Genomic DNA, 144,179 nt, shown 5'->3' with positions numbered 1-144,179 from the left:
TAACAAGGTATTATAATCATCAGTTGCAACTTTATAACAGCCATCCAAATCACATTTATAGACGGTTTACAAACTAATTATTAACCATAAGCAAAGTGTTACAAATATCCATCTATCTATGAAATGTTTTTAGATATTTTACAAATAATTTCTTAAAGGTTTACAAATACATTTCATAATCATTAACAAATACTTCATATATAGTTTATAAAATGTTCGAATGTGTGCAACAATAAACTGTTAAAATAACAAATTATTACTAACAATTAGTAAACATTATTAATTAACATTTCTTTTTTTAATTTTTTTATTTACCATTTATAAATGATGGAAATTATAAAGTGTTACCAAATATATATATATATATATATATATATATATATATATATATATATACCAATATTGCACCTTTAATTAAACCTGCAGTAACTGTCTGTGGTTTGGTGCTGAGTAGGTAGTGTACAATATAGATCTACTTCAGGATTATTCTGATGTTGTTGCCAGGTAACCTAAATGTCAGCATGATTGCCTACATTGCTTTTTTTTTCATAAATTTCACATTTCTTTTATTTTAATTAGTGAATGAAATCTGGAGATATATGAAATATAATACAAACAATATCTTATCAAGTCAACAATGGAATCATCTGGATCTTTTTTTTTTGCTCTCAACACCCCTGAGTGAATGGATACCTTTTCTTCTCTCGCGTCTCCTGGCAACCTCTGACTCATTCGTGCCCCCTCCTCTCCATTAACTATCATGTTCATGACCTACATATTCTCAGACAGCTGAAAGTGTTCGACCCTCAAAGATGAATTTGCAACACGTGCATCCCTCAAACAGCTCTCTCTCCAATTCGTCCAACGCGACAACTACCGGCAACTGGAATCAACACGTGGATCAAACGTCCAGCTGTCTTTCCTGGGACTTTCCTTTGTCAGATAAAACTTTCCTGGCGTTTTTTCTCGTGTTTCTCGGCTGCGTCCTTTTTTCGTCGACAGCAAACGGCTTTCTCCTTTTTCTGACGGTGAGATTTAAGCAGCTACTCTGGCAACCGCAGTACTTTCTGCTCAAAAACATATCAGTTTGTAGTGTTGGGATGAGTTTCGTAACTGCTTTGGTTGTCTTGACTGCTATAGTGCAGAAGCAACCTCAGATCTATGGAAACTGGTGCATAGCACAGTTCTGCATATTACGTTGCTTTTTCCTGACGTTCCAGATGACTTTGGCTCTAATGGCTGTAGAACGCTACATATTCATTTGTCATGGCATCCACTACCTCAGGATGATCAATACCTGCAATGTTCACATCAGTGTTGGACTCATTTGGCTGGTCAGTGGGGCAGTGAGCCTTCATGGAGGGTTAGTGCTGAGCCACATTCAGTGTGGCTTCCAACGGCCAACCAGCGGGCTCCTGTGCGATGCTTTCACCATCAAGGAGCACATGACATTTTCCCGGGAAGAAGGGATGCGGGTGTTTGTTCCCCCATCTGTTATAATGACTTTTTGCATATTGTCCATCTGCTACTGCTATGGGTGCATGTATCATGCAGCTCTCAGGGTGAGCATGACTCTTAAGTGTAATAACCACCGAGCCAATCGCACTGTGGGATTCTACTTCTTAATGTTTTTCCTGCAGCTGGTGCTGAGCGTCATTTTTATCGTCCTCACGCTGACGGGGAAGAGAAAAGCGTCGTCCTGCATGGCGATTACATCCATAGTGACGCCACTGCTAATAATCATACCCCCGTGCATCAATACGGTTTTCCATCTCATCCGGAACACGCAGATTAAGCGGCTAGTCTTTGCTGCGTACCGTCAGAAATGCCCTTCTACAATGAGGGCAGAGGTGTTTGAGCAGAGCAGTGGGGCTGACGAGATAGGAGAGCACACAATTCAGGTTGAGCTCGAAAGGCAAGTGGCGAGGGAGAACGTGACGACTACACCTATTCCTCTACCTGGTTACGTTGTTCCTTCTATTTCTGAGGACTGTTTGTAGTCTCAAACCACTGACTGCTTTCAGATGGCCCCTTTATCAGGACCAAACACTGCTCCAATAACGTGCCATCTATAGCCGCATGTAGCACAATTAGCCTGTCAAAAGCCATGCATATATATTTTAAAGAGGACCTATTATGCTTTCGCGCTTTCTCCCTTTAGTGTGTTCTATAGTTTTTTGTGCATGTAAAAGGTCTGCAAAGTTGCAAAGACCACGCCAAATGTACAAACACTGCTCCCGAACTGCTTAGAACGTCTCGCTTGAAGTCCCGCCTTTTCTTCCGCAACGTGGTGATGTCACCAAGTAACACATTTTGCATAATACCCGCGGAGCGGTTAGTTTGGCATGTCCTCAAACAAAGCTTATTAGAGCGGAGCTGGAGCGGAGTCTGAAGAGTTTGGTTCGGTTGATATATCACAACATTTTCAAACATACAGAGGGTTAAAAGAGTTGCTGCAGTAGAAAAAGTAGAATGTTTCTTGAACATTAAAGCATGTAAACATGTTCTAGTAGAAACCCAAAATGCAAGTATGCACTTGAAAATAATGTCCTTTGTGTAGAATGATCTATCAGGACAATTATTTATTTTTATTTACAATAAGTTGTAATAGACATTTTTGGGTGGTTAACATGAAGGGTATAGCTAACTATTTAATGTGACTGCAAGGGTGTTATTTTATTTTTATACCTGTAATTATGTACACAAAAAAAAACTGATCTCAATGTGAAAATGGTTCAGTAAGTCGGTAGGTTCAATAGAGAAGTGCTCCAACACACTGTTTTTTGTATATATTGTTATATTTATTGATTTCTGTGATATTCAGCCTACACCTCTGATTCACAATATATTACTTAATTATTATTTTATTCCTGTCCTAAGGTTTACGGTTAAATAGTTCCTGATGTACACAATGTTATGTGTCATTTTTGCTGTTAAAAGTTCTGCTGACTTCTTGTTTTTGTCATTGTCACGTGTCAGGTTTATTGACTCATATATTTTCCGATATCTAAATGTAGTCATCATGGTTGTGTTGTGACTTTAATGCAGATACTTGTACATAATTAAACACATTAGTTGGATCTATAATTTATAGTTTTGAACATGTTTTCCTTTTTCAGTCACTACTTCGGAAAAGATAGTAATTCAAGAAACGGTAAGGGTACATCTCGTACATCTCTAAAGCCACGTGGCCTTGCAAATGGCTTACCAAGACATGAACTCTGTTTATAACTATATAAAATGTACCACCAATCTCTATTTCAACTGATAAGGCATATTGTTTTTGGAGTAAGCCAATCTCCATTTCCTCTCTAAAGGTTAATGAATAACAAAAGAGTCCACGGAAGATAACATAAGTGAAAAGTATTGGCCCAAGAATTGAGCCTTGTGGCACTCCAAATGAATGTTTTTTGAGGGGTTTTCAATGAGAGTAAGTTGAGATTTTCCAGGTTGTTGTGACTAACAGTAAGAGAGGCTACACTTCGGATCAGAAATGCCATCAATGAATGAAAAATGGCTGCATATTTTGCTAATTACATTATAAACTAAACTCACCAGGGATTCGCCATGCAAGTTTGCCTTTTCTGGAAAATGGTGTCGATTTTTTTTCTACCTCTTGGAAACAGCGGCGCATGTAACTATAATTCAGTTTGAGCACATTTCTCATTAGAAATGCTGATGGCTTACTTTATTGTACATTTACTTTGGCTTTAACATGTTAAGTGGTCTAATTTAATAGCAGCATCGATGTCACTTAAATTAAATTCAAATTACCATGTCGCCACAGGTTGTTAATTAGGTGATAAATGCAGTATGTTCCCTCAGGAGGAAGCTATCACGGTGATATCATTGGTTTGGACAGAGAGCAACTGGTTGCCATGCTACCAGACCAACCAACCAACCACTGCATAGTGCTTTGAAGAAAATTTATTTTATGTTGTCCTTCAATGTGATCTCAATTATGCTTTACAAGAATAGGTGTTTTTGTCTTCTCTTATTTTTTCTGTTTACAAACAAAAAACTTTTTTTCTAGAGCCCCTCAACACCAAATAATTAAGATGATGGTGATAACGGTATAAAAATCATTTTTAGGTGACTTTTAACCAGTTATACCCTTGATTGCCCCACATAACTCTTTCTCTTTGTATTTACTGTATATGTCACTTTTAGACTGCCTACTTACCCCTCTATTATTTGCAGAAAAGTCACTGGATAATGGCTTCTATATATCATACCATTTACAGAAGACACCCGCAGTTATTAGCATGGTAACACGCTGAGCTTTGATGAAGCAAGTGGTGATTATCAGACACCTGACTCGAGACTCTTAGCATGTTTGACTTGACTGGTATTGGAGAGACAACGTCAGCTTTTTTCTCTTTGTACTTGGCAACAGCTAACCTTGAATTTGAAAAGCCTTTTCAGTGAAAAACAGTAATACATACAAGATTTATCTTACATATGAGTTACAATTTCTTACATGAGGGATACACTTTTTAACTGCAAAGATATATTTTTATACCTTTTTTTTTTTTTTTAAAGTAGAGTTAAACTTACATAAGTGTTACCGCAATCCCACCGGTTGTAAACCACACCAAACGTACCCATCATAGCAGAAGATTTCTGGCAAAATAATTTAAAATATCATGTTTACTCTTTTCCTAACCTCAAATACATTAAAGTACTATGCATCCCCTTACCGAAATGAGGTTTATTCGAGTGTGCTATTAGTATACTTCTTTTGAACTTAAAATAAGAGAGTATACTTTCAGTTTACTTTTTATGTACTTATCAGAGAACAGAAAGTTTAAGTTAAGTCCAAGTCAAGTTTCAAGTCTTTCATGGATATTTTTCCTCAGTTTTCCTTTTACAGCTGACCCCAAGCTAAGGGGTTGCTCGTTGCAGAATTGCGGTACCCATTTGTGACCACATAGAGGCAGTGCTGCAGTATGTAAGACAGCTGGCCCCCACTGCAGGTGTGAGATTAGTCCATGTGTTAATGCGACATCCACTCCACTCTCCCGAGCTCTGGTGCAGCTTGCTTGTATCATTGCCAGACTGAATGAATGGAGATAGACACAACCGGGCCTGTTTCATCCGAGCTATTTCAGATGAAGACTCAAATCCTGAGGTTGACGAATCGCTGAAAATGATTTACGACATAATGCTGAAATGGCAGGACATTAAAAAGTCAGATATTACCTTTTTTAAAGGTCTCATATCGTGCTCATTTTCAGGTTCATATTTGTATTTTGTGTTTCTACTAGAACATGTTTACATGCTGTAATGTTAAAAAAAACACGTTATTTTCCTCATTCTGTCTGCCTGAATATGCCTGTATTCATGCTCTGTCTGAAACGCTCCGTTTTAGTGCATTTCAACGGAATTGCAACGGAATTGCGTTGCTAGGCAACAGTTTGGGTCCATGTTTACATCCTGTCAGCTGATGTTATTTACATACACTGCAACAGGAAATAAACTGGGACACATTTAGAATGTTTATGTTTAAAACCGTGTAATGGGTCTAAATATTGTATATTTGTGACATCACAAATCGGCAGAAATCCTGACGGCTTGTTTCAAACGCACAATTTCTGAATACTTGTGTGTGTAGTTCTCCGTATATTGAGCGTTTTGATAGTTTAACAGTATTTATGTCGCACTTAAACCTGCTTTATAATATTAAAGACATGAAAATTTCACTTTTTACAATATGGGACCTTTAAATTAAGCAAAAATCTCTGATGGGAGGAATGAGATATTGAAATCTATGAGAACTTACTTAACGTACTTGAGTGCAGGTTTGAGAAAATGTAATGTCTCTGCAATGTGTGTACCACCCCACCTGAATCGTGTAAAGCTCGTATTAGTGCAGGTACATGATAACTGTCATAAGGTGAAATGAATAGTGTGTGTGTGCATGCACGCCTGTGACTGTGTGTGTATCCTGTAGGGATCACAGTGTCAGTGCAGCTTCATTAATCTCCGAGCATCATGGGACTTGTCTGAACTCTAAAAGAGGGCTGGAGAGAACAAGCTGCCCCCCTGGGGAGTCACTCCGTTTACCCTCCACACACTCAGGTCACTCCTCATATCACACACTCCTCAACTATACAATGTCAAACCCTCCAGTAGGCCTGAAAAACACAGAAGCGCCGCTGCTGATCGGCACAGAATGTGTGTGCTGTGCGTATTTTGGCGTGTGCATATTTGTGTCCGTCCATGCATGAAGAGTGATAGAAGGTGAGAGGCGCATTTTAGACAGTTTTTCGCAGTATGTGGGTCACACTGAATGTGCATGATTTCTTCAAGAAGAAAAAGGCAAAACTGTGCCACCACGACTGTATCATAAATATTTATTTCCCCTCAATAATGCATAGGAAAGCACATATACAGATTACATTACAAAACATACTGCTATAAATATCTCAAGACTCTCACATCGGGACAAGATTCACACTCGGTTACTATAGAGTCAAACTGATTAGAGTTTAGATTTGTCTTTTAATAAAATCTTTCAATGCTGCTCAAAAACAATGAAAGGAAATCACTTCTTTAGCAGCTTTGACCCAAATGGCTGACAAAGTGGGGTTCAGAGGAATACATCAGTAGCTGTAGTCGTCCTGAAATCAGTCATGATCCAATCAAATCTAATCAAATCACCTGCTTTCCCTCCCTTTTAAAGCAGTGCACTCTGCGCCGCAGAAGTGTCCCCAGTGGATTCACCACAAAAGCTTCTCCCAACAGGAAAGTGGTTTCCCTGTGTGGAAGATGAATGGGAAAATAAATGCCACTTGTAATTGAATTAGCCTTGCAGGATGTAACACGTTTGGCTTCCATGCTGCTCTGATCCAACAGCTATTCCCCGAAAATAATCCTCCAAGATTCTCACTTGGCGTGTCACGGCCGTCCACCGACAGCTTTGTTTAATGGCGTTTACACAACAGCCGCATGTGGTTGGAGTGTAAAATGTTTTTAGGTATTTTCCCCGCTTGAGAAAATTGTATCAGATGAAAATTTGCCCAACAAACTCTATCACCGACAGAGAAGAGTTGGACGAGATGGCCCTGAAATGGACTCACAAGTGCTTTGTGACATTCACTTTTGATCAGTCCAGTGCAACCACAAATATCAAGATCGTCATTAGTTATTGGCTCATCATATAATTCACCAGTTTGGAGGAAGTTGATCCACATGTTGTTTTAGCAAATCTATCGCCAGACGAGAACATCAGTCTTGGACGATACTGCAAAACCATCACGTTCATCACTAGAAAAAGCATTACGCTGCTGCCAAGGGCTGGGTAAGGGTACTCGAAACCTTTTAAGGTACCGACCAAAATAACTCAGTACCAAGTAGTATCACAACTTCTCCAGTCAAATATTACCTGCGATTGATCAGTTTTGTGTCCAGATCTAGAAAAAAACGACTATTTGTATGGTATACTGCAGGTGTTCTTCAATTTAATTATTGGCCCACTCGAATAGTTAAGATAAGGCATTGATCTTGAATAGTTAAGGTTGGACATTGATCTCAAATGGTTAAGGCTAGGCATTGAGCTCGAATAGTTAAGGTAAGGCATTGACCTTGAATAGTTAAGGTTGGACATTGATCTTTAATGGTTATGGTTAGGCATTGATCTCAAATGGTTAAGGTTAAGGTTAGGCATTGATCTCTAATAGTTAAGGTTAGGCATTGACCTCAATTAGTTAAGATAAGGCATTGATCTTGAATAGTTAAGGTTGGACATTGATCTTGAATGGTTATGGTTAGGCATTGACCTTGAATGGTTAAGGTTAGGCATTGATCTCAAATGGTTATGGTTAGGCATTGACCTTGAATAGTTAAGGTTGGGATAGGTTGCTGGTCAGCGAGTCTTGCGATCAGATTTCACAATTTGTGGGCTCCCTTCTAGACACGACTCACAGAGATGTCTGAGCTGGCGGCTAGCAGCTAGCGGTGCTAACAGCTAGTAAAAAGTGCTAATAACGGCAACAGAGCTAACAGTTGTAACATGGGGGAGAACTGGAGGGTGGGTGCTATGCTTCCGTAACAATGCGGTCGCCACATGATGGGTATCGAATGAAGTACTCCATTGGTATCGGTTTCACTTTAAGGGTACTTGTATTGGTCCTGGCATCGTCATTGTTTAAACGATACCCAGCCCTACTGCTGCCAGTGTTGGTGCTCTCTTTCTATTTGAATCGATTCTGTCTGACAATCCTTACGTCCCGTTTGGGTCGGTTTGGTTTTTCACTGGTCTTTTGGATGCTTTCAGATGCTTTTTTGACCTTTGTTTTTGCACGGAAATGGTCAAATTTAAAATGTACTGAAAAGGTGTAGCGCACCAAAAAGTCATGCTGGTGCATTTCGTGTTATCAACTTGATAGCTAATTTTAAAAAGTAAAAATAAAGATGTGTATTCTTCACTTCCATGCCTGGGTCTCTGATCCAAGCTCCTACCGTTTCATGGCACGGCTTCCATCTCAACTTCGCCGCCCCACTGTTGCTACTGCTGAGCTGGCACAAAAAATGGTGGTTGACTGCTGCTGTTTCGTCTCTCTAATGAGCTTGGTGTAAGATTTAAACCTTGTTTGGCGCCCCTGGCTCCTGGCATCGGGAAAAATAATACCAGGACAGCCAGTCTGGCAGTGTTAAACCAGACATTAGGTAGATGCCAGCAGCCAACTTGGTGCAAAGAGGGTCAAGTACACTTTGACCTTTAATGGGAGTAGGAGGGAAGTTGAGGAAGCAGAATGGTTTCACTTCCTAAACCTCACTGCAAGCTTCCCCATTAAACTAGTAGGTACAGGACTCAGGGTGAATCACAGTGCGTGTGATGTTACATGGACCTCTACGATTGAAAATGTCATACATGACTGAGCTGCAGTGCTGCGCTGGCTGGTAAGAGTCAATGGCCCTTTTCACAATAGCTCTCATCAAAAACACAAAACTGCTTACATGTTTTCATTTGCACAGCAGATGAGAAAATGTTGGCTGTGCTGAACCATTTTTTTCCTGCAAGCTGAAGGCATTCAGATGCGATTTGTCCTGAGTTTTGCTTTTTATGGCGCATAGCGTTCAATATGCAGTTATATGCAGTGTTCTCCGGCCCGTAGCACGTGTAATAGCAGCATACTGTACGCTGATGATGTTGTGTTTTTGAAGTCACAAGAAGTGTGACATAGCCTTTAGAGAAATTTTGTTCTTTGAGTATGAAATTAAGCAGTGGCCCTGTCCAGTATGACATAAACTCCAGCTGGACTGGAGGTGTGAACTGAGAGTTACGAAGGGAGGAGGTTCAGCAGGTTTGTGATGAGGCCGAGGCCCTTGTGTTCCCCCGGTGACCGGCGGAGCCTGTGTTTTAATGTTCCTCTGCGCGGTGTGATCAGCAGATGCATCAGAGTGATGATGACGCGCTTAGTAGAACAAAACTGTGTTTAATAGGCTACAGGCCCGGCCGCTGTGCAGTGCTGGCACAGAGCAGAAACGGGAGGAGAGGGATGTTTGTGTGTTTGATAGAGGTTAAAGGGGCAGTCCTCAGAATTTGCTTATCAAGATCAGTTTATTCCTCATGAGCTATTCAGGCTGTGAAAATGGTTGCATTGTAGGTGTGAAGGAACTTAAGCCTGAAATAAACCCCCTGTGATGTCAGTGTGTAACATTTCGGGGGATCTATTAGCAGAAATGGACTATAATATGTTTTCATTGGTGTATAATCACCTGAAACTAAGAATCGTGTTTTCGTTAGCTTAGAATGAGCCCTTCATATCTACATAGGGAGCGGGTCCTTATGGTAAGGATGGCCTCTGAGCGAGGCGAACGGTGTTACTACGGTTTTGCACTTGGCAGCTCATGTTACCTCAGTCTTGAAAAGGGAGGAGTGAGTGGAGGGGGTTATTCAGTTGGTTGCAATCTGCAACCACAGCACTAGATGCCACCAAATCGTACACACTGTACCTTTAAGCGTCAGAAAGGAGTTTAAAAATGTGTGTGTTTATTAGGTAGGAAAGGTCTAATAAAAGACTCCATTGAGTTGCAATTCTATAATTGAAAAAGTAAAAATGAAAAATGGTGAGAAATATTTGCTTTAGTTTGTTCCCAAAATCATGGCCGCCGTCAGCCAACCAACATGACTGTTATACTGTACAATGTTTAACATGTTCACCGCTTAAGTTTAGCCAGCCCGGCCGTGTGAAAAGGTGTGTGAATGACACAAATAATGCGCAAGGCAAAAGCGTGTAATAAGAACGCCGTTCTTGTTTTAGGCGTGTCATTTGTACGCCAGGTAGTCTGAACTGACTGCAATGTAAACGCATCCGTGTAAATATGCTACGCTCAGGGCTAGTGACGTAGAATAAAAAGTGAGAAAGACTGCTTATAGCGGGTAAGAGGGGAGGTAGACGGGTCCAACAAACACAGGACCTTCAACCAGGAGGCCGGTGTTTTGATTTGTAAGTTACGTTAGTGACCATGTTTTTAGTGTGTTTTCCGTACTCATGTTATGTTGTTTCCATACGTTTTGTACTTGGTTTATGTACTTATTTTAGGGCCAACCGTGACGTTTTTCCTAAACCTAACTAAGTGTTTTTGTTTCCTAAACCTAAGTGAGTATTTTTGTTGCCCCCTGCTGGTACTGCACCTTTATACATGTATATTCACGCCTCAGAGAGGCAAAACGCGACACTGACACTATCCTCTGGTGGACAGGTGGGTCTATTACATGCTTTGGCGTGATACCAAGTTGGTTAAGCATGTTAGCATGCAAATATTTGATAATTAGCACTACATACAGCTGAAGTTAATTGGAATGTCATTCGTTTGGTGCTGGTGGTGTTAGATGAAAAGTCAAGGGTTCGCCAAAGTCAGTAGGCTTCATCCTCTATCATGGCAATCCATCCAGTATTTCAGTCTGGACCAAAGCGGTGGAACGACCAACTGTCATCCCTAAAGCCATACCGCTGGAGTGGCTAAAAATCTACCTGCCTGAATGGATTACTATGGATTCTTTTTGCGGTTTATTTTTATTTTGCTGCACTAGATATGGCTAAAAGCTCATCCTCATCTGCGGTCCCCCCGGTAGGGGCCACCAATGGCTTTGGGAAAACCCTAATACTCACTGCAGGACAGTATCAAAGCCACAATGGATCTTTTGTTGACCTCCATGATCAAGTAACTGTACAATAGCCTGATTCCTCAGTCAAGAGACTCTAATAAAGCTAATGGAGCAAAAGAGAGTGGAGAGAATGGGGGGAGGAGAGCGGCGATGCATAGGTTCCCTGTTCAATCGCCTTTGTGAGGCGTGTAGACTGCATGTATGTGACTTCTCATCATCCACGTCTGCTTTTGCATGAGCTCTCCCATTTCTCTGTTGCTCTGTTCCTCTCCCACTCTCTCTTCTTTCATGTCTGCATAATCCTCTTTTGCATGACTCGTTCATACTCTCTGCTTTTTAATCGGGATAATTAGGCTTAGACTTCTCCCTTGCCGTTCCTTTCCTACAGAAGATGGTGGAATACCTAAATAATGCTCCTATTATTGAAGGGTAATCACATAAAAATATATTTAATGGTTGTATTTTCATGACAGCGGTGAAGGTTGAAGATAAGGCTGGGGTTTATGGTCCATGATGCTTTAGATTGGCCTGAAAAAAAATCCATTTTGGTGACGGCTCTACGGCAGGAAATGAGATGCTCCATCACAGAGTGTCCTGCTCAGCTTCGCATCACTTCTGCCTTTACTCTTCTCATTGTCTCTCCTGTTCCTGACATCAAGATGATCTCGAATCGTCAAAACTGTAGGTCAATAGTTTTAGAAATGTCTGGAATATCTGTCTTTTCAAAAATCTAATGGAACAATGGTGGATGTTTCCAAGAAGACAGAAAAAAAACAGTATCAGCATCCAGATAAGAGCTGAAGTTCACACCAGTGTTGTTGTCAAGACCACCTAAACCAAGACCAAGTCATGACCAAGACCAGATCAAAGAACGTATATTGCCAAGAAGTGAAAGTCTATTGTTTGTTCCATTCAAAAGTCCATCAGCGACCAGCAGCAGAGCAACGCTTCTGCCATTTTGGACTGAAAGCGACTACCGGACGCCAGTAAAACATCCGCCTAAAGAGTGCCGTACAAAAGTAAAACAAAATAATTCTATTATAATTTTCTACCGCAATGGCTTCTGTTTAACAATAAAATATTATAAATATAATAATCATTTTCAGTCCAAAATGGCGACAGCGACTGTTGTCAAAAAAAGCACCGGAGTTTCATCTCTTTGCTTCTATACTCTTTGACCAGAATGTATCGAGACCGAGACAAGACCAAGACTTTGAGAGACAAAGACAGGGCGAGACCGAGTCAAGACCAATACCAACACCAAGACCAGACCAGTGCGAGTCCCACACTGCATGACACACTTACGATATAATGTGGAACAGTCAAACCAGAGGCACTCCACACATTGATCCAGAATCCCATGAAAACAGCCACAAAAAACGAATAAAGACTCCTTGCGGTCGATTCCGAGACCTTAAAAAAATGGTTTTGAGACCGGTCAAGACCGATCTTGAGTGCTGGAACGCTGGTTTACACTGCAGCGTCATTTTTTTTCTCCAAATGAATCTTGACCAAAATCTGAATCTCCGTGCAACCAACATCATGTTCACAAAAATCTTTGCTGTAGATGAGTTTTAAAGTGCATTATATTGTATAATGACTTGATAATAGCAATACATATATATATATATTTATCTAGTATAGCTTTAGCACCACAAATTATGTCAATTCCAAAATATAAATGTGTATGCACCCAATCACTTTCTCCCGTTTGCTCGTCCTCTTCTCCCCCAATCAAAGCCTAAAATGATCTCCTCCCATTTCCACTTGTTTCAAGAAAAAAACAAAAAACTCAGCACTCAATGAAAGGACTTAAAGATAGACATTTTTTGCAGTGCAGCGTTGCCGAACAGTTATGCTGCTCAGCAGCCGCAGTAACAGTTAACAGGATTAGGCACGGCTTACATAAACATCTCCCATGGCAACAGTGCACCGGCGCCAGGCAAAGGCAGGGAGAGCAGCCGTCACCGGAAAACATCATCGGTCTGGTCAGCTGAGTGTCAGCTGGCTTCGATACATGATGTTTACAGCCATGTGTTTCCTGTGCATGCATGTGTCCATCTTATTGAGCGGTTAAGTCTTTTTTTTTTTGCAGCCTACCACCATCAATTCTGGCCACTAAAGTGTAAATCCTACAAATTGAGTCATTTATATTTGATATATTTTGTGCAATTTTGATGTTTCAAGCCAAAAAGGCTGCAGCCCGAATGCTCTTTGTATGTTTTCTGTACAGTCTCTGTTTGTGTGCGTCAGTGTTTTGTGGCCTGCCAGTGTTGTGACACTTTGGCAGCGATGCCTGAAGTTGCGTCCCGTTGGATATACTAGGCCTTTAGAACGGTTCATTTCCCATAATTCCCTCAGGAGAGACACATTGCTCACTGCCTCTCATGGCTTTGGCTCTGAAGGAGAGTAGAGGTCTCTGCGTCTCTCGCTGTTTCCCTCCAAATGTCCCTGCTAATATCTGGCCAACAAAAGAGGTCAGGTTTGCCAAAGAACTTGGCATTTTCTCTTCTTATCTGGCCCGCATAGTTGTGTGCTTAATGTACACCCAGTGCTGTTAAGACAGTAACTCAAAACCGAAAATTGTCCTCACATAATTTGTGTGAATTGTTGTGAACTGCAATTCAAACTTCCAGTTGATGCTGATACAAAGACGTTTACCCTTGTAGCCGCACAAATGCATATACTCAGTTTCAGGCTTACGGGAAGGTTGATTGGCCGTCGTAAAAAACAGAACCAATGAATAATAAACATGTTGTCACCCACAAATGATGCAGTACATGTCACCTTGTTTTGTAGTAGTGAGCTGGCACTCCTTTGGTCCAGCAGTCTAATTTTGTAAATGCCAAAACGCAGTGATACAGAGACCGTCATGACCAGAAAATAAATCATAACCTTGGTCAGTCAAATGCATAAAATCATGTCCCCTCTGGCGTCAGTTTTGGACAGGCAGGCCGTGTCAGTTTCTGCTCGTTACATGCATACAAAATAAACTTCCAATGTAGGTTTACTTACGCAACAAAAGTACTTGGTTAGGCTTTGGAAAAGATCGTGATTTGGGTTAAAATAAGTGCAATTGTTATGTAAAATAACTACTCTTGTTATGTAACTGGCGTTGGTAAAGTACGGAAAGGTAAAACTTGGTTGACTTGGTTTCACGCAGAGCACAACAGTCTCCTGGGTGAAAGTCCTGTGTTTGTTTGACCAATCCAACCTCCAAAAGCGAACTTTCTCACTCTTTATACTATGCCAGTTGCTATACCCATCTAATAATGGCGCGGATTATGACCTTACATTTCTCTATATATAAATATTTTTCTCTATATATTATATAACGGAGTATTAGGGCCACATTGAGGAATAAATATTCAATCTGAGAATACGAGAATTAAAAGTCGCATTAAAAGAAAAAAGTCAGACGTTTACGAGAAAAAAAGTTGTAATATTATGAGAATAAAGTCATATTATTATAAAGTAGTTATTTTACGTGTTATTTTAGAGAGGAAATAGAGCATCTTGTGAAGTTCTACTTTAGTTTCGGTTTCACAAATAACGAAATACTTCATCTTTTGGCTCATCAGCACCACATTATCATCAGTATCAAGACCTTGAAAAGATCGTGCAAGACACTGCGTTCATTCCGAAGAAAAAGAACCACACGGACCTGATGGGGAAATTGCCTCTTTTGTGGAGGAGGAAATTACTTTTTTTTTCTTGTAATAGTATGACTTTATTCTCATTAAATTACAACTTTTCTGTGTAATATTATGACTTTATTCTCGAAATCTCAGATTTTTTTCCCCCCTCAATGTGGCCCTAATACTCCGTCGTAATATTATATATATATATTTTATATTACGAATAAAATAAGCGGTTACAGATAATGGATGGATGGATATATTTTATATTTTTTATATTATATATTATATATTTTTTATTTTTTATTTTATTTTTTTCTCAGTTGACTAATGGACTTTTTTGGAGTACTGTGATCACCACCTTGTGGTGTTTCCCCCTGCTGCTTGCTGACCAGCAGGTGATAATGATTTCAGTTGATTAGCCTCTACCAGGAATGCCTGTTTTCTCTTTCACCTTTGCCCGAGGAAGATCTTTACAAAACGTTGCCTGAAAAGACAAAGAGAAATTTATTTGGATCCTAACAGTATGCAGACCTCCTTTGTGCCATACAGCAGTTTTGGCATCGTGGAACAGTACCCAGGGACAGTAACAAGGTAACAACATGGACCTTTTAACATCTTCTCTCCTTCACCGTGACCATTTCGGCATCCCCTTTTCCTTGTAATCGTCTCACTTCATTCACCTTCAGTCTCTGCTGTTAATTTGACCCGCTCCCTCCTCTCTCTCTCTCTCTCTTTCTCTCTCTCTCTCTCTCTCTCTATGTGTTGCTGTCTCTGTTTCTATGTCTGCTTCGCTCCGTCTGTCCTTTCCCATTTGTCCCTCTCCCTCCCTTCTTCTCGCTGCCTCTCTGAGGCTGAGATAAGGAGATTTAGAAGGAAGGGAACTGCCTCCAATGCCTGACAAGTGGGAAGTGTTTTTGCCTTTTGCTCGTTTTTTTTCCTGTCCATTTCCCGAATGTTCTTATTTGCTTAAGAAGCCGACTTCAGTGTCACTATGTAAATATAACGTCACTCATTGTGACAGTTTAGTATTGGCCATATCCAGTATGTCCTCTTTCCCTCATGTCTATATATTGCTCTTTCTCATTCAAGGCCACAGTTTGCTGTCGAACCAGATTCTAGGTCTGTAGGTGTGTCCGGACAGAGGACGTGAAGCAGCACCTTGGCTTTCAAATCATCATTGGGCCTCATGCAGCATCGTTCTCTTCATTTTGTCTTAATTCAACTCCAGATGCACCAAACGTTCTTAACCCGCTCTTACCGGGAATGATGAACCGAACGATACGAACAGAAATAAAAGGGAATTAGTTCTTTTATTGCTTCCTGCACGAGGCTCAATGTGTAGCACACAAGCTTGAATCCTCGTACGTGTCAGTAGCATTCATTATCAGACTTCAGCGTTGGATAAATTGAAACAAAAAAGCTCCGCACTTGTTAAGGTTCAGTTCGTAGCGACTAGCGAGAACTCCATTGTCGAGGATCACATTTCGTCTCTAAAGCCCAATAAGTCGACTCCAGATTGGTCCGGGCAGATCTCGGCATCTTCCCGCTGCACAGTAATTGCTGGGATTAAAGCGTTTTTTCTTGTGAACGGCTTTAAGTGTGTGAAAGAATGCGCTCCTCTCCTCTGCTTCTGCCTGGTCTCACCCAATCTGAAATGTTGTGTGATTATCCGGAAGACATTCGGCCTCCGCTCGACGTTCTCTCCCTTTTTGGTTTCGTGGTTGTTTTCTCTCATCACATTGCTGAGTCTCGCTTTACGGATGAACTGGATTGCAGTTGGACTGTCACTTACAGTAGTCTCGGGATTCAAATTCAAGGCTGTGATTGGTGATAAATGTGTATAATTAGACTGAGTAAGGGGCCGTAGTCTTCCTATCGATTTCTTGGCTCATTAAGGGAATTATGGGGTCTGCAAATTCCTAAGCACAGCACACAGGACTGAGAAGGTCCTGTCTTTCAGGGGTAAAACCTGCTTTCTTACATGTGCGAGATGCTAATTTAAGCTTTGTGACTATATAGAAATAAATGATCTCTTTGGCGAAACCCCAACATGCTTTTACCGAAGACTATTTGTCTTCTTTGTCCTGTGCCACTCAGAATAAATCAATTGCAGCTGAAATATGTCTCCCTGACATTGTTGTCCTATTTATCGTTACCGAGAGTGTATGATCCGAACGCCGCGTTCACCTTGAGATGTCTCCCCCTGGCACTGGTGTGTTGGTCGACCACGGGGGGGTCTTTAACCTACATAGGTAGCTACATTAGCGGGGCTAAAAGCACGCCACAAACCCTTCTGGAAAACAGCCAAGTCAGCAGCGGGACGTGAGCTATGAGCTGGATGTTCGGACATAAGGGGGTGGGGCGGGGGGGGATAGCTTCCCTCAGGCTCTATCCGAGCTCGTTCCAAATGAAAATAGCCACGATCCTGCTGCTGTGTTCCTGTGATGCCCAGAAGGAGGGCAATGAAATAGATTTTTATAAATGCTGTGCTGGATTTTGTTTTTTTAATTTCGTGCATCGGAATCATTCCAATGACGCGACGACATTGAAAACGACATTGATAGATTTGTTTTGCATTGTTTGCTTTATTGCATTCATTTTTATTGCCTGCTTTGTGAGGCGACCCGCTCCCTCCTTTTGTTGATAACCAATTACAAGAGTGGTCATTTCCTTCACACGCAGCATGATTTGAAGCGGTGGGGAGGCGGTTTCAAAAATGGTCCAGTTGTGAAGAAGAAGCTGAACAAAATATGTGTCCCATTTTTGACTCACTAAAAAAGCAAAAACAAGAATTAAACCTCTCCTTTGCTCGTGGCTCGAGAAGGTTAAAGCCGCACAGCGCGGATGATTTAAAGGAACGGAGGGGGAGAGTCAGGGGTCGATTCTAATTTGGCCCTTGGACTGCAGCTGATTGCGACGATAACGGTGCTGTTGAGTTGCGTTACGCTGCTGTCGTCTGGCTGATACCTGATTGCAGCTTATCAGGGGCATTTACATCACTGATTACCTTCTGCCTGCTGCGGCTGAACCCCAGATCGTCTGTCCTTATCCCGACTGTGAGACAGTAAAACTGACAAAAAGACCACATGGAATTCTTGATAATGACAATTATCATGATTGTGCATTACAGTGTTGAGTTATTTTTACAAAAGGAGACCAAAAATAGCAAAATATCTCAGCAATTACTCTCTCAAAACTACAAAAACATTCTAATTGTATAAATCGTTTTGAAATTTTTGCAAAGAAAAGCAAATTCCTCATGTTGTTGCTGACGTCCTGAGAGAGTGTAGATCCACTTCTCCGTCAATAGCTTCATCATCACCCCTTCCCTGCTGTCTATCCTTCTCCCTTGGGGTTGGAGGAAAGGTTGGAAGTCACTCTGTATGTGTGTGTGTGTGTGTGTATTGTGGGGGGGGGGGGGAGGTGAGCAGATATCGCTGGATAACTGAGTTTCCCTTGGCAGCAGGCCCCGGAAGTGTCACCGCTCATAGACCTCCAGTCTAAGCGCATCCAAGTGCTTCCCTGTCCCTGCACATAATTTGCTCCCGCTAAAGATGAACCTGTCACCTGGAGGTTTTCCCAAGCAGACATGGACTCCATATGAGCGTCCAAACAAAAGACACCTCACCTTTTGTTACTTCCCGAGCGCCATTTATTTGAAGAAATACTTATAAATGCAGCTTTCAGACAGTCGGTTTAAAACACTTGAATCATTTGGAGATCACTGAAGTACAACGATCCAGCGTCATTGAGAATTACTGATCAAAGCACCTTCACTTAATAGACTGAATCATTGATCACAGGCCACGAGGGTCACCTCTGTCTCTGCAGCGCTTTTTTCTTGGATTAGATGTGATGAAGAGGGACATTTCTGTAACAACGAGGTGTCGTCATTATTATGTATTATTATGTATTATGTATGGCACCCTGCACCCGGGAGTCAGGACTGGCATGCTTGCAGTAGTGCAAGGGCATGGGAGGTTGTACTCTGTGTGCTGATGTTCCATGTGTGTTTGAGATTTACAGAATATTGGTTCATTTAGTCTTATTTATTGGCATGTGTCTCGAATAAGTTGTTTAAATCTTTTCAGGATTGGTTTTGAGGAAGTCTTTTTGCTGTAAAGAGTGAGGGTGTTACTAATACAACGAGATAAAGGGTAAAAAAAGTAGAGAAATAAAACAAAGGATGGAGAGGAGAAAGTGAAAAAGAAGGGAATATAAGGGGCGAGTGGGAAAGAAGTGGAAGGCAGATGAGTCTGTGTGTTAGTGAATGATGAGGTGTGTGATGGGACCTAATCTGCTGTCTGCTCAGTACAGTGCACACTCTGTGCTCTGAATGTGAATGGGATGCCGGTGCAGAAAAAACTAAACTCTGCCGCGCCTCCTTCTGTTTCTCTTGCAGCTCGTATAGCAGGCTGTCCAGCTGTCAATCACCCGCAACCGTGACCAGACGTATGACATCACCGCAAGCCTGCAAACTGTGGCGGTGAGCTGCTTTTTACTAATGAATTTAATTAGGGCTGTGTGTTGACAAGAATCTGGCGATACGATACGTATCATGTTACAGGGGTTATGATTCAGTATATTGCGATATATTGCGATACTGTATGCAAGGCGATATATTAAGATTTTTTATAATCAAATTTTTGGAAAACTGTCATAGTATAAAGAACACACCATCATCTGCATAAAACCGAAAAAAGTACTTTGAGAGGGTGCATCTCTCTGCCAATGAAATAAAGTATTGACTGAGTTAATCTTTGCAGAATTATTAATTGAAAATCGATACAGTATCACAAAACATAATATCGCGATATTCAATTTTTTTCAATATTTTCTTACACCCCTAATTTTGATTACGGATGGGATAGACTTTTTTGTCAAGCTACATGCATGAAATGCAATGAAAACCTGCATCTGTTCTGCTGAGACTGTATGCTGCTTTTCTAGCAACATCATCTCCTGCAATGATTCCTTGCTCAAGGACATCTTAAAGGATCAATATGTCATGTATTTACTGTAATAAATCATAAAATGACCACGATATGTCATCAGAGATTAAGGAAAAATGCTGAATTGAAATACTGGCTTCTCTGACAATAACAGTATTTTCTCCTTTGAAATTTCCATTCCGGTCCGGAACGTCTGTTTTTGTTTTGGCTGGTGTGATCCCGTCCACTGCCCATTTCGACACTCCGTCGCCACATTAAAAAGCGTTCTGCAGACATGGAAGCAAGCGAAAAAGAGCTGGATCAACAGAGATAACATTAACGTTTGAAACAAATATTAGACTGTTGTTACCCATTTTAAACGCTAGCTGTCAGTGCTACATATTGTTCCTTTAAAGGAAAAGTTTGACATTTTGGAAATTTCACTTTTTTGCCGAGAGTCAGATGAGTAAAACGTAAAAACGTCAATTTGCAGGAGTTATGGACCAGACTGTTTCTCGGCCAAGGCCAGTAATTTCCTGGAGTTTCTGCTGGTTGCCTGCCAACTGGCCAGGAAATAATTTGGCACATAAACCCCCATAAAAGTACAAATTGACGTTTTTTTCACTTGGGTTTTTGAATGGATTAAACAAACAACGTGCTAATCAGTGAGATTTAGAGGTGCTGGCTATCTGATTATGTACAGATTAAGCAAAATAGAATTTCCCCTCCCAGCCGACTGCCAGCCGGTTGCCAGCTAGTTTCCAGCCAACTTCCAGCTGCTCAGCCTCCTGGGAGTGTCTAGATTCCACTGTAAACACGCCCATTCATGCAATTGCAGGGTGTCACCATGAGATGGCGCTTCCTTCACAAAAGGAACGATGTCTCTTTTTGTTAAGACAGAGCCAAGCTAGCTGTTTCCCCCTGTTTTCCAGTCTTTATGCTAAGCTAAGTTAGCCAACAGCCAATGGTATAGAGCATGAGTATCTTTTCATCTTACTCTCCGCAAGAAGGCGAATAAGCGTATTTCCCCCAAAATGACAAACTATTCCTTTAAATGCAGTGGGGACAGCATTGGTTAATTCCCTTTTTCCCTCTCAGCCATGCTGACATGGTAAAAGTGCTATAGTAGTTGCCGTTTATCACTCCCAGAATGGAAATTACTTTACAGAACCCATCTCCCGTTACACATAAAAGGCACAACAAACACTAAAAATGTGAACATATTGTATCAGACAGTCAGGTCGAACAGAAACCCCTCAGCATTTGTGTGTATTCTCATCAAACTGGGACCTAATTTGTTGAATCAACAAGAAGTTTAATAGCACGTATAAAACATTCATAGCTATCTTTGTTTTGAAAAGCATTAACTCAAATTAGATTGACTCAAATATTTTGTTTGCGTGTGATGAAAAATTCACGTAACCTGTGCAAGATGCGAGTGTTGCAGGTGAGGCTTTAGACTTCTCATTATTCAACATTAAACAACATTAAGGGACAGGATTTAATCTCTGAATGTGAATATTTTAAACAGTGCATATATTTGGACAGCAGGGAAAATAGCCAACGTTTTTTTATAAATATTGATAGACAATGTTGCTAGAAAAGGCTGGTGCAACAGAGGATAAATAGCGAACTGTTTTTGTGCACACGGTGAAAAATGATAGATTCTGATCCCGCTTGCAGATGACAGGGGGAAAGTCATTGAGGGAGAAGTTTTTTTGGCAGCCTGCACTTTTTCACGGGGTTTCCAGTCAAACGGATAGGCAGCGTGACAGGCCAGTCAATAGAAGTCAGCAGTGATTATGCAAGTTGCTTATGCCTAATGAGAAAGGTCAGCGCATTGCCAAGAGAGTGGGACACGAGCCCAGTCTCACACTGAGATGTACAGCACACGCTGCTGTAGAAAACTGTGCGGTACAAACACATATTCCTCATTCATCTGTGCTGCGGAAAATGTCCTCTTTTAAAGAGAAATATTACTGATGACATTTGTTTAATTTACTACAAACTTTTATATAAATGTTTCATATCTAAATGTGCATTGCAAAGTAAAGCAAGGAACCAGTTCAGTGTAAAAGGAGCAGGTCCACAGGACACCATCAATAATGTTGACATAAAGGAAGAAAATACACTGTCCTGCTTTGCATTTCTGGGCCAATTTGCTTTTTTTGGTGGCACATTTTTCTTCTCCCTGCAGACAAGTAAGCCATGTATAGATGTGTGTTACATAGGTTACATGCATTTTTTTCTTTTCTTCCTATAACATCGACGATATGTGTCAGGGTTTTTGGTGTTGGTCCATCAGACGGCGAGATATTCTTTCTATAGAGCTGCCATTTTGCATCAACATCATACTGACATCATACATCGACCGTTATAGTTAAAGGCAGATATTTCTGTTTTTTCCTCCATCAGTCGACCAGAATGCAATGTAGCCATGAGATGTGTTGTGCTTTGCATAAAGGATTGGCTTCCTGTATGCATATATTTTCACTTTTGATCGGAAGCAACACGTTCAAATCCATTTTTGAAGATATTGAAAGGCATTCTGGTAAATGTAGGAATTGCTATAACTCTAAATATGTTTGATAAAGGAATCCCTCCTCTTGTTGCTCTTCCTGAGGTTTTTCCTTATCCGAATCGAGGGTCTAAGGACAGAGGGTGTTGTATGCTGTACAGATTGTGAAGCCCCTTGAGGCAAATTCGTGATTTTAGATACTGGGCTATATAGATAAAATTGACTTGCCCTTAGACCATATCCCACGGCCCTCTTCCTTGACGGGAACTTGCTCCGGTGTCACCATTAGACATCATTACAGGACTTTGGTCAAGTGATAACAGGTGGTCATACGTTTTTTTCCCCCCCTGTGTCTGTTCGGTGATGTTCTCTGGTGTCGAATGTTAGTGTCTTCCTTGATCTTTCTCCGGACATGATGTGACCAGTCAGCTGATGGCTGCATCCGGTGCTCTAGCGGTCTTTTCCCCAGGGTCCTTGCCGTTTGACCCGTCACAGTTGGTTCATCACAGTTGTTGCAAGTGATGTCGTGATATCAGCCCCGGTCGGCCTTTCTGGTGGGATTCTGGCTTTTGAGGTGTATCCAGTTGTTATTCCCAGTGGGATCCTGCCTTTTAGGGTGTACCCAGTCGTTCTTTCCAGTGGGAGCCTGCCTTTTAGGGTGTATCCAGTCGTTCTTTCCAGTGGAATCCTGCCTTTTATGGTGTACCCAGTCGTTCTTTCCAGTGGGAGCCTGCCTTTTAGGGTGTACCCAGTCGTTCTTTCCAGTGGAATCCTGCCTTTTAGGGTGTACCCAGTCGTTCTTTCCAGTGGAATCCTGCCTTTTAGGGTGTACCCAGTCGTTCTTTCTAGTGGAATCCTACCTTTTGGGGTGTACCCAGTCGTTCTTTCTAGTGGAATCCTACCTTTTAGGGTGTACCCAGTCGTTCTTTCCAGTGGGATTCTGCATTTTAGGTTGTATCCAGTTGTTCTTTCCAGTTGGATCTTGCCTTTTAGGGTGTACCCAGTCGTTCTTTCCATTGGGATCCTACCTTTTAGAGTGTATCCAGTTGTTCTTTCCAGTGGGATCCTGCCTTTTAAGGTGTACCCGGTCGTTCTTTCCAGTGGGATCCTGCTTTTTGGGGTGTATCCAGTTGTTCTTCACAGAGGGATCCTTCCTTTTGGGGTGCACCAGCAGAGATCTTTTTAATTGTTGAATGGTTGTGGTACGTGATGACTCCATGGGCCTTCGATACTCTGGTTATCACGTGACCAAAGCCCTCTTCTTTTATATTTTATACCTCTATAATTGTAATATTTACCAGGTCCAGAATCTTCTTTGGGTCGAAGTAGTATATAGTCTTGAATCCTGACTAAAATCAAAGATTGAAGGCTGCATTTCCTCATCATCACATACTGAAAGTAATGCTTTATTATACATCTATTTTGTTTTTAAATTGTTTTTGCGCTTGTTTTTACTCAGTGCTTCTGTATCGTTAGCTGCTAGGGGGGAAGCTGCCTTACTCAGAGGCATCTCAGTACTTTTTTTTTTTAAACCTTAAATTTCATTGGATTTTCATCCTTTCATTCAGTAGTTGTTGATCATAAGCCAATGCACAACATTGGCTTATAAATTACATCACACGCACTTATTCTGCAAATGCATTTTACTAAGAGAGCCATTGACGCAAGATCCCATCTCATGCAGGAACACATCGATGATGTACTGTGTTTATACCCCGACATGTGCACTGAATGCAGATTTGATAATATGAAGAGTAGCTCTGATGGGAGCAGTTCTCTGTCAATGCAAAGATTTGTATTTTTTTTTTTCTCCATATGGCCAAACAATTTGTGTTATGTTCCCCCCCCCCATCCACCGCCCCCCCCTCGGGCTAAGCTAGCTCTGGTTGACAGAACAGCATCCTCTCTACACTTTATCTCCCTCGCTCATTGCTTTGATGTGTTGTGATTGCGTTGGTGTGGCGGTGGTGGTGTGGTGGTGGTGGTGGTGGTGGTGCTGTGCTGGGTGGGAGGGGTTGGGGTTGTGTGTGTGTGTGTGGGGGGGGGTGGGGTGGGGGGGTATAGCAGAGAAAAGCGTTCTGCAGTGAAAATGTGCTCCCACTGAAGCGTAGAGAGACTGCAGCACAGTGAACGAGCCTGTGCACCACCTGCAGTCGTGTGTGTGTGTGTGTGTGTGTGTGTGTGTGTGTGAGGGAAATAATCACCCAAGACACAATGATTCAACACCCCGCTCCTCTCCTCTTCTGTCATCCTCCATCCTTTCTTTCTCTCCTCCCTCCTTCTCTCCCTTCGACCCAATTCACCACACACACTACAATCATCTCACCCCGTGCCTGCCTTGTATCCGCCTTGCACCGTGACGGCTGCCGCGCGTCCGTTTGTGTGTTGCGCATGCTGCTCGTGTGTGTGTGTGTGTGTGTGTGTGTGTGTTCGCCAGTACTCAATATTCTCACATTCTCCTCCTGCGACTCGCTTCTCTTTTTGTCATTCTTCCCCTCTCTTGATCATCCGTCCACCCCTCCGTTCACTCCGTTCTGTTGCTCCTCCACCTCTCCCAGCGATCACTACTTGATGCGCACTTTCGTTCGCACGCACGTCGCCTTTCGTCTTCTCTTTCGGCGACACTCCGAAATACAAAAACACTCAATGAATACACTCAATGTGTCGTTCTCAGCAGAAACCCCTTCTGTTTTTCCATCTTTTTTCTCCGACCGTTATGTTCCCAGTCATTTCTCCTTTTCTACCCCCCCACCCCCTCCACTCTCTCCTCTCCTCACTCTTTTTTGCTCCCCTCCTCCCGCGCTGGCTGAGTAAGTGCTGCAGCATCAGTGCATGTGTGTATGTGTGAGAGAGCAGCACAGCGAGAGAGAGAGACGAGTGTGTGTAAAGCGGAGTGTGTGAGCGCGAAGCACCGGGGATCCTGAGCCTGGAGGGGAGCCGTGTGACGAGAGAGGGGGGCTCTTCAGCCTGTGGATGTATGTGCCAGGACAGCGTTTTTCTTTTCCTTTTTTTGTTGTGGTTTTTTTTTGCAGGCGTGCGTACATGTGTGTGTGTGAGAGACGGGGAGTGTGGGCATGCCAGCGTGCGTGTGTGTAACAGTGTCGTCGATCAGCGACGGGCTCTTCGCATTATGCAGCCGACGGTGCTCATCACACTTTGAGGACTGACTCATCTACACCGGGGCTGTGGAGACAGAAGAAGACGGAGGAGAGGAGGAAAGACAGATGGATGGAGAGACAGGAGGACAGTTTTAGGCTCTTGATGCTTTGGGTCCCCCTAGACTGTCCAAAGGTCTAGTCCATTTGTGGGACGCCAGTAGCTTCACCCCCTTGTTCCCCCATCAAATTGGAATTGCAGACACATACCCAGACAGGTAGCCAAAAATTGCCCAAAAAAAACCAGAAAGGAAAATAAAATCCCCCAGTCGTCGTCTTCATTTCTGCTCCACGGAGTAGGACAAGAGGTTCTCCCGTTCTCCGCGGGGTCTTTTTTTTCCCGTCGTTCTTTTTCACGGGGGGTTGCAGGATCCTATCCCGGGCGCCGACGGGGGGGGGGAGATAAGAGGCTGGCAGACGAGACGGGACAGACGCAGGCATGGCTCGCCTCAACTGGTGCCTGGCTGCCGTCATCAGCTGGGGCAAGTTCCTCTTCGCCTGCTTCTTTCCTCTGCGGGGGGCCAAGCGAGACAAGGTAAGGACTTCGCGGAAGGGGGGGGTTGGTGGAAGGGGTTTGCTGGGATCCAGTGGACTCAGATGACGAGTTCTGCACATGTCGTCTTTCATGTCTCACTTCGACCCCGCAGCCAGAAGACTTTCTTTCCACCAAAAAAAAAAAACACATCTGGAATTCTCATCCTGCATGAAATATACATCGAGATGGGCCTCAATCATACCACTCATCCATTCCACGCAGCCGGTTTTGCCTAAACCACCAAATGACGTAGCTGTGAAAAGGAGCTTGGGCGACTGGTCATGGACCATTGGGGCTCTGGAAGACTGGTTTGGTGTGCCTCTCTTAAGTGCTGATTCAAGGTCAGTGTTACATCTCCAAGTGGTCTCCAGGCAGCTGCTCCAGATAAAGATGGGTGGATTTTTTGGATATGCCAGGCACTTGCAGCAACCACCTGGAACAAACGGTAGTTGCTCCTGGTACATAGGGTCACCTTGCTTTTCGGAACTGCAGGATTGTAATGCACCATTATTGGGGGGGTTTGCGTATTCCCCATGAAAGAGCTCTTGATTCCCCCCCCATTCATCTCCTTGCCATTGCACGTCACTCTGTATTTGTGCCTTTTTTTGTCTTTCATTTCCCTGCGCCATATATCCGATGGTCGCATGGCACATGCGTAAGGCCAACCGGAGTTCATTGAATGCTATCAGCTGAACGCACACTCTGTTTCTTTGTCTGTTCCCCCCCCCCCCCCGGAGCCAGTGTTATTAGCAAAAACCTGGAAGCACAATCTTTGCTTTTTTGGTGCTCTTCTCTAGCACATAATCAATCATGTGTAACAACTAAATGGCACTATTTCCTCTGACACATGCACTTACACACACGGCGAGGACGCCAGGAACAGTGCCGGAGGTGATCCTCTGATGAATGGGGATGGGGTTGGGATCATTTTTGGAGGTGTTTTTCCTTTTTTAAACGCCATGAGCTTCTCTAGAGCAAAGAGAGCTTTTTTTTTTTTTTTATAGCACTTGCCCTAAGGCAGGCAACACTGACCAAACCAGCTTAATGTACTGCACCCTCAGCAGTTTTTAAAAATAATCGGTTTCCCTTGTGGGAATGTTATCGCAAAGTAAAGACACCTTTTGGGTCATTTTTATCCTCATCGTTGGCTAATTTTGCATCCGATCCTGAACGTAAATATCGGTCAGAAATGTTTGAAACTTGAGTGTTGCATTGCTGCAACTCTCCCTCTGAGAAGCGTCTTGGCAGCGGTGGCGTTATAAAGTCTGGTGGTGGTTGTGGTGGTGGTGATTTTGCTTGTGGCGACGCCGTATAGCGTGCAGTGCTGCTGCAGCCGCCCGTCTCTTCAAGCCCCAACACCCTCCCACCAGCACCAACACCAGCAGCAAAACCCCCCCGCACCCCCTTACCGCCCCCCCGCCCCATTGCCGCAGCTCCTTATCTCTACACCCGCGCTCAATCCCACCACACTCCCCTTGTCGCACTCTCTCGTATGTGTGTGTAAATGTGTGTGGAGCTTGTTAGTGCCTTCGCAGACACACACACACACACACTCATTATATATCTCCTCGACCCTATGCAATGAATCCCCAACCCATTATGTTCATTCAGTTACAGCCTGTCCTCTCAGCATTGGCATTTTGTTTTCTTCAATATAGAACATTTTGTTTGAAATGTTCTCACTCTTAGAAACACTCTGTTATATAAAAACAAATATCAAATCCATGTGGTAAATGAAGATTTTTCGAATTGACCCCCGCCTTATCGTTATAGAGAGAGGCACTCTTGTACTTACACTGTAAAATGGGACTTGTCACCAGGGATGTAGCCTTGTGAAGGTATGGATATAAGGTACTGTACCCTTTTTCCTTATACCTTGGAAGGCTCATTCACTTACCCCCATTATAAAACTACTATTTAAGTACTATAAAGAACAAATTGTTGTCTCTATTTGACTACAGAGATTCTTCTTTTATTAGAACTTGAACTTTTTAAAAGTATTTTCCAAAATCAAGTCTTCATTCCAGTCTTCCTTAATCTTTCTTATTTCAGGATACAGAGAAACAAAAGTTGGTTTCTATTGGGGAAATGTTTATATATTCTTGCGACGCTGGCAGATTTTTTCACTTGTTTTAAGAAAACAGGGGTTTTATGATTCAACAGACAGACAGGTATTACCTGGTATCGTTTTTACACCAATAATTTGGCACGAATGTTTCACTTTCCCGCTCTTTCTTGCAACAATGCATTTTTGGCTGGACTGCAGATGGCCAGCCCAAGCCCCGAGGAAGAGCGCCGGTCGTTGATGCCAATTTTCGTAGTGGCAAAAACAGCATCCGTGTCGGTCACGTGATGCCGTTGGGCCCAAAAATACTTTTTTCCATACATTTACAGTACACTTGAATAGCCCTTATTTAAATCAGGGGTCTTAAAAGTTGTAAAATGCACTAATAGCTCAATCCAGAGTTATTTCCCTTCCTCCGTTCATGTGAATGAGACCCAGACCGAGGCTGGAGCGAGGGCTGGGAGGCGGGGTTAGCGAGCCGTGACGGCAGCGTGACAGCTTTGACCCCGTGACCGAGCCATGTGACCGAGCGGACGCTACTGCGCCTGCTCTGTTGGCCAAATGGATGCGGAAGATCGCCGGAAGATCCGGGTACTTTTCCACGCGGAAGTCGAGCCATTTTTGGCTTCATGCGCCACTGAGCAACTTTCATAGGAATGAACGGGGCCCCGCCTCCAACGCTGTATCCAGTTCTCTTAATACAACCATGGGCCATCCAGCGCGACGTGTCCGGCTCCCGAAACATGGACCAAGCTGTGTGAAACTAGGCGATCTAGTTCTAAAATTAAACGAGATTCAGCAAAGGCATAGCCTATTTCTCGCTTGGATATTTTTGTTTTTTTATCACTGACGATTGGAACATAAAATATTGCTGTTTCTAAGTAAGTTCTCACCGGCTGTTCATCCAATTATTGCAACAACAGTTGGCCGATCACCAATATATTTCATAAGTAGGGCTGCCCTTCATCCACTGTAGCAAGTGTTTTCAAAAATGGACCTGCAAACGAGCTCTGCAGTGGCTCCATTCATTGTACAAATGAGTAAACGAGGAGACTTTTTGCAGTGTGCATGACAACCATTCAGTGTGTCGCTCTCCAGCTGCAGCTCTAGAGCAGCTGGTCACGTGACCGACTGGGAGGTGAAAGTGGAGAGGTAAGGCTCTGTGTCTTCCCTCCGAGGACCGCTGTGAGGTGTTCAGTTTCCATGGCAACGCGGCTCACACAGTCCCGTTCCCCCCCCCACCCCCCCTCCCATATGACGGGGCCGGGTTACAACGGGAGACGGGCTCGGAATATTGTCGGCATGTTTGACTGTGGTGGTTTTGTGAGAAAAGGGAAACAGAGAGGGAGGTGGAGGGCTGATGTGTAAAGGTTTTCTCCATGTGTGTTACTATGGCGACACGACTCTGGTACTATGGAAGGGTAACCCTCTTCTCGCCTGCATTTCCTCTCCTCCTCACATCCTGTCTCCTCTTCTCTCCACTTTCTCTTCCTTGTATTCTATTGAATCCTCTCTCCTTTCCTCATGTCTCATCTCCCTTCCTTTCCTCTCCTCTTTTATGTTGTTTCTTTTCCTTTTATTCCATTGAATCTTCCCTCCTTTACTTGTGTCTCCTCTCTTCTCCTTTGCTTTCCTCTTTAATGTTCTGTTTCTTTCCTTTTACTTCATTGAATCCTCTTTCCTTTCCTCGTGTCTCATCTCCTTTCCTCTCCTCTTTTATGTTGTTTCTTTCCTTTTATTCCATTGAATCCTCTCTCCTCTCATCTCCTTTCCTCCTCTAATCTCCTCTTTTATGTTCTGTTCCTTTTATCTTATATTTCATTGAATCCTCTCTCCTTTCCTCATGTCTCCTCTCATCTCCTTTCCTCTCCTTTTTTACGTTGTTTCCTTCCTTTTAGGCCATTGAATCCTTTCTCCTTTCCTCATGTCTCCTCTCCTTTCCTTTCCCTTTCTTTCCTTTCCTCTCCTATTTTGTGTTGTTCCTTTTCTGTTATTCCATTGAATCGTCTCTCCTTTCCTTTTCTCTCTTCTTTTATGTTGTTTTCTTTTCTTTTATTTCATTGCATCCTCTCTCCTTTCCTCATGTCTCCTCTCATCCCTCCCTTCTTTCACGTTCTGTTTCTTTCTTTTTACTTCATTGAATCCTCTCTCCTTTCCTTTTGTCTCCTCTCATCTCCTCTCCTCTCCCCTTTCATGTTTTGTTCCTTTTCTTTTATTTTGTTGAATTTCCTCATGTCCTTTCATCTCCTGCCCTCTTCTCTTTTTCTTTTTTCCTTCACCTCCTTCTTTTTTTTTAGTCTAGTTTCCTCTCTCTTCTCCTCTCCTCTCCTCTCCTCTCCTCTCCTCTCCTCTCCTCTCCTCTCCTCTCCTCTCCTCTCCTCTCCTCACTTTCTGCTTCTATACTTTTATTTCACTGAATTTCCTCTTGTCATTTCATCTTCCCTCTTCTCATCTCCTTGTCTCTTTCCTCTCTTTTCCAGCTGTCACTTTTATTTGATTTCATCTCCTCTTTTCTCCTCTATATTCCTTTCTGTCTTACCTTCTTTTTCATCTCATTTCCGTGCCTTCTTTCCTCTCCTCTCCTCTCCTCTCCTCTCCTCTCCTCTCCTCTCCTCTCCTCTCCTCTCCTCTCCTCTCCTCTCCTCTCCTCTCTTCTCCTCTCCTCTCCTCTCCTCTCCTCTCCTTCTGTATTCTGTGTTTACTTGCCTCCCCTATTCATTTAACTAATGTCCCCCAGGGCAGTAAATTCACATCAGGCAGTACTGCAGACAGCCAAAAGAGAAGAGGGCGATGGGAAACCTGTACGCTGAATGGCTCCTTATTCTCTCTCTCTCCAGATTGCCTCTCCAGCATATCCATGAAAACCTCATTCATCGCCTCGTTGTATTTATCTCCCAACTTACCTCTCCAACGCTGAGTAATGTCGTCCGACCGTGGCGAGCGGCAGGTACCGCGCCCAGAGAGCTGCAGACTTGTGCCCTGAATGGCTCGCTGTGTTTCTGAGCCCGGCGTTCAGCGTGATGGATGCTTTGTTATTTTAGCATTAAAGCTTTAATGTGATGGATTCTCCAGCAGAGTCAATGTGGAATACTTATCTTTCTCTTCTCTTCCCTAGTACAACCAAAATACTTGAACATCTCGGTGGAGCTGGTGATCAACTCTCTCTGTGCATTTATCAGTGTATGTACACATTTATACCCCAACCTTTAAATAGGTAGAGGGCTGCTAACGTCATTAGTCTGGGATTTAATGGAGAGTTTTACCCCTATGATGCTTTAAATCATCTTTTTCCAAGAGCACAATTCAGTGGGACATAAAGTGTATGTGCTTGTGGCCTGCCCGCCTGTGTGTTTTCAGTGCATGTTGCATTGGGAATAAGGGAATAAGAACCTGACCTCACTGTGCAAAAATGTTGTACTGAGAAAACACACCACTCCCAATAGCAGGCCAAAAAAATCAATGCTTTTTGCAGGTGGTAAAGTGTCACTTAAATGGCTATTCTGGCTGCATCCAGACAGAAAAGAAACAACAACATGAGATGCATGCATGAGCTGTGTATGTACATTTATAAAAAGGCTTTCTGCAGAGACTGTCTGAGGGTTGGTTGGAGGCCACTAGAGGCTGCTAGCAACCCAGTTTAGACCTGCAGGGAGAAAGAAGTGTAGTCACCAAATCCATTTAAAAACCCAGTGCAGGAGTGCTATAACACAACCAGTAGCATTCCCCCCGCTGCGTCCACACTGTGCTGACATTATGTAAATAGAGTATACACAGAGGGTAGACACACACACACACACACACACACAAACACACACAGATTATGTGTCAGGTTAGCCTATGGATTGAGGTAACTGTTACAGTGGAAGTGATGGAGTGCAGCAGGGATCAATAGAGGGTGTTTTCTCAAAATGAATTGGCTCTTAGCCCTTTATGGATCTGACTGTGGAGTGATGTAATGTGCCCGCACCGCTGGTATAATGTTGATTCAGTGCTGTTCTTTATATAGATGTACACATGCACATAGTAATCCCCGTACACATGTAAAATATTTTGCATATGTACACACAGAGGAACTGGGAGGATGAAAAACACACATATAGGGATATATGCAGGGAGGTTAAAAAAGGGTTGTCATCAATTTTGTAAGATTTTCTTTAGAAAAATCATTTTCATTAATTATAATTTTTATAATGCTACAATTAAAGAGACACTTTTTCTCGTGAAGTTCAGTTTTACTCGTCACTACTCAGCCTGACAAAACACTGGTAGATCTTCTGTGGCTCTGTGGAGAGCTTAATAAAGTCTGAGAAAGTAGCCCTGATCAGCCGATTGGACTGTTATCAGGCCATTAAATAGGCGTTATCAGTGGTTATAAGCCTCATAGATATGGGTCAGTAGGGCCCTGCTACACCCAATAGTAGGTTTCATCATTTATTCACATGGTCGATCACCGAAAGAAGGAATAAAAGAAGACGATGGCGACCCCTAGTGATTATTATGACAGGAGTTGAAGTTGAAGTCAGGCGCTGTAGATAGCGTCAATCTCCTTATGGGATGGAGGTCGGAGGCGATGATTGGGACAGAAAAACACCAGACTTTCACCAAGGAGACCGGGCTTCGCATCCCGTGTGCAACCAACAATGTGTAGTTGTCTTTGTGTTCACAAGCATAAAGTTTCACTTTCACTTTAGAAACGTAGTTATTTTAAGACAAACAAAAAGTTTGCCCTAAACTAACGAAGTAGTTTTGTTGACGAAACCTATAAAAGTTGTAGTTTTGTTTCCGAAACCTATAGAAGTTGTAGTTTTGTTGCCTAAACCTAAAGAAGTTGCAGTTTTGTTGCGGAAACCTAAAGAAGTTGTAGTTTTGTTGCATAAACCTAAAGAAGTTGTAGTTTTGTTGCCAAAACCTAAAGAAGATGCAGTTTTGTTGCATAAACCTGAAGAAGTTGTAGTTTTATTGCCAAAACCTAAAGAAGATGCAGTTTTGTTGCATAAACCTAAAGAAGTTGTAGTTTTATTGCCTAAACTTAAAGAAGTTGCAGTTTTATTGCCAAAACCTAAAGAAGTTGTTTTGTTTGTCTTAAAAACGTAATGTTTCAGTTTTACAACATTTTAGAACGTGTTGCTTTTAAGTTTCATTTTCACTTTTACAACATAGTAGGCGTAGTAGGCCCCTACTGACCCACATCTATGGTGCTTATAGTGAGCGATAACAGTCAAATCAGGTGCCCCGATGATGTCATCAGGGTTATCTTGTGTTTGGAGACTACCAATTTTTTTTTACACAAAGTTACAAACTGGGCCATGGAGTTTGAAAGATGTGGGCATTTACCAAGCAAAGAGGGTCTTATGAATAAAGCTGTTGAGTTGCATTATGGGGAATGTAGGATCCAGTGTTGATGGAGTTTAGCTCATACTGACTAAAAGTCAAGATATCTCTGGCAGTTTTGGCCATTCTTTTTTTGTCTCTTGTAAGTGTTGTAACTTTATGGAAGTGTAATACTGAATTGCTGGAGTACCCCGTCAAGTGTTTCTTATGAAAAGAAGAAGAAGTTGTGTCAGTTTTCACGCAAAACTCAGGTCTCAGGCTCGTAATGAGAATGTGATAGTCAAGGGCAGAGGTTTTGTTCAACATTGGGGGGCATTTTTATGCACCAATTTCTGCCTTTTCTGAATCAAGTTGGTGGAAATGTCTTAAGGTCAGAGGTCAAGGGACCCCTTTGGTATTTTAGTTTCATATGATAAACCCATCTTCACTCTAGCTTTAAGATTAAGCCCGCTACAGCCTCTTAAAGACAGTAATGTCAGCGGGCGATCCCTCGGGTCTCAGAGGGTTTGATCATTATTTTTTAGGGGTGCTGAGATTTAGGTGTGCTTGAGCACCCCTAAAAAGAGTCTACAATGGTCACCGCTTTAACTGCAAGAAGAGTAATGCATGTGTTGCCATACGGTCATTATTGTGCACACATGGCCTTTATTCTCTAATCATCCCCAACCCCCCAATTTCTGCAGCAAGTACCTGTTAGTTCCTCATTGTTTGTCCGGCCACTCGGCTGCGTCACGGCAGCTGTCGAGACCTGCAGATATTTTTGAAGGGGAAGAGTGGAGATCTGGAAACAGGAAGGGGTTTTTTGCCGATGAAAAATTGAAGTGACATTAGCGCAGACATGAGCGAGCATGCTCCGCAGAGGAGAGGTGGAGAGGGGAAAAGAGAGGTGAGGTATGCAGCGCGAGGAAGCCAAAGGGGTTGGACGGGTGGTCAATGAAGTGTGTGTGTGTGTGTGAGAGGGGTAAAGAGAAGGGAAAGGAGGGGCTAACAAGGATCATTTGAGGAGAGGGGAGTTTTGGGAGGGAGAAAAATAAAGGCCAGGACTCACCTCCCCCCCTTTTTTTACTCCGTGGAATAAAGTTACCACACTTCAAGAGGGACAGAGAGAGAGAGAGAGAAGGACCAGGAGTGGAAGAGGTAGAGCACGCAAGCAAAGAGAGAGGGAGGGAGCTCAGATGCGGGAGACTGACTAAGGCCATCAGAGAGGGGAAAAACGAGAGCAGCGTTCCTTTTCCCCCCACCCTCTGTGCACCTCGCACGTCTGGCATGGATCCGTGTCGCCAAAGCCTGCGTGGAACCGCCGGGAACCGCCGGGAATACTGTGGATATCTGCCGTGAGCAGCTTTTTTTTTTTTTTTCAGGATGCCCTCTGTGTCTCTGTCTCTGCCCTCCGCTCTGGCAGGGAGGGCCAGGACCTGGGTCTGCCTCTCCTGCATGTTCTGGGTAAGAAATCACAGACGGGGGGGATGTACGCGCGTAAAGGTCATCATGGAAAAAAGATGAGGCAACAAAAAGTGCCGTATTTTGGATGCAGTCATGAGTGGCTTTTTTTCTGCTCACATTTTTATCAAATGCTCTGAAGTGACCTTCCATGTTATGTTTATGTGTGAGGTGTAAAGAGGTGAGAAGTTCATGGTCAATGGCTTGAAACACAGCAGCACCACTGTTGCTTCTGACTCTTGTATGTGTTAGAAGTTGGCGGAAATTTGTTTTTTGAAGGAAGTCTGATTCAAAATTTGCAAAGTTTACTCACGCTAACCAAAAACCAAAAGATTAGATTTCTCTACTCATTCATCCTTCGGTCACTAGAGGTCAAGTTTGTCCACGGCCGGCCGAATCTACAGTAGTCCGCTCCGTGATCCTCGCAGGGCTAATCTGGTTGACATGCTCTGTGGCGACTCGCATCGGGCGCGTTCTTGCGTTCGAGTCCACGCGGCCTCGGCACTAGAGCTATTTCTGGTTTCTCCTGTATAATTTAATCTGCTGCTGCTCGCTTCTCCTGCCTAGCTGGGACTGACTGAGTGTGTCAGGAAACCTGGGGCTTTCCACGCAGCATCTTGGTTTTAAAAAAAAAAAAAAAAGTCAAGCACGCCAACACACCTCTGGACATGTGGACTGTGGAAGCACGTGAATATGGAGATCTTGCAGAGGAACATAAATTCAGTGTTCAAACCTGTCTTTTTGTATTTGAGAAACCTTCTACAAGCACTCCAGACACGTATTAGAGTAAAAAAAATGTGGGCTTTTGTATGTTAACACATTGCCGCATCACACTTTATCTCCCTTTTAATGCTCCTAGCTGCAGTGCAACACCCTCTTTATCGGAGAAGTAGGTGGATTTATTGCTCTTTTTTTTGTTGTATAATGTACACACAGTGTGTAATGATCGCACCCAAGTGTTAAATGAGGCATCTGCCCTACTTTTCTGTAGCTTGCAGTGTGGGGGGTAGGGGGGGGGCATTTAGATGCAAGGGGGAAAGAGGCAAAGCGCCCACGCAGTTCATATGCAAAGTGAGACATTGAGTTGTCCAGATGCGAGGCTTCCAATCCGACATGATCACCCTTTTCGAAATCGACAACAAAAAAAGGAAGATGAAGAGGGGGGAGTGTTGTGAGGTGTGACATCAGCAGAGAGAGAGGAAGAGGAGAGGGCTGAGTGACGTGCGAGAAAGCGGGCTCTAAGAAAGCTCCTCAAATACATGCTATTAATAATGTATCACCCCCACACACAGAGAGAGAATATTAGATTTGACATGCTGACAGAAACAGCCACAAATGCAGGCTAGTTCCTCCAGCGCCCGGCCAAATACTTGTGAGCTCATTACTGCTCTACAATATGCTAAGCAGCTCCGCTATGAATAACAACACACCGTTATTTGACACAGCAACCGGCGATATGATTTTTAACATATTCACGGGAGAGTTTCCCGCCGGTGTTTACACCGAGTGCAGTCCGTTAAGAGCCGGGATTATGTTCACAGTGTTCTGCGGAGTCACACGTTTCACTACAGATGTTTTCTCGTGCCAACTACTCTCTCTTTAATATTCACTGTCTCTCTTTGCTGTAAAATAGCGAGGCAAGCTTTGCAGAAATTATATCATTTTGAACAGTCAAGTTTTTAACATTACAGTATTTTTGAAAAGGTCACTTAGCAAGTTATTTTTGCATGATACAGAGTTTGAATTAATAGGCGTGGTGTTGTATATATATACTCCCGTGTTCTGCGAGGTAAAATTACCGTTTTTTCAATGGAGTCTGGTGGCTTTGAAGAAAGCGATATAACTTCAGTTCCCCGTCGGAAAGTGGACGCTATATTTAGAATATTTTCATAGCTTTCCCTCACCGTCAGACAGCCCTTTTACGACAGGGAATATGTATATATTGCTCTCTTCAAAGCCACCAGACTCCATTCACAAAAACAGTCATTTTACCTCTTAGAACACGGAGTTGCTGGTTCTACCGCTGCATCGATCGGTTTGTTTGTTTGTGTTATTGCTGCCATGCCGGTACTCTTCTCGTCTGCCTCTGCAAATTGGGAGCAGGCCGACGAGAAGTAGCATTTACAAGGCAGTGAGGGTCTAATGAAAGATGCTATTATGTTGCATTATGGGACATTAAGGATCTTAATTTGAATTGGACTAAAAGTGTGTCTATAAAATAATTGCTTTTTCTTCACATTGGTGGTTGTTTGCCTCGTGATCTTTTAGCTTTCTAGTGTTTTATGTGACACTATCGGATTGCTCTCATTATAATGATAATCAGTATACTTTCATGAATCTGAAGTGATTTTAAGGCGGCTCAAAAACGACTGCCGTAGTCCCGTACAAGACAGGCAGCTGAAACACTGTAAGTCCAGATGTATGGTAGATCCATCATGTCTTCAGTTGTCTAACAGAGTCCCCTTATTGACTGAACAGAATCCCCCCGGAGAGCTCTGAAAATCAATCAGGCTTTGATTGGACCGTTACTGCCTGCCACGCCTCTGCGTGTGTCACCTCTGCATGTGTGTGGCCTGGCGTCGTGTGTTAGGAATGTCATTTCCCCCTGCTAATATCTCCTAGCGCTGCCTGGTGATTAGCTTGCGCTGAGTGAGGAGTTTCTTGAGTAATGAAACTGTCTCGGCGTCTCTATGTGCGGGCCGTCGCGGCAACACCATCATCTTTATCAGTTTACTTGGAAAGGACAAGGACCACATCTTCAGCTACAACTACATTTGAACACAAGGTCATATGAATAGTTTGATTTTAACATTTTCACTTTGCATATATATTTAATTTTTTTCTTTTACGAGCTGTGATGCAAATTTCTATTGCGTGAAGTGATAGATTTAAAAACATTCGACTTTTACTTGAGTATAAATCCCAATTAAAGAGCTAATTTTGAAGCACTGGCCAATATAAAGTGTCAACTACGCTCAGGTGGCTCCGTTACCCTGATGGAAAGGCAGTATACTTCAAGTTTATTTTATGAAGTATACTTAAGAAAGTTCAAGTATATTTCCCCCCAAGTATTCTTTATGTAGTAAGTATACTAATATCAATGTACTAGTACTTGTAAGTGCACTACTTCAATACTTCTTGGGACTAAATTGGCACACTTTTTAGTTTATAAAAGTATACTTCTAAGTGTACTTTAAGTGTAAGAATAGTAAACTTTGAGAACACAACTAGTTTACATCTAAGTAGTATTTTGTACTGCAACTATACTATGAACTATACTACCAGTGAATAGGTATACTGTTAGTTTAATAGTTATATTCTTGTAACCCACTTTTAGTTTTATGTATTACATAAAGAGACTTGCTCCTTATGCTATTTAACTTGATGTTTTATGATGATAAAAAATTAATAGATACAATTTGTTTTTCTCACATGCCTCCGCGGTGAACGGAGAATCCAAAAATGTAAACATTTTTTTGCTGAATTGAAGTAAATTCATATTAAAACATTTGTTTACATACTCTCACACACTTTAATAGTCCACTCCAAACAGTAAGCACAACTACAAGCCAAGTATCCCTTTCTGTAGGCCTATAAGGCAAGAATACTTAATTATACTTTTCTTAAGTATATTTCGATCAAAAGATTAAGTACACGTATAAGCTAAGCATACTTAGACTTCTCTGTATACTTGTCGGTATGAACCAAGTATACGTAGACTTCTCTGTATACTTGTCCGTATGAGCCAAGTATACTTAGACTTCTCTGTATACTTGTCCGTATGAGCCAAGTATACTTAGACTTCTCTGTATACTTGTCGGTATGAACCAAGTATACGTAGACTTCTCTGTATACTTGTCGGTATGAACCAAGTATACGTAGACTTCTCTGTATACTTGTCGGTATGAGCCAAGTATACTTAGACTTCTCTGTATACTTGTCAGTATGAGCCAAGTATACTTAGACTTCTCTGTATACTTGTCCGTATGAGCCAAGTATACTTAGACTTCTCTGTATACTTGTCCGTATGAGCCAAGTATACTTAGACTTCTCTGTATACTTGTCAGTATGAGCCAAGTGTACTTTGACTTTTCTATATAATTAGTATAAGCTAAGTATACTTAAGCATATCTCTGATAAGTACATAAAAAGTAAACTCTTTTATTTTAAGTTTAAAATAAGTATACTAATAGCACACTTGAATAAACTTCTATTTGGTAGGGGCAGCGACTGTCGTTTTTGAGGTTGTAAGAATCCAAACTATTGCGCTATTTGTTAATGTTATCCGGTCGGTTTGCATAAAAAGATAAGAGGAAAAAAATCATTTTTGTCCAGCCTGTAATAATAATGGTGCTGATATTTGTGGTTTTGATGATGATGCCCACCTCCAAATGACATGAAACAGCACTCAGACCTACTTTTGGTCAACAGCCTCCGGAGGGACCTCATGTGCTGTTCAGCTGCCACACAAAGATCCCTCCAACTCTCACCGGAGCTTCCTCAATGCTCTCGTTTTCCAGCCAGCGCATGTGTCTATATACATGCATGGCATGTGGTACTGTATCTCTGAGAGTCCGACCGGTCCTCAGAGAGTGTAAGCCGTCACTCTGGCTAAACAACGCTCTGTGTATCTGTGACCAGGTGATTTATATGCGATGTGACCGGGGCGCCTCCCTCCAGGCCTCCGGGCCACCGCCAGCCGGCCCGCGACCCAGCTTCGACACACTTCCCCTGGGCGCCGTGCACGAACTCTGCCCCCACATCTCATACCCGAGTCTGGATCTCTGCCCAAGTCCGGCACATCTATCTGTAGACGATTCAAAACATCAAAAAAATGTGAAGTTATAGATTGGATGTTGAAGCTACATCTGTTCTGTTTCTTTTTTCCCTGAGAAGGACTCAAAGAGAGGAGAGAGCTCATTAGCAAACGTGCCATTCTAAGTTCATTAGCAGCTGGCTAATGATCATAAGCAGCCTCGACTTCATGATCACAGCTCATTGATCTTTGTGTCTCTCCGTCTGCACCTGGTATTGATCATATCGCACACTTGCGCAAACAGTACACACAAATGTACGTGGGTTTATTTGATGCATCCATATAACATCACACCCACACATACTGTAAGCAGGGAGGTAGCCATAGATACACAGGATCTACTACAATCTGGCAACCGGCCCACATGTCTGTCCACTGGGATCGGCCGTGTTCAACGCCATAAATAAAACATCCCGAGCTCATATCTATGTTCTTGTACACGGATCCATAATCTAATGAAGTATAGATGTAGACAGGGGAAGAAATGTGTTGCATTGGTGCCTTCAAATTGTAAAAATTCTGATTGATGTGATAATATTTTTTTTTTATTTGTCCTTGTTTGTGATGCTAAAGGGGATTCCCTGGCGTCAACCAAAAAAACTGACAGTATTCTTATACTTTTTACTATTTTAAAGAAAGCTTTTACAAACTGTGCCTGTATGGATCATGCAGAAACAGACTGCTCGACATGCTTTATGCTGCCAATCACTGATGTACCCATTATCACAGTGAAGAAGGCCCCACGGGGGTCATAACCAGAATAATGACTATCTCCGCTGTTTTCCCATCTACTGTATAAATGCTCATAAATGCACGGCTGTACATTTTGAATTTAAGGGTCCTTGACGTGAAGGATTTTAGAACCCCCCTGATTTTTGTGCTGAGCAAAGCTGGTGAAAGAAACGAGGTTTGGCAGTGTGGTTTCGTCTAAACCGTCTTGCGGACTGATCTTAGCCGCCCCGGCTAATTCGAGCCGTTTGATATGCCGTCTGTGTGTTGAGATCACAGATTCAGAGAGAGCTCAGGAGCGGAGGCTGCCAATGGGAGCAGAGTTTACAGCGAGGTGACGCAGAGTCTAAAGTTCCATGAAAATGTGAAAGAAGTCTGGTGAATTCTGTCGTTAAAGGGGCACTCCGACGATTTAACCAACCCATAAATATCCGTTTACATTTCACTCGGATTAGTGCTCAGGTTGTGATAAAAGTTGTGTTATGGTCTGAGAAAATAACATTGATGATGTCAGTGTGATAAACTGGGGATGTGGAGTTTGAAAAGATGTGATTGTTTACCACGCAAGGAGGGAGGGTCTAATGAAACAGCCTATTCTCATACAACAATTCATATGATATCTTACAAAATGTAAATTTACGCTCGTTACATGCCTACAGTCTTTTCAAAATAAACTTCCGTCTTCAACAACTTAGTTAGGTTTAGGCAACAATATGACTTAGTTAGGTTTAGGCCACAAAACTACTTAGGTTTAGGAAATTATCAAACGTTTAGATTTAGCTAACAAATCTACTTAGTTAGGTTTAGGCAACAAAACTACTTAGTTAGGTTTAGGCCACAAAACTACTTAGGTTTAGGAAATGATCAAACGTTTAGATTTAGCTAACAAATCTACCTAGTTAGGTTTAGGCAACGGAACTACTTAGTAAGGTTTAGGCAAGAAAACTACTTAGTTAGGTTTAGGCAACAAAACTAATTACATAGGTTTAGCCAACAAAACTACTTACTTAGGTTTCGCCAACAAAACTACTTACTTAGGTTTAGCTAACAAAACTACTAAGTTAGGTTTAGCTAACAAAACTACTGAGTTAGGTTTAGGTAACAAAACTAATTAGTTAGGTTTAGGTAACAAAATTACTTAGTTAGGTATAGGTAACAAAAGTACTTAGTTAAGTTTAGGCAACAAAAGTACTTAGTTAAGTTTAGCTAAAAAACAATTTAGTTAGGTTTAGTTAACAAAACTGCTTAGTTAAGTTTAGGTAACAAAACAACTTAGTTAGGTTTAGGAAATGATCGACTTGGTTAGATGCAGGTAACAAAACTACTTAGTGAATGAATGAAAATATGTTATTGAGTTGCATTATGGGAAATGTAGGATTCCTTCTATGGACTAAAATTCAGCATAGCTCAGCCTCTGCTGCTTCGATTTTAATGATGCTTTTTAAAATCTGCCTCTTGATAGCCGCCCAACTTTATGGAAGTGTAATACTAAATCGCTGGAGTACTCATTTTCTTTAGGATGAGGAAAGTAGGCTCCTATTTTTCAGTGTCCAGCAGCTACCTGTCTCTTCTTTTTTGTGTGTCCCGTAGTATTCTGTTCGTATTATCGTACAACTTTCTTCATCCTTAATGTAGTTGGAAGTCCACCATAGTTTTTTACACGTTTATGAAAACTGCTTTCTGGAATAGGGAACATGCTGACAAACACGATCCAAATATTATATATATCGTCCTGGTTCTCATTTGCCTTCTTGTTGTGTTTCTCATTCTCGTTTGCTCTCGCTCTCTGCCTCACAAAGGCGCCCATTGTGCCCGACAGAATTTCAATTTGAGGGAAATTGAAAGCAGGTGTGGCTCTCTGCTTTTTCATCTCGGGAGGGGGGTGCAGGACTTCTCCCCCCACCGCCACCCCCCCACCCCCTCTGGCCTGGTAGTTTCTGTGGGGGCCTGTTCCTCATGCTTGACTTCATTGAGTCATGTCATCCAACATCCAACGTTTTGGCGCTCTTTGTCTTTTCGTTTGTCTGGGTGACTCATTCGCTCCCTCTGATCACCTCGTCCATCAGCCAGGGAGTCAACAATTCACCTCAGTCACTCACTTTCTGTCTCACATCCTATATATCTTACAGCCTTTAGAGGAAAGAGGGAATATTTACTGCAGCCTCTATAGGACTGCTGTCACTTTCATCTCGAACAAGTCTTTTTCAGGATGAATAAAGAGCTCCAATCTAAACTTGATCAACATGAATTTTCATGTGTTTTTAAAACAGGACCACATTTTTTTGTGCCCCAGATGAAGAACTTCTGCTACATGAAAAACAGCTAAACTATCTTCAACTTCTGGTTTCAGTCTCTAAAGGGCTGTATTTATTACATTATTGTTCCTTGTAGACAGTTATTGCACATCAGGGGGACACTCTGATTATTGGACTACAGCGTTTGTGTCAAATTACATCATTACGCAAAATGATATCTTTATTCTAACATGCAACATCTTTGTGTTTTTAAACCATTCCTCCAATTCATGCAGAAAGACTTACTGAGCTATAAATAGAACCACATGTGCAGTTTTACATCAGAGGACGCGTGTTTGCCATACATGTGGGAATGAAGCTGGACGTTGGGAAGTTAGTGTTGATGCGCGTGTGTGAGAGAGAGTGTGAAAGTAGTTTTGAGTGCCCAGCTGAGCAGCTCAAAATGCACCAAACAGGAAGTCCAGACTACAAACATTTACCATTTGGAGGACTTCTGGAGTTTATGGGTCTGATACATATTAGAGAGGGAACAACATATGCATGTGTGTGGTGATCAGAGCACATATGTGTCCGTAGAAAAATTGTGTTGCCGTGGTAATATCCAAGTTTAAAGCCTCTGAACACCCGCACAGGTGTTTTCAGTTAATCTTAAAAATACGACCTAAAAATTGCTTCACCAAATTTTCCCAATGTCCCATAAACGTTGTCCATCCCAATCTGTCTTCTATGTTCGCAGATGATTTATTGGTTTATACATTTGACTGCGTAAACAAATGTTTGGAGGTCATGTATGTCGTTAGGCGTACATTGCATGATTGAATACATTTTGTGATTGGTTATATGTGCCAGGACTAATTTGTGTCCAATGCGTCGTCCCCGTGCAGAAGGAAAGAGCAGTACCTTTGAGAGAGTCGTCCCCCCCCCCCCCCTCCTCCCTCCTGCTCCCACTCCTTGGCTCTAAGTGGGGTCGCAGTCGAGGTAGCGTAGTGATGCTTTTCATTAGCTAAGTGCAACTGGGGGAGAGGAGCACAGGGCCTTGATTTACTGGGCCTGCTGTCTATAAGCCAGGACACACACACACATACAGAAACACCTACTCTCCTCTTCCTCCGCCCTTTTGCTCTTAGACCGCTCACTCTATGCCTTTTTCCTCTCCATCTCCGTCCATTTCCCTTCCCCTCTCTTTTCTCGTTTTCTTTCCATCTCTCTACATAACTCTCCTGGGAGTCTCTTCCTAACACGACAACAGAGGACGGGGCTTGTGATTTCTCAGTTTTTCTGTGTTGGCTTGTCTTTTGGATGATGGATCCACCTCAAAAGTGACTCCAAGTGACTCCATGATCGTGAATTGTCTGATTTTGGCAGCTGGAATTGTTAGGTTTAGGCAACAAAAGTACTTAGTTAGGTTTGAGCAACAAAACTACTTAGTTAGGTTTAGGTAACAAAACGACTAAGTTAGGTTTAGGTAACAAAACTACTTTGTTAAGTTTAGGCAACAAAACTACTTAGTTAGGTTTAGGCAACAAAACTACTTAGTTAGGTTTAGGTAACAAAACTACTTAGTTAAGTTTAGGCAACAAAACGACTAAGTTAGGTTTAGGTAACAAAACTACTTTGTTAAGTTTAGGCAACAAAACTACTTAGTTAGGTTTAGGTAACAAAACTACTTAGTTAAGTTTAGGCAACAAAACGACTAAGTTAGGTTTAGGTAACAAAACTACTTTGTTAAGTTTAGGCAACAAAACTACTTAGTTAGGTTTAGGCAACAAAACTACTCAGTTAGGTTTAGGTAACAAAACTACTTTGTTAAGTTTAGGCAACAAAACTACTTAGTTAGGTTTAGGCAACAAAACTACTTAGTTAGGTTTAAGCAACAAAAGTACTTAGTTAGGTTTAGGAAATTATCGACATGGTTAGATGCAGGTAACAAAACTACTTAGTGAATGAATGAAAAGATGTTATTGCGTTGCATTATGGGAAATGTAGGATCAAGTTCGACTCATTCTACGGACTAAAATTCAGGATAGCTCAGCCTCTGCTGCTTCGATTTTGATGATGCTTTTTAAAATCTGCCTCTTGATAGCCGCCCAATGGAAGTGCGATACTAAATTTAGGAGTACTCATTTTTCTTTAGGATGAGGCCTGTAGGATGATGTTGTGATGTTATTTTTGAAAAAAGTCATCTTGGCTGAACATTTACGAAAATTTTAACATGACAGTTGTTTGGTTTTTCTTTATCATCCTGGTTTTCCTGGTTTTGGCGACACCCTTGGTGAAAAAAGGTCATTACTTTGGTGTTTGAACACCATATTGTATTGATATAGATGCTCAATATGCTCATATTTATAAAAAAACAATCTCACATCGGCAGATTTTTTCCGAAAAAGTATAGAGCATACAGAAAATGCTATTTAGTAAGTAATTTCTGTAAGTTAGTTGTCAACATTACTAACATTTGTGGCAAAGAAGTTACAGATGACTTTATCTTGTTTTTCTTCGCAAAATGTGTCTTGATATGAACATCAGGAGGCAAGTTGTTTCGTACCGGATAATAAAATCTGTCACGGATGGTTAAGAAACTGATGGCATTCATTAGTGAACTGGCTTTCTGATTACATGCCTAATTGTGAGCTTTACTAACATCTTTACTCCCGCTCTTAAAAAAAATGAGACTCAGTGTGTGTGAGCCTGTGAAACTCTGAGGGTCATTTCCACTGTTTTTCTCTTTGTTGATTACTCGCCATTTAAGCCGGTGAGGCCCTTTTCCCTCTTTCTCTGAAAAAAAACCAGTTGAATCCCAGATGCTACATGGCAGCCATCCAAGAGCCATTTGCTCTCCTGTTGTGGCGATACTCACCGTGGGCCTGTATGCCAGGCTGTGCATGCTTACATGTTTCTGTGTGCAAACTTGTGGTTGTATGTTTTTTTTGTCCTACCTCATCCATCATTGTTTGACAGGACACGTTGACCTCAGTTGCCGTGGCAGCCAGGTAACCATGGCTCCTGCCTGTGGCACAGCTGGCTGTGTCTGATTGGTTTAGCTGGCGGCTTTCTGCCAGGTCATCTTTAACATCAGGGCTGTAGAGTGGCACCAAGGTGCTTCAACCGCTATTTATAAACCCAGGCAGGCCCACACTGCAAAAGATGTCTGCCTTAACTAGTTATCTAGTCTCATGTTTAGTCTGAAAATCTTTTTTTCTTTTCAGTTAAAAAATTATCCCAATTTTCATTCAATCATTTAACTTTGCCACTTTTACCTGTGTTTTTCAGAATTGATTCATTTTTTTTCTTTAGACATCAGTGAACATTTTGTAAATATAAATAGTTGAAGATCAAATAAAATATTAAAAAAATATATTTGTTCTTGGAAACAAATAATGGTTTCTTTATCCCACCCTTTGGACATAATTTTACTTTTCTACATTTACCTGTGTAACTTTCCAGACAGTTTTATATGATTTTTTTTCCTCCAGACAACAGTGAATATTTTGAAATAAAAATAGTTGAAGATTAAATAAAATATTTAAAAAAAATATTTGTTCGTGGAAACAAATAATGATTTCTTTATCCCAACTTTTGGACATTACGTTTCCACATATACCTGTGTAATTTCGAGAGAGTTTTATATGATTTGTTCCTCCAGACATCAGGGATTATTTTTAAATATAATATATAAATAATATTTGTTCTTGGAAACAAATAAGTATTTCTTTCTCTACTGACAGAAGTTTCTACTTGTCTAAAGAAAAAAAAAGAAAAAAACTAATAATGGGAAACTGCCAATATCTCATATTTCGGCTTAGCCTCAAAGCAAACATTTTGAACACTTTCAATGATAGGAATCATATGTACTGTATATGTGATATTTCTTAACATTTCCCATGTTATACTCCCCATTTGCTTTCCTTCTGCACTGTCTCGTATTTGTCTATCTCAGCAGTTTTCCAATAATCACGATGGATATCAGCCAGCTCAGATTACATCCTTTCACTTCAGTGGAAGTAATGTCTGCGGTCTGTCTGTGTTTAAACCTGAGCTGCTGCTCAAATACATCCACCGACTCGTGAAAAAAAAATGCCTTGAATGAGATGGATGGCAGGCTGGTTGTTAATTATCAGTGTATAGCGTATTGTTTGTTCGACGCTACCTGTTGTAACATTCTGTGTCTGTGCTCTGTGCAGCCAAGGTCAGCTGTGATTCCTCCGCGGAGCTTATAGCGAGCAGTGTGTCACAGTGTGACAAAAGCCATTAAGATTTAGGGAGATAGGGGAGCGACAAAACGCTGAGAAATACACTTTTGTTAAAAGCTTTGAGCCAAATTGACTGCGGCACGGAGAGAGAAAAAAAAAAGAGCAGGGAGCTTCAGAAAGAGAGCAGAAAATGAGCTCAAAGACAATGAAGCAAAGGATTACACAACTTAGTCTTGCTTTCATCTGGGAGCCCCATCACACCTGGAGTCCTTTGTTGTCGGAGTAGTTCTGGTTGTAGCAGTAGTGGTAGTAGTGAGTAGGATTAGTTGTGGTAGTAGAGAAGGGAGTTATCGGTCTAGCAGGCTCACATCATGCAGCTCGGTATGACCAGCAGGCTCAGGTTTAAAACTAGATTGAATATACTGGTATCATATGAAACTAAAAAAACCTAAGGAATCCATTGGTACCAACAATTTTATACTAGCTTGTCGCAAAGGAGGTTAAATAACGCTCCAAATTTACACTAAAGTTTTGCAAGGAAAAACTGGCGTAGCCATTTTCAAAGGAGTCCCTTGACCTCTGACCTCAAGATAAGTGAATGTAAATGGGTTCTATAGGTACCCACGAGTCTCCCCTTTACAGACATTATGATAATCACATGCAGTTTGGGGCAAGTCATAGTCAAGTCAGCACACTGACACACTGACAGCTGTTGTTGCCTGTTGGGCTGCAGTTTGCCATGTTATGATTTGAGCATATTTTTTATGCTAAATGCAGTACCTGTGAGGGTTTCTGGACAATATCTGTCATTGTTTTGTGTTGTTAATTGACTTCCAATACTAAATATACACATACATTTGCATAAAGCAGCATATTTGCCCACTCCCATGTTGATAAGAGTATTAAATACTTGACAAATAGATACATTTTGAACAAATAAAGAAATGCGATTAATCATGATTAAATATTTTAATCGATTGACAGCCCTAACCAAAACACAATGTTTTTCCCTAAACTTAACTAAGTGGTTTTGTTGCCTAAACCTAAAGAAGTTGAAGCTTTGTTGCCTAAACCTAAAGAAGTTGCAGTTTTGTTGCCTAAACCTAAAGAAGTTGAAGCTTTGTTGCCTAAACCTGAAGAAGTTGTAGTTTTGTTGCCTAAACCTGAAGAAGTTGTAGTTTTGTTGCCTAAACCTAATGTAGTTGAAGCTTTGTTGCCTAAACCTAAAGAAGTTGTAGTTTTGTTGCCTAAACCTGAAAAAGTTGAAGCTTTGTTGCCTAACCCTAAAGAAGTTGTAGTTTTATTGCCTAAACCTGAAGAAGTTGTTGTGTTTGTGTTAAAAAAAATTAATTCAGTTTTACGTGTTAAAACGTTTTACTTTTAAGTTTCACTTCCACTTTTACAACGTAGCAGGCGTTGCATCCATGATGCTGATAGCGACTGATTACACGCATTTAATGGCCTGATAACTGTCGAATTGGGTGCACCGTATGTCGACCAAGCTGATTGGTTGATCCAACAGAATATTGACGTAGGTGGAAGAAAATTGGCTCGTTGACATTGGGTTTTTTTTCACTTCAGCTCGTGAAAGATCCTAATGAGATTATTTTATTTAGAGAACGACGCGGCATTTACAAGAATTCCTCCGTTTTTAGCCGGGGATCATCATGGGATCGGTTACATTGGTGTTAATCATTCTCGAAGGGACTCATTCATTCATCCTTTCAAGGTGATAGTTGGAACAAGGTGTCTTTAAAACACCGTTTGCACTAAAGAGGTTTACAGTCCAGCGGAGCCCAACCCCAGACCGGCCCAGCTGCACAAATACACAAAGGAAATGACATCATCGTGGTTATGACTCACCGAGGGGGTTGTTCAGACGGAGGGATGGTGGGAAAAGAGAGCATAGGGAGATCCAGGAGGGGGTTGGAAGGTGAGCAAAAAGAAAGGAGAACAGATCTTGAAATAGCTGCTTGTCCTTGTTGTTGTTGTTTTTTAATGAATTTGACCTTCAGATTAGGAAAATAGTCTTGTACAATAGGATAAAACCTGATTAATGCATCACTTAGACCTGAAATTGTTTCATAAATGACTAAAAATATGACCAAAAAATATCCGTTTTTTAGTAATTTGTAGACGCTCTCAAGCATTCAGTGTCAGGTTGAGCTGCTTTAGAGTCAAAGCACCTTCAAAGGGAATTCTAGTGACCCAGTTACAGTATTCTTGGCTGCATTTTGGATGGTCCTGGTTCAACTAATCAAATCAACTCGGAGTAATGTGCAGCTGTTTGGAAGGAAAATCACATTTGAACACAGCGACGCTTTGAAAGTGTCACTACATGTCAGGAATAAATAAAAGAGATCAGTCATGGAGTTCATTTTCTCAAAGGTCTTCGGGGGGTTCCTCGTTGTTGTTATCCCGCCAACGAGCATGCACGCGTACATCAGCCCCACCTTCGTCATCATCATCTGTATTCCTTTGCTTTTAGGGGGGGGGGAACAAAAAAAATCATGTGCACTATTTATTCCTCACTGCTCTGCTCAGGTTTTGGTGCAGTTTCTAGAGCTGCTGTGTCCTCAGGCTGCTCTGAGAAATGTTCCAGCACCCCAAACACACACACACACACATGCATACAGTACAGTATGAGCACACACACAAATGCATACACACACAGGCGTACATCATTCCTCGAGTTTTTGAGGTTGTTGGCTGCTGCGAGGCGTTTTTTTTTCTCTCTCCTCTTCATCATTAATTAGTCATTTAATTAGAAAACTTCAAAGTGAAAACATCCTCTGCTGGTGGGCGGACTATGTCAGTGTGTGTCAGTGTGTGTGTGTGTGTGTGTGTGTGTGTGTGTAGATGCAACATTGTGACACAAAATAATGTAAGTTATGAAAGTGTGTCTTTTTTGGTCTTTGATTACATAAACATAAAACATATTTTATGGTTAGAAAACTCGATGATTTGGGCATTTGTTTTACAAACTGAGCTCATAGACATTGCTTATGATGGGTGTAAGCATGGCTGCAATTAATGATTATCCGTTTATTAAAATGTAAATGATGTTTTTGATCTAACAGTTTATCATTTAGTCTATAAAGTGTCAGACAATAGAGAAAATATGATTATTCATTTCTCTCAGAGCCCGGAGTGACATCTTAAAATTGCTGGTTTTGTCCAACCAACAGTCCAACAATCTATTTACTTATTTATTTATGTATTTATTTATTCATTTATTTATTTATTCATTTATTTATTTATTTATTTATTTATTTATTTATTTATTTATTTATTTATTTATTTATGTATTTATGTATTTATTTATTTATTTATTTATTTATTTATTCATTCATTCATTTATTCATTCATTCATTTATTTATTTGACAGGGTGATACATGTAGGCATTGTTACACTTAATTAAAGTGGTTAGGCTTTTAAGAGAAAAATAAAAATACATAAAACCCACATCATACATAAAGTCACATAATACAGCATTAATATTAAATTGACACTGTTTCATAGCCAGTTAAAAGTTCCTCATAGTGACTTTATCAGTATTTTACCCTAAAGAAAGTACAAAGTAGAGAAAGTAAGAAATCATTTAAGCCAAAGTGAAAAAAGACAGACATTCAATAAAACAAGGACACGAGTGAAGCGGCCAACTGAACCCATCAAAGGGTGAGATCAAACCCCCGACGTGTTGCAGCCATAGACGAATATATCACTGCTGAATACCAAATGTGTTTCTATTGGCTGCAAACCTGCTGCTGGCATCAAGTCAACCGACTCCCTCCTGACCTCTCTTCCTTCCTCTTCCTCCCACAGCCCGACGAGCTGGAGGGCGTCCACACACACACCTTCAAGCTGAAGCCGTTCAAGAAGGCCAAGAGCTGTGATATATGCAAGCAGGCCATCGTCAAGGAGGGCCTCATCTGCAAAGGTGAGCGTCGGGGATGTTCGCGAGTTGAACTTTGAGTCGGAGCAGACGGGAGATTAGGATGAGTGATTTGTGACCAGACAGCGATTCACTCATGAATATGTTCTCCTGATGTTCCTGTTTCGGGATTGCTGGCAGGGCTGGGGTCTGTCCCAGCATGCATTGGGGGCAAAAAGCAGGGGAAAACAAACACAAAAGAGACAAAAAGGGAGTTAGACCGAGCAAAGCAGACCCATTTTTTTAACCTTCTGAGACCCACAATAGACATGTTTTGTCTTTTTTAGGGGAGTACTGGATGGTCTTTAGGGGGAGATAGCAGGTCAACAGTAGATGTCACATAGAAGTGGTGTACATCATGTGAAAGCTGGGAACCTGAAGATTAATTTGAGATGCAGCTCAGCACAGTGTGTCAAGTTGTTCTAGTCATAAATCAGAAATGATGATGATAGAAGTATATGATGTCCATGTTGTTGCAGCACTTTTTGGGGTTGATACCATTTGTTTGCTGATTTGCTGCTAAATCTAACCATTTTTTACCACTTGAGAATTGATAAAAATGATCAATAATCCCTCCAAGATACCACATTAAGACACCAAGACCTCGAGGAACACCGTAGGAAAAGCCATGCTGTGATTTGAGATCAAAAACTTTGGACATTTGGAGATTTCTGCAAGAATTGCATTTTTTGGCGATTAGATGGCGAACACTTCTGTTGTGTAAACTGCTCAGAAGCCCCCTTATTGTCAATCTAGCTAGGAAAAGCCATCCATCCTCTGAATGCTCTACGTCTCTAGTTTGTGGTTGTAAAGTTTCATGAGGCTGTGATTATCCTAGAGGTCACCACAGGTCATTTAATACAGTGAAGTCAAATTTTAAAAAATGGTCTCACTACAATGAAATGGCTTCTATGGGGACTAACATCATCACTCATTGGATCCACAGTCTCAGCTTTACAGTGATACAATGTGCATCACATTTCTTAGGACACAAGGAGGTGAAGTCTTCAGATTGTTTGTTTTTGTCCAACCAGAAGTCCAAAGACATTCAGCTCACAGTGATATAAAATGTGTCTGGCAGCTGTTTTCTACATCTGTCTCCGTCCGTCTCGGCCGTGCGTCCATCTCCCCATGTTTGGACTGTTTTGGTTCAAACTGTGCATATGCATGCATGTGTCTGCAGTTCCAGCTCCCCCTCTTCTTCCTCCCTCCCTTTAAGCCCCCTGCCTCCCCCCGTCTTCCTCCACAATCCAGTCACATGTTTTTTCCGATTCTAATTTTAGAAGAACTGAAGGTTTTTATTGTCACTCCAAGAAAAGTCCAGGGGAAATTAACGTTAGAGGACTCCCGGGCAGCCTCGCATTTTCTCTCTCTTTCTTTCTTTCTTTCCCTCCATCTCTCTCTCTCTCTCTCTCTCTCACTCACTCTCTCCCTTTTGAACTACAAACACAAGCGTCTTTAGCAGAAGCCGAGTTGACACTCAGAAGCCCGGCGGTAGGAGAGCGGGCCTGTATGGGGCTTTGGCTGAGGATTTGCTGTTAAAATTAGCATGGCTGCTGCTGCTGCATTAGCCTAGATAAGAGGGGAAAAAGGAAAAGAGGGGTGAGGGGTGGTGGTGGGGGGGTGTAGAGCGAGGCAGGATAAAGAGAGAGAAATTGGGGTATAGGGGGATTGGGAGATAGACATGGAAAACAAAGGAAAAGAGAGTGCAAAGGGGAGCACAGGAGAATTACTTTCCCTTTCATCCCTCTTTTGTTCGTTCATCCTCTATGTTCAAATACAGTAGCCAAACGGTAAAGTCATCCAGCAGCAGCTTCATGTGCACAAACTTGGTTTAATCAGCAATCAAAACATCATCTCGTGCTATTACATGTGAGCCTTTTTACTATACTGTATGTTCGCAAAACAAACAAACACCTGGACACATGTTCATCCGAGCATCCCTTTCTGCCCTTTACAGTTCCCAGGAAGCGTTGCTAGGCGCCCCCAATAAAAAAAAAAGGCCACGTTGCCAGAGGGCTCGTGGCCAAGAGATAAGATGTGACAATAAGACGACGGGCTGCGCACTCTTCCAGATGTGTGCATTATGTGTTCAGGATGTACACGCTCTAACTAGCTGAGATTATCTGCACCGCAGTCTTCTGATTTACTGTGTGTGCCCCTTGACCCCTTAAAGGAACACTTCACCCACAGAATTACCATTTGTATATCAATCCCTCACCCCGTGTTACTTTGAATTCTCGAAGAAAACGTCTCGAATGCCTCCAACGAAGAATAAGAAAACAGAGAAAAGCCCCCGTTTACTTCGATTCATCAAGACTTCTCTCCGTTTTTTGATTCTTCATTGGAGGCATTCGAGAATTTAAGAATTCAAAGTTCCACGGGGAGAGGAATTGATATACAAATTGTCATTTTGTGGGTGGGATAGACTTGTACCTCCTGTGGACAAGTGGGACTCATTAACAGTGTGTAAAAACCACATGATGATAATGATTGCCACTGGTGCCTGCATGGAAAGTTTAAGGAAACTTAGAATGTAGCATCAGCAGTTATTTGCACATATAGCGACGAACCAAAGAATGTCTTTTTAAGAGTTTAATAATGCACTTTTATTCTGGAAACCTAGAAGTCATGTATGTGCACATATGTTTATCAGTTGTTTATTTCTTTACACTGCTGGCTTCTATCTCTGAATGGTTGTACTTAGCTCCATCCCTCTCGTGTCACTTCTGGTTGCAAAAAGAAACCAAGATGGCGACGGCCAAAATGCCAAACTCGAGGCTTCAAAACGACAGTCCACAAACCATTGGGCGACGTCACGGTTACTACGTTCACTTCTTATATACAATCTATGTCAGTGGCACATAAATTTAATTTTTAAATTCTAATATTTATTAGACTCAATATCTTTAACTACAGTAAAAGGGATTTAGTTACAAGTGTGGTAAATATAATTTTTTAAGAGTTTAATAATACACTTTTATTCTGGAAAGTCATGTATGTGCACAGATGTTCATCAGTCGTTTATTTCTTTACACGGCCGGCTTCTATTTCTGCTTAACTTTCAGAAATGTTATCACGTACAAGTCATTCATATGCAGCAGTTTTGCGTTATTAAAACTTGTTTTGTAGGGTTTTCACTCACATGACAGGCGCTGAAATAATAGTCAGTAATAAGTAGACGGATGCCTCTCTAATTGGATGGACAAATACTCACTTAACTCTCCAAATAATCACCAATCAGCGCTTCACACACAAATAACCAAGTGATCCATTTATCACCATCACACAGGTTTACCTCAATTAACCAAAGAGTGTTTTTTCTAACAGCCTGCTTTTTCCGTGAGACCACCCAGAACCTCCGTACACCCGGCACCCTCTCCGTCCTCACTTCTGCTCACACGTCGCGCCACCTGGGGACCACCTAGGTTTGACAGCGAGGGCCGCAGGTGTTTGGGGTCAAGGGTCGACATCAAAACATGGCCGTTTTCACGCCTGGAGGTCGACACACTCTCAGTTTTGGCTTATTTACCTGCTTCATGTAGCTCATATTACCACTTTAACACCTCTATCTGAAGGTCTTAATCTGAATCAAAAAGTGAAATACAAACAAATGAATGGATGTTTGCTCTATGTGGCCACTTGGGGGCAGCACCACAGCATGTTAGCGTCAGGATGAGAGCTGACCTTGTTTCCTTTTCAGTGCATTCAGCAGTAAACAGTCATTCTCTAGCAAAAAGGCTGAATGCAGGACAGTTGCACTTTACAGTCAGTGTAGAAAAAAGCACCACACCTGCTGCTTTATTCTCTGATCTATTGAGAAAGACACATCAAGGTGTTTTCCTTTCCACAGAGGTGACTGTGTGTGATGGATGTTTACTCGTGCATTGATCTCACGTGGAGATTTTGTGTGCACGTCTTTACTGTTCAGCGACAGTATTTTTTGCTCTCGTCTGTTTAAATTAACAAACCTGACTGTTGTCTCTTCTTCTTTCAGCGTGCCGCTTGTCCATCCATAGGAAATGTGAAGTGAAGGTAAGACACTGAGCATCTTTTACTCCTTATTATCAGCGAGTTATTACACCCGCATGCCGACGTGTGCACATCAACACTCTACACATATATGAACATACGTCAGATAAAACCTGACCTTGGTAATTGGTCTTATTGTTATTGTTATAGAAATTACATCACAAAATTGACAGCAACACAAACAGTAGGAATTTAAAGCATCTCTATTATAGTTCTAATAAGAGCATTCATATATGATTGCAGATGTTCAGCTAAGCCTAATGCTGTGTTTAGACCGACAAACGCTGCACTCTCATTCAATTCAATGAGGCCGCTGCTCCGGCACATGGGGTTGCAGACGCAGAGGGATCCGACCAAAAAAAAAAACGCAGACTTGATCAGCAAAAACTTTGAAACTGGATCAATGTAACGTCATCCAGCGAGAGGCTGCATCGGCCAATTGAATACTTTCCAGCACATATTCCCTGTAGATTACGATGCAACACGAAGGTTTGGTCACTTTACATTTCCGTCCTACGAATATTCGTTCCATCTCCCATTCACTTCTACTGAAACCACCCTTGCACCCGATTCACCTGTTATCAGAATGTTATCGGTCGCTATAAGCCATGATTTTCATAGTGATTTCCAAAGTTAAATCCTGTCTCATAGTATTATAAACCCCCGAGCACTGTTCAAGCATCTGACAAGCCTTTGAACTCATTCTTTTATTACTGAAAAAACATATTTCCTGGATCATACATCAGCCTCTCACCTGAAACAACATGTTTTTTTCAACATTTCCATCACTTAATACATTTTATAATTCACGGTCACACATTTATTTTGCCAAAAAAAAAAAAGTCATGAGAAACATCGTTTGTATCCTGAGCTGCAGGATGTTTTGGAGAGAAAAATCCTGAAAAACGAAAAAAGAGGAAGTGAAACCACACGGTGCGCCGTCTCTGCTTCCTTCGCGTCGAATCAAATATTCCACAGTTTCTACACCTCTTTCACAGCCACATTTGATCCCAATCTGCAGTGGAAAAGAGGGGAGAATGCACGGGGAGAGCAAATGAAAAGGAAGGAAGGAAGGGAGGAATGGATGACGGAGAGAGAGAAGGGAGGGAAAGGGCGGAGGGGGAAGAGCGTAACAAGGCTATTCTTAGTGGTTTTAGTTGTGACTGGTGGGGAGAAATGTTGAAATGTCTCTTCTCTTTTCCTCTCCAGTCTTGCCCTGGTTCTCTCCCTTTACCCCCAAAACCATCCCTCAACCCAAATATTACTGTAGGAACAAAAGCTGTGTGTTCCCAAAACATCCGAGGGAAAATTTCCCAAATACCTCGAAAACCAGGCAAAGCCATTTGTGGTGGCAATTGGGGGAATAATCCGGATAGTCAGAGTCTTGAGTCATTCATTCTGGTGGTGACAGACATTGGACAGGAAATGTTTTGAAGTAGAGGTGTTTGAGTCTGAGAAGAGAAAAAAACTGATGGTTAATTTGGTTTAAAAATGAGCGCTTTGGCATGATTTCCCCTAATCCGTATTTGCTAATGTGCTAATCCCTAAATTGGTTTACTTGGGACTAAACATTTGTGTTGGCTCTATCCGAGTGAAATGACCCCTTCGAATCAAAATAAACAGGCCACAGTATGGCAGCTCATTGTTTCAGGCCCCGTAAAAAAGCACGGAAAAGTAAAGTCTTTGTGCAAATACGAGTGTGGACTCAGGCAGCCGGCGATGCTTTCTCCAGCTTGACTCCGCGCTGACCTCCGAACAGTAAATTTGTCACGAAAGCACAATGAGGTCGTCGCCAGCGGTTTTTGCAGTTCACCAGACGTGAAGATAACCGTTGACTTTTCGTTTTATGTGTTTATCATCTCAAGCTGCCGCAACTTCCCCTTTTTTTATGATGTATAGTGGCCAGGACAGTAAAAGACAAGTTGTTGAATGCTTTAATGGGGGGGTGTTATCACGTTTTATGCAGCGTCTCTGTGTTTTTTATGGCATTTTAATGGAGCCTATTCTGATTTTAACGATGATGGTAAATGTTCTAAACATATGATGTTAGACAGTATATGTGTCATTTATTTATACTCTGCACTATACCCAGTATCATGAATTGAATTTATATTTCTCACTTGTGTACACGTTTCACATAATTAAGTAATTTAATTGGAATTCAGGGTGTGCAAAAGTAAGGTTAACATTGTTTTTTTTACATTTAATGCATAGTCATGAATTGTTTATGAGAGTAGTGTAGTTTTATTAACCTTAGTGCATAACAGTGGAAACCTCCGGGTCTGAAAAGTGAAGCCAATGCTGAAGTGTCTTAAACTTGTGTTCTCTATAATAGCCACCAGGGGGCGACTCCTCTGGTTGCAAAAAAAGAAGTCTAGATTGTATAGAAGTCTATGAGAAAATGAGCCTCACTTCTCACTTGATTTATTACCTCAGTAAACATTATAAACATGAGTTTATGGTCTCAATCGCTAGTTTCAAGTCTTCTTCAATACAGCATGATGTTCATTTAGTAAACGATGGTCCCATTTAGAGTCAAATAGACCATAAAGCAGGGGATGCTTTAGGGCGTGGCTACCTTGTGATTGACAGGTCGCTACCACGGCGTTGTTCGATCTGGGTGTTGTCCGTGTTTTCGTCTTACAACTTTAACCCTTTCACATTCATTTTCATTTCATGAAAGTTAATTGTAACATTTCGGTCGCCTAAAAATGTCTTATTCAGCATTCGGTTGCACTTAGCTCCACCCTCTCACGTCACTTCTGGTTGCAAAAAGCCAAGATGTCGACGGGCAAAAACCAAGATGGCGACGGGCAAAATGCCGAACCCGAGGCTTCAAAACGTCAGTCCACAAACCAATGGGTGACGTCTGACAGTCTATGTCAATTACACATAAATAACATTTTTCAAGCCGGATTCTAATATTTATTTAACTACAATAAAAAGTGATTTAGTTACAAGTGTGGTAAAGTGTTTGAAATAGCACGTAGACAAGAAATCAAACTTTACAGGAAATACTATGGAACAATTCAATAAATGTATGAAATTTGAAAAAAGAAAATAACTATTTAATAATTTATAATTATTTTATTTTGTTTGCATGTGGAAAAATGTCTCAGGAGCACTAAGTGGCATTTACTGACCTCTGTTGGTGACCAGAGAAATTGCAACAGCATGTAAAGCTCTCTGGCATATCAGGGTGGCTGCACTGTAAGTGACATCTTTAAATATCTAGTGTGGGAAACACTGTGTATCACCCTGCTAAATACTGTAATAATAAAGCTACATTTTCATGCGACCACTTGCTCTAAAGGGAGATGTGATTTTTTATCATTTTATTTGGCCGACTTATTGCACCTTTAAAGCCCATAAAACACTTTGCCGACGTCCCTGTAATCTTGTTGTCAGTGGAACGATTAGTGATATGTTTCCCCTTCCTCTGAAAATCTCCAACCACATGCGGTTCGATCATTAACTTTTAGAGCTTATGAAAATGTCTTTGCAGAACATCCAAAAGACAGATGTCCACTAATATGCCTCGATGAAGAGCGGCTAATCGGCTAAACGCTGTTTTCTTTTCCGTCCGACCGCAACCATCTCCGCGCGGAACGTCTGTTATTGGAACCCTACAGGACGTTCTAGCTCGGATGCGCTCTCGTCCCGCGGTGTATAGACTTGGTGACCTCAACGTGGCTGTTACGGTTGTGTATGGTGAGGTGGAGGCTTGTCGGGGATGGGGGGTGTTGTGGCCAAAAACCTGGCTGGACACCCAAGTTGTGGTGAACAGATGCTCTGTGTTAGACTGGAGTCTGGTGGGTCCTCATACCTGACTCGAGCGTGCATATGTCATCGCTGTGGGATCCTGCGTATATCTCATGAATGTTTCCTACTGTTTAAAGAGTGAGCTAACTCATTCAGGGTTACATGTGGATTCAGGGTTCCATTTTGGCACCTCTGCAACAAAAATACGCAAAAACAGAATCCGCCCAATATTTCAGCAAGTATGTGTGTGTGTGTTTCATGCGTCGACTGGATAGCGCAGCGTCTGTGAGCTCTCTGAGAAACAAGCCCTCATTATTCCTTATGATTTATCCCCGCCATGTCTTGGAGGAGCCTCCTGGAATGCCGCTGCAGTGGTTTGTGCTGTTCGACGGGGCCGGCGGGTTGGAAGACACAGGCGAGGTTTGGCAAGGGGGAAGGCAGGGCCGGAGAGGAATGATGGGAAGGAGTTGGACGAGCGAGAAGCGCAAGAAGTTTTGAATATTCCTCGTGTAAACAACAATGCGGGAGGGTGCTTTTTGTCTTTTTTCCTTGGCTGCATTTAGTAAAATGCTTTTGTGTTTTTTTCCCCCTCAGCCGCAAGACAAATTTGTTTGGAAAACTTTGGAGTACTGCAAGATAGATGGGGAAATTTGACATTGCATTCCGTTTTGTCTAGCCTTGAAAGGGTCAAGTTTTGAAATTAAAGGGATAGTTCGGGTGTTTTGTAGTGGGGTTGTATGAGGTATCCATAGTCAGTGTATTACCTAGAGTAGATGGCGATTGGTACGCACCCAGTTTTGGAGAAACGGACAGGAGTTATCTCACAGAACCAAAGCTGTACTTTGATGTACTGATGTACTGCTGTGGACGGGGACAGCATATTTTAGACACCTAAAACAATCACTTTAAGTGTACTCTATATTTAGAATATTTCACCGTTCATCCTTGCCGTCAGACAGCCCTTTCCGACAGGGAACTGAAGCTTTCGTATCCAGCTATACTCTCGCCAAAGCCACCAGACTCCATCAAAAGAAACTGTAATTTTGGTCTACCACTGCCTTGATCAGTAAGTTAGTTTGTGCTAATCTGTGACGTTTGTGAATCCGGTAGACCAACATTTCCTACTTCTGCGAGGTAAAATTACAGTTTCTTTCAATGGAGTCTGGTTGCTTTGGCGAGAGCATCGATAACGGCTTCAGTTCCTCGTCAGAAACATAGATTGTATAGCTGTCTGATGGCGAGGTAAATCGGCAAAAATATTCTAAATATAGCGTACATAAATAAGTGTCTAAAATATGTTTTGCCCTGTCCACAGCAGTAAACTGCTTTGCCACCGTGTGGTAACTCCTGTCTGTTTCTCCAAACTGGGGGCGTGCCGACCGTCATCTACTGTAGTTAATACACTGACTATGGATAAGTACCTCATACAACCCCACTTCAAAACACCTGAACTATCCCTTTAAAGCATTGGGAATGTGCTCAGAAGAAGAATCGTTAGGTTGTGCACTGCAAAGCTCTAAACTGAGAGTTTATGACGTGACTTCCTGGCTACACTCTCAAACTACTAGAAAAGGTGCGAAAAGTAGGTGTGGAATTAAAAAATAAAGCATATTTAAAGCATGCTTACTGCAGAATGACTCCATGCAAGACCAGTTTTATTCTGTTCTAATAATAACAGTAAAAGTCAGCGGGCGAACCTTGGACCCTGCAGGGAATTGCTGACAGTTAACCCCGGTTCTTCTCTGGGTTTAGGGACCACCGCGCTTTTCAACAAGTTTTTTGTTCAGCGAGTAAATTAAAAAGAAAATCTGTTTACTTATCGCTGCCATCAGATGGAGCCGAACAAAGTGCTCTCGTAATCGGGCTTTTTTCCACTTCCTGTAGTTGTAGATGTTCGCAGATCTTGGAGCAGCACCAGGGGTCGAAACAGCAGGACTATAGGAAGTGAGTCATGGTCGCAGGCCAAGAATAAAAATAACAAGAGGGTGTGAGACGCGTATTCCTGCAGACACATTCACAGTCTGAAAATGTTGTTTTCCGAAACTCTTAATGACAACAGTGTGACAAGAAGATCATTTAATCATCATTAATAATTACACGAATGGAAAAAAAATGACTCAATTAACAGGTTTCCGAGCTAAGAAAGTACATCCTCGTCTCAAAGCTATTAAGGTTTTTGAAGCAGATTCGGCAAAACCCAGTCACATGCTGCAACTTTCTATTTTTAGCTGATTCAATAGTTCCCTTTGTCATGCAAAAAAGAAAATCCAGGGGATATTATTGCCGCGAGGAGACTCAGACGGTCCCGTTTCATCTCTAGTAGCCCAAAAATCCCCTCTCTGTCAAGCTGAGCTCACTCGCAGCTTACATAACACGAGCGGCGACGTGCGAGAAAAACAGCTAAGCATTTTTTTTTTTTTTAGAAGAAGGAAAGGATGCTCTGTCAGACTTTAGACTGATATGAGGAAACTCTCCGGGTCCGCACCTGTTACGGCACAAGTGGCTTTAAAGCGAGTCAATTCCTGCACATTCCTAACTCGACTAAGCCCGACTCGACTAAGCCGGCGCAGAATTTAGAGGTCAAGTGTTTCTAGCTTTGGCGTCCTAACATTTTAATCCACACCCCTAACATGTGTGGATGTGTGAAAACCGGGAGAGGCCTTTTAATTAGAGCTCTGGCAAATGACACGCTCTATAAAATGCAACCCTAGAAGCTCTTTAATATGTCAGGAGGCACGGGTGCAGCCCCGTTTTAACACCTACTGTATAAACTCGGTGTGTTTGTGCGGAGAACTTTTAATTGATTGGTAGAAAAGGCTCCTTTTCACTGGTGTTTTACAGGCTTTTTTATTCTCTCCTTCTAAGGTTCTTTATTTATCTGCTTTATCTTCCAAAGTGCACGTAGCAAGACCAAAAAGCACAGTAAGACGTGCATAGCAAGCCGGGGATTGAGGAGCGTTCAAGAATGTTGGCATGGAAAAGAGAGGGACTATCCAAGCATGAAAGTGAAAAAGGTAGAACAAGAGAGGGGAGAGAGAAATGATGACACGTGCACACACATACACATTCAGGAGAGCCTCCTCATTCCTCCGCAGCCCCCTTTCACAGAGGCAAGTCTGTTTCCCCGGCGCAAACACGTCACATCAAAGAGCCATCACAGCACGTCTCCATAGCGACGCCCTTCAGCGGCGTAGATGCGGCGCGGTAGTCGGGAGATAGAGCTGGGCAGACGAACCGTACGGGGCGGCCTAATAACCGGGTGCTAGCAGATGACTGATGGCCCAATTTACCTCGGGTCCTCGTCTGGAGGTTAAGAGCTAAGTTCACCCCGAGTGTTTAAAGCACAGCGGGACACTGGCAAATATTTTGCTCCCAAGTATTTTAGAAAAAAAGGATTTTTTGGGGGTAGCCCGTCTGTTGACATCGGGTCTATGCTCTGGAGCAAATATGCAAGCATGTGCATCCCTATAGATAGTAGCTGAAGGTACTTTTCTCCAACTCGATTCTCTGCTGCATAAGAGGGTTTTTGTTAACCTGCACTGCTAGGTAGTATATTGTATATAGAATCATATTAGTCTTAATTTCAAGAACTTTCTGTGTAAATACTTTTAAAGGGGACATATCATGCTCAATTCCAGGCTCATACTTGTATTTTGGGATTCTACCAGAACATGTTTACATACTTTAATGTTCAAAAAAAGCTTTATTTTTCCTCATACTGTCTGTCTGAACAAACCTGTGTTCTCCCTCCGTCCGAAACGCTCCGTTTTAGCGCCTGTCTCTTTAAAAAAGCCCAGTCTGCTCTGATTGGCTTGAGAGGAAAAATATGGTGGCCAATTTATTCTAATGAGCCTGCATGTGACATGGGAATGGGAGACAAAATCTGATTGGCTTGTTGAATTTTTGTGGGCTGCCTCGATCAGAAAACATTTCTGATCGAGACAGCCCACAAAAAAACTGACTGGGTTGTCTTATTTCATAATTTCCAGGTTGGTAGGCACTCCGGATACCCAAATGTATGTGAACAAGCACTGAAAAAGAGTTTTTCATGATATGTCCCCTTTAAGATAAGATAAGACAGAACTTTATTCACCTGGAAGGACGTTTTTCTGCTTAAGATTATCGGTACACCTGGCAAAAATGAATACAAATATAATCTTAGTAAATACTACAAATAAATATGTTAAAATAAAATGAACATACTCACTAAAATGAAATAGAAAAGCAAAATAGATACACTTGAATTGAGAGATTTTTTTTTGCAGAAACAAGAACAGAAAATTTAGATTTTTTTTTTTGCAGAAACAAGAACAGAAAATTTAGATTTTTTTTTTTTGCAGAAACAAGAACAGAAAATTTTGATTTTTTTGCAGAAACAAGAAAGGAAAAGTTTGAGTTTTGTTGGAGAAACAAGAACAAAAAAGTTTGAGATTTTTTTTTGCAGAACCAATAACAGAAAAGTTCTCCTTCTCACTCCTTCTGTCAAGCATGTGTCAACAGCTCCAGAGAGGGCTATGAGGAAAAGGAGGGAGCAGAGAAATGGACAGACAGAGCGGGTTAGCAGAGGGAGGGATACAGAGGGATACAGTTACTGAGTGTCTGCCCCCAGACGGCTTCTTGCTCTCTCGTTTTGGGTACCGGAATCATAAGGAGCCCCAAGCCACTTTCTTGGCCTTATATAGCGTGTTTCAAACATTTCTTGGCAGTTGACGGGAGGAACCGAAGCCAGCAGTACAAAGAGTGGATCCTGGTCCGGTCCAGAGGCTGCACAGACATCCACATGCTCGCGCGCACACATGCACAGAATCGAGTTCAGTAGCTCTCTGGCACGCGTTTGGGATTACTGCTGTTGTTTTGAACGAGAGGGGCGGAGGAGGAGGACGAGGAGGAGGAGGAGGAGGAAAGTGTCTGTATTTGGTACTCCCTCTCTTGCCCTCTTTCTCTCCCGGAGGGGGGTCTGAAGGCAGGGAGAATGCAGAGGTAGAAACAAGGCAGAGGGGAGAGAGAGCGTGAGAAAAAGTGGCACCGGTGTGCAGGTAAGACATCTGGAAGAGTCGATTTTCAGATGCATGGAGGTTGTTTTTTTTTGCAGTGTATTCCATCTGTAGTTTGCGTGCTTTGCATGTTAAATAAGTTTTCTTGAATTTGTAGTTCTTTGCATTCTTTCATGGCTTAAAAATTGGTTTTCAGAAAGCTGGATTTTGAGTGTTTTTAATGCTGTTTTGTAGCTAAAACAAAGTTTTGTTTTGGATGTGATTTTCAAAATGCTTCACCCTGCATGTTTTAGATGTGGGCTATTTTGCCACACACTCGTGGGAAAGTGGCTCCCGTGGGAACAGGGTTCATTCGAGTTGCTCGTTTGAGGCTCGGCAGCCTTTCGTGACCCGACGAGAAGTGATTTGTGGCGGCAGACTCGGGAGAGAGAGGGAGAGAGAGAGACCCGGAGCAACTGGTCAACACAGCAGGGCAAACACGTGTTTTCTCTCTCAGCGTATCTGCTTTGGCATTACGAGAGACTGAGTAGAGCAGTTGGTCGAGTTTGCAGGGAAAACGTCTTCTTATTTTTGCTTTTTTTCTCACCCTTCGAGAGAGAGAGGATGCAGACTGACGATCGCTCACCTTTGACCTTGAGCTAACACACGGTCGGCAGTTAAACGTGAGCGGTCAAGAGGTCTCGAGGCTTGTATGTCCTGTCTCCCGCTGACGAGTCAAAACAACAGGAAGGAATGCCGCTTTTATTACCGTGCCAAAATTAAACTCTCTTTTTGTTTTTGGGCACATTTTTTTCTTGAATTCTATTTGAAGACATTACACAACCTTGAACCCGACGCTCTTGCCCTGGCATCACACTTTTCAAATTGGTCATAAGTCTCGAGAGGAAGCCGCTCTACCACTTTTCCCCACCTTGCCTCTTAAACTGCAGAAAGAGCCCTAACTCATGTCTCCCTCGCGTCTCATAACATGAAGATGTCCTCCAAAGAGTGATGCTTATAGAACGACTGCTTTCCCTGCAGATCTATCCCTCTTGAACTATTTGTCTCTTCCATCTGTCTCCCCCATCCCTTAATAACATACCTAGCTCCCCTCCGGGCCGTTCATCTTTTGACACATCAGAGGAGCGAAGCCTTTGGCAGCCTTGTTGAGAAAGAAACTACCATAAATCGCAGAAAGATCAGCTTGAAGAAGGGTTCAACTTTTGATTGCCAAATAGAAATTCCTCGCACGCGTTTGTGCAGTTTGTTTTTTGCCACGTCACGCATCAACACATTTTGTTTTTCTGATTGAATTTTCAGATTTGTAGAAGAGCACACAAGCTGGTAAAACTGCGAAGGCTGCAAGATCCTCCAAACTGCGTCAGCTCCAAAGTATGCGCCCGGGAAGTGTTATAAAAGCAGTAGTGACCAGGGAGGATGGCATTTAACTATGCAACCACACAAGAGGGTGAATTAGCAAGAGGCTCGGCGTACCCACTAACTTATTTCTGTCAATAAGTGACAGGCTGGGCATGGAAAAATAAAAAGCAAGTTTAGAGTAAAAGGACATTTCAGTACAAGGTAACTGTTTTCAGATTTACACTTGTAAGAGAAGCATAAATTGAGGCTTTCGTAGAAGTAATTGCAGCAAAAGAGCGTTTTGAGCGTGTTGCGTTCTACAAAGCCTATATTTTATTGCACTTTTCTGCGCGTATACCATTTGATTTTGGCTTGGCGTTGTTTCTTTTCTTCTCGCTTCACTGTGCTATTAGTGGTGGAATGAGAGATCCCGTAGCCAGCCCTAATTAACCAGGAAGTGATAGGCGAACGCTGTCCGGAACAGACCCATCAGCGCCGTCCAACATCGGCTCCATCCAGTAATGATGAAAACATCCTTGTTTTCAACTTCCATTGAAGGCCCTTGAAATGCACACGTTTTTTTTTGTTTTTTTTCCCACGAATGGAAACCCACTCAGGTGATTTTTTTGTTTTAAACACCGCGCCAAGTGTTAGACCTCTCCCACGACTGAAATGACCTAACATTTATGATATGCGGGCTTTCAGATTTTGGAGGTTTTCAACCTGTGTCCAAAGCGAGCCGCAATTGCACATCTGATATTCATCATTTCCTTGTTTAATGGGCTATTTTGTCGTCTAGCTCGCAGTGATTTTTTGGTTGTAACCGTACAAGGGCTGAAGCAGCCAAGCCAGAGCCCGCTCACCGCTCGCTGTGGCTCGACCATGACCAAGTAGTGGTCTTTGGCCTCCTTCGCGTCCACTTGATGAAGTTCCTCTGGGCCTCAAACCCGACATCGGCATGTCGGTTTTCGAGGTGAAATAATGTCAGTGCCTTTGTTGGACACAAATCGGAGCTCACTGGCAGTCAAAACAGTTGAAATAAGAAGGCAATCCACTGTGATGAATCTCATTGTAAATAACCTCCTGTATGTTGTGGTATATTTTGTCTGAGCCATTTAGGGTAGAAGCAAAATGCTTGTGCCTGTCGGGCGATTTTTATGCTTATTTATGGTGTGTTAACCATGTGGTAGTGATTTTGTTCTCATGTGAAAAAACATATCCCCTTCTTGTGTTATCCACAAGATTCAGACGGTGGATTCTTCACGAGAAGGAACCTTTTTTTTTTTGGTTGTTGTTTGTCCAGTCACGGTCTTGTCATTTGTTCGACCATCACAGGGTGGTTTTCATGCTGTGGGAAGACCGTGTTTGTGTTGCGCTACCGGGTGTTGATGGACGCCAGTGGAAACAGCTGTGTGTTCTACTTTACAAAAACAATTATTTAGACTTCATGTGTATATAACGGCCGTTTCCCATCCTGTTTGGGTGCAAAAGCCTCTGAAATGGCAATTGGACGTTCATGGGTCAGCCCATGTTTGGTTCCAAATTTAGATATTTGCCAAATAGCTGAGACCCTTTACAAAATAACATGTTTACAGAGTGGATTCTCTGTTTTAAAGAATATTGAATCATTGACTCACTTATAAATGATTGATAGCATTTTAGTGGTAAAACTTTATTTTGCCATTATTTTCCTACAACTTGATTGAACTATTTTTAAAGAGGACCTATAATGTATGTTTTTTCCCTTTCCTTTAGTGTGTTATATAGTTTTTTGTGCATGTATAAGGTCTTCAAAGTTACAATGCCCAAAGGGTACGCCAAAGGGAGAAACACTGCTACTGAACTGCCTGAAACACCTCGCTTGAAGTCCCGCCCTTTCTTCTGTAACGTGGTGATGTCACCAAGTAACACATTTGTATGATACCTTATAGCGGCTAGTTTGGCACGCCCTCAAACAAAGCTAGTTAGAGCGGAGCTGGAGCGTAGTCCAAAGAGTTTGGTTCGGTCAACCAATCACAACAGTGTGGGCCGGCTGACCAATCAGAGCAGACTTTTCAGGAGGGGGGGCGGAGCTCAAACATTTCAGACAGAGGGTGAAAAGAGGTGCTGCAGCCGGTATGAGAAAAATAAAGCGTTTATTGAACATTAAAACATGTAAACATGTTCTAGTAGAAACCCAAAATACAAGTATGAGCCTGAAAATGAACATAATGGGTCCTTTAATTCTACATCATATATCATTCAGCCTCTGACGACATCGCTCGACGACTTGCCAGCACGCTCTCGCCAGCGACACACTGCCACCCCGTCGAACATGGGCGCGTTACACACTTGACATTATGTCAAAATGTCAAAAGCGGGGAAAGGAGCGGGCTCTTCCCCATCACAGCGCTCGGCGGATTTATTAGCCCTTCCAAGTTAAACAGAAACCCAGCCGATGTATAAATCCCTCCAAAGGGGCTGTTTGAGCTCCAGTCCTTATTTGGCCCCCGTTTGGAAAGCGAAGAATTTACTTTCTCAGGCAAACTGCCATCAGCGCGGCAGTGGCTCTTGTGTGGGCAGGAGGAGCGCTTGAGGAATTTTGAGTGTGGTTGGACCAATGGCAGGCTTATTTATTGGAGCCAATGAGATGATTTATGCACAGTGGGAAACACGCTTTCTCCCATCAGTTCGGCTGAAGTAGATCAGAGTGATCATTGTGATGTCAGACGGGTGAGAGGGCATAAATCTTGTGGAAATACTGCAGCTTTCCCAAATTGAGAGCATCAAAAAGGAACAAAAAAATTCTTTAGAAAAAAATTACTTTAATGGGCATCCAACGCAATACATCAAAGAATATGTGTATGTCATCTGCAAAAATGTGTTTTCTGACCTTTTTTATGTGTCAAACGCACCAAACTAAAGCAGTAAATGCACTGACAATGCATGCTTATTGCCCTTATTGTTGCTGAGCAAGCCCGTCGTCTTCTTCTCCCCATGTTATCTGAGGATGCTTGTTCCAGCCTGTTTGAAGTGTGTGAGAGAAAACAGTTCATCACTCTCCTGCTCCAACTGCAGCACGTTTACTCATTATACAGCGATTCAACCCAGTGGACCGGGCTCCAGAGTCCTGCTTTGATATTCTGCACTCTCCATTTCCATATAAACCCACTTGAGTACTTGAGCAGCACTTTTGCTGAAGTCATTAAAGCTCTCGCTGATCCGCGCTCTCATTGTGAAGGAGAAGGGGGGGGAGGGAGATCAAGACAGAGGAGGGAAGCTCCGTGAAGACTCACCTGAGACATTTGACCTTTGCTGCGGGTAATTCAACAACGTCCCGCCTCAGCTCACCTCTGTTTGCCCCCTAATGAGGCCTCTCGGCTGGGTTGAAATTGCGGAGGGGCCCCCACCGCCGGTGGCTCGCTTGACTCCTTGTTCTAGTTCAGTGGCTTCCCAGACGCCCCGCGTGACTCTGTGAGATTATAAACTCCCTGTTTTAAAAGCCCCTCTTTCTCTGGATGTCATAGAGTTTTATTTGTGGACTGCTGGTCACTTTGCTGGGAAGTGATTGGGGAGTTTCAGAGACCAAAGAAAAGGTCAACATTTCAAATCAGTTGCAAGAAATGTCCCTGCGGATACACTAGAAAACGTCTTTTTCTCATCTTTTCCCCCTATTAAACAATCTGAACGCCACAGATGCATTTGCACACACAGACGGACGGAGCTCAGGTGTTAGCCCAGGCCCGACGCTGAAGGGGCCTCTCGGAGATTCCTACACTTTTATCCGTCTGAGCTGGTAAAAACCACGTGAAAGCCTGTCTTAGTCTGGCTTCCAGCTGCACCCACCATATATGGATGAAGTCAGGGTAGCTGTTGTTCTCTCGCTTTGTTGCACGGCGGAGGATTTTTAAGTTGCGCTGAGACACGGCGTTTGAAGGAATGTGCGATTAAGGAAGTCTGTATTTTCTCTGCTGCTCCAGCTGTCTATTCCCATGACTGCCTCGCTAAATACGATAACAATATTTGCAAGAAATGTCCTTGAAAACTATATTTACATGCACAAATATGCTCCTTAAGAAATTATTCATGTGGCTGGGAGCTGACCAATAAAAGTCTGTTTTTTCTCTGTGTAAACATACAGTAGCAACCCTTCTGACCTTTAGATCAATACTGGAGGGAGTCATCTTCAGGACATTTGCAGGGCTCTTGCTACGAGGCCGCGGGGCCACTGGGACCGCCAACGCTGATATATGAATGTCAGCCGCGGCCCCAGGTAGTGTAGCGCTGTAGAGAGCGAGCATGAGCCGACTCGCTTCTGGCGTCTGGTACTATAGCAACTTCATCCTGTCGATTAGTTGGGTGTTAGCTGCCTTGACCATACAGTTGAATCAACAACTCTGTAAAACAGTTCAACAAAAAGTGAACATTATAACATTCATGAAGATAGGATTTACTGCAGGATGTACAGAGTGTATTCTTTTTTGCAAATAAGCATGTTCATGCATCCTTGTCATTGGATACTGCATTTTCTCTACACATTCTCATACAATGGTTCGTATATCTTATGAGAAGTCGTCGTTTTTTGTGCGTTTTCCTACAAATGTCCAGCAACACGTGACGCACGTGTCAATTTCGTCCCGTCTTTTCAAAATTAACTTCCGTCTTTACAGGAAATGTGGTTAGGTTTAGGAAACAAAACTACTAAGTTAGGTTTAGGAAAAGATGAACTTAGTTCAATTTAGGAAAAGATCGTCTTGGTTAGTTTTAGGCAACAAAACTACTTAGTTAGGTTTAGGCAACAAAACTACTAAGTTAGGTTTAGGCAACAAAACTACTTAGTTAGGTTTAGGCAACAAAACTACTAAGTTAGGTTTAGGAAAAGATCTTCTTGGTTAGTTTTAGGCAACAAAATTACTTAGGTTTAGGAAAAGATCAACTTAGTTAGGTTTAAGCGACAAAACTTAGGTTTAGGAAAAGATCAACTTTATTAGGCCTAGGCAAGAAAACAACTTAGTTAAGTTTAGGAAAAGATCGACTTGGTTAGGTTTAGGCAACAAAACTGCTTAGTTAGGTTTAGGAAAAAGATTGCGGTTTGGGTTAAAATAACTCCAGAAGTGGCGTTACTTATGTACGGAAGTTACATGACAAAAATAACAACGTTGTGGTTTCACAAGGCGTGCAAACATCGGCCTCCTGGGCTAAAGTCCTAATGAGTTGATTTTGTGGTATATATACGAAATACTTACTTTTCGTAGGCATAGCTGTGAACCTGTGCATGAGAACGGCCTGATTTTCTCTCCCTTATTGTCACTTCTTTTATCCCTGCAGCACCTGCAGCAGCAACAGTTGTAACTCATTCACTTTATTAACCCGAGGATTCAAAATGATGACCTCCAAGTTTCTCTAAAGGAGTCGCTACTTTCGCATGCATACACATGCACACACACACACACAAGGACAAGGTCCATGTGATGATGGCCTTTTATTGAATACTGGATATTAACCCGTCATAGATTTGGTCTGTAAAAAACTTTTTTTGAGGGAAGGCTTGCAAAATGTTGGCTCATAAAGTCCAATTTTAGGATATGAAAAATGGCACGTAATGGCTCATTTTATTGCAGTGTGCATTTGCAAATTAGGACCACCAGTAAGGTGGGAGTAATGCAACATAGAAATGAGCAGAAAACATTATGTAACATGTTAAAATATCTCCGCTTCTTCATGTTTTTAGTGGAGCACCATATCAGCGCTGACTGGTTGCACTGATGCCATCACATTGCATATCAGCATTGCTCTGGGTGGGGATCTGTTCTGTTGGCCCCGCGATGTTATCCAACTACTGTATTCTGATACGGCTGATGATAGCATTACAAAGTCAATGAGTCTTTTGTTTTCCCAGAGCAAACTAATTACAGCGGCTTCCTTCCCGCCCGCGTCTGTTGTCTTCTGATAGCGCGCGGCTCTCATCTCGCCGCCCCGCCAGTAAACATCCGTCAACCTCACAACAACGTCCGAACACGTATGCATCCATGCATCCACTCATGCGTTGTCTATCCGTGCACGCTAAAGTAAACACAATCAGACGGAAGTCACTCAGCTCGGGGCCTGTTTATGCATCGTAATCAGTGATTTGTGGCGCTACGGGGTGTAATGCAGACTATTAGGAGCCACACTCGCCTGTCATGGATACTATGAGCCAAACTGTTTTGAGGACCTACTATTTAAAGATGCTACATGTAGCAGTGCAACATCAGGAAATCCATACCGCTCTAATTTTGAGGTGATAGTATAATTAGGGGACTGTTGCTGGGAGGTTTGGCATCAGTACTGGCAACTCCACTCTGCGTTTTATAGCACTGCGGTGCCACCCAGTTGCATTTGTTGGGAAAACCTGCTGTTGTTGTTTTACTGAAGAAAAACATGTTGTTGCACAGTAAAGAGCGAGGACAGGATGCTGTTTCACAAGACAAGTTTCTCTTACAGTGTGAGACTGCATTGCAAAGAAGAACGTGGAGGGTGAAATCATCAGAACAGGCTATATAACCTCTTTTTTATCTAGTAATACAAGTGACCTGAGATCAGGGTTAGCTGTCTTAAAGTTGCTAAAACATTGTATTTATATTTTATCAGTCTTTGACAACATGTAGTGCTCATTCCAGACAGGGGTGGAGCTGCCAAAAGCAAAGTTAACTGTGGTTAACTGCGGTTTCTTTGCTGCACGTTGTCTTCACTTTGTATTTAATAAAGTCAGAAAAATGCTTAATCTTAAAAAAAAAAAAAAAAGTGAATTAGTGCAAAATAGAGGATTTATTGACCTTGAAAAGCTCTCGCTTTAGATCCGGTACAAGCAGAGTTAACTGTTAATATGTGCATAGTTAACTACCAATACACAAGTATGCATTCATCTTAATAAAGCAACAAAAAAAGGTTTATTTTTATGGGTAAGTTAACTCAATAAAAGTGTTTGTAATGCTATTATAAACAATTATAAGGAGGAACTCATAAAGCTTTTATTACTGTTCTTAATAAGCAGTCTATAAACTCAATCACAATTAACACGTTTCTTATGAAGTACTTATAGATATCTAACAATAAACATGTTTATAGTGCTATTATTAACACTACACAGTCGTATTAACACATTAATGTTAATAAGCATCCTGTAAGGACCTTATTCCCTATTAACTAACGCTTATTACAAGAACCTTAAGATAACGCGTTACCCATTTCTTTCATAATAATGTGTAAAAATGCTACACTACAGCACCTTTACCTGTACTATTCATTAATATACACTCAGTTCGACATAACAGCTGGGAGTCATTGTCACCTGATGGAGCAAAAAAACAACACTTATGTCATATCCAAAATCTAAGACAATAGCCAGCCTCTGTTGATTAAATGTGTTGATTAATCTGCAACTGATAATCGATTCATCGTCATTTTTCATGTAAAATACAAAACATTAGAAGTTTCCAGCTTCTCAAACGGCATGATTTGCTGCTTTTCTTTCTCTTATTCGATAGCAAACTGAATATCTTTTAGTTTTAGATCGTTGTTCAGACAGAATAAGACACTTGAGGGCATCATTTTTATAGATATAATCCACCACAAATCCCAATTTCAAGCTAAAATATTGCAGGTGGAAATGTAAAAGTCATTTCCTGGCATCTTTTTCCCCAAATCACCCACGGACCTAGTCCTAGTGCTAGTGCACCATCCTCCTAGTGCACCATCCTCTGCTGTGAACCAGAATGTAAATTGGATTTCCTCGCATGATGTTTGACCCTGAGTTTGTTATCGAATACAAGTGAAATTGCTTTAGCCATGCTTGATGAGGCGCTTATTGTGTTGTGTTTTTTTTCTCTCAGACAGAACAAAAAACATCATGCAACAAAAAGAATCATAAAGTCATAGTGCGGTGCGTCAACCCATGTGTGAACTGACTGCTACAGGAAGCACTCTCTCTCGACGTGAACTCAGTGCCAAATGTGATTTAGCCCGGAGTGGCCCCGACATGTTTCCCACACAGAGGAGCAGTCAGTTTTATGAGGCCGTGGTTATTTCTGTACCGTTGAGGGGCGATTTGGGGAATACTCAGGCATTCAGGAGGAAACACTCAGAGATGTCTCTCCCTCCCTGTTTCTACCAAAATAGACGCAATACTTTACAGTAGTGTTTTTTAAAACACAGCGTCAAGAGTTACCAGTTTATGTCCCGCTGTTGTTGAATTATTCTTTAATGTGATCTACTACTTAAAGGTGAAATATTACAGCTTTTCTTCACTCATGATTTCTCTGTTTTTTCTCCGTTTACAGGTCACCACATCATGTCAGACGACTACCAACTATGAGCAGGTGAGTGTAACGTGTGCACGTGTGTGTGTGTGTTTAGGCAACAAAACAACTTAGCTACTGTAGGTTTAGGAAAAGATCAACTTAGTTGCGACAAAACAACTTAGTTTTGTTGTTTTTTCAGATTTTTTTTTGGGATTTTGGGACATTTATTTGCCTTTATTTGAGAGAAGATAGTAGAGAGTAACATGGTTGCAGCAACCTCGAAAAAAGATCCTAAGAAGTACCTCAAATGAGTGATTTGGTGCGAGACTTTCAGGATGCTATTTAAATGCCTCACAGAGTAGCAGAGGACAGATAGTGATTATCCTCCTTTTCCTCTAGGGGATGCTCCTTTACAAGACAAAATGTGATTTACGCACCCGCAACACCGAGGCTCGAGTCATTTTCACTTTAATGAGCTCGGAATGGGAGTTTTCATTCACCCTCCGTAAAAGAATGCACGCTCAGCAAATGGAGGGGCCGTGATTAGAAAAGCAGCAGGGGAAGCAATTTGATCATTTCTCCTGATTTCTCGTCAATAAAGTCGAATTAAAAAAAGCAGCGCAGTCAGACCTGTTTTATATTTTTCGAGATTAACCACCGATGATGTGACCAAATTAGGAACATTCCGAGCAGCGGTAACTACTTTTCACTTATTTACTTTGGACGCCGGCCGGTTTAAATGACTGCAGCGGCTTGTTAAACAGTCCCCGCTTTTGTTTATAGAGCTCCCATCAGCCTAAGACGCTGTACTTAACTCAGTTAAGAGTTTTTCCCTAACACATGGATCACTGTCAAGCTCTGTGCGTGTGCTTGTGTGTTTGTGTGTGTGTGTTTCTCTCTTTCCACTTCTCACATACTGTCTCTGCTTCTCCATCTCTACCAGACCAGATTATAATTATTATTTTCTTACTTTTACATATTGATAATTTGGCCCGTCCTACTAAGTGCTAATAACCAGCACCAAAACTAAAAGCCAATACTCCCTGAAATACCAGAATAGACTTTGCTATAATTATAATAACAATTTCATGATGGTGGATCATGACATATGGCTGAAGTCAACCTCGAGTCAAACTACTATTTCCAAGTCAAGGTTGCGTCCGAAATCCCATAATAACGTGTTGTTTACTGCACATAAAAACAGCGAGATCTTTTGTCCGAAAAGCTGGACACTACAGTGGCATTAATATCCCACAATGCAATGCGGTAGTGACGACAACGTTCGTCGCGGACGTTGACGGACAGCTCTGTAACGTCAATATCGCTAAAATTAAAATGAGTTCAGACTTTGGTTCTCTCAAATCATCGTTTTTGGTCACATGAGGTTGGTATGGGTTACCATGGTTACGCGTCTCCAACCAGCAAAGAGGCTCTCAGGAAGTGTAAATGACTGCTCAGTGTATTCCGAAAAAAACAAATTGAGTACACCTATTGAGGATGTAGTGCATAGTATGCGATTTCGGACCCAAGAAATGAACTTTTAAGCCAAACAGTTAAAGTTTTTACACTCCAAATGATCTTGAAAATCAGTTTCTGGCACTTTGCAAAAAAGACATTTACTGAAAACAGTTGGTTTATTTTAGAAACAAAGATATCCACAGACAGATTACCTGACTTTTTGCTAAAAAGTGCTCCAAAAAAAACTCCAAACACGGCTAAAAAAAAACACACCATCCATACTTTTAGTATGAGTGTCCATACAGTGTCTTTCTTTTGTTTAAAATAGGGCTGTCAAGGTTAATGCTGTTTCCTGTTAGGCTGCAGTTTGCCATGTTATGATTTGAGCATATTTTTGTATGCTAAATGCAGTACCTGTGAGGGTTTCTGGACAATATCTGTCATTGTTTTGTGTTGTTAATTGATTTCCAATAATAAATATATACATACATTTACATAAAGCAGCATATTTGACCACTCCCATGTTGATAAGAGTATTAATTACTTGACAAATCTCCCTTTTAGGTACATTTTGAACAAAAAATGTGCGATTAATCACATTTAACTATGGACAATCGTGCGATTAATCGCAATTAAATATTTGAATCGGTTTACAGCCCTAGTTTAAAGCCATTACATCATATTTGCTTTATTTGAAAGAGGTCTTGAGAACCATAATGATCCTCATAGTCCAGGAAAACGACTCCCTTCATCAGGAGGGCTGAGGATGGATGTATGTCAGACAAAGTGTGCACAGATCACAGAGACAGAAAGAGTATTTTCTTCAAGGTTAATTAAACGACTGTGTGTCTGGTGTATCGCCGACAGCCAGACATCTCTCTCTCTCCCTCTCTCTTTATCTCTCTCTCTCTCTCTTTCTCATCCTCTCTCTCACCATGTTGTTTCTTCCTCGGCGCGACAGAAACAATGACTAACCCACTGACTCTGTCTCGCTTCTCTCTCCAGCCTCCCACTCCTCAGCTGCCGTTAAAGCATGTAGATACACCGGTGAGTAACACCTCTTCTTTATCAGCGTTAATGCCCAAGACATGCTTTTACTGTTATTGTTATGCCGCAATAACAATCCGTATGCATACTATATGGCCAAATGTATGTTGTACACATACATTGTGGGTGAACTTTTCTTGAGTTTGGAGGGTGGCGCTGGAATAATTATAGTCTTTTTATTCCCTGCTTAAGTGTAATAATTTAGTAAATAATCAATTAATAAAAGACTTGCAGATCCCACCACCTGTTCCTGCACACTGCAGAAGGTGGCAGCATCATGCAATGCATAACAGCATAGCCAATGAGAGCTCATGTTGCTGCTTCTGTGGGTTTAATTTTAGGCGGCACATGACTTTAAATTAAAGATAAGGAAGTAAATCAACATTTTAATGTGTAATTTAAAGACAAAAAAAAAGTCAATGAAAGTCTTAATTGGCATGAAAACAAATGCAAAAGTCCATGATTATTCCAGTAGAACCAGGTGACCATGAGGTAAATGGTTTAACCCCCTCTCTGTTCTGTGCCAGTGTAAAGAAATATTTGGTACATACCTTACAAAATGAGAAAAAGCTGCCGTGACATCTGTTTGCTGCCAGTTCAGTTTGCAAAATTGTGTCTCGTCGGTGCCAGAAACGTCTGCCAGGGCCTGGCCCCACGACTAGGCATGCATGTTTAGCTTGACATTGCTAAACCATGAAGGGTGTGGGGTTTCCAACACAGGCAAGATTCCAGAAAAATAAGAGAGGAGAGAACCACTGCTAATGCACAAAAAAAAAACATTCAACGGCAAAAAACTGTTAGCGTTTTGAAATGTTTTGAAATGATTTTCCTTCTTATGAAGAAGCAACATTTATTCAAAAGATAAAAAAGTCCTCACCCCCCTGTTTCTTCTCTCTTTTGTGAGTCACGATAATGAGTCAGCGCTTGCGTCAGACGTCGTCCTGGATGTTTAGATCGGCTGCAGAAGTTGCGGCGGTGATTCAGAGCGAGATTATAAACACAGATTGGTCTGTGTGCACCAGTCTGTGTGGAGATTAATTCGCAAGCTGTGAAGGAGTGAGTCTGGCAAAGCAAGGACTGAATATCTGAATCATGTCTTCAATTTAATGTCGAAGTTTCTATGTATGTTTTTGTTTTCCACTGAAAGATTTACAGCTACAGCGAAACAAAACCTTCCTGGGCCACCTTTTCAGGCTTATTAGGGAGTCATTTGTGTAATTATTTACCACCTAAGGGAAGCTGATGCTGTTTTCCTTTTGCAGTGAGAGGTGTAAGATTGTGTTCGTCGTCCAAAACAATACATTAAGCCTCGAGACAAGTAGCAACATCCTCTTTGGCAACGGGATTTATGGGAAACGTGGGTGTAATTATGAGAAGCACTAAAAATACCAAGACAGAGGCTACTAATTGTCTTGACCGTGGTCTTGTTTTTTCGACTCTAATAATAGAAAAGTTGTCACAAACAATTCGACAATGACATATTGGAGTAAATATCCCCTTTAACCAGATGTTATATATAAAAATAACGTTCCCATACAACTAAACTGCATTCTATTACGTTTGTCTTTGACGTATCAGGTAGTATATATCGAGCGACCGTTAAAGAAAGTACCGTGGTCGCGTCTAGAAGGTAACCCCTAAATTGCAAAAACGTGCAAAAAACCCTCGCAACACTCGCTGCCCAACGACTTATCCTAACCTCAACCATTCGAGGTCAATGCCTAACCTTAACCGTCTCACAAGTGTTTCGCAACTTAGGTGTTATCTTCTAGACACGAACAAGTAACGTGTTATTGAATGTTACGTGGTATAATAACGAGTCTAACAAGCGAGAAAATCCACCAAACCGTGATGTTTTTTTCCACTAAACCTAACTCAGAATTTTTGTTGCGGTTTTTTGTTTTGTTTCGTTTCAATGTCGTAGTCATTTTAAAGGTCCAGTGCGCAGGATCTGGCAGGTATCTACTGGTGAGGTGAGGAGATTGCAACCATCTGAAGCCTCTCCAAGTGTGTTAGAGTGTTTGTGTTTCGTAGGAAGTGAGTGGTGAAGCAAGAGAGAGAGAGAGCGGCGGCGGAAGCGAGTAACGTTATCGACTCCGGTCCAAGCAGGAAAAGTTGACTACTGTTACTGTAACTTGTTACTAATCTAATCAAAGCGTTGCTTGTGTTGTCCCGACATATCAGATCGCTGTCATTTCAAGTTTAATGGAAAATCGATACATTCTGGCTGGATTTCAGAGGAAAAAACAGTCATTTTTAAAAATATTTCATCCTGGAATACCTGTTTTCTGCCTTCATACTTCATCCAAGAATCATCATCATATAGGGGTTTGTGCATATGTTTATTTGGTTAGTCCATATAGGACACACTCTTGGTGTTTTTGAGTCAAAACGCCCCATCGTGACCATAATTGGGTCAGCGTTGGGGCCTGTCGGGGTCATCCAAGTGCACTATGGGGACTTTTTTTAAATACGTTTGTGGCTAGAGAGTGAGACGAGAGTGATGACTGCGCACAAAGCACACAAAGGGAAAAAAAACATGCCTCTTCCAATGGCACAACAGTTGTAATGACTAGCCGTGTCACCGCTTTGTTTTCATATTCTGCGCGTTCGTAATGCTTTTAGTCACTGGATTCTTACTGTAAAGGTAATTAAGGTCAAACACATGTGCGGCAGACATTCTCTACATTCATACGGTACACAAACACAATGCTTGGGAAAAAAAGGGAGTGAAGAAGACAAGAGAAGCGAAGGGGGGGGCGGGTTGGGAGTCTGAAATAATGAGAGATAATGAGAGTGAGGGAGGAGTAGTTCCAGAGAACACAAAGTGGGCGTGAGGGAGACAGAAAGCAGGAGAAAGCAGGGAGAGGACAGTCAAGAAGGAAGGAAACATGCATCATGATATATTACATAATCGCTGATGAAGGTTGGCACAAACAGAGCGAGCATCTTCTGCTATCATGAGGAACCGGAGCTTCTTTTGTTTTTAGCCCTTCAGAGTAGGATGTGACCAGCTAGACAGACCTAGTTTTTTATTTTATGATCTAAATAGTGACATTTAGAGAAGTGGTTCCTGCAGTGTAGTCATGCCTCTGGGCAGCTCCATTCGAAGGCGTTTGGCCCACCTGCGTTCATCCTGGAGGTGGAGCACCGGGTACCTGTTCAGCAAGGTAGGCCACTCCCACGCAGGAAGTCCAAAATGATGCAAAATGTTCTTTTGATTTTATTTTAATTTATTTTTGTGAAAAGTAATATCTAAAATATCTAAAATAATATTTTTTTATTTGTCATTTATCCATTTATTCTTATAACGTTAAGTTAATTATTTAAGTTATAGAAAGGGGTAGGATCATGTAAGTGTTTACTACTGCCTACTGCTTTTCAGACATATGTTATTTATTTTATTTATTTATTTATTTTATATTAAGATGATTGTTTATGTGTATATGTGAGAAACATTAAGTTTAATGTTAAGTTATAGAAATGGGTAGGAGCATCTGCCTACTGCTTTTCAGATATTTTATTTATTTATTTATTTATTTATTTATATATTTATTTATTTATTTATTTATTTATTTATTTATTTATTTATTTATTTTATAATAAGATGATTATGCATATATTTGAGAAACATTTAGTTAATTATTTAAGTTATAGAAAGGTAGGACCTTGTTAGTGTTTTGTTCTGCCTACTCCTTTTCAGACATGATATTTTATATTTATTTAATTATTTATTTTTATATTAAGATTATTACTTATGTGTATATGTGATAAACACTAAGTTCATTATTTAAGTTCTAGAAAGGGGTAAGACCATAAAAGTGTTTACTTCTAGCTGATTCTTTTCAGACATATAATATTTATTTATTTATTTGTTTGTTTGTTTATTTATTTTATTTTATTTTATATTATATTAAGATGAATATTTATGTGTATAGGACCATATCAGTGTTTACTTCTGCCTACTTCTTTTCGGACACATAATATTTTTTTATTTTATTTTATTTTAGAATTGGCTGTATATGTTTACTGTTCATTTAATTTTTTATTCTTGTTTTGTTTTCTTATTATTTATTACATGTTCGAATCTATCTATCTCGATATCTAAAATATGTGATTTTTTTTATTGCCAAAACTCTTACATAAGGTCTATTTTTAGCTGTTCTTGAGCTTTCGATCATATTACAGTCTTCCTCAGTTTTTATTTTCATGAAATATATACTAAAATATGCAACAAATTCCTTTTGCTTTAACTGTATTGCTTTAGATGATATAGTTGGCATTATTCTTCATTTTTCTTATCGTCAACAAAATCCCATAAATTGCCCAAAACAAGCAACGCATTAGTCTATTTCTCAACACACAAACAGGAGTATAAGTTAGGGATTTGTTAGGGACTATTTTCAGCTGCAGATGAATACGCATTTAATGTACGAGTGAGTTGGAGAACGGTGCATGTATTGCGTCAAAACACACAACAATGCCCAGGTTCATGTTACTAAAGGAACATGTGTGGCTCATTGATGTGTTTCTAATAGTTTTTGGAACAACAATGGAGCCTTTAACTGTGTGTAACGTGCCTTTAAACGGCCAGACAGTAGACTCCACTTTTCCACGCCGCATTGACTTTCACGAGGCGTTCATGCACCCATGTTGCTACAAGACAACAGATTGTTCCTGTGATGTGAAATGTACCGGCGTAACACCCCCGAAGCCCCATGCGAACAGGCTGTTTCATTTTGCAAACACCAGCGTCCGCGGTCCGCCTAGCATCTGGTTCCTGTCAAATCACGGAGAATTATGCTTCCCAGTTTGGCTCTTGGGGGGTGGGATTAGCTTCATCTGCGAGAGGCCGCGCGGCAGCAACACGGAGGCGGCTTCGGGCTGTGTGTTTAACCTTGCTCCGTGATTACAGACCCCTTCTTTGCCAGTATCTCTGACCAGTAAAGCTGAGTCTCTCTCTGACGTCTGCAGAGATGTCATTCTATCTCCTCGGATGGCTTCATCTTCCTGATGGCAGCCCGACTCGTACAGACAAGTTCTCCTCTGGGCCGACAAACAGTGCGAGGAAGAGCCAACTCCAGCATGTATTATGCAGCTGATTCCTCGACAGTACGGCAGATTTAGTAACGTTTTCCCTCTGCAGCCCTGTCACAGTGAAACAGCCTCTCTCTCTCCTCACGAAATAACCAGATACAGGACAGGATCATTAAAGAGGGCGCTGAGATCCTGACAGGAACTCAACCTGGATCACACTGAGCTCTTGTGATTTTTCTCTTCTTCTCACCGTCCTTCTGCTCATTCTTCTTCTTCTTCTTCTTTGTCCCTCTTCCTTGCAGTTCATCTTCTTCTTTTTCTTCTTCATCCCCTCATCGTCACACTTCTTCTTCTTCTTCTTCTTCTTCTACCCTCTTCCTTGCAGTTCTTCTTCTTCTTCTTCGCCTTCTTCTCTCCCTCCTGACACTTCTTCTACTTTCTTCTTTTTCTTCTTCTATTATTTCTTCATCTCTTTTTATTCTGCTTTTTTCCCTTTCCCTTTCCTCCTTCTTCTTCTTCTTCCCCTCCTCCTCACACTTCTTCTTTTTCTTCGTCTTGTAGCTCTTCTCCTCCTGCTTATTCTACTTCCCTTCTCTTTCTTCTTCTTTTCCATCTACCATACCTCCTGTACTTCTTCACTTTCTTCTTCTCCACTTCATCGTCCTCTATTCTTTCTTCACCTCTTTTTATTCTGCTTCTTTCCCTTTTCCCTTTCCTCCCTCTTTTTCCTCTCATTTTCCATCTTCCATTCTCCTTCTCCTCTTCATCAGCATCTCTTTTTTCTTTTTCCTTTTCTTCTGCTTCTTCTTTTTCTCCTGCTGATACCTAACTATTTCCTAAGTCTTTTGTTGTTCTTTCTCGTTCTTATCCTTCTTCCTCCTCCTCTATTTGTTCCTCCTCCTCTACTTTTCTCTCCATCTTTCTTTTCCTCCAAAACAGATTCAGTTTTGCTTCTGTGATCTGACTTTTCCCCTATTAGGTTATGTCAGATTGCAATTCAGTAACATGTTCATGATTACCAAACGGAGTCCGCTTATAAATAATTTTCACTCCCCCTCCCTCTGTGTGTATTGTGTGTTTTTGCGTGTGTGTGTGTGTGTGTGTGTATGTGTGTTCTCCAGGGATCTACGAGGTCCTGCAAGAGTGTGGAGATAAGGCGAAAGCAGTCGCGGTAAGACACAGCTTTGTCATACTATTGTATTATACTGTATGCGTAGGAATGGTGAAGGTACATGTTTTAACCAGACGTTTAACCAAAAAGTATCTAAGTCGGTCCGTTTTAAAACCTCCTTTGATTCTACAACATAATCTTCAAAGACTTTTCTTCAGAAATGCAAAAAAAACATGACTCCTAGGATTATAAAATGATTGTTTGCACAAAAAGGGAAGCAAATTCTGCAACTTTTGCGAAGTAGTAAATCCATTGTGATCCCAACACTAAAAAAAATCATTGTTTGTGCTGAATCCTTCACCTTTTTTCTAGGAATGTAAATGATCGTTCCACCTCTCTGTTGTCTGTTATTCTTCATGCAGGGCTTTACTGTATGCTTACGGGCCAATAAACCTGATCGCTGTTTGGCCAGTGAAATACATTGCATAACATCAACAGAGGCCATGTAAACAGTCAGCGAAGGATTGTACATATTTTACCTTTCCAAGAAATATAAGAGTGAGCTGTGGGAGTTTACATTTGATCAAGTGGATGTTTGCGATGAATATCTGTCGTTAGTCCCCGAGAGAAATCGGAGAGTTCTCGGGAATGTTCTCACGGCGGCTGTTAAAAGGGATTTGTAACCGTAAAGATGAAAATCAGTGAAAATGTGAATGCAGTTTTAGCGTGAACACACCTGGTGATCCTCTCGCTCCCTCTCGCCTTCTCCAGGAGTCAGAGTGTGGTTCAGGCCATGGAGGAGAGCTATGAGGTGGACCTGGTCTACATCACAGAGAGGATCATCTCTGTCTGCTTCCCCGCCGGCGCCGAGGAACGCAGCTACACCACCAACCTCAAGGAGGTGGCGACGATGCTGCGGTCCAAACATGGCGAGCACTATCTGGTGAGTCCAGAACATACGACTCATATCTCTTTTATTTTTTTTCAAATGATGCGTTTTTCAATTTGGTCTCAATGATCTGGTCGCTCATTTCAGATTCTCAACCTGAGCGAGTGGAGGAGCGACTTAACAAAGTTAAACCCCAAGGTACAAAAGCAGCCGGATCATCTTTTGTCATTTGATATCCAAAGACACGCAAACATATGTAAATCGAAGTCATGTTTGAGAGGAATCAAACCAAAAAGAAACCCCCTTCTTTTGGTCCTGATAATCCCCCCCCTCAGGTTGTGGAGTTTGGCTGGCCAGACCACCATGCACCGGCGCTGGACAAGATCTGCAGCATGTGCAAGGCCATCGACACGTGGCTCAATGGAGACCCACGCAACGTAGTGGTTCTGCACAACAAGGTAAAGCAGGGATGACCGGTACACAACTGTTCAGAAAGTTAAAGAAAAGCATCTGTTATTGTCAAGGAGTTATCGGGGCGACAACCGCCTTCTCATGCCAAGTTTAAAGTGATATTCTAAAATTAATAATTTGACATTTTGGATAATGCTCTTGTTCACTTTCTTGCCGAGAGGTAGATGAGAAGATTGATACCCCACTTGACATATTTGTCTGTTCGATGTGAAGATGGAGCCAGCAGCCGGTTAGCTTAGCTTAGCATAAAGCCTGGAGACAGCTAGCTTGGCTCTGTCCAAAAAAAAAACTAAAGCTCACCAAACCCAAATGTAAAGATGATAATTTATGGTTTTACCAAGCTTATCTGCTGGACTATTTCTTGGCAGCAGTGACTTCCTGTAGTCTTTAGCTGTGTTTCCACTGCATGGTACAACTCTACTCGACTCGACTCAACTCACTGTTGGTACCAGATCCTTTTCTCTAACTGTGTTTCCACTGCAGATAGAAACCCCTCGGTGTAGGCGGGATTCTCAGCTGATCATAGCGGCGGCGCGTTGTACGGCGTAGAGTACGATGTAGTTTTGCGAGCTGCCATTTTTTTAAATCTGGGTTGAGTGAATCAAAAATTGGTCGCTATTGACGGTAGCTTGGCTATTTAAAAGCGGCGGGTTTGTGCAGGATGTCCCGTGTCGCGCTAATGACGATTCTCTCTGACCAATCACTGGTATGCAGTGTATTTTGACCAAGGTGCTACCAATAATGGAGTGGTTGTATTGGTACCATCCACAACCTCTGCTAATGGAAACACAAAAATAACCGTTCTAATGTGTAACAAACTGAACTGAACCCGAGCTGGACTGGAAACATGCCATTAGTCACCATGAGGTTGCAAGAAAACTATCATAATATAGTTCCAAAATGTCGAGCTATTCCTTTAAATGTGAAAAATATGAAATATGCATATGTGGCTGCTGACCTTCTAAAATCAAAAGTTATTCTTATAGTTATACAATCCAGTCTGTCTTGGTTAAACATACACTACTATACAATATGTGCACATGCTGTCCAGATGAAGCAGAAAAAGCAGAAAGGGAAACATTTTCCCAGCTTCCCTGCTTTACTCCGGAGCAGACTTGTTGCTTCTTAGAGTCTCACTTTAAACAAGCATAGTGATGAAACATTATTTCATGTTGTTTATGCTTCCAGCTTTTGGGTTTTCAAATATATTTCATGCTTGCTGACCTTTGAAAGGATCCCTGTTTCAAATAAGCTTTTCAATTACACACCTTGAAACTTGAAATCTTGTAACCGAGTCTCTGTTTGTGTGTCACAGGGGAACCGAGGTCGAACAGGGGTGGTTGTGGCTGCGTACATGCACTACAGCAACATATCTGCAAGGTAACAGACACGTCATGATCAATAGACACATCCAACAAAACATCTTGAAATGCAGTATTATTGGCTGTAGTTTAAAGAAAGAGATTGATTCAAGTCAATTTTATTTGTATAGCCCAATATCACAAATCTGCCTCAGGGAGCTTTAAATCTGTACAGGACACGACACCCTCTGTTCTTTACAGTACAAGCGGATGAGGAAAAACTCCCCCCCCAAAAAACTTTAACAGGGAAAATCTCAGTTTTATCTGAATTTAGGAGCAAGAAATTACTTGACATCCAGTTTTTCACCAGACAGACAGGCCTTTAATTTAATAATTTGGGATTGATCCTCTGTCTTTATATGCATATACAGCTGTGTATCATCAGTGGAAGTTAATTCCATGACTACGTATAATTTGACCAAGAGGTGCGATGTATAGGGAGAAGAGCAGAGGGCCAAGAACAGAGCCCTGAGGTACGCCATATTTCACCTCAGAGAATATTGGTGTCGTATTATTAAAAGAGACACACTGTGTTTTCCAATCGGTCAAGGAGTAAACGATGATCAATAGTGTCAAAAGCTGCACCGAGATCCAGTAGTAAAAGTATCGAGGTGGAATCTGAATCCATGTTTAGGAGCAGATCATTTACGACTTTAGTAAGCTCAGTTTCTAATTAATATAAAGTTGTTGAGACACCACTCTTGATCAGTCTTGATTGATCAGCAGAGGTGAAGAATTTAGACTGAAGTATGATCCAAGTACCTCAGTCCTCCTCAAAGGGTTTTGTAAGGACAGGAGCACCAATCAATCACAGTTAGCCCTCGAGGTCTGGGACTCGAGCAGCCATGAAAACTGAACACTGATGTGATTATTGTGGCAAAACACTCAAGCTTATTTTTCTGGCTCCGTGAGAAGAAGAAGCGCTCCGAAAAATGTCATCATTCTTTAATGCAACCAGATGTTAAAAGGTGGAGGATCGAGCCAGGAGGGTTTAAAGCTGCTTTGTAAATCTCAAACCTGGGAAAAAATCTTCTTCTTCTTTGTCTTCCCCTCCTCCTCATCCTTCTTCTTCTTTCCCTCCTCCTCTCCCTTCTTCTTTTCTTCTGTTACCTCATCTTCTCCTACTTATTCTACCTTCCTCTTACCTCTCATCCTTACTTTCTTCTCCTCTTCATCATCCTCTATTCTTTCTTTACCTCTTTTTATTCAGCTTCTCTCCTCCCTTTTCTTCTGCTTTTCTATTTTCCATTCTTCTCCTCCTCTTCATCAGCAAAATGCACTTTTTCACTTTCTTGCCGAGAGTTAGATGAGAAGATTGATACCCCACTTGATGCTTTCTAGTATGACAAATAATAACCTGTCTGATTTTGTGTCATGCAGCGCTGACCAAGCGCTGGACCGGTTCGCCATGAGGCGCTTCTACGAGGACAAGGCGCTTCCCGTGGGCCAGCCGTCTCAGATAAGGTCAGTTGTTACCTCACTTCCTGTTTGCTGACATGAAGCTTTATGAGTCTGACCTTTGTCCACTGTTCCCAAATGTTCGCAGCTCACGTTACGGCAGACATGTTTTAGGAGGATTTTTTACGGAGGAAATTCTTCCCATTTTTTCCACTGTTTATCTCCGGTTTAGTTTTAATTGGGATAATTGTGAGTAAGCGTCGCGGCACGGAAGAGAAGCCATCTATCTTGTGCGTCTGTTGGATTCCTCTGGTGTCTCTGGGGAGGCTGCGGGGCTTTGGTGGCAGTTCATTCCTGTCCTCTTAGCATATCAGAGCATATTTCCCCTCCAATTTTTTAGTGTTTTGAAATAATTGCCTTCTCGTGAATAGAGCGAAAATTCCAAACCAGAAACCAATCAAGAGTGGTTTAAAGGTATTTAAACAATGTCTTGTTTTGAATGCAGCTCCCTCTAGGGGCAACATCCCTCCTTTAACTCATAAATCTGCTCCTCCTACCATATTATTTACATTATGAGACAGTTAACCGCTTAAAGGTTTGACCTTCTTCACCTGCGGAGAGAGGAATCCTGATCTTGGAAGAGAAGAGCAGGATGAAGGTTGCAGCGACGAGGAAACACAGGAAACAGCAGGCGACTTAACACCACTTCATTTTCAGCCAGCCATTCTCTAACAGTTCTATAGGCTTGCCCTCTGCCCCGCTGCTATTTCCTGCTTCGGATATAATTATCTCCGCCCCCGGAGTCTGGGAGTATTATGGTCTGGAATGTGTGACATTAACATCAACTGTAGGAGATGAGCTCAACCTACTGCTACTATAAAAGCTTGTAATAGTCTGGATTAACATGCAGCAGTTTAGTATCATTAAAGGATTTCTATGTTGGTTGTGAAATGAAGAAAAACCTGAATAGAAATTTTAGGAGCATTAAAAAAAAAGTATTTCATGATGCAATGGCATGTTTTTATCCCACATAAAACTTAAATACACTCAGGCGAGACAGCTCCGGGCCGAGACATTTTGCCAAATCTGGGTTATTTATCCAGACATGATTGCCATCAAAGCACAAAAAGAAAAGTTTGAAAGAGGTGAAAGGTCAATAAAAGGAGGATGTGAAAATGGGTGATGGAGGGAGAGTTTTTGGATGTTGCAGGACCTGCTGCTCTCAGGACATGTTTTCCTCTTTGTTTGATTTCTGACAGTGTAGATGCAACTTTGGGGCATCGCTTCCGTCTGCAATTTCAATTAGGAGATATCATTTGGAAGTGTGTAACAATATTTACTGAGGTTGGAGAAAAATCATGATATATATATATATGGAGTGGCAATATTTAGCTGATGATAGAGGCATAAACAGACATTGCATTGAGCATTCTAATGGAAGAAATTACATTTTGAAAACACTCCCAGACCGGACAACGTGGTAGCGACCTGTCAATCACAAGGCAGCCCCGCCCTAAAGCATAGCCTGCTTTATGGTCTATCTGACTCTAAATGGGACCATAATTTACTAAATGAACATCATGCTGTATTGAAGAAGACTTGAAACTAGCGATTGAGACCATAAACTCATGTTTACAATGTTTACTGAGGTAATAAATCAAGTGAGAAGTAGGCTCATTTTCTCATAGACTTCTATACAATCAGACTTCTTTTTGCAACCAGAGGAGTCGCCCCCTGCTGGCTGTTAGAAAGAATGCAAGTTTAAGGCACTTCAGCATCGGCTTCACTTCACAGAACCGGGGGTTGCCCACTTGAAGGACCGTTTGCAATTTGAAGTCCTCTCTTTGTATTTTATTCAGATTTCTTGCTTTGCTCTATCTGGGACTTCCCTATTGTTTTACTAACTATTTGTTTGCAAAGGACGAGTAGCAACACACTCTCGGTGACACAAGGAAGCAGAACCACTAGTCTGAAATTCATATAATATACATCAACCTTGGCTGTAATGTTATTCAATTAATTTATATGTGTACAGTACAGCATGCTGACATTTCAATGGCTTCATGCAAAACCTTTAAAGAGGACCTATTATGCTTTTGTGCTTTTTCTCTCTCCTTTAGTGTGTTATATAGTTTTTTTGTGCATGTAAAAGGTCCGCAAAGTTACAAGGCCCATAGTCCACACCAAAGGGAGAATCCAAAAACCCTTCAAACTAGCCGAGGCAAGTATTATGCAAATGTATTACTTGGTGACATCACCACGTTACGGAAGAAAAGGCTTTGACTTCAATCAAGGCGTTTCAGGCACTTCAGGAGCAGTGATTGAAGTCAAAGCCTTTTCTTCCGTAACGTGGTGATGTCACCAAGTAACACTTTTGCATAATACTTGCCTCGGCTAGTTTGAAGGGTTTTTGGGAGGAGCTCAAACAGAGCGTTTCAGACAGAGGGTGCAAAGAGGTGCTGCAGCAAAGAGAAAAATATATTTGAATATTAAAGCATGTAAATATGTTCTGGTAAAAACACAAAATACAAGTATGAATCTAAAAATAAGCATGAAACAGTAAGTCCTCTTTAATATAGGCTAATTCATTGATAAAAACACAGAACATGATTATGTCCTCCTCTCAGCGCCCGCTCTCGTGGCGTTCCCCCGCTCGGTCTAATTGAATTTCAAAGAGGCTAAACCATCTGGCCGCCGACAGCAGAGCAAGATGGGGGGTGCGTCTGCACGCGGCGACCCCTCGGTCAAGGTCACGTTCGGTACCATCATCGTTATCATCATTAACAAACCAGCCCGCACTAAACTCAGCAGACCCCCGACTGGCCTCAGCGCGCACCAATTCACTTTGACATTTCCTGCCGTGGGTAAAGGTTGTTTTATAGTCGGAGAGGAATTCACTTCTGGCTAAAGGTGAACCACACAGGACGAGGGTTTCTTCTGCCTGGGTTCGGTGTGTAATCTTTCCTTTTTTTGTTGCAGATACGTGCGATACTTCAACGGCCTTCTTTCCGGACACATCAAAATCAACAACAAGCCTCTGTTCCTGCACCATGTCATCATGCACGGCATACCCAACTTTGAGTCCAAAGGAGGTGAGCGTCCGCCTCGGCTAAATGAACAGAAAATAAACAGCGTTTGCTGGTGTCTTATTTAAAATTTTGTATTTCCCTCCGCAGGCTGCCGTCCTTTCCTGAAGATCTACCAGGCAATGCAACCCGTCTATACGTCAGGAATATAGTACGGAAACTTTTTATTCCACTTCAGTGTGGTTTGACCCTGTATTGAATCCAGTTATCTGGATTTTAACAATATATTGTTATTACTGCAGCAATGTGCAAGGAGACAGCAACACCAGTATCTGCATCACTATTGAGCCAGGCCTGCTGCTGAAAGGAGACATCCTGGTAAGATTTTATTAATACAATACTGTCAACTAATCCTGACCGATGCATCGATTCATGTGTCGATGTTTTTCTCTCTTCCTCCCCCGTTAGTTGAAGTGTTACCACAAGAGGTACAGGAACTCCACCAGGGACGTGATGTTCAGGGTGCAGTTCCACACCTGTGCCATCCACGACCTCGGCGTGGTGTTCGGGAAGAACGAGCTGGACGAGACCTTCAAAGGTAACGGCGCTCTGGGTGGGTGTGACTTTACAGTATATGCGTGTTTGTGATCGTAAAGAAGTTGCCAATCACAGAACAGTGCATTAAGGTTCATTGTTTTCAGTTGTTACTACGGTAGTTTTAAACTGGTTTTCACCGGGGCTGGGTATCCTTTAAAAAATGACGACGCCAGTACCAATACCTGTACCCCTTAAAGGGATACCGACACCAAAAGAGAGCGATTGGCTGCAAGCAAATGGTCTTTTTTTTCTAGATCCGGGCACAAAAAGGATCGGATGCAGGTATCGCTTGACTGGAGGAGTCTCGATACTACTTGGTACTGGGTTGTTTACCTTAAAGGCATCGCGTACCGATACCCAACCCTAGTTTTCACTGGGATTTTTTGATTTCCAGTATGAAAACATTATTGTTCCCTGCTGCAGGAGGATACTGCTCCTCATATTTTTATAGTAAACGCCGTCCTCAGCATTTAATAATAATAATAAAAGGATGGAAGAAATTGCAAGCTAGCAGCAAAATTATGATAAAGTTCAACCACAGTCTGTTGAGGTTTTTAAAAATTAAAAAAAAATTGAAACAGTAGCATGTTTGCCCTGCAAAAGATATCTTTATCATCCAGTTTTTACACATATTTTTTACATTATTTGATTTTTTACATCACCTGTTTTAATGCTCAAAATCAATACAAAATAAATGTTGTTTTTTGAAGTAACAACTGAAAACTATGAGCCCTAACTTTGCTAAACTGATTTAAAATCTTGACGTTGTCAATGTTTTTTTTGGAATTTGTTATACCACATATCATGTTTGTGTGCGTTTGTGTCCATTGTTTTACAAAAGTATTGTGTCTCCTGTGTGTCTCTCTACAGATGAGAGGTTCCCAGAGTATGGAAAGGTGGAGTTTGTTTTCTCTTATGGACCAGAGAAAATCAAAGGTACAGGTAATTCATGCACTCAGGTTTCTCAAAGTGTTTGTATCCAATTTATAGATATTTGCATTTTTTATTTTGCGTCTGGTGTGAGGAGTCCGTCACCCATCATGCAATGTGCCCCACAGGCCTGGGCCACCTGGAGAACGGGCCGAGCGTCTCTGTGGACTACAACACCCAGGACCCTCTGATCCGCTGGGACTCGTACGAGAGCTTCAGCCAGCGCTGCGAGGACGCGGTGGACGGCGAGCTCGGTATGTCCACACACACAGTTTGATGGATAGGGTTGTCTCCACTCGTCCACTGTTACTAACAAAGTCTTTCAGACTCACGTGATGCCACATCTGGTGTTGCTGCTTCGACGGGAAGATTCTCAGAGGATGAACTCTTTTAAAAGGGAACGCAGAGATGTTACAGTTATCGTTTCAAGCTGACTTTTGATTTGCAAATAAACTAGGACTGTAAATCGATGTACCTTAAAGGGAGATTTATCAAGTATGTAATACTTAAATATGCTTACTTTATGCAAATATATGTAGAGATGTTCTACTGGAAATCAATTAACAACACAAAACAATGACAAATATTGTCCAGAATAAATCAGATTCCTCAGTCACCGCCACAGGTCAAGATCTCCGGCTTTGTTGCACTCTACTGAAGACAAGATCCGTCTGTGTCTTTCCTCTAAACCCTCCAGCCCCCCCACACCCTCCTAAACCCCCGGTCTGTCAATTAGTCCTTTAAATAGCCGCTGCAGAAATAGGGGGGCGTCAGTCGCCCTGCCGGTGGCTGCCCACTTCCCAGGGGGGGGTTGTAACCTGAAACGCCACCACCAAATCCCACAAGCACCCAAAACCCACCTCCATCCACTCCCAGCTTTCTGCACCAGGAGCTCAGGAATTTGAAACTCGGTCGCCCTGTATCATGTGCAAGAAATGCCCCAAATATGACATAGACTCAGTCACCCTTGGTCGTTCATTTCTGAATATAACACACTGATAATATCATAAAATATCCTGTCTTAGAGTGTGGGACACTTAACACAGCTGACAGTCTGATGAGATTCGCGATTATTGCCGTTAATCTGAGAAAACAGGACTCACACTCAGTTGAGTCAAGACTTGGCAGCCATTGTAGTAGTGCTGCATCCACTTTTTATATATGGCTTTTTTTTTCTTTTTTTTTTACGACTTTGCAAAGACCCATTTCATTTTTATGAACATCCCCAGAGAACCGTTGCGGTAATTGCTGTGTTGCAAGAAGGTCAGTGGGAATCGCCGGGATTGCAAGTTTGATGCTAATTGAACGGTTGGCTGCGTTCTCAGCACTCAGCAGAAAAAAACCTCTCGGCCAGTTTGTTCATTTCTGTGATTGCAGCCGTCGGACGCGAGAATCCGAATGTTCGGAGGAAAGCTGGTGCAGGAACACAGTGTCTGTTTCTACAAGGGCTGAACAGACAGGGAATAGAGCAGGTCTTGGAAGATGCAACAATGGGATGACACAAAGCCAAAAAGAGATAACAAATTGCAGGGGAGATGTTTACAAAGTTCTAGCAGCAGCATTTGAATTATGACAAAAAATCATAATCATTTTAACCACATAAAAGAATATATATCAGTTTAAGTGTACGCTATATTTTCACCGCTCTACCGTGCTGTCAGACAGCTATACAATCTATGTTTCCGACTTGAAATGAAGCTGTTATTTATGCTCTCGCCAAAGCAACCAGACTCTATTGAAAAAAGCAGTAATTCTACATCGCAGAACACAGGGAGTTCCCGGTCCACCGCCGCCTCGGTCGGTTAGTTTGTTTGTGTTATTGTGTGACTTTGGTTAGTTCGGATTCACCAAAGTCACACAATAACTCAAGCAAACTAACCGATCAAGGCGGCGGTAGACCAGCAAGTCCTGTGTTCTGCGAGGTAAAATTACAGTTTTTTTCAATGGAGTCTGGCGGCTTTAGCGGGATCACAGATGGATACAACAGCTTCTGTTGGAAATTGCTGTCTGACGGCAAGGTAAAGCAGTGGAAATATTCTATATACAACATACACTTAAACTGATTTTTTTAGGTGTCTAAAATACGTTTTGCTGCTGCCCTCGTCCACAGCAGTACATAGCTTTGCTCCCGTGCTGGTACTCCTGTCTGTTTCTCCAAACAAGGGGCGTGCCGACTACATCTACTGTAGCTAATACACTGACTATGGATAAGTACCTCATACAACCCCACTTAAAAACACCCAAACTATCCCTTTAATACACATTTGAGTTGGCAAACCCAGGTGACCCTACACACTAATGCCACACGAATAACACTGATGTGACAGAACGGCCTATTTTTACACGCCGTGGTTATAGCGGACACAAATCACTCATCAGATATCATTCGGAGAATCCAGACTTGCTTATTTGTCCGGCTGTTAAACGACTGTTTCATCCTCAGGCGTTGATGTCCGACGGCTCGGCCAACTCATCCCGACGCCATTTTTAACAGCGACCTTGGAAAATCCAGTTGAGAGGACTCAACGAAAGACGGGTGTCTTAAAAGCGTCTGCGGGGATTAGGCGGCTTAGAGTTGTGTGCATTTCCTACTGATGGCGTGACGAGAGGCGTCCTTAGCTCTCTTTAACGACGTATATGTGACGAGTTGTTGATGGCGGCGGCGTGAAGTGTGTAAAGGTATTAGTCCAGCTGTTTGTGATGGTGTTATACAGTATTTTATGAGCTCTATGGGCGCGCATAGGCGTCTGCCTGTAAATTTGTTTGTATGGGTCTTTCTCAGTTTTTTATGTGGCATGTTAAGAGTGTGTGTGCACCTTGTGTTTGTCGGCTCGCCTTTGCTCCACTAATAGCCCCGCGGTGTGGTGGCAGCTGTCGACCCCGGAGGTCAAACCAGGCAGAAGGCCACCGTTTTGGACCGCTAGAGCAACCGCACAGCTACGAGAAAACCCGCTTTTTTCAAAAAGGACACAAGTGTCGTTTTAACATCACGGCATTATCGCATCATTTGAATTTCTGCAGTTTTTTACGGCACAAATGAAAGCAAACGTTTGAAGAGATGCCAGGGACGATGTTAAAACTAACACTGGTGTTTACAAGTGCTCCACGCTGCATCTTTAGTGCATCGAATGGATGTTTCATACGTTTCTAATTTGACCAAAAGTCATAAAAAAAGTGCCCAAACGACGCGTTCGAGGAATATAACGATCCCTAGAAAAATGAGAATAACCGCTAAACATAGTGTGATGCCACATGAGAATAAGTGTGTGTGTGTGTGTTCCAGTGTGTGTGTGTGTGTGTGTGTGTGGTGTACAGTAGGGCAGCGGGCCCAGTGACAGCACAGGCTGTCTTCCTTGTTTACCGCCCTCCTCCCATATTTGGCTGGGGCTGAGCCCTGAAACATGTCTGGAATAGCTGGATAGAGACAGAGATAGAGAGGCAGGCACAGGGAGAAGCAGAGGAGACCAGACTTCTGCAAAAGATTTGACAAAAAGTTCAAAGCGAGAGAAGTTTTTTTTTTCGTCTGTTGTGAAAAGGAAAAATAAGGAGAGATTAAGGAATGAAGTAAAATCAAGGAGAGACGGAACAGCATTGGTTGGTGAGTAGTAAGGCCTTGGGAAGTGACTTTCTTTACAAATTAGAAAACCTCTGCTGAGTTTAAATAACCATGTGTAACTATAACATATAATGAATTCAAATATTATCATTTTACGCTAAAAATAAGTTGCTAAATGTGTTATTTTTGTGATGTGCAAATGGTTTCTCTGCAACTTTTGCCTCCTAAAGCGTCACAAGAATACAACTTTTTGTTCATTCGGTCCGCAGACACGAGAGTGTGTTTGTCTGTTTGTTGCGTTTCCATGTCAACACGGTCGCATCTTGTGTGTTTGGCACCTATATGGGATAAAAAATGAGTCACGGAGCGAGCAATTTGTGTGCGGAACATTTTATGAGCAGGGGCTGCAATTTGGGTATACCAAAACTATTAGGGAGCTGCTTGGTTGGTAGCTTCATGTGAGCTCCAGAAAGCTCGCACTGGGATACAATGCATGTAGTTGAAAAGTTTGTTTATATGTATATATTTGACAAGTTTCCAAAGTGGAGTGAACACAAAATATGAGATATACTTGAAAAAGAGGGCGTCTTCTGGTACAAACGACAAAATATTTATTCTTTAGAGCATTTAAATGACATCATTTAAAGCATTTATTATGCTGTTTATACTTGGTATCCAACCTAGTCCAGTTTCCACTAAAAGTGGCCGGCAAAATTGTGCAGAAAAGGGAGAGCGGTCAGGTATTTTAAAAGCTCCTCTGTGTGTGTCTTGCACGAGCACATAATGCTTCTAGTTAGACCTCTTGCTGACAGCGCGGTGAGCTACAGCAGCAGGTTCAAATCCCAGCCCTGGAAACCCCACTGAGCCACTCCTCATCCCTTAATGCCTCCTTTCTCCTACTGTCTGTCAAGATGTCCTCATATGGCTCTCTCTCTGTCTGTCTCCTACTCTGCCTTTGTGTTTTTTCTCTACGAATGTTATCGATTTTAGTTGACTTCAAGCCTCATTTGTAATTTCTGAAAGTCGCTCCGTTGAATCCTTTCTGAAAAACATACGAGACGAGACTGCTTTCATGGTTTTGTTGATTTTGTATTTTAAAATTGCACTTCTTGAACTTTATTCATAATAATCCACTTTTTTTTTTTATCAATACGGGTATACAAATCCACTGTCCCTCTTTTGCACTTAGATTAAAATACAGAGCGTACAGCAGGTCGTCTCTGAGAGTTAAACACAGACAGCACACCAAAGCTCTCAAAGAGACAGAGATGACAGACCAACGTCTCAGTAGACAGCAGGCAGATGTACTTTTATGACAGCTACTGATCCTCATGTGTGAAAGACAGATGGACGGACAGATGCACAGAAAAACCAAGCCGCCAGTCGGGAGACAGCCAGACGTACAGAGGAAGACACGCAGGCCAGACGTGATCATGTTGGTCCTCTTTTAATGTCTGAGGCATTTCGTTAACTTGCTAACTTTTGAGAGGAGTGGATGGGAGCAGGCACAGTGGTTGAGTTGAATGTTGGAACTTTCTTTTAGGTTGTAGCCGGCTTAATTTTAAAGCTAGTGAAGACACTGGTATCACATGGAACTAGCCTAAATAACACTCCAAACTTAGGCTAAATTTTGGCGAGGAAAAACTGTCATGGCCATCTTCAAAGGGGTCCCTTGACCTCTGACCTCCAGGTATGTGAATGTAAATGGGTTCTATGGGTACCCACGAGTCTCCCCTTTCCAGACATGTCCACTTTATGATAATCACATGCAGTTTGGGTCAAGTCAGCACACTGACACACTGACAGCTGTTGTTGCCTGTTGGGCTGCAGTTTGCCATGTTATGATCTGAGCATATTTTTTTATGCTAAATGCAGTACCTGTGAGGGTTTCTGGACAATATTTGTCATTGATTTGTGTTGTTAATTGATTTCTAATAGTAAATATATACATACATTTTGCATAAAGCAGCATATTTGCCCACTCCCATGTTGATAAGAGTATGAAATACTTGACAAAAATCCTTTTAAGGTACATTTTGAATGGATAAAAAATGGGTGATTAATCGCGATTAAATATTTAAGCAGATTGACAGCCCTACTTGCAGTGTTTAGATGCACGTTTGCTAGTTTGCAGCCCTTGTCTTCCTTGCGTTTGTCAGTGCACATTACCGCCACTAACTGTAGGTCAGTGGAATAGTGCATCCTCAAGTGTGTGCACGATCCAAACAAATGTTGCTCTATAGCGCTACTAGAGGTCAAAAACTCCACAGGGTACCTTTAACCTTTTTAAAGTGATAGAAAAGAATTTGAAACTCTGTTCAAAATATACAGTTAATAACAACATAAATGCATATTTCCTCATCAATATTAAGTTGAGTTTGTTGCCACTAACATATCACATTATATTAGCTACTTCTTGTCCCCCATCTGTTCAGTAATTCAAACGTAAATGTGTCTCATTCACGTTCAACCAACCAGCTAAAAATCCCAATCCGCAGCTCGATCTGACATTTCCTCTCTCGCAAAAGAGAAAAGAGTCGACATGAATCAGACGCGGAGTGCAGCTGGTTGTCAGTCAGAAATACAGACAGACGGATAGTCTTTTATGACAGTCGCTCAGATGACAGACAGGCGGATGGATGACATCACCCCGAAAGCAACCGCGGAGACAGACACTGATACGGTCGCGTCACGTCACCGCGATCGGTGACAGCTGGACACTGGCTGAGAGACGGGCCGAGAGGCAGACATGGCAAATATAAAACCGCGACAGTTTTCCTTGTGCCAGTCACTGATACGCCAACCATGACACCTTTTTCACTGATGGACTGTCACATCATCCCTTGATGATGGGTCTAGCTCTTTCTCTCTCATGCTCTGCTGCAACAACCTCAATGTAGCCTAAACATAGTTCTTTGTAATACTCGTAAAATAGTTCTTAATTTTTAAGAAAAAGGACGATTTTGAGAGCAAACGCAGGAATAAATGGGCTCAACGCGGATGTTCTCACTCACTAAGGTCTTTAAGACAAGTCAGTCAGCTGTCAGTCACACCCAGTCACCCCACCGCTGGCATGCAGACTGGCCGTCGTCACGGCGATACGAAAGCTGTGACGGTGAATGTCACATCTTGTTGAGAGATACCTGATGGCTCGCTGACAAGAGTGGATGTTTGTGCATGTACATGCCTGCCACTGCATGTCAGTGTTTATAATTGTACATGCAATAGTCGGCAACTGACTGAAAAGGGGCAGTTAAGGATCTTCTCGACACAAAGATACAACAAGATACTTTGGTCACAATGGAAAAAAAATATCCATCTTAACCTCTGGGTGGTTGCCCATCTGGGTGGTTTGGAATCGGGCCTTAGTCTCCGTGCTGTCCCTTGTCCTCTTTGCCCCTTGGACTGTTGTTGAGATGGGTACATTTGATTTATCATTAAAAAATAATCAACAAGACCAACTGTTGAGTCTTTAAATCCAATAAATAACCAAAAAGTGTTACTTTATCTCCTTTCCACTGCTTTTTCCAAGAATATTTTTTAATTCATTATCCATTTCTTTATCAATCTGCATCATTCTCTCTTGAAACCGACTACTATCTTAGAGGGACACAGTGCACAACTCTCCTCCTGCTCCTTTAGTTCAAGTTGAGTATTGTTTCGGTTTGTCTTTAATGCACTTTGGTTCTTTTCATCTTTGTCTTTTCAAGCGGGGTGATTCACTTTTCCCAACCTCCCAGTTTTACTGCCCTCACACATGCACACCCAGTTTCCATCTAACCCATAGACCCTGTCCCAACTCCAAAGAGACCTTTCTAACACAGGTCAACCTCCCACTCTAAATAGCTCTTACTGTAGATGTCTGTATGCATGTGCGTGCAAATATGCATTTATAAACATACATGAAATCATACACCATATCCAATAAAACTATGATTGCAGACCTCTTTCCCAAGTGAGTGAGAGACCCACCATTTAAATATGCGTGTGAACGTTAGGTGTGTTTCTATATTTATATGTGTCCGGATTCGTAAAAATGGGTTTGGCCCTTTTTATAAGGTCAAGTGTGTCAAGCCCGTCTTTAAGTTTCCACCACACCTGGCAACTTCAGCAAATAAGAGAATCCAAAGGAAAAATCCACCCCAACAAAAAAAAATGTAAATAGTTGGTGGTGGATCTTGGCTCTGTATTATTTTCAGGATTTTTTTCAATTAATACCAATTTACGATCAATAGGTGGCAGTTCCAGGACAATCTACATATAGATTTGATATTACTAAGAATCAAGAAGCTACTTTACTATACAAAATGTCATATGCATAAAACGTATTACTGTAAAGAGAAAACCGTAGTGGTCCAAGAACATAGCCCTAGGGAACCCCTTTTATAGATCCTTCATTTTCTAATGATGCAAATTTAACCCGTCCCTGTATTTATTTCAGGATTTTTTCAATTAATACCAATTTCCACTCAATAAGTGGCAGTTTTAGGACAATCTACTTGTGGATTGGATATTGCTAAGTATTAAGAAGCTATTTTACTATAAAGAAAATCTCATATCTGTAAAAAACAAGTAATGTATAAGGAAAACAGAACCCTGAGGAACTCCTTCACAGATCCGTAATTTTCGAATGATGCAAATTCCAATAGCTATATTATTTAAGTTTGGTTTATTTAAATTTGTATCAATAAATACCAATTAACGATCTATAGGTGGTAGTTCCAGGACCATCTACTTGTAGATTGGATATTGACAAGAATTAAGAGGCTATTTTACAATATGAAAAGGCATATGCATAAAAGCGTGTAATATGAAGTGAAAACAGAAGTGGTCCTAGAACAGAGCCCTGAGGAACGCCTTCACAGATCCTTAGGAAGTCAACTTCTTATGTCTTTTGGACTTCAGTGTTGGGTATTGAAACCAACAAAATGCAATATGTGAAGGAGGAAAGTATGATCACCAGAGTTAGAATAAGGTAAAGTAAATCACTATAATGATAAAGTTGGTTGAATTTGTACAATCGAAGGATGCCGGTGGTTTAAAGAAGCAATACAACTAACATTTCAACCCTCGCATTAATGTCTTTTCCTCCATGGGGGCAATGATTCTTGGCCCACTTCTGACTTCCCACATTCAGTGCTAAACTAACAGGTTTTATACACCAAGAACCCAGGGAGTAATATGTGTGCATGAAACACATTCAATGTCCAGCACCAAAATGGCCAACCAGCCGTGTTCCCATTGCTTTATAGGTGTGTTGACAAATGTGCTGCCTCAATCACCCTGGGCCTGTTAATCTCAAATGTCCTGTACTAACTATGTATATAATCCACATCCCAGCTGGTGCATTTGAGACAACAATAACAGTGGTCGTAGCGCATTGTCTATTTATAATAAACCATTGGCCGCAGATGTTTAAATGGCTTTTTAATGGCCTCCAAGGCTGCGATGTGGCAATGAGACACTCAGGCAAACACTTAAGAGAATACAGCCAGGAGGCAGGTGCTGTGTGTGTGTGTGTGTGTGTCTGTGTGTGTGTGTGTGTGTGTGTGTGTGTGTGTGTGTGTGTGTGTGTGTGTGTGTGTGTGTGTGTGTGTGTGTGTCTGTGTGAGCAATGCCTCTGGCACTTTTCACAAGAGAGTAACGCACCTGTCGCATGAGAGAATATAGAGAATGGACAGGTGTGGGTTTGTGTTTTGTGCAAGACCAACATTAACGAAAGGGCAACTTTACATGCTAAGTTGAAGTCAAAAAAGTTTATTTTCTTATGTACAAATACTTCTGGAACCTGCATTTCATTGAATATGTAAATGAGTAGTGGTAAACGTTGCTTTTGTCCTTTTAAGCAGAGAGAAAGGCATGTTACGCTCGTTTACCGCAATGGGGAAACAAGTTGTTAGCCAAGCCTCGGTGACTCAACCAATCTAAATTTGGGGTCTGCTGCAGCTATTTGTTGACACCAGAAGAAAGGTATTTGTTCTATTCAGATGGAGAGTCGCTGGATTTTAATCAGGCCCGGAGGTCTGCTCTCCAGATCTGATGCTACTGTGCTGTACAGTAGGTGATGCAGGGTCATTAGATGTTGTTAGTGTGTCGTCATACTTCGTTCACACCTGGATCGCAGTGTTCATATTCAATAAAGTCAAATTAAGATCCACTCAGTAGTTGGTAGTCAGGAACATCATGTGATATGATCGAGTGGACTTAGTAGTGAGATTGTTTCAAGTCAAGAATGAACTTTCAATCTCAACATTTTCATAGTTATCCGAGACGAAACACTGGCTCATTGGAAGGTTCGATTTTTGCTAATCTCTACAAACAGATTCTGCATTCACATGTAGAATCTGGAGGCACAACGGCACAAGATTTTGGTATCGGAAGCATTCTTGTTTCTGTTTGTAGTATTGACCAATGACGTTTGAGCAGGCTTTGGTTGAATGCAGGTAAACAGTCCGTGTGGAGAGCAAACGAGGTGGAACGCATTGACCGAACTGACAATGTTGCTCATCTCTTGGTCACCTGAACTGGAGGGCAAACTCATTCAACTCCAGGGCTGCCATCATGTGCAAAGTATGTGCGCATATGCACTTTTAAGTGACGTGTACGTTTCTCCCAGCTTACGCACATGCCATGAATGTGGGGCAAATGTAAAGGTCCTCTCCTAAACTCTTGTTCAGTAAGTTCCTGTCATGTTTGGCATTTCCGTTCTTTACTAAGTCAAGAGGATTACACCAAACTCACAGGGCCACTTCGCTCCATGTTTGTAAGAGAGAGAAAATAGCGAGGAAGGTGTTTAAGGAGGTGAGACTCCCTCCGGAAACATTCATACTGGACGTGTGAGTCAGACGTTCCTGTGACGTTTCTGTCTCCACTTTATCCTGTTGGATAAGGCTCGAAAGATGTCAGCAATTTCTTTCATCGATTTACTCAGTGTTTATGCATTTTTCATGATTTATTTTTAAGAAACTTCTGAGCACATCTCTGGTAAACACAAGATTTAAAGTGGTGCTTATGTATGATTCTTTGTGGAGAAACTCAGTTTTACAGATCTGTCGATTAAATCAACTAATCCGTTAGTCGACAAAATCGTATGATTTTTATTGGATTTGGTTGATTTGGACTTGGAAGATCAGCTAAAGTTGGTGCCTGTGGGTCTGATGATGATTCAGTGGAAACACTCTAGGGCAACATCCCCGACAACAAGCACCGAATTGAGCCACCAAATCAAAAGCAAATCAAAATGTTTCCTGGTAGTGCATTTATAATTACCATACCGCAGCAACGTGTTGGGCCTCTTACCCAGCAACCGTCGCTCTGTGCATTTTTAGCTTGTCTGTTTTCTTTCTTTCCTCTCTGAGCCGTGACATGTCACATAACAGCGTCTGCTCCCCTGATTTAACCTCAGGATGGGGTTAACCAGCAGCTGGAAAGAGTGTCACCCTGGCAAACCTGAGTCGTTTTTTGCCACGGAACACTAAAAGATCATCTTTTATGAAGTGGAACAAGGGCATTCCCTGTTCTGTTAAAGGTCAGGGTGTCAAAGACAGGCGGAGCTCAGCTGGTGGAAACTGTAAATTACAGTTCTCTTGAAATGCTGTCGATTATTTACATCCAAATCCTTAAAAAGTAATAATATTTAGTATGAATGCCATGCAGTGAAAGCCCCTTAGTGAGGGGATCCTCTCCGATGACATCACCAGGCAGGCGTGGGAGTTGTAGTTCATTCGAAACGACGTCGCTTCGCAGGCAGCTGGGATGTGGTGGCGGTGGTGGTGGTGGTGGCGGTGCTAGAGTCCCTCCCCCGCTGCCGGGAACAGTCACAGATCACCCTTAGAGTGCCAGCTCACCCCTCTAGGCAGCTTCAGTGGTACGGCCCCGCCTCGCTCCAGTCCAGCACATGTTGGGTGATGAGAGGACATGAATCAGAGAGGACAGGGAGAGTAAGAGACGGAGTTCAGTCACTGAGAGGCAACTGAAGGACTGGATAGGACTGAAATGTGTCTTTTTGATCGCAAGAAGAGGAAATATTCCATCATTTCTTGAGTGTTCTGAGGGTTGACCTTAACTACAGGTAAGGAGGATGTTTCCACTTCATTTGATGCTGTGATGTAGAGTAATTAGGATTTGAAGCATTCAAATTCATAAACAAAATCAGGTATCAATGATGTATTGATGGCAAGAGAGAAAAACTTTTTTAATTGGTTTTCCAAATAACTAAACTTTTTTCAAATTTAAATTACTTTTGTCTCAAAATGTTGTCCATAAGGCTTTGGACTAAAGTCTAATCCCGCACTGATTAAACAAAATGTAACACTAAACTTCGCCATTTGCTCTCACAGTGTTAATCTCTGCGTCATCAATAAAAACAAACCGCAAGAACAAACCGTGTTTACAACTTCCTCGCCTGCCCCTCTCCTTCGGGTTGCTACTGTGCTACCGTGAGTTGTTGTTGACATGGGTTTTGAAATAGCTGCGGTCCGAGTGATTCACCATCTGTCCCCGGGGGTCGCTCAATTTGGAATATCCCACACATGAGCCAGCCTCGGTCATGTATATGTCGTGTATCACTTTGCAAAATGTATACGGGGAAGCCAGGATCGGTGTATTACTTTCTTTTTGTAAGCATCCGTGTTACCACAGAATGAGCTGTTGCACGTGTGATTGTTGCGTTTCATGGAGACAAGTATAGTGTTTTACAATTTGAAATAGTTCCCTGGCCTATAATTGAAGTACACATTGTATCTCCCATTGTGTGAATTACAGTACTGTACCTGACCTCTGTTTATGTGTTCATGTGCCACAAATGAGTTTTTTCAATATTTGAACTTTTTTAAAACCTTTTTCGGTATTTTTTTCCCATTGTTGCACTATGACTTTCCTAAAAGGACCTTCAAATAACACGTGTGAGAAGAAATGTCACACTTCTGATACTATAAACAGATGGTGATGATTTTTTTCCCCATTAATTGCTGTTGGAGCAAAAGAGCGATAACTGTCCAAACGTTTTGTGCTCTTCCTTTAGATTCTAGATCTAGATTAGACCCAGTGTTATTGTGGAAGCTTGCAGACTGTTTTGAAAGTTGTCATCGATAAAGTTACTCTTCAATCCTTCGTTTGAAGCCAGGCCAAAATAATTTGGTTTTGTTTTTTAGTTGAGACGAAATTTCCCTGCCCCATTTACAACAAACTAAATTCACCAAAAACAGATCATATAAATATCCCCTTGCCATACATATTCTTATATATTTTACACATTCCTGTGAAAGAATTTAGTTGATACTTTGATTGTGCAACATGTGGGCAATCGGTCTGACTTTGCCAGCATGATTCAGCAGCCAAAAATCAACGTGAAGACAGCTCATCCTCTCCCAGTCCAGCTCTGGGCTTTCAAACTGGCACTGCAGTTCTTCTCTTTGGCTCGCACAGACCAGCTGTTTCAGTGCGTTGGACAGGAGCCGCCCCGGTTCGCGTCAGAACCACGTGGGCCCGCACTGACGCAACGTGACAGGGGCTTTAGCGCTGCAAATTGGCTATTAATAGAGCTGGAGGGGCTGTTATGTGTTGCTGGTGGCTGAACCTCAGGGTAAAAAAAAGACGGGTGCAGAGGGGGGTCACTGTGCTTGTGGTGTGAGTGATTCTGTGCCGTGCAAATGTGACTTGACGATTGGAGCCAATGAAACCAGTTTGTGTATGAAGACAAGATGATTGAAATCTGTTTACGTCTCTTTCAGATCTTGTTCACACCCAAGGTCCACTTGATGGAAGCCTGTATGCCCGGGTCCGCAAGAAAGACTCCCTGGAGGGAGTTGTCACCATCAACGGCCTCCCAGTCCATGAAAGCCCCTTGACCAACGCTGAGAACCAGTTACAACACCCCAGCCATCCCCTCCAAACCACTGACCAGACCCTTCCTGTGACAGGCCACGCCTCCCTCCCTGCCGTCGACCACACCCTCTCCGTGAGCAGCGACTCGGGCAACTCCACCGCATCTGTCAAGACCGATCGTACCGATGAGCACAGCCAGTCCGTGCAGGGCGCCGTGAACCACAACAACCCAACAGCGACCCACCCACCGCTCAGCCCACAGGAGAAAAGAGAGCTCGACCAGCTCCTGAGCGGCCTCGAGGCACCAATTCACCAACGACAAACCTACCTGTCCACGTCCACCAGTCCAGGAGGAGGTGTCCGACACCTGGTCCCAGCCCAAGTGCACGTCAACGGGGGCCACACCAGGCTAGTTGGCGCCCCTTCAACAGAGGAGCGTGAGACAGATATTCTAGACGACGAGCTGCCCAATAGCCAAGAGGGCAACAGTGTGGACAGCTTGGGCACGCTGTCATCCCTGGAGGGCCAGGCGACACCGGCTGACCTCTACTACCAGTCACAGACGCCCACCAGCAGGCCGAACGACGGACCCTACCTTGAGAGAGTTGTTCTTGGGGAAAAGTTGAGCGAGATGCCCGTGCATGGAGTACGAACGCCCACGGCGATGCAAGAGAGGTCTACGGACTCTGCATCGCCACAGGGGGGATACAACAACTACCAGAACGGAGAAGGGATGTACCGTTCACAGTCCTTTGGGAATCCGCCAGCCAGCAGCCCTGAGACCAACCCTAAACTGATGCCAAGGGCCCCAGAGAGGAGCACCAGTAGCCGGGACGCTGTTCAAAGAGGTCTTAACACCTGGCACCAGTATAGCCTCCCAGATGACCCGTTTGGTCCTCCTCTTCAGTCAACCCATAGCTTGCCCCACTTCCCCACCTCAGCCTCGCAGCGGGACATCGAGCAGTCCATTGAGGCGCTCAACATGCTCATGCTCGACCTGGACCCAATCAACTCCCACATGTCCAAGTCCCACAGTGCGCCTCCTGGGGAGAACAGCCTCAATTCTTCCCAGGCGCCCTTCTCACAGACCCTCGCACGACCCTCATACCAAGCAGACTCTGCCATCCATGGTTACAACAACTCCGGGTCTGCCAACAACTCCTTTCATCAGCCCTTGCGGTCGACTGGGAGAATCTCAGCATTGCCCAACCAGAGCCCCGTGATGGAGTCCCCGGTCTATTCTCCCCAGAGGTCCAACACCGGCTACCAACACCAAAACACCACCCCAACACACACCCCAGAGCCCTACCTCCACACACGCCAAGCAGCCCACCACTACCCCACAGATCCCATCCCTAATTTCAACCAGCAGGTGCCAGTGAAGCCTGTGAACTCGTACACAGGAGGCGGGGCTTCCCACTCCCCGGACCCGCAGGGCTCGTCTCCTTATCCGGGCTACAGTGCCTCTTCCTCTCCTCTCCCCGCACTCCCCCCCCAACCCAAGGATACATCTTCTTCCTCCTTGCCAAGAGAACAAGAGGCAGAGGAGGAGACGCTTAACTTGGAGGGCCTGGTGGCTCACCGCATCGCCGGTAAGGCTCAGAGTTTATTGTCTGAACGCAACAATAATGTAACTTTGACAACAACAAATGCAGACATGATGTTCATTTTGGGTAGTTACATATCTAAAATAAGTTTCAAGTCAGGTCAAGCACCTGATTTGACTGATAACAGCTTATTAAATGTGTGTTATCAGTCGTTATAAGCCTCATAGATGTGGTTCAGTAGGGGCCTGCTATACCTACAACGTTGTGAAGACAACTTTACGTTGCTGGTTTCACAAGGGATGCCAACCCCGGTCTCTTGGGTGAAACTCCTGTGTTTTGTGTCCCAGCCTGACTTCCTCTTTTACTCCTCTCCTAATTACTATGGTCACTAAATGTTGCTATCATCTTCTTTTATCCCTTCTTTCGCTGATTGCCCATGTGAATCGATGATAAAAACCTACTAGTTGGTGTAGCAGGCCCCTTCTAAGCCATAACCACTGATAACGCCCATTTGATGACATGATAACAGTCTAACTGGCTGGGTTAACTTTCCTGCCATTATGAAATTAATGGAAAACAATGGTGCTTTGAAAGTATTAAGCTGTAATCTGCTTTTTATTGTTTTATAAATAGGCAAAAATCAATATGGTCCTCAAAATTATACATAACGTGTGCATCCAAAATGCTGACTAGGCTCACTGGATTGGACACCGTACTGTATTCAGAGTTTATTTAGTTAAGTTTCAACTTCATCTTTAGTCTCGAGCAGCGTGCAGCACGTGAGCAGTGCAGCTTTCAGCAGTTTCTGTTAACAGATTCATCACGGGGTGCCGTACCAGAGGAATGACCCGTAGTCATAAAATTAGCTCTGTGGCTGAAATAAAGCAGAGCTGGTGAGAGTGGAGATGGGCTGAGAGTAAGAATAGCCGAGGCGTTCAGAGGCTCCAGCTTCCATGCATTGTCTGCATCCATATTTACCTTTATGTGAAAGCATGTGGATGCTCCCAGGCGCCTCCCAGTGGAGCAAAGTTGTAAATGTATCCTATTTCTAAACATGATATTTCCATGAACCCTATAGAAATACAACTCATTTCACCTTACAGCTATAGGATATAACTTAATTGGACTATGAACAATCTTTTAATTTTCTCTTCACTTTCATTAGATCCATTTCTGTTCTGATATTTCTTCTCCTTTTTCTGTTCAATCTATCTCTCTGCTGTCTGGACAACCCTCCCCACCATTCGCTTCCACCTCCCTCACCTCCCTCCTCCACCTTTCTCTTCCACCTCCTGCCTCTCCATCCACCACCCCGACCTCCCTCCCCCCGGGAACAGAGTACAACGCTCGTATCCGGGGCATCAGTGATAGCATGACATCGCAACAATCTGACCGCCATCGCTCCTTTTCCTTCTCTGGTTTGTCCACTTTCCCTCGCTTTTTTATTTTCTGACATTTTTTTTTTCCTGCATTTGAAGAATCTTTCTCTGCATCCCAACCATTTCTTAAGATGATTACTTTCTTCATCAATTCCTGTTTATGCTCTATTTCTCCTTTCCCACTGCTCTTTTTATTCCCTCTTTCTCTCTGTATGTCTGTCACTGTCTGGCTCTCTTTACTTTCAAAAGTGGAGAATAAACATTGTTTCCTGAGTTTGGTTTCCACTTTTGAAGGTTTATCTTCTCAAAAAAATGTAAAATATTCCCATGGTGTTGCACAAGCAATATAAGAAACGCTGTTTTTAAAATAAACATAGTGAGTTGAGTGAATATTTCGGGGCGTTTCAGGGGTTCGCTCCAGAGGGATGACCCCAGAAGTGACGCAGGAGACGGGCCGGCGTCGGACCACCAGCGAGGGACAGTACCAGAGCAGCCATGACAACACGCCGATGGTCGACTCACCGGACTTCGCCCACAATCTGGCCCTCAACCCGGGAGGACGGCCCAGAGAGGTCAGTTTTAATGGTGTGAAACCAGATTGAAGCAAGTGCGGGTGCAGTTTTTATATTATGCAAAAGCTCTGCGTTGTGATTTGGAAAGCATTCTCTGGTATCTGTGTGTCCACCTGTCCCCTCTCCATCTCCTCCAGGGTCCCATGCACAGCTACCGGGAGGCGTTTGAGGACGACGAGGCGGACCGGTTCGCCAACAGTCCCACCTTTAGAGGCGGTGGTGAGAATTCCCCCCCGACCCCCAGCTTCCCCGTGTCGCCACAGACTCCTTACTTCAACATGTGTAGGTTCACCCTGCCTGCAGACTGGGGGCACTCTCCAATCCTCTAAACACTGACCTCTGACCTCTCTTTTTGTCTTTTTTTAATTGATAAAAAAAATGATTTAAGTAGCGAAAAGATGTGCAGGAAAAAGCCAGGAAAGAATTACATAATGAGATTAACTAAATAAATGTTTGTTTTAATTTTATTATTTTATTTATTTATTATTTAAACTTAGTTTAGTCGTACAATGTGTTAACATAGAAACAAAATTAAATTAAAATAAAATAAAAAATAAATTAAATAATAATTTCAATCAAATAAAAAAAACATTTATTTTATAATTTCATTTATTTATTTTTTGTTTAGTTGTACAATGTGTTAACATAGAAACAAAATAAAATACAGCACAAAAACTGCTAAAAACTAAGCAAAATCAACACCTGTGAGAGCAAACTACTTTACAGAAACAGTCAAAAATGCAGTTTAAGTTTAACTAAAACAAACAAACTAGTAAACCAATAACTAAGTTAAACTCTCAGTAGCAAATAAAGTGGTGTCTCTCCTCGCAGTTACGAGCCTCCCATGCACTTTCTCTTACATGTGCAGCCGCATCACTTGAATCCCCGGGGAATCCATGAATATGCGGAGCATTATGTGCTGCAGTTTCCACTCCATAACTTCCTGTTTTATTAGTGTGAACCGTCCCTTTCCCCGCTGCAGCGTCAGTGTCCGGTGTAGCGTCTGTACCGTTGTTACTCTGCGTCCCTCCCGTCACCTGCAGGGCCGCACACTCCCGCTCCACTTTCGGACACTCAGGCTTGCCCTCTCGACCCCAGGCCTCGTAGCTCAGCGACTGCCCGTCCGTCCACAGCCAGCCTCCGGGGAAGAAATGCAAACCGATCCAGACGTGTGCCGTGGTGGCGTTTTTGCTCAACTCTTTCTGGATCAGCATCATCTCCGTGTCTGACGCCACGCTGGCCAAATCGCGGTGATGCTCCCTGCAGTAGATCACAGCTTCCTCCCAAGTCTTTCTCTCCCTCACCACGACCACGCTGTAGCAAAAGAAGGGGTCTTCATAGCCTGGAATCGCATCGTGCCACTTATACTCATAATTAATTATGCCATAGTCTTCATTTTGTCGGTTATTGGGTTGACCCGTGGCCCAGAAAAATGTGGACACCGCTCCACCTCCCGACCACATCCATTTCTCGCTGTCTGTGGAACTCCTTTCCAGTCCTATCCAGATGTAGATGTCGATGTCGCCGCTAAGCCGCCGAAGACGCTGCATGTCTTGCGCGTTACTGACAGGAGCCAGGTCCGTGTGAAACAGCCGGCAGTACCTCTGAGCTTCATGCCACGTCTTTCCCTCCTGGATGTAGACGTACTTGCCGGAAATTGCAGACAAGCTCAGCAGGAGCAGTACGCAGGCGAAGGTCTGATCCATCACAACAGAGAGAGAGTCCTGCAGCAAACTGAGGGTGCAAAGCGCGTTTTGAAGATGTTTATGTGACCCTTTGTGTTTTGCATAGGGTGGGCCCTCTCCTTCGCCAAGAGAACACACAGCTGCTCACTTCTAATTATGATTGCATAGAGATTTTTAACTGAATTCATAAAAAAATTATACGTTAGAAGCAGCATTTTTGTTGAATTGTGTTTTTTTTTTAGTGGGGGGGGTCCTAGTCTTATAAAAGTTTTGGAAACAGACAGAGATGCACATTTAAATGCACTTTTCACATCACTCAAAGCAAATTTTGAATTTGCTTCAGGCAAAAAACCTGAAGTGTTGCGTGACCGACTTGACAGTGAAACAACAGCACAGAGCAGGTGTGTGCAAATCCTGTTTTTGAATGACTAGGGGGACATAGTTAGTCATTCTGGCATGTTTTTCCTTGGAAAGCAAATTTAGTTCTACAAATGTAAAGAGGCGTGAAAGTCATACTTGCCGACCTCAAAAATAGGTAGGATTTGGAAACCAAAGCCAAAGATCTGGGGGTCCCCCACCTGAAAAATTTGAGTTTCCTGCATTCCTGGGTAGGGCTTACATATGCTGTACAGTGCCAGAAACAGTTTGTGATAACCAAAAAGGGAAAAAGGTGTGTCATAAATCAAGAAAAATATGGAAGAATTGTGACCCCGGGAGGAAAACGGGAGTCTCCCAGGAAAATCGGGAGGGGTGGTGAAAGTGAAAGGAAATTATAGAACTATATTCTTCCTCTAATTCTTCTCTTTTCACCTTCTTTTTCTTCTGTTTGTTTAAAATGTGCATACTTAATCAAAACATATAGAAATATGGACGATGGTCCGTGGTTGAATTAGATATCTGTGGATTATTATAATAATTACACTGTGGCATTTCTCACTGAATTTCTCTTTCGTTCATCACTTCAGTACACGATCGATGGCTTATTTGCAATCTTCGGCATAAGATATGCCTTGTTTCCAGCAATATTTAAAGGAGGATGCAAAGTTTTTTTTCTGACCAGCGTTGCGCGACCACTGCATGTAGCCTTGTGTCGTCAGGTATGTTGGATTCTCGTGTATTTAGTTGTCTTTATTTTGGACATTTTGAAATGAAGGAAAAGTGAAAGAAAAGGCCTCACACGCCAAATCAAATATATGACTCCTTCAACCAAAATCTATTAGATCTCTATTCGATTGAGCACCCTGTGCAGCAGGTTTGTGTTGACTGAGCTTTGTAAAGCAGCCCAGCCCTCCCCCAACCCCTCCTGCAGTCAGTCCTGAACACACACAGCTGTTGCAGTAAGAATCTGCTCTGTTGCATTTCAACCCCTCTCCATGCCACCTTAAGTGAGCGGATCCCTGTCATGCTATCGATCTGGATTCTTTCGTAAGTGGAGGATTAATGAAAATGAGGAGTTCATTTCCAAAATGCTGGATGTCTGTTACCTGGAATATAAAGGATCTAGTCCCATAAAAAGAATACATTATATATTTCCATCGCTGTATATTATTACTTTTTGCATCAGTGTGTTTAGAAGATCGTTTTCTGGCATCTCATTTTGGAAATAACTCTCTCTTCCACCAACGCATGGCAACATTAATACGACCCCATCTTCTCTTTAACCAGTTGTCGTCGACTCATCCAGCCACAATCTAACCTGGACCCCAATCATTTGTGTGTTCATGACTACATACTTGTGTTGTGGATGGATGCTCATTGGCTCATTTTCAGCTACAGCATCATAATTTGACGATACAATACGCATATCATGATACAGAGGTTTTGATTCAATTTATCGCGATATATTGCGATACTGTAAGCAAGGTGATTATATTGGGATATATTGCGATACTGTAAGCAAGGCGATATATTGCGATATTGTGATACTGTAAGCAAGGCGATATATTGCGATATATTGCGATACTGTAAGCAAGGTGATTATATTGCGATACTGTAAGCAAGGAGATTATATTGCGATATATTGCGATACTGTAAGCAAGGTGATTATATTGGGATATATTGCGATACTGTAAGCAAGGTGATTATATTGCGATATATTGCGATACTGTAAGCAAGGCGATATATTGCGATATATTGCGATATTGTAAGCCAGGCGATATATTGCGATATATTGCGATATTGTAAGCAAGGTGATTATATTGCGATATATTGCGATACTGTAAGCAAGGCGATATATTGCAATTATTTAAATCTAATTTTAGGAAAACTGTCATAGTATAAAGAACACACCGCCATATGCATCAAATTTGAGTGAAATAACTTTGTGTGCCACTCTCTGAATCTTTACATGTAAACTATTAATAAAAAATCAATACAGTGTTTTTGAGAATCAATACAGTGTCACAAACATAATATCGCGATACTCAATATTATCGATATTTTCTTACGCCCTTATTCCTATTACACTTTTTCAGAAAAGGACCACAAATATGAAAAACATGAATATGAGAGAAATAAAATACCTGGGATTTATCGGTGATACTAATACCTGACATTTACATGTCAAAAATCCAGGTTGTTACGAGAAATAGTGTGTACTTTTAATATTTTCTCCTCTATCAAGCACCTGTTGTGCAGTTTTTGCAAGAGAGAGATAGGCCCTACATCTGTTTTATGGGCCCTCTGACCTTGGACCTTACTATTTTTATACAATGTCTTTCATATAGCATTGTATTGATGCTAAAATGACGGATTTTCATGCCTTACAATGGTTGTTTTACATCCTTGCATGGCTTTTATGTACAATTCTCACCTCGCCGTCATCATTGCTGTGCATGATTTGTTGTAATATTCCTTTACAATCCCTCTTTGTCTTCCCCCCTGCAGCTCGCTCTCCTCCAGGTTTGGCCAAGACTCCTCTGTCAGCGCTGGGACTGAAGCCTCATCACCACCAGGGTGGATCAGGTCAGTTCATCAAATATCATTTATTTATTCCTATTTGAGTAAACGTCCTGTACATTCTCTGTATCCAGTTATTATCCAGAACATTTTTAAAGGTGCAATGCAGACATATACTCTCATGTAGATGTCATAGTAGTCACCCCGATTTCATTATTTACTAGAATAGTAGAAGCTTTGACTTGCCAGTGCGGCATCACTGCATTATGTCATACTGTAGCTGTGAAGCTGAGTGAGCAGGAACACTGTGATTGTTAGTGTCTGCTGCCCTCTGCTGCTCCAAGCTGTTCTTACTCCTGGAAAATGCTTCCACTAAATGCTAACAGCTAACACACCCTCCAGTTCTTGCTTTTGCGCTCAAATGTGTCATCCTTGTCTCCTCCTCTTCCACACATCTCTTCTTCTCTCGCTGTCAGACTCTGATTCTAATGATGGCGAGCAAGGTAAGGGCATTTTCTGTGTCCAATAAGCACCTCTGCACCCGAACACCAGCACACTCTCCTGACTTCTGCACATTTAAAAAAAAAGAAATTGAAACTAAATTTCACTGCAACCTTTTCCTTTTCAACCCAGCTTTCCTTCGATTGTTTCTTGTATTAAAATAATCTCCTACTTCTGTCACGTCCGACGCCCGATAACTGCATCCCATTTTGGTTCTGGACACAAAATGTTAAACGAGCAGTTGAGAGTTGACTGTGTGTTTCTGTTTCTGTGTTCGTGTGATGCTTTGTGTTCTTTAGATAATCGCAGTTTCGGGGACTCCAGAGCACAACCGTTCAACGTTCCTCTCTCCTCCAGCAGTCCCGTCCACTGCACCGACGGGTGAGTTGGAAATAGTAAAAAAAAGTCCAGTTATTGCTGTGTGTTAAAAGAAAGAAAGATATTACACATTCAGAAATGATCATCATCATCAACCAGAATACAAATAGAAAAATAATAATGATGTCTATTTTTTGTTGTCTGCAGGAGGAGGATTGGTTCTTCAGACTTTGCCCCGCACAGCCCCGGCCTTTCCTACCCTCACAGACCCGCGTCCCCCGAGGGCTCCCAGGTCAACATCATGGGTGTCCACACCGTCCCCGGCAGCCCCAACACCCTCCACCGCACCGTGGCCACCAACACGCCGCCGAGCCCCGCCCTCCAGAGACGCCTGGGTCAAGCCAGCCCGTCCCTGGGCAGACACCCTCCTCCCGTCGGCAGCCCCCTGATCGGCTGTAAAACAGCAACAGGTGGCGTGCCTCCCAGCCCCTTGATGGGGCGACGCACAGCGGCGAGCGGCCACAGCACACCCGACGAGCTGGGGGCTGCTTCCCGTCAGGGGAGCGCCCAGCCGCCCTCCACGCCCGCCTTCCCCGTCTCCCCGCAGCTGCCGGAGAAGAGGCACATGTCCAGCGGAGACGCGGAGAGGCCGGACAACAAGAACCTGACGCCGGCCAGCGGCGGCAGCACGCCAAACCTGTCTGGCACGCACACACTCCCAGACGTCTCCAAGTCCATATATGGTGAGACCCGGAGACGCGACACGATAGTTTACCTCACAGGATGTTTGTGTCCTCTCCAGCTATCATTCTCCCTGTCTCTTTGGTCCAAACAGATGGTTATCCAGACATTAAGATGAATGTCAAGTTTGTGCAGGACACGTCCAAGTTCTGGTACAAGCCAGACATCACCAGAGAGCAAGGTGAGGGTTAGAGACTCCAAACAACAGACTGTGTATTCTGCTTTCATCTGCTTTCTGTTTATCCCCTTAAACTCTTCTAATGCCCCTCACTTTGTTTTCCTTTCCTTTGGTAATTTCCCTTTCTTCCTCATCCTACTGCTTCTTCTTCTTCTTCTTTCCATCTCCCAGCCATCAACGTGCTGAAGGACAGGGAGCCCGGGGCGTTCATCATAAGAGACAGCCATTCCTTCCGCGGAGCCTACGGCCTCGCCATGAAGGTGGCCTGCCCCCCACCGACCATCCAGCAGGCCAAAAAAGGTACAGAAACTAACTTGAAAGTTTTGTTTAGTAACATTTTGAAGTAAGAAGTGATCTTATTGATCCTATCTAAATCTGTTTTTTCCCAGTTGGTGACATGACCAACGAACTGGTGAGGCACTTCCTGATTGAGACGAGCCCCAAAGGCGTCCGTCTGAAGGGCTGTCCCAATGAGCCCTACTTTGGTGAGTTTACGTCCCGTAGAGCAGCGTTCGATATCAAAGTGATCCAGTTTTAACAGAGAGATTCCTTCGTGTTTCGCAGGTTGTCTTTCTGCTCTGGTGTACCAACACTCCATGACTCCGCTGGCGCTGCCCTGTAAGCTGATGATCCCCGCTAAAGGTCAGCTTCACCATTGAAATAAACGGTTGTGTCTCACTGCGACAATATTTACTACTGCTTGTAGTTACTGATGCACGTTGGATGTAATGAATGAAATGTAAATCATCTGTTGAGTGTTAATAATTGATCTTCTATATTCTATTCCGTCTCTTACAGACCCAAATGAAGAGGCGCTGGAGCTCGCCACACCTACTGATCCACTTGTTGAACTTCTGAAGCAGGGAGCAGGTAACCACGTCCACCTCAGTGGACACTTTTAAAAAGAAAGACGCATCTTTTTTAGCCTGGCTTTTACTTAAGTCGTCTCATCATTCATCGCCTTAGTTTTTAAGTCTTAATCACTGGTTTTCATTTGGGCTGTCAATCGATTCAAATCTTTAATCGCGATTAATCGCATCTGTTCAAAATGTACCTTAAAGGGAGATTTGTAAAGTATTTAATACTCTTATCAACATTGGAGTGGACAAATATGCAGATTAATGCAAATTGTATGTATATATTTATTATTGGAATCAATTAACAACACAAAACAATGACAAATATTGTCCAGAAAGCCCTCACAGGTACTGCATTTAGCATAAAACAATATGCTCAAATCATAACATGGCAAACTCATTTTTGACTTGACTATGACTTGCCCCAAACTGCATGTGATCATCATAAAGTAGGCATGTCTTTAAAGGGGAGACTCGTGGGTACCCACAGAACCCATTTTCATTCACATATCTGGAGGTCAGAGGTCAAGGGACCCCTTTGAAAATGCCATTTTTTTTCCATGACAAAATTCTATTTATTGTTTTTTTTGTTTTCTTTTTTTGTCTGTGCTGTTCTGTGAAGCACTTTGCGCTGCATGACTGTATGAAAGGTGCTATATAAATAAAGTTGAGTAAGCTTCACCGCAATTCACCTGTGGAGAGAGCTGCTTTTCACAGGTTTTTACACTGGAGAGTCCCACAGTGTCACTCTGCAGATTTAGCTTCCCTCAGCATGTCAGAAAGCATCTAGGAATATTCTTTTGAGGGACTAATTATAGTATTAAAGTCACTTTCCAAACAAAAAGATCAATCTGTGAAAAACAGAAACATTTCTAAACACATTCGTATGGTTTCTACATCAAACCTTTCATGAATCAGTGAATGTGCTCACACATTGTCACCCTTACCTTACAGTTCAGAAGGTTCCTGAGGACGCACATGGTAAATACTGGTTTGCACTGCTCTGCTCCCATCATGCACTTTGTTTGAATGTGAATGCCTGCTCTCACAGAATCAATGCTTTTTTTTATTTGCATCTGAACTTACACTGAACATTTCAATTGAAAGTTGCATGCACAATAAAGTCAGAGTCACAGATCATGTAGTTACCAGCTGTTCGGAGCATGAGAAACTTCACACCACTCCCATATCCCCTCACGCCGAGCTGCATGCACATAGTTTCCCTCCTCTATCTGTTTTGATTCAACAGTGCCTCTGTGTTGTTCACCTCTAGCGTGCAACGTCCTCTACATCAACTCTGTGGACATGGAGTCTCTCACGGGGCCTCAGGCCATCGCCAAGGCCATCAGTCAGACGCTGGCGAGCAACCCTTTGCCCGACGCCACCACCGTTCACTTCAAAGTGTCCACGCAGGGCATCACGCTCACCGACAGCCAGAGGAAGTAAGACTTTCCCTTCAGATCAGGGAGCACACGTTATTATTTCACACAACACTGTATAATAACGCTTTATTGTTGCACACATTGGTAGAAATGTAGCCTGAAAAATCAATTAACCTCCTCGTGTCATGATCACCATGACGATAAAGACATCAAATCAGAGGAGATTGCAAAAAGAAAAGTCTTACTTTGGCGCCACTAAGTGGTGATTTTGAAGAAGACACTGTAGCAGACAGCAAGCCAGAGGAACTGAAGATACATGAAATACATAAATATAGAAATGTGTGCTTTGCTGAACACACTCATGATAACTTCAATCCTCTTGCCGCAGACTTTTCTTCAGGCGACACTATCCCATCAACACGGTAACCTACTGTGACATTGATCCCCAGGACAGAAAGTATGAAACTCCCGTTTTCTTGTCCCAATATCATTAACAGAAAACTATTTTTTTATCATTTTATTTTTTTCTAAATCTTGTTTTCTTTCCGTAGATGGGGCAAAGAAGGAGGTGGCTCAGTGAAGTAAGTTTAAATACTTTATAATTAGGATGAATAGGTATTGTATGCCTCTCAGAAGACTTATTTTTTTCATTCTTTAATTTTTTTCCTGGATTTTAAAACGTTTTTTTCCTTATTTTTTTATTTTCTTGTTTTATAAACCTTTTTTTCATCTTTATTTTTTATTTATTTTCTACGTTTTTAATACATTTTTCATTCTTAAAGTTTTTTTCCTTATTTTTCTTTCTTTTGTAGTTGTTTTTAAAACTTTTTTTGTTATTTAATTTTTTTCCTTGTTTTTATCTAACTTTCTTGATTTATATTCTAATTTAATTTATAATTTAATTTTTTAATCAATTTGACTTATTTCCACTATAACATATATAAATATTGTAGGAATGATATAGGCATTAACAACATCATATGTAAGCAAATGTAAATGTATGTTAACTCCAGCACTCCTGCAATAAAGTATATAAAATATATTACTTATATGACAATATATTATATTATTATTATTATTATTATTATTATTATTATTATTATTATTATTATTATATACAATTCTTTCAGGTTATTTTTGTGCTAGAAAATCTGAAAAAATTCTAAATACTAACTTGAAGGTATTTTTTTTTTTTAATCCCACCAGGCTTTTTGGATTCGTGGCGAGGAAACAAGGAAGCACAACAGACAATGTCAGCCACCTGTTCGCTGAGCTGGACCCGGACCAGCCCGCCTCCGCCATCGTCAGCTTCGCCTCCAAAATGATGAAGCGGTGAAACCCCTTGACGTCCAAATGGCAGCGGCCGTTTTGAAATCTTCCTCCATCATCAGTGTCTTTTTCGCCGGGACACGATGATGTCTTTTTCTCTTTTTTTTTTTACCTTTGTTTCCTGTCGGTTTGTTTCTGTTTCCCTTCTCTCTCTTTTTTCTCTCTGCCTTGCTGGTTTGTCTTTTCTCGGAAGAGTCTCTATTTGAAGGATTTCGTCGTGGATCCAGTGCGGGCGATAGAGGAAGTTGTGGCGTAGGAGCCGTGAACGTGACAAACGTGGAGAAGGGAGAACACGTACTAAACAGGGCAAACCTGTACTAGAAGCTAGCTAAAGACTAAAGGAACAATGCTAAGTTCAGTCGAGGAACGTGGAAGGACTCGTGTGTTTCAGGGTTTTCTGTTGTCGTTTTCGTTGATTGATTTACCAAAGGTAGTTGCAATACAAGTGCAAGAATGATGTAGCTATTAAGCCATTATTATTTCCTCTTTTCAAAAGATGAAGTGTCGGAAAACGAAAAAAAAAAAAAAAAAAAAAACGTCTTCAGGAAAAAAGTTGGCCTCGATGGCTTTTAGCAAAACAGAGTCTGAAGACCTTATGCATGTTAGCTTGATCTTTAAGCTTGGTTCTTCTACCTTCCACAAAAAAAAAAAATTTCAAAAATCATTGTGAAATCCTTAGAAGTGGTCATTTTTACCGGGTCTTGTTGTGTGTTGGAAAGGGCTCTGCAGTGAAAACAACGACTGATCTAAAACTGCGCATAGCAAAACCAGACTTTTAAAAAGAAGAAAAAAAAGATGAAAAACGCCACGCTTTAAAAGGTTCACTTTGTGTCACCTGCATCACCATCATCGGCCTCCGGATCCAAGCCTGATCTCTCTACAAAAAACTCATTGGGAAAAACCTGATCGCATGGCAGACGGGAGAGTTTGTCCACAAGATGGCGCCACTCCTTCAGGCTTGCCCCCCCCCCCCTACACCTCCCACACCCACCCATAGACTCATGCTTGCAGTAGTGGATCTGTTGATAGACGCTGCCACTGAAACACACTGGAAATCACCAGGGACTGGCCCGATGACCTGGACCTATGCACTGTTCTTTATGCATGTTGTTGTCCCAGATTGCACCCCCTCCCCCCACCCGCCCCCCCTCCCTCATAGCTACATTCAACATCACTGAAATCATTCTACGCTGAAAATGACTTTTAAAAACCTTTAGACAAGCACACCCCCCCGATGGCTGTATGACTTGTCCAAAAAGACTGCATGAAAAATATACAACTTTTTTGTACTCTTCTCGGAGTCTTTGAAAAAGAAGTAGACAACCCATTGTTGAAGTAGTCACATGATGGTGAGATGCTCTATTTTGACTTTTATTTTTTGGTCCATTTGAGCCAGGGTTACCTTTCACTGTATCAAGGTTCTTTCCTTCCGCAGTGTCGTCGAAATTTACATTTAGATAGAGATAGGGCAAAGAAGAAAAAAAAAAGAAAAACACACTGTGCGCAAAAATGCCTGCTTGTTGAATACACGCTCAACCATTCACAATAAGCTAAGGAAAAATTGATATAAATGTACATAGATATACTACTTTGAAAGGTGACATAGCGAAAAAGTATTTATTTTTGTTGCTTTGGTCCCTCATGATTACTCATATATACATATATTGTACAGTCTAGATAAAGAAGATTACCTACTGGGTTGAGAAAAAATACTTATTTTGGCTAATGATTTCAAAGTCTGACGATTTTGAAATGTGTTTGAATATATGGTGTACATTACTTTGTACATGTATATGTTTGTTTTTTCGGCTCGTCATGTTTTTTTGTTATTTTTTTGAACGAGGTAGAGGCATGAATGAGATAGACTTTTTGCATGGAGCATTTCAAAGGGCGCCGTTTCAGCAGCAGAAACGGCGCTCGTAGAGGCGTCGTAGATGTTTAAGGTTAAAGGGAAGCCAACCTCAAAAATGCAATATGAAAAACAGCTGTATGCACCCATGACAGTTCCATTTATGATTTTTTTTGCCAAAGATTCAAACACTTTTAATGCTGACTGGCTGGTTTTTACGTTGTTTTTTTTTGTGTTTCACACTTTGCTCAGCTTCTAGCGGCAAATTAAAGAAAAACAGTGTGTTATTGGTCAACACAGGGGTTAGGGTTTACATCCAGCTGCAAGAAAGCATGGACTTTTTATTCATTTGACTCCAACCTCCAAGAAGAGAACAGGTGCCCCAGTTGGGAAGTGTGCAAACAAAGAAGCACTTCACAATACCAAAAGAAAATATTCCATTTGGCTTCGCCGTGACGCTAAAAAAGCTCCACAGCTCTGTCAGACTGCCAAAAGGTGTCTTCTTCGGGCCCCTCTCAAAAAAAGTCACTGATTTATTTATTCTTATTTATTCTTTAAAAATTGTCATTGTCGCATCATCGCAGTTTTTAAACGGTCAGTGTTAACGAATGGAGGAATGTACGGTGGCGCTTTATTGAGAGCAAAGAGGTACAGTGCACTTAAATCGACTACTAACAAGCTTTACACCATTTTTAGTCATTTTTGGAGAGATAATCTCTAAATTTAAAAAATAAATAAATTGCATTTTACCTGTTGGCTTTGAGTCAAGAGTTACCAGAGAAAAAGAAGTGATTTCTGTGACCCCTATGTACACATGGGACTTGTTGTATGAATGTGCTACTATGAATGTACAAAAGGGTCTCAGATTTTGTTTGCGCTTATCATTTACATTATATTGTCATGGCTTACCTGTTCCTAAGGAGAAAAAAAAAACATTAAAGCAATACAAATCAGTTACATTAACGCTCTGTGGGTGTTTTGTGACTCCATGAATTCAGGATTTTACTGCCAAAAGCTTGTTTTGAGGCAGTATATTTGGTCCTTTCTTTGTTTTCCGTATATATCAACCTCGATCATTGAGCTTCTCTCTGTCAGGTGTGCAGCTCCGGGCTGAAGTCGCCTCGTTAGGCTTCATATGTGACACCTTGTGGGAGTTTATTTAGAGAGCTGCTGCCTCTCAACATGCTGCAGTATGTGTCCCTCATGTGAGGAGGTGAACTTCAGTCGAAGTGCTTCACACAAGTCAAATGGGGCATAAGAAATACCTTTTGTTTGAAATCCAAACCTTCTCATATCAAACAACTTTGCAATGACCGTTCAAAATTAAAATCATGTTCCCATACAACTGAACTGCATTCTCAGTTATGTTTTGAGGGAAACGTGTTTTCTCCACGATTCTTTTCTTGCACTTTTAAACATGTGATTAATTGTTGTAAATTGAAACAAAACAAAACAAAAAGTTACAGTTTCCTGGGTGAAAGTCTGTTTGTTGACCCATCCATCGCCCCGACCTCCCTACGCGGACTTCCGCGGACTATCACTGCAAACGTATTTGTGATACATCAAATAGAAATCTGCAATACGATACAATACTTGTTTTATATACATCTTTTTTGTTTTGCAAGTGACATTTTTGACCTTTGCCACGTGTTTATCATGTTGTTGTTTTTTTGCAATTTACGCTTGACGTGTTTTCACGCGTTTTTTTTTGTTTCGCAAGTTACATTAGTGATGTTTGTGGCGTTTTTTGTAGTGACGTTTGTCACATGTTTTTTACTTTTGCAAGTTACATTAGTGACGTTTGTAGCATGTTTTTTGTTTTGCATGCTACGTTATTGATGGTTGTCGCGTTTGTCATGTTTTTTGATTTGCAATTTACGTTTGTGACGTGTTTTCACGTGTTTTTTTGTTTTGCAAGTTACATTAATGACGTCTGCCACGTGTTTGTCACATTTTTTAAGTTACGATATTGACGTTTGTGACGTGTTTTCACATCTTTTTTGTTTTGCAAGTTACATAAGTGACGTTTGTCGCGTGTTTTTTGTTTTGCATGTTACGTAATTGATTGTTGTCGCATGTTTGTCTTGTTTTTTGTTTTGCAAGTTACGTTAGTGACGTTTATGGCGTGTTTTGTAGTCACGTTTGTCATGTTTTCCATACTGACGTTACGTTGTTTCCGTACGTATTTTACTTAGTTTATTTACTTACTTTAAGCCCAACCATGATGTTATTCCGAAACCTAACAAAGTGGTTTTGCCTCAGCCTAACTGTAGATGTTACTGTAGTTTTGTTTCGTGGAGTACAAATGACACACGGAATGTATCCGTGTAATGTGGTGCTATTGACACACCTTCCCGCGGGACCGGGTTGAACTTTTAGTCTGGACCTCCCCGCCATTTATTATGTCTTTAGTCATTTTGTGAGAGCTATTAATTATTTTTAATTCCCCATGTGAGTAACTTACTGATTTGGTAGTAAACAAAATGAGTTTCAACCACAACCAGTAAATAAAACCCTCTGGAGCTCAACTATCACACCCACACAAACAAATTGATAGCAGGTGTGTGTTTGTGGCCGAGCCTCTGAGCCACTCGGGGGAACTCCAGAGTCAACAAAGAAAGCTCTCCAAGCAGTAGCTCGGTCTGTTTGTTTGTTCGGTGTTTGATTCCAAGTGGAAGGCCCGAGCCCCGCCACGCCTGAGAACCGACGAGAGTCACAGGCATGAGACACGGAGACAGGCAATAAAGAAACATAATCAGAACTCTGTGAGGTTCTCACGGCTGCAGACGGTGTTCAAACTCCCAAATATGCATGACACACTTCCCCCCTGACACATTACGTACGCGCACTGTCGCTCTCTGCTTCGCCGTGGCACATTATGAGCTGTAAGGGAGGTGCGCTCTCACCATGTGCATCATGGGTCCTGGCTTAGTTCATAGACACCACCACATATACGTTCACACTCAGATGCAAAGGTAACGGGCTGGCCGCAGACGCTGTGATTTGATTTGATTCGACACCTTTATTTGAACAAGGAAATCCATTGACAGCAAAGTTTTCTTTTACAAGTTTTGCATTTCAATAACATGAAACGGAGAGAAAACTCAAAACGACAGAATCCGTCAAGGCAATAAAAACACAGCGAGAGTTCAAACGTCAGAGCGGGCGGCGCGGTCGGTTAGAGTCCGCCCTGATACCGGGTGGCTTGGGGTTCGATCGGCGGCCAGTTCATCGAATTAAAAATCAGGACCAGATGCCTCTCTGCTTTGAAATCGTGTTTGAAGGAGGAGGGCTGGGAGGTAAACCCGCGGTGTTGGAATGACGTCCTGTCTGGTGCGCTGGAGGTGTTCCACGCCAAAGAACATTCGGCAAGAGAGAGGAGTATCAGAAGTTTAGTGATCTACCGAGGTTCAAATACCCTTGACGAAGCATTTTTAGCACTTTCCTCATCAACTAAAACACATGTCTCTTCAGTTCCAACAGATCTGGTCGATAAAACCTTCAATTTAGTTTAGTAGAGTTCAATAGAAATGGTCAGATTTATTTTAAGCACAGTGAATGGTGGTGGTGGCGCTGTACTCTAACCAAAGAGAAGTTTATTCAAGTGTGCAATTAGTATACTTATTTAAACTTAAAATAAGAGAGTATTTTTATGTACTATCAGAAATACACTTAAGTATACTTGGCTTATACCGACAAGTATACAAAAAAGTCTAAGTGTACTTGGCAAGTATACAGAAAAGTCCAAGTTTACTTGGCTTATACCGACAAGTATACAGAAAAGTCTAAGTGTACTTGGCAAGTATACAGAAAAGTCCAAGCGTACTTGGCTTATACCGACAAGTATACAGAAAAGTCTAAGTGCACTTGGCAAGTATACAGAAAAGTCCAAGTACACTTGGCTTATACCGACAAGTATACAGAAAAGTCTAAGTGTACTTGGCAAGTATACAGAAAAGGTTAAGTATACAGGGCTTATACTGAAAAGTACACAGAAAAATATATGTGGCTAAGTACTATAAGTTTACTTACAGTATACTTGCAGTAAAAACTATTAAACTAGTAGTTTACGGAGAGTATACTTTAAAGTGTACTTTCATAAACTAAAAAGTGGGCTGCAAGTATATAACTAGTAAACTAACAGTATAGCTACAAGTTCACTTGTAGTACATATTATAGTTGCAATACAAAATACAACTTGGATGTAAACTAGTTGAGTGCTCAAAGTTTACTACTCTAAAGTATACTTAAAAGTATACTTTAATAAACTAAAAAGTGGGCCAATTTATTCCCAAGAAGTATTCAAGTAGTACACTTACAAGTTATTTTATTAAGTAAAATTATTATGTTTTTTTCTCTAAACCTAACCAAGTAGTTTTGTCTCGTTTTGCTTTGTTTCAATTTACAACGTTAAGTTTAAAACTATTTAAAGTATAATGTGACCATAATCCAGGAGAAAAATATGTTTCCCATAAAACATAATTGAGAATGCAGTTTTGTGGTATGGGATCATGTTGAAACTACAACTCTTTTTTTATCGCTTTCATGCAACACGGCCAAATGCCGTCTGTGAGAGGCACCTCACCCAGGTATGACCTTCCTACACACTCACTCAGTCGTTTTGGAAAAACCTGACCCCTTGCACACGCAGATGCCACTGGACTGTAAATATTCAAATAAGGGAAAATTCCCACTCTGCTTTTATCAAATGGAAAAATCAACCTGCTTGTTTTGGTTCGCACTCCACCTCCTCCGTGTTCTTTTTTACCTCCCAAAGAGGACTTATTATTTTCTTAGATATAGAAAACAGATTACATGAGAGTGATTAATATTCTGTAGAGCAGCAGGTGCTTCTTACAAAGTGACGCTAAATTCTTTTTGCTGCCTCCGAACATCCCTGACATGATGATGATGAAGAGAAGCCTTTTAGGAAATTATTAAAAGCTCATCAGTGATGTTCTCGTGTTCGTGCGCCGCCAGGAGAAGCTTTGATTTAGCCCATTTGCTGCAGAAAACACTCCTAACCGCTGTCACATCCGCAGTTTGAACGATCCACAGCTCCTGAGGCTTTCCTTAAGATAACAGTGCCGGCTAATTAGGGGTGGAAACGGTACACTGGGCTTCTCCTCACATCCACATGTTGGGTCCGGTGCGAGCGCCCGGCTCTGAAACGGGCCAGCTGTTCTCCCGCCAAAAGCTGCAGAGCGCGCCCCGTTAGACTCTCGTCGTGTCTCTCGCAACAGCTCACTGACTCCCTTTCAGCTTCACGCTCGTGTGAAATCTCTCCGGAACAACGACCGCGCATCAGAGCGCCAATCAGCGCTCATATCTGCAACGCCGACGTACAAGGATTCAAATCCAGTTCAGCCTTTTTAAAGGGTTATGAGACTCTGTGGAGATGAGGCATCTCGGTCAAGCGTAGATGTAGATTTGGAGGGAAACAAGCAGGTTTCATCCCGCCAGGATCAGAATAATGTTTCCTCTTGTCTCTGCCACAAAAAGATATGCAGAAGTTGTGGTTATTTTGTGGTCTTAGAGATTTGTTTGAGTAATTGGCCGAGTGATTTGACTTTCAAAGACGACGGAAGAGGTTTAGCTGAGCTTAGCATAAAGACTAAGCCAAGCGTGGTACCCTTTATAACACTGCTACTTGTCATTTTTACACTTTGGCTTTAATACAGATCAAACACGATATAATTAATGAATTAAGGCGTGGCTATATCTATGAAAAAAGTAATGCACTGTAATTTGTACATATCACACAAAATCATTTAGTATGTAATCCACGTAATTGTGAACCTGGAAGTATCACCGCGTCAGGAGACCGGTGTTCTTGTTCCGTGTGAAACCAGAAGTCAACTTTAATTTATTTGTCACGTAACTTCCGTACTTAAGTTACGCCACTTCTGGTTTTATTTGAACCCAAATCTCGATCTTTTCCTAAACCTAAGTAGTTTTTGTCACGTAACTTCCGTACTTAAGTTACGCCACTTCCGGTGTTATTTCAACCCAAATCGCGATCTTTTCCTAAACCTAACTAAGTCGTTTTTTGTCACGTAACTTCCGTAATTAAGTTACGCCACTTCTGGAGTTATTTTAACCCAAACTGCAATGTTTTCCTAAACCTAACTAAGTAGTTTTGTTGCCTAAACCTAACCAAGTTGATCTTTTCCTAAACCTAAGTAAGTAGTTTTATTTTGACGCATTCAAATGAGGTATAGCTTTTTGTAAGTAATCATTTGAACCGTTGTATGAGGATACATTGATTAATTAGAGCGCTTTAGTGGTGCTGGTAGGTGGACTTTGCTGCCTTTGGACAGAACCAGGCTAGCTGTTTCCCCCCGTTTCCAGTCTTCATGCTAAGCTAAGCTAACAGTCTCCTGGCTCCAGCTTCAAATTTAGCATACAGACTCGAGATCAGCACATTATACGACCACACAGACATAAACCGTCATGAATGTGAATACTCCCAAACTTGAGTCATGTCGGGGCGTAAGTGTTTCTGTTTTACGACGTGGCCCTTGAGGAGCCTCGGGGCTTTGGGAAGGGCCTGTCCTCGGGCCAGCAATGAAGAGCCACAATGTATGGAGTTACCTGCGTAATTTGTTTCAGATGCTTTTATTGGGAGTATTTTCCTTAGGTGATATTATTCATGTGACATGTATATACAAGGCGCCTTTTTGTCTCCACATTTGAGATCTTATTTCTGGAAATCTTTCCAAAAGCAGAGAGAAGGAAAAGAAACCTTTAACTTGAAGATTCATCTGGCTGGAAATCGCCTTCTGAGGCGAACATGTGCTCCCAGAGCGGGAGTGATTTCTCCTCAATGGTTGCCCAGTATCAAAACGTTGAGTGCACCAGACAGACACACACAAGTGGTTTTGAATCTTGGATCGATGCAACACGGTCAGTGTCTTTTCCAAAGTTCATAATTTCTTTGCTTTGAATGGGTTTTTGCAGTGATGATTACCAGCATGAATGAACATGACCACCACCATTTATTTCCCGTGTTTAAGGCAGCACCGATTCCATTACACAACCATTATTTAGTCTATGAGTTCTGCCAATGGCAATAAGAATCGAGACGATCTCCTCCAACGGTGGAACTTACACCCCTCAACACTATTCATTCAGAGACCAAGCTGCCAGACAAACTGCATAAAGTGTCTATCGTAACACGCCTTTTTTATCTCCTCTGCACTCTTAAAACTGCATATTCTTCCAAAACTTGGACGACTATTCTGCTTTTTGTCCATTTTCATCAATTTGTTTGAAGAATCAGACAGACAAATATGCACATTCACACACCCCTGCATACACTGTATATGCTGTAAATTCCTTGATCTGTAAACTTCACCCTTTAAATGTGTCGGAGTCTGACATAGCAGGAATTCTTCGAGGACACTAGGAGTTGTGCATCAACAGGATATCTTAATGTATATCTTCAGTACAGTGTGAGAACTTCTCCTTTTTAGTCTACAGTGGAAGAATTTTCACGTAGGTGCTTTAAAATGTAAGATTTTCTTGTAAATTCCTCGAATCATATGACTTTAACCATCATGGGTTACCTTCTAGACACGACCGTTTCCGTGTCCGTGCACATCCATCATTTTCTAACAACGTGGATGGATGGAAGCCATGCTGAAACCGTGCTGAAACCATGCTGTGGACGTGAGTTTTTCGATGCACTGCCCCCTATAGCTTGGGAGAATATTGGTTCGCCACGAGGAGAAATTCGCACAGAGATTCAAACATTTCCTCGTCATGATTCCACGTCAGCTCATGTCCTCGTGGAAAGCATAACCGAGGTCTGTCGTAGTCCACGTACGGAGATGTGGGGGTCAAATAAACACAGGAAACTACCTTTGGTGCCCCGTGTGAGTCAGCGTTGACTTATTTAAATTTACGTCTGTAACTTAATTAACAAATATTTTACATGTTTAAAATCGCAATCCGGGAGAAAATAGGCTTCCCTCGAAACATAATTGAGAATGCAGTTTAGATGTATGGGAATTTAATTTTGTAGGAGACAGGGTCGCCCAATACACTAAAGCTCCTCATTATGACCTTTCTACCGGTATCGGCAGCAGTTGTCTCCTGCGCTCGCCTCACCTATGCTCTGAGCTACAGAAACCTGCAACTGACACCAATAAGATCAGATTTTTCTACAATAGAGAAACACAAATAGCTACTTCTAGAGAAGAGGTATCACCGTGCCTAACGCCGCGATCATGTTGCTATCTTGTTTGACTGGCGTTCAAAGATTTATCGCCTTCCGCTGGGATCAGACTACACAACGTTTGTCTTTTTGAGATGTCAAGTTAGGTGAACATGGTCCCTTTTATTGAGCTGGTTGAGGAGACGGACCAATATTAGATTACTGCCTGTCACGACTTGCGTGACACACAGGGATTATGAGATCAAGAATGTCATAAACCGGGATGTCCGTTCAGTTTTACTCGTCATGAGGAATATAGCCTGTGATTTTGTAATGTCTAATAACGTTATATAACATTTTCTGTGGCTCTGCTGGTCCTGAGTTTGAAAAAAAACAGTCCTGATGATGTCATAATGAAGAGAGTTGTAGGATCCAGCGTTCAGTTTTGACCTTTTTTAATTTGTGTTTTGTGCATCCCCCAAATTTCTGGAGATGCAATGCCAAATCACATTAGAATTTCCCCAGAGATCACAATTGTCTTTGTTTTTAGGGTGTCAACATTTTTATTTTTCTGTGTGCATTTGACAAAATAATTTACAATTTTGAATCTGTGTGCAGTGAAGACGCAACATGAGAACACAACATTTCATAAGCAGTCGTACCTTTTCCAACTGCTCAGATTGCTCAGCTCAGCAATCTGAGCAGCTGGCAAAGTAATCGAATCACTCGTCATCAGCCCTGTCAATCCCCCAAAGATACATGATATGAACTCCTACTGTAGCCTGGAAACACACACACACAGGCTCGTGTCGGCTAGGTTGGACCACTTTAAAATCCCCTGTCTGCCTGGAAAACTGTGGTAGAGGAAGCGAAAAGAAAAAGCATAATTCACTCTTCTCTCAACACCGACTGTCAGAAGTACCCTTGAGCAAAACACTCGACCCGCAACTGCGCCAGAGGAGCTGCTCGGCGGTCAGCGGCGGTTTCGCCCGGCGGCTCCCAGGTGTGATGCTGTGAAACTTTATGAGCCGGGTGATGCGGAGAGGAGAGCGTGCCTTGCTCAGCGAAACTTGTCTGGATAAATAAAGGTGAGAAAGAGAAACACGTGAGTCATTGGAGAATGTCTCCTGAGGTGCAACAAGAGGATCCCAGAACTTAAGAGACTGTCTCGCCTCTTTTGTTTCGACGCGCTGCTGGATCCCAGCTGAACTTTGCCTGGAGGGGAGTGTGTTGTTGGCGAAATCCCTTTTCTCACCTTATACCTGACAAGGAAAAAGAACACCTAGCAGCGGTGTCTGGAGATCAGGGCTGACAGCATGTTTGGCCTCGGTCCGTGAACAAAAAGGTCACCATAACAACAGCCAATGTGTCCATCAGCAGCTGTCTGAAATCCCTCTTTTGGTCCTGAGGCGAAGTCCTGAATTTGCTTTGGATGAAAAAAAAAACATAACGCCTAAACAAATTCACCTATAGTCTCATCTTTCTGAGGTAGACCTCGTGTGGAAATAAAGCAAAGAGACAAGGTCGATAGGTTCAGTTACTGTTTGACTTTATGTTACCGTGGTTCCCAACCCTTTTTGGCCTATGACTCCTTAGTGAAGTAATGTGATTGTGGTCCCTCGTCACAGATGGCCAAAAAGTACATTTCCTTCTTCAATAGATCAATTTGCATATTTTTGAGACACCTGAGGAAGTTAATTCATTCAGCAATTCACAATAAAAACCAAAGATGAAGACAAATTTGGAGAAAAACATCTGAGGTAGGCATTTTCTGGCACAACTTCACCTATTTCCAAGGTGCATGGAGAAGGGAAACGTTGAAAGTTGAATCTATAACCGTACACCCCGTGCGCTCAAGAATGCGTATGAATGACATAATAATTTGCAACGGCATTTAGCGTGCAATAAGAATGCCGTTGTTGCTTTTGATGTGTCATTAGTACACCATGTAGTCTCTACTGACTGCAACATAAACGCATCGGTTTAAATATGCTACGCTCACAGCTAGTGGTCCAACAAACACAGGACTTTCAACTAGGTTTACATACTTATTTTAAGTTATGTTAGTTGTAAGTTACGTTAGTTGTAAGTTACGTTAGTTGTAAGTTATGTTAGTTGTAAGTTACGTTAGTTGTAAGTTACGTTAGTTGTAAGTTACGTTAGTTGTAAGCTATGTTAGTTGTAAGTTACGTTAGTTGTAAGTTACGTTAGTTGTAAGCTATGTTAGTTGTAAGTTACGTTAGTTGTAAGCTTTGTTAGTTGTAAGCTATGTTAGTTGTAAGTTACGTTAGTTGTAAGCTTTGTTAGTTGTAAGTTACGTTAATTGTAAGTTTCGTTAGTTGTAAGTTATGTTAGTTGTAAGTTACGTTAGTTGTATGTTACGTTAGTTGTAAGTTATGTTACTGGTAAGTTACGTTAATTGTAAGTTATGTTAGTTGTAAGTTACGTTAGTTGTAAGTTACGTTAGTGACGTGTTTTTCTGACATTTGTGACGTGTTTTCTGTTTTTAAAAAGCTAGACTCAAAGCTATTGCATAAGAGGTTGTTGAAAAATATGTATAGTTTATAGACAAATCCCAGGCTACGATCTAATTTTATATTTAAAAACATGAGCTTACATCATTATGTCTGCCTTGTTTTTGTCCGTGTTGGTTTAGCTGTTCAGGCCGTCTGCTCGGTTATGCAGTTGTTTACGAGCACATCTGCGACGTCACTTATGCATGCAGGTTGTTTGAAATATCAACAAAAGAGTTCCGGTATAAATACGGGAATCAGATACGGGTCACGTGAAAAGACGTCTGTATAAACAGGAGGTCAACAAAAATCAGACATGGGTGAAAAAAAATCATGAGTTGAGCATCTTGTAGTCCAAGTTTCAGCGGACTGGGACAAATGTGTAATTGTTACCAGGAGGCTGTTTACATGTAGAAAGTATTTTAGGAATTGCAGAGGAATGTCTGAGTTCAATTAATATCCAGTGAGCATCGTTGAGGTGAAAATCACAGGCCTCGACACAACAACTCGCGGACGATATGAGCATGCCGGGGCTGTTTAGTCTTCCCCTGAGCCTCCTGTAGAAAGAAACCGATGATGGAGTCTTTGATGACAGTGTTGCGCACACACACACACACACACACAAATACACACACACACACACACACCTTGGGAGGCCCTTCTTTTAGCCAGGATGGTAACAAAAAAGTAATTTAAATCTCTGCATTATGAAGTATTATGAAGTAAACGTAAGTATACTTTAAGTGTATTCCCAAGTATACTTTATGTAATAAGTATAATAATATCAATGTACTAGTCGTATACTTGTAAGTGTACTACTTCAATACTTCTTGGGACCACTTTTTAGTTTATAATAGTATATTTTTAAGTATACTTTAAATGTAAGACTAGTAAACTTAGAGTACACAACTAGTTTACATCCAAGTTGTTTTTGTACAGCAACTATATGTACTACAAGTGAACTTGTAGGTAAATTGTTAGTTTACTAGTTATATACCTGTAGACCATTTTTTAGTTTATGAAAGTACACTTTAAAGTATACTATCTGTAAACTACTAGTTTAATAGTTTTTACTGCTAGTATACTTGTACGTTTTCTTAAGTGAACTTATAGTACTTAGCCAAATATACTTTTCTGTATACTTTTAAGTTACGCCACTTCCGTAGTTATTTTAACCCAAACCACGATCTTTTCCTAAATCTAAGTAGCTTTTGTCACGTAACTTCCGTACTTAATTTACGTCACTTCCGATGTTATTTTAACCTAAACTGCAATCTTTTCCTAAACCTAAGTAGTTTTTGTCACATATCTTCCGTACATTTTCCCTAAACCTAACTAAGTTTCTTCCTTTGAAGGCATAAGTTTACTTTGCAAAGACAGGAGAGGAAATTGACCCGTGTTGCTGGACATTCGTAGGAAAATACACGAACAAATGAAGAATAACTTCATACAAGATGTCATAAGAGGATACGTTGAGCAGTTGCACTGCATATCACCGCCTAGCTGGATGAAGCTGAAACCGTTTATCCTTTTTGCGACTGTAGCAGCCAATCATAATGTTGATATCATGTCATGTCAACTGACAATTTAAACCCACACAAATATTCATATATTTTCTGAAAGTTTAATATTTCTTAAATTGTACGTTCAGACCTTTTCTCTATAATTAGTTCCAGAGGACATCGCTCTTTCCAAGAAACTTTCTTTCCAGGTTCTTTAATAGGATATCATTAGAATATAATGGGGCCTGTAAAATAAAGTGTTTCCAAAACATAAAATTTTAAATGTTCTGGAAAGTAAACATCCTGCAGTCAATAATCTGAAACTGTCATCACATCCAACATGCTCTGCACTGTTGCTTAGCCATGAGAGTTCCTCCGCCCGGGGACGATCCTGAAACCCTTCTGGGACGCACAAATCCACCGTTCGCATAAAAAAACAGCAGCACCTCTTCTGTCACTCAAACAGCCCACTGGGTATCATCTCCCTCCACATCTCTCCATCAAAACAATCATCCATCATTCTGACACTGCACAGGATGTCCTCTCCTCACAGTTTGCAGGTAATGTCAAAGGAATAATGGTTATTTACGATGTCTTTATGCGCAGCACTGCGGGATGTTATCGAGGGGGGTGGGGGGGGGCTAGCTTTAGAGGTGCAAACTGTAAATTAATAGTTTGGAAAATCCCTTTCTAGATAAATGAGGGTGACTTGTTTGACTTCTTTCGATGGTTTCGACGGATCGAGGAGGAGAAAGAGTTGAGAAATTAGATCTTAAAAGTTGCAGGTGTGGAAGATTTAAAGGTCCCATATCGTGCTCATTTTCAGGTTAATACTTGTATTTTGTGTTTCTAATAGAACGTGTTTACATGCTTTAATGTTCAAAAAACTCTTTATTTACGCTCCGTTTTAGCGCACTTTGACGGATTGCAACAGAATTTCGTTGCTAGATAACAGCTTGGGGTCCATGTGTTATTCCTGTCAGCTGATGACTTTCCCATACACTGCAACCAGGAAATACACTGGGACACATTTAGAATGTTTACGTTTAAAATTGTGTCAAGGGTCTAAACATTGTATATTCGTGACATCACAAATGGGCAGAAATGCTAACAGCTTGTTTCAAATGCAGAGTTTCTGAATACGGGCTGTGTGTATTTCCCTGTGGATTGAGTGTTTCGATACTTTCACAGTATTTATATCGGACTTAAGCCTGCTTTATAATAAAAAACATTAAAATCTCACTTTTTTATAATATGGGACTTTAAAGCATAAAAAATTAGGAAAAATATGCTTTAAATATGCTATAAGAAAATATGCTTATTCGCTTTGTTGACACGTTATATGTAATTTAGTTGTCATTAATCTGCTGTATAGCATGGCGCTCTTCACTCGTAAAGTAAAATTGATCAGTATTCATCGTGCTTATAACTAATTTCAATGTTTTTGAGATATTTATGTTATTTTGTAACATGGGTTTTCAGAAAAGCTTGACTGCATCCTGTTTTTAGTCAAATGGTATTAGCAAAGACCCTGATGGAAAAAAAGTTTTATATTCAACATCTCTTGTTGGTTCTTGACCTTGGAAAGCCTTTCGATAACAACATGTAACATCTTGAGTGTAATGAATGCAATCTTCCTCCAGCGCTGTTTTGCAGGGTTGATAGGGTGTTATGCATGTTTAAAAACTCACAACCTCCCACACAACCATCTGCTATCGCGTCGCGTGTTGGAAATCATGCAATCAGATTCTTCTGCACAAGTTTTTGTCCAGATAACTTTTCTTGCTGCAGATTATGTGAGAGTTACAAGTAGGGGAATACAATAAAAATCACTTTTTGCATGCTCGCTTTCCTATCAGTTTCCGAGTCAAGAAGTGAAGATGGGGAATTATGATGCTGCAGCGTGCATGATAACAAACCTTCCCCTCCTCCCTCTCTCTGATCTGCTGTAAGAGGATCTGTGGGCCTGGATTTGGCATGGCAGCTGTACAAGGCACCAAGCTTCCAAGCACACCGTATCTGTTTGCTTTGGATACTGGTGTTGCTGCGAACCTCCCGCAAGAGGATAATATTTCTTTGTAATTAATAGCAGCCTGTTCTGTCTTTTTGGAAGCCGGTTTGCAAACACAGAGAGACGGAAACTTTGCTTCCTCGCCTGCCGCGGTTGAGTTGGATCAGCTGGATGGAGAGCGTCCCTCGACCGCGTAAAAAAACTCCGGTTCGGGCCCCCGTGGCGGGCGAGGATCTGCCCTGCTGGAGTGCCCTTGTGCAAGACTGAATCCCTGAAAAGGAAAAGAAGCACTCCTTTTTTTTCAGTAATCCTTTGAAAACTCCACTTTATTAAAGCGATGCACAAGTTTCCAAGTTCCTGCAGCTACTTGGAGTCTTCTAGTCTGCAGATGCAAAGTCTCAATATGGGATCTGAAAAGTCATAGATGTCATGAGTCTGACAAATTAAGCTTCAGTGTGTGTGATACGTCTGCAAATAGATCCTCTTCCAACAATCTTGATATAACAAAGCCTGAAAGGTGTGAGGTTAAGTTGCCTCTTATATTCACATCTCCATGCCTTATCTAATGTCAGCAGGTTCATTAACTTGGCTTGAGCTCTACGTGAATTGGCGTAAAGAAAGAATACAAGCAGTACATGCAGCGTAATCCCCGAGAAATGCCATTGTCTAAAGCCATAATCCCGGACGGCTTTAAGGCTCTCGCTTTGCAAATAAAAAGCTCTCTTAAGATATTAGTTTGGGTCTGAATGTTGGATCCAGGTGAGGATGCACCAGCGCAACGAAGACAAATTCACACCTGTATTTAGCAAGTGGAAGAAATCAACTTTAAGCCTTATGTAAAGTTTAAGGCCAAAACGTCGACATGCACACGACACACATCCGGCTCTGTCCAAAAACACAAGAGCGCCTCTGTATGCGCAGTGAGGAAAGAGGCGCATCCCTTCTGACAGATTTCCATCAACTCCCCCGGTGTGATTGTAAGAGCCTCGTCTCCGCCAAGAGGAGTGACTCAGGCCGCACTTATGACATGTCATTAAATCAAGACTGTAGTGGGTATTCAGACGTGTCAGTGACAGCGCAGTGAAAGGTTTTGTTTGGCGTTGTTTTTCTTTGCAGCCGAGTGCAGGCTGTCTTCTTTGCGGAGGAGAAAGAGTTGAGAAATTAGGCCTCGAAAGTTGCAGGTGTGGAAGAGTTGAAGTGGATCATTTTCATTAAATCCACATAAAAATGGAAATTCAATGTTCAAGGCTATGGGGATCCAAATAAAGAATAAAACTTCAGAGATGCTAGAGGTACTAGGCTGTCTTTTTTTTTTACATTTGGAGAAAGCCAGGCAAGTATTTTCCTAAAATGTGCAGTTTCAGTTGTAGTAAAGAGTTTTATAATACATTCAGTAGCATCATTATCTATGGGAGCTTTGTTATAATTAAGATTTTATACTAGGCGAGGATAAAAAACTTTATTTATGGCTTCTCCATTGTAATCCCCATGGTAATATAGTTTAATTTACATACAATTTATTCATATTCCTTAGCGTCCAACGATTCAAATGAGACCAGATATATGCATATAAGCCTTATGGTTGAGGAGCTAGTCCTGCTTAATTTTGGGTAGTTATTTCAGGCCTTGTTTTTTTTGTTTTTTTAGGGCAAAAATGGAAGTGCAGAAATGACAAGTTGAGGTTTCGATTAAGTGTTATATTCCACATTTTTTAGTCAACTTTTTTTGGGAAAAGTGGCTCCAAACTTTGTCTTCTATCTCTTCTCTTCTCTTGAAACACAAGACAACAGTGTGTCTCTCATTCGCCGGCAACTATGTGCACTCACTCCCTCGCTGTTTGAGAGTTTTCTGTCTACTAAACACAACACCCTCTGACTCAGTCCAGCCTGACAATGCCCTGCTGTTACGGTATCGCATGTCTTGCGAAGAGACGCAGCTCTGGCACCAGACATGAGAACGAGAGCTTCAATCCAGCTGACTCTTGGAAGCCCTGAACGTATCTGATACTTGACAGATTTCTAGTGGGAGGCACACTGATAACTCAAAAACCAGAGAGAGAGAGAAGACAGGTAGTATTTATGCTTTTTTTTTTTCTTGCAGGAGACAGTGTTCACCATGCACATTTCCGCGATTCTCATCACAATCTCTCGGTATCATCCAAAAAATGCGGAAACCGACGAGCTCAGCACCTCTGATATGAATCTGCAACGCTCACGGAATTTTTTTTTCTCTCGTCCCCTCATCATGCTGGTCGCCTCTCACATTGCCATGATATGCAAGATCCCCAAGGACACTGACAAAAGCAGGATTTCTTGAATCGTCGAGATGACTTACCTGATGGAAGCCGTGCCAGCATCATAAAATATAGCCCTGGATTGTACTCCCACCACAGATTCTTTACATACTGACACATCAGGATAACATTGTTGAAGATAATTAACCTCCGAGGGTGTTTAACCACAGTGTACCGCTGTTTATACAAGCCCACACCCACAAAGAGAGTTGATGCAACAGTTATGAGTTTTTGAGCACTGCAACAAATCTCAGTCCGATCAAGTCATTTCTGTCTAAAAGCAGTCGGCAGGAAAAAAATGCTGGTGTTGATGAATATTAGATATTTTGAATCTCACCGTTTCATATATACATTTCATATCAGCCTCACCATGCGTGGTTGTGAAATGGTTGGTTAGGTTTAGGCAACTTTTTCTGTCGTTATCTGGAAACAGGAAGTTGATTTGCATTCAAAACTAATAAAAATGTGTGTACTGCAAAACTTTACAGATTCAATTATGGACCAAAAAAAAAGCACTTTTTTGAGATGCTGAATTTGGAAAAGCATGTGGAACAAAGTGTACGTACGAGGTAAAGTGGGTCCAAAGAGCTTCATTTTGCTTCTGCCCAAAAAGCACGCTTTTCAGTTTGAGGCACATTCTTTTCTTTGAGACAAGCCGAAGGATATGATCCCTATATAATGCCATACTATAGTCAAACAAGGTTAAATTAGGGGGGTTGCTTTATGAGCATTCAAACCTGACACATTTACTACTTGATTGAAGGTTGCAGCGAGAGGAGTGCGAGAGCGTTCCCTCGTCAGCAAATTTCAATTAATGATTCAACCATTTCGAACCAAATGACTGATGGTTTAATCGAGACAGGAACCAACCTGATTAGCCTGATGACACGGTTGCTTTAGTGCGCTGAATGGAGGACACAAAGTCTTGCATTGTGAAGACACAGCCTCTGGTTATTTGTGGTTGGGATGGGTGCAAGGATCGAGGCTGTGAGGTTTATTGTTCATTGGAATCCCCATTAGTTGTTGGCATGGCAATAACTGCTGTTTCTGGGATCCAAATAAAAACAGATAGTCAGCAAAGTTTGCACTTACACTTCATGCAGTTACAACATTGCTAACAATAAATTAAAATATTAACATTAAAACAATTAGAACAATTCAAATCGATTGATTCATAAAACAAAATCTCAGTTCATCTAAACATCCAAATTGCAAAAACGTTCTAAAGTTTGACATACTGCCGTCTTCAGGATTAAGAACTAATTTTAATTGATGTTAAAGGGATAGTTTGGGTGTTTTGAAGCACTTACCCATAGTAGGTGTATTACCTACAATAGATGACGGTCGGCGTGCCCCCTTCATCAAGAAACAGACAGGAGCACCGACACCGGAGCAAAGCAATATAGTGCTGTGGACGGGGGCAGCAGCAAAACATATTTTAGCCACCTAAAAGAAAGGCTCACCTAAATAAAATTTATATCCGTTTAAGTGTATGTTATATTTTGAATATTTTCCAACGGCGAACTGAAGTGAAAGTGAAACGTATCTATACTGCTTTTGTTATCCGAGCCTGCACACACACAGCACTGAATTGCTTTGCTCCGGTGTCGGTGCTCCTGTCGAAGTCAATGAAAAGTGGTTCGGTACGACGGACTATGAGGGCCACATTGAGGAAAAATAAATAAATCTGAGATTTTGAGAATAAAGTCATAATATTACGAGAATAAAGTCATAAGTTTACGAGAGAAAAAGTCGTAGTATTATGAGAATAAAGTCATAATATTATAAAGTTGTAATTTTACGTGTTATTTTAGAGGGGAAATAGTGTGAAAATGAGGAACGTTGAGCATCTTGGGAAGTTCTACTTTAGTTTAGGTTTCACAAATAACGAAATACTTCAGCTTTTGGCTCATCAGCATCACATTAACATCAGTATCAGAACAGTGAAAAGATTGCGCAAGAAACTGCGTTTATTTCGAAAAATTGCCTCTTTTGTGGAGGAGGACATTTTTTTTTCATAAAGTTATGACTGTATTCTCATAATATTACAACTTTTTTTTCTTGAAATAGTATGACTTTATTGTCATAATATTATGACTTTATTCTTGAAATCTCCGATTTGTTTTCCCCTCAATGTGGCCCTAATACTCCGTCGTAGTCAGGAAAAGACATTATGATGTCATTTTTTGACTTTTCGACCGCAGCCAAAGTAATACACCTACTATGGATAAGTACCTCAAACAACCCCACTTCTAAACCCCCTTTAATTGATATCATGCTGTTCAGGTTGGTCCCTCCCCTACACACCTGTGGATGATTGCTTAATCACTTTAAAAGGAGGCAGCTGCTCTGTGGTGCTCTGATGAAAGCTAGCTTGCTGGAACACAGGTCACAGTGTCAAGATGTTTTTGGAGAGACACTTTGTGCTGCACATGGTATTTCTAAAATCCACATTCTCGTCTGCCAACTTTTAATCATTAAGAGACAAAATGAAGACGAATATCTTGGTCACTGACATTATCAGGCTACAGCCCAATTTACACACAAACACTCCCAGATTAAATTGCATGTCGTGCCTTTTGAAACCCATATTATCTGTCAGTGCTGCTGTGTTTGTGCATGTTTATCTGTTTTTTATCTGGAAGAAACACTCTCTGGCACTTCACACACACACACACACACTGACTGAAATGATGCACGAGTGAAGCCAGACTTAGTTTAGCCTCATCCAAATCACGCTGACCCCGAAAACCACAGTGGGACTTATTCTGGGAAAGACCCTTTTATAAAAAAAAACCTAACCATCACTCATTGCGTTGTGCACCGACGCCAGTGGGAAAGCAACAAAGCGGGAGGACAGCGTGACCACAAGTTCAAACCGTTCGGGCCCACAACAAGGGGGCCGAAGCCTCGGAGCTGTAAATCAAAACGATTCCTCGGAGAGCCTCCGCTTGCCAAAATTCATCCCTATTTTCTTGGGAGATGTTGTGCACGCCACACTGCAGACGAGTAGAAGCCGCAAATTCTGAGAAAGCATTTTCGTATGAGTGATGACGGTGACAAGGACGCCAAAAATTCTTGTTTTCCAAGAAATGTTTTGCTTGTTCCGACTTTGTGCTTTGCAGGTGCTGTGCGTCGCGGCCCAGCCCTGAATTTAGTTTGCTAAGAGTTCACTTTAAGTAAAAATAACAGTGTGTTTTTGTTAAAGGTCGATGTAGATGTCCTCGCCACATGTCAGTATACTTGTTCTGGATCAGCTCCCTCGGAGAGAAAGACCACCTGACACAATTTCTCTTCGCTGCAAGTCATTTAAATACAGCTCACTTTACAAAAGACAGACGATTTGCCGACAGATTTGAATATTCAGGCTCCACGAATTCAAAGCAAAAAAAAAAGCACTTGTTCTTTGAATAGAATCGCCATGGCACAGGCACACCAACGCTTTTTCCAACATCTGGATCCAATGATCTGCCTTTGTCCAATCCGCAGTTGCCAGGGCCACACAGATGTGCTGACAGGGTTTTAGCCAATCTGCCATCTCACGTACTGCTTCCTATAATCCTTCACCAAACAGCCTGCAGAGTCTCTTTAAACGCCTCGCTTCTTTTCCCCCTCCTCTTACCTTGCGCTGTCGTTTTTTTGCATGCCGATCGCAGCGCCCCTGCTGATTTTGCGGTTGACATTTCCCAAACGCACGCCGCCCGATGTGTAATTTGGTGTCGGTGACTGCAGCTGCGGTGTCATGGAAATAAAAAGTTGCAATGTCATCCTAACAAGTTTGTGAATCAGAGCGACCGCAGCCAGACAGTTTACAGTAAAAGAGCGTCTTTTTTGGCGAGAAAAAAAAAAAAATGGCACAAGATTTTGTTTTCTTTACTGCAGCCGGTAAACAACACATTACGTCGTTGTTTTTCTGATTCACATACCGTCATTGATGCCGTGCAGCCGTTGATGTGGTGTCACTTCCCACAAATACAGTAGAAATCTGACAGTGTGACCGTGACCCCGGACATGTTTTTTCTCCTGGGACTTTCCCGTGATTACATTTTCCGCTTCATCACAGTTCCTCGTCTATTTCTTCCAAACAAACACTGCTGCTGATGTCAGAAACACGAAACGCATCACTTCCTGTGCGGCATCGGCCAATTACTCATATGACAATGTCAGTTTGTTGCACTTAAACAGCCATTAGGCATGCTTAAGGAACACAGTATTTTCCAGTCTTGCTATGCATTGTGGGAAACATACAGAGGTCAGCATCCACAAGCGTCACCTGTACTTCACACTTGCATTGTTTGGAGTTTCAGTTCATCCGGCGTGGATTCCTCTAATTGTTTCTGAAAATCAAGTGCTCCCAGTATTCTGGGAAGTGACTATCAGTGTGTGAGAGCTAGTGTATGGGGGAGGGCGACGCACGCTGCCTCAGCACATTTCCAGCGGTTTACTCTGCTTTGTCGCTTACAGTAAGCTCTGACTGGGTCATATGGCGCACATCAGTCACATTAGCCATCTGATGATGCACATGGAGCTGCGTACAGTCGGAGGAGTGATAACTAGAGTAGCAGCAACTTCAAGCCTGAAAAATGCACTGTGGGTTATTGCATTAGATTAAGATCGGACTTCATACAGATAGAATCCATTTTTCTGTAGCCCACAAATTCTTCTTTCAGCCGCGTCCAACCCTACGGACAAGAAATCAGAGATTTCGTAAATAAATTCATAATATTACGAGAAAAAAGTCGTAATTTAATGAGAAAAAAGTTTGACTATTTGACGCCCAGGAGGGAATGACAACGGTCTGAAGAAGTAGCAGGATTTTTGAAGTGCCAAATGGCAAACAAACGACCAAGAAAAATAAAATAGATATGGTGTTCATGATATGAGTTAAGAAGCTAGTATGTATGGACATTTTTAATTTGGAAAGTCAGACAATGATGTCCAAAAATAATAAATGTCAATGCATATAATGAAGTAGGGTGATGATGGTTTGCAGGCGAAAAAACTACTGCCAACCGTAGAAGACGTCTCGCAGCACAGGCTTTCAAGATATCACTTTCACAAGGATTATTTCATTGTCTGGCGTACGTTTTCTCTCCCGGCTCTCCTGTAATGCAGCCTGTTAGCCCGAGGTCCCGGGGCTGGAGAGAAACACGACACTGGAGCGCTGTATCCCATAGATTGTATCGAACCATTTTTGTGCTGAGGTTGCTCCTTTTTCTCCGCCTTTTGATCATTTTCTCCGTTTAAGTTGGCTCCATTATCTCTCCCAGAACAAGGAGGCAGCAGCAGCTTCGGTGTCTTTGAACAGATAAAGTAGGTCAGGATGTGAAAGCAAAGCTGCAAACAGACGCAGACGAACGAAAAGTAGGGAAGATGGATGACTTTAACACTACTTTATATGGATTCAGTTCTGAAAAATACCTCTGAAACGTCTTTAGAAGCCACAGGGAAATCTCTTGTCTTAGATAAAAACCTAAATATAATTCATAATGTTCTTACTTTCGTGCCAGCTTCCATATCATCAAAGTATGCATCACTTTTTCTGAATGTTTTATTGCTATTTAAGACAAAAAAAACAATGTGCACTTTGTACTTCGACTCCACTCACAAAAGAAAAGACAGGTTAAGCTTCAGGGATACAAAGAGAGAAAAGGGCTGTTGTATTGGCCTGTTTTCACAGGGAGGTCAAAGGTCAGGGCAAATCACAGGCTGGGTCCCTTGAAGGACACAAAACCTGAAGAATGGGGACAGAGACCAAAAGTAATGGTGCATTCCGGTGCTCCTCAACAACTCCTCACGTGTTAAATATATACATATACTTAGATTGAGAAAGCGGAAGTGCCTTAAACTTGCATTCTTTCTAACAGCCAGTAGGGGGCGACTCCTCTGGTTGCAAAAAGGAGTCTGATTTTATAGAAGTCTATGAGAAAATGAGCCTTAGTGGCGTGGCTACGTTGTGATTGTGATGTTCGGTACTGAAAGATATTCTATTGAAGTCGGCTGTTTCGCTAGCCAAAATTAGCATCCCAATTATTATCACAGTTACGGATGGACCTTGTTAACCAAGCTAGCCAGCTAGTGCTAGCGTTAGATGGTAACTTAGTGTTTGCTACGCCGTTGGGCCTCGCTCCTCCACATCTCCACCCGCCTTCGGCCAAATACGGTCACTTCTGGTTGCAAGAAACCAAGATGGCGACGGCCAAAATGCCAAACTCGAGGCTTCAAAACAGCAGTCCACAAACCAATGAGTGACGTCACGCCCACTTCTTATACAGTCTATGTTCTTGACATTGGAAATAGTGGTTAATTTAGAAATATCTCTCACCACCGTGTCTATTTTAGTAGATGTTCTGGAGCTTTCGATCATATCACACAATCTTCATCAGCATTTTTTATGTGACCCTTTTAACGTCATCTTGTACGTGTTGGTTTAAAAGCTGAGGTTCAAAGTTTGCTCTTTACCTTGAAAGAGTTCAGTTTATCCCCAGAATGCATAGCTCGTAGGAGGACTAAAGCTGGAAGAGTCTTTTGGGAGTGTTATGGTTTCCCAGTAAGTTACTGCAATGCTGGTGGAACGGACAATATTACTTGGCCAAGTTATGTACTGAACCGTGGGATTTTGTGTACCATTACACCCCGAACAGCTAGTGTGTTGCCAAAAGAACTTTATAGACATCCAAAGCATTAAACCCTCCCAAAGACCTCAGCACATATTTAGTCCTGGGCTTTAATTTGAAGGGGAAATCCCAATGCCATTCACCTCTACTCTAGACCAGCTGTGCATCATATGGCCCATATACACCGACTGACTCCGACCCAAACTATACAGGAAACCCAACCTTAACAGACGTAGCGACGGGGTTTTACGAACCCTAGCAGCCGTTGGACTGTAGTTCCTCCGTGTCTCACATCTGGAGAAAACACAACAAGTGTAAAAATATGAGCGTTGCCAATATGCCACTGGGTAATAAATCATCAGTTTATGAACCATAAATGTGTAGGAGAGTGGATCTGAGAGTTTTTGTTGGAAAGACAGATGTGTCGCGTGTGAATGGCGCTCTTTCTTCAACAGGTAGGCGAGGTAAATGAAAGGGGGTGCGTGGGCGGCGTTGAGCTGACCTTTCCGCCACCTGTGACGCCATTGGACACCTGAAGGTCAAGGGCGAAGGCGAACAGGGGTCGGGTGATCTGACAAGTTTCACAAATGGGGGGAAGGGGAGACAGAGGAAGTGAAACTCGACGCAGCAAAGGGATAAAAGCTTTGATCGGTGTGAGTTTTTAAAGGTCAGTTTCATTACTGAGTGACGTTACAAACATCACGGGACACTAAGACTCCACTTAGAGTGCAAAATCTAGATGAAGAATAACAGGATGTGAACAAGTAAAACCAAGTAATCAAGACATTATACACTATTCCAAGAAGATGAACATGAGGGTTGAAAGCATTAAATAAACTCATCTTGGACTCCAACAACAAACATGTTGCTCATCTACAATCTGCCAAAACATACAGTGAGTTATGAGCGTTTTGTTGAGAGCTGACCACTTATCTCAGCTGGACGCTGACCTCGCTGAGTCATAAAACAAGGTCAGCCCGAGTGCAGTTTGCCCCGATGTGGACCTTTTATTACAGCGAGTCACTGTGCGGATCTTTGGAGGACACATTTGTTATGGATAAGACAGCATCGCACAAATATTTAAAGCTACAGCGCTTTGGCAAAATAAAGAGAAACTCAGAGAAATCTGAGGGGAATTATAAAAGTTTCACAAGCAGGAACCCGCCCTTAACTTTGAAGGTTTGGTTATTTGGTGCCGTTAAACGGTCAAAAATCACCAAACGTTTTCTGATATACACAAAGAAAGAAGACACATGTTAGGGTTTCGGGTGCAGAGGGGTCTACTGTATGTATCCAATCTGGCAGCTCCACAGGGGAAACCACGTTTGTGGTCAACACAAGGATCTGAATACTCTAATTACATTTTCCCAGGAGGTTATGTTGAACAAGTATTTCGATTTTGATGGAGATCAGGAACTCCAGTGAACTACGCAACATCCCAACTCGTCACATACCGCCGCTTTGTCACACACTTTCGGATTAGGCAACAAAACCATGCAGTTGGGAAAGAACTGCGTTTGTACAGTGAAAGTGAAAGTGAATGTTGTGAACTCGGGATGCAAACGAACAGCTGATTGTAACGTGACACACAGGACATGAACAGTGTGTAGGATCTGGCGGTATCTAGGTGAGGAGATTGCAACCAACTGAAGCCTCTCCTGCGTGCTACGCGTGTTGGAGAGCTACGGTGGCTGACGTGAATGACCCTATCAAGAGCCATCTGGAGCAGAGCCAATGCGTAGAGTGTTTGTTTACATGGGAAGTGAGTGGTGAAGCACGAGAGAGAGAGAGAGGCTTCAACGTAGAACCTGTAGAAACATGGCGGTGCAACATGGAGGACTCCGTGAAGAGGACCCGCTCCCTATGTAGATATAAACGGCTCATTCTCAGCCAAAGAAAACACTCTTATTATCAGGTGATAATACACTAAAGAAAACATACTTATTAATATCATACTCCATTTCTGCCAATAGATCCGCCTAATTGTTACACGCTGATCCTTTAAACTATGTCACCCCACTCCTGGCGCACTCTCTCGGAGCATTTACTGTTGCCGCGGATGGGTTTACGTTGTAGTTAATGGAACACCCGGTGTGCTTCAT

General features: G+C 41.9%; 1 protein-coding gene across 29 annotated transcripts; it reads left to right on the top strand.

The window, feature by feature from the left end:
* The first annotated feature begins 25,035 nt into the window (after positions 1–25,035).
* Positions 25,036–119,946, top strand: tns1a (tensin 1a). 29 transcript variants are annotated; one of them, XM_074627451.1, is made up of 35 exons: positions 25,036–25,896; positions 50,549–50,663; positions 54,655–54,692; positions 73,081–73,119; positions 75,505–75,546; positions 81,705–81,754; positions 82,466–82,637; positions 82,731–82,781; positions 82,919–83,041; positions 84,370–84,434; positions 85,796–85,879; positions 88,793–88,905; positions 88,990–89,050; positions 89,142–89,217; positions 89,308–89,452; positions 90,307–90,378; positions 90,495–90,620; positions 103,654–105,339; positions 106,632–106,712; positions 107,082–107,245; positions 107,383–107,464; positions 111,817–111,894; positions 112,305–112,331; positions 112,629–112,710; positions 112,855–113,390; positions 113,483–113,569; positions 113,738–113,866; positions 113,956–114,051; positions 114,131–114,208; positions 114,365–114,436; positions 115,378–115,404; positions 115,697–115,865; positions 116,194–116,262; positions 116,357–116,386; positions 117,012–119,946. In XM_074627451.1, exons 1-35 carry the CDS (start codon positions 25,801–25,803, stop codon positions 117,139–117,141), a joined length of 5,091 nt encoding a protein of 1,696 aa, XP_074483552.1. In that variant the 5' UTR covers positions 25,036–25,800; the 3' UTR covers positions 117,142–119,946. The 29 variants fall into 29 exon arrangements, with proteins under 29 accessions (XP_074483552.1, XP_074483554.1, XP_074483550.1 ...); XM_074627447.1 differs by having other exon boundaries at positions 25,037–25,896; positions 89,308–89,437; positions 90,307–90,372; positions 107,383–107,527; XM_074627445.1 differs by having other exon boundaries at positions 25,037–25,896; positions 89,308–89,437; positions 107,383–107,527.
* The last annotated feature ends 24,233 nt before the right edge of the window (positions 119,947–144,179 follow it).

This window comes from Sebastes fasciatus, chromosome 24 (genome assembly GCF_043250625.1).
Source record: "Sebastes fasciatus isolate fSebFas1 chromosome 24, fSebFas1.pri, whole genome shotgun sequence".
NCBI classification, from domain to species: domain Eukaryota; kingdom Metazoa; phylum Chordata; class Actinopteri; order Perciformes; family Sebastidae; genus Sebastes; species Sebastes fasciatus.
The sequence above is the reverse complement of the archived record's forward strand: the minus strand, read 5'-3'. Positions and strand labels throughout refer to the sequence as shown.

Bases quoted from the DNA above. Each gene is read 5' to 3' on its own strand.
- tns1a (XM_074627443.1), top strand. From the start codon at position 25,801: ATGGCTCGCCTCAACTGGTGCCTGGCTGCCGTCATCAGCTGGGGCAAG. The intron at 25,897-50,548 runs GTAAGGACTTCG...TTCCTCCCACAG, and splicing joins GGGGGGCCAAGCGAGACAAG to CCCGACGAGCTGGAGGGCGT. The intron at 107,528-111,816 runs GTAGGTTCACCC...TCCCCCCTGCAG, and splicing joins GACTCCTTACTTCAACATGT to CTCGCTCTCCTCCAGGTTTG.